The 131,633-nt window shown below is 46.0% G+C and overlaps 2 protein-coding genes, 13 non-coding genes and 1 pseudogene across 15 annotated transcripts; 9 read left to right on the top strand and 7 right to left on the bottom strand.

The window, feature by feature from the left end:
• The first annotated feature begins 9,424 nt into the window (after window positions 1–9,424).
• Window positions 9,425–10,354, top strand: LOC101531237 (putative vomeronasal receptor-like protein 4). Its single transcript, XM_036493988.2, has one exon. It carries the CDS (start codon window positions 9,425–9,427, stop codon window positions 10,352–10,354), a length of 930 nt encoding a protein of 309 aa, XP_036349881.2.
• A 29,098-nt stretch (window positions 10,355–39,452) lies between these two features.
• On the top strand, window positions 39,453–40,343 carry LOC101530988 (putative vomeronasal receptor-like protein 4; annotated as a pseudogene).
• Window positions 40,344–43,137: 2,794 nt separating this feature from the next.
• TRNAS-GCU (transfer RNA serine (anticodon GCU)) lies at window positions 43,138–43,219 on the bottom strand. Its single transcript has one exon. It is a non-coding gene; the product is annotated as a tRNA-Ser (tRNA).
• A 5,903-nt stretch (window positions 43,220–49,122) lies between these two features.
• Window positions 49,123–49,195, bottom strand: TRNAA-AGC (transfer RNA alanine (anticodon AGC)). The gene has a single exon. It is a non-coding gene; the product is annotated as a tRNA-Ala (tRNA).
• Window positions 49,196–49,572: 377 nt separating this feature from the next.
• Window positions 49,573–49,646, bottom strand: TRNAV-AAC (transfer RNA valine (anticodon AAC)). The gene has a single exon. It is a non-coding gene; the product is annotated as a tRNA-Val (tRNA).
• A 994-nt stretch (window positions 49,647–50,640) lies between these two features.
• Window positions 50,641–50,713, bottom strand: TRNAA-AGC (transfer RNA alanine (anticodon AGC)). Its single transcript has one exon. It is a non-coding gene; the product is annotated as a tRNA-Ala (tRNA).
• A 321-nt stretch (window positions 50,714–51,034) lies between these two features.
• Window positions 51,035–51,107, bottom strand: TRNAV-AAC (transfer RNA valine (anticodon AAC)). Its single transcript has one exon. It is a non-coding gene; the product is annotated as a tRNA-Val (tRNA).
• Window positions 51,108–54,832: 3,725 nt separating this feature from the next.
• Window positions 54,833–54,905, bottom strand: TRNAA-AGC (transfer RNA alanine (anticodon AGC)). Its single transcript has one exon. It is a non-coding gene; the product is annotated as a tRNA-Ala (tRNA).
• Window positions 54,906–58,246: 3,341 nt separating this feature from the next.
• TRNAA-AGC (transfer RNA alanine (anticodon AGC)) lies at window positions 58,247–58,319 on the top strand. The gene has a single exon. It is a non-coding gene; the product is annotated as a tRNA-Ala (tRNA).
• Window positions 58,320–61,857: 3,538 nt separating this feature from the next.
• On the top strand, window positions 61,858–61,930 carry TRNAV-AAC (transfer RNA valine (anticodon AAC)). Its single transcript has one exon. It is a non-coding gene; the product is annotated as a tRNA-Val (tRNA).
• A 382-nt stretch (window positions 61,931–62,312) lies between these two features.
• TRNAA-AGC (transfer RNA alanine (anticodon AGC)) lies at window positions 62,313–62,385 on the top strand. The gene has a single exon. It is a non-coding gene; the product is annotated as a tRNA-Ala (tRNA).
• Window positions 62,386–67,342: 4,957 nt separating this feature from the next.
• Window positions 67,343–67,415, top strand: TRNAV-AAC (transfer RNA valine (anticodon AAC)). Its single transcript has one exon. It is a non-coding gene; the product is annotated as a tRNA-Val (tRNA).
• A 368-nt stretch (window positions 67,416–67,783) lies between these two features.
• Window positions 67,784–67,856, top strand: TRNAA-AGC (transfer RNA alanine (anticodon AGC)). Its single transcript has one exon. It is a non-coding gene; the product is annotated as a tRNA-Ala (tRNA).
• Window positions 67,857–72,175: 4,319 nt separating this feature from the next.
• Window positions 72,176–72,248, top strand: TRNAV-AAC (transfer RNA valine (anticodon AAC)). The gene has a single exon. It is a non-coding gene; the product is annotated as a tRNA-Val (tRNA).
• Window positions 72,249–72,620: 372 nt separating this feature from the next.
• On the top strand, window positions 72,621–72,693 carry TRNAA-AGC (transfer RNA alanine (anticodon AGC)). The gene has a single exon. It is a non-coding gene; the product is annotated as a tRNA-Ala (tRNA).
• Window positions 72,694–110,983: 38,290 nt separating this feature from the next.
• On the bottom strand, window positions 110,984–121,115 carry LOC131481508 (chorion-specific transcription factor GCMb-like). Its single transcript, XM_058670529.1, has 6 exons — window positions 121,087–121,115; window positions 117,538–117,640; window positions 114,696–114,948; window positions 114,427–114,539; window positions 113,715–113,840; window positions 110,984–111,922 (listed from the first exon to the last, which is right to left on the bottom strand). The coding sequence occupies exons 1-6, from the start codon at window positions 121,113–121,115 to the stop codon at window positions 110,984–110,986; spliced, it is 1,563 nt and encodes a 520-aa protein (XP_058526512.1).
• Between the last annotated feature and the right edge of the window lie 10,518 nt (window positions 121,116–131,633).

The raw sequence follows: 131,633 nt of genomic DNA, 5'->3' as shown, positions 1-131,633 counted from the left end.
GGTTGCCAACCTCCCTACACTGAATTGAAAGTGTAGTAATGTGAGAATGGCCATAGCCAGATCCTCTCCAACCTATAACTTAAGCTTGTTCAGAATCACTCAGGTAAAAGAGAAAATCTAGAAATGGCCAAAATGTAATAGTAGATTAACAAAACTGAGATTTAGTGGAAATGTATATTAAAAAATTATTACATAGTTTGTCCCTTGGTTTGTGCATGGTATTTCATTTACTTACAATGTTCATAAGATATGTGGGCTGTTCTGGTACTGGCACAAAGATAGAGAGGAGGATCAATGGAGCAGAATAGAAACAACAGAAGGGAACCCACGCAGATACAGCCAAATGATCTGACAAAAAAAACCAGATGACAATCCAAGCAAATGTGAAGGTCTCTACAATAAATGCTGTTGGGACAACTGGTTAATAGCCTGAAGAAACAAGAAGATAGACCCACATCTTTCACCATACACTAAGATCAAATCTAAACAGATATAAGATCTAAACCTACATCCAGAAACCTTCAAACTTTTGGAAAAAACTGTTGGAAACATCCTGCAAGATTTAGGTGTAGGCCCTGACTTCCTAAAAAGGACACCAAAAGCAGTAGCAATCAAGTCCAAAATAAACAAATGGGACTACATCAAACTAAGAAGCTTCTGTACAGCTAGAGAAACAATCAACAAAGTAAAAAAGCAATCCACAGAATGGGAGAAGATCTTTGCACACTACACAGGTGATAGAGGGCTAATCTCCAGAATATACAAAGAACTCCAGAACAGCCAAAACACCAAAACAAGCAAACCACTCAAGAAATGGGAAATGGGCAGATATTTCACAAAGGAACAAACCCTAAATGGCTAACAAGCATATGAAAAAATGCTCAAGTTCCCTGGCAATAATGGAAATCCAAATTAAGACAACAACGACGTACCACCTAATGCCAGTAAGAATGGCTCACATCCAAAAAACCACCAACAACACTTGCTGGCTAGGATGTGGGGAAAAGGGTACATTTCTCCACTGCTGGTGGGACTGCAGGTTGGTACAGCCTCTATGGAAATCAGTATGGAGAACACCCTAACACCTGAAAATCTGCATACCATATGATCCAGCAATAGCACTCCTAGGAATACATCCAAAACACCTGTTACACGATAAACCAACATGCACTCCTATGTTCATAGCAGCACAATAAACAATTGCAAAAACTTGGAAGCAACTGAAATGCCCAGCAACAGAAGACTGGATAAGAAAGCTGTGATTCATTTACTCCATGGACTACCTCTCAGCTATTGAAAAAAAAAAAAATGATATGCAGTTTTTTGTGGCCATATGGGCCCAACTGGAAATGATTATGCTAAGGGAAATGAGCCAATCCCAAAAGGTTAGATACCACATGTTTGCCTTAATTTAAGATGAAATGATGTCAATCTGAAAAACCTGTAAAATGCATTGTTCCGGGCCCAGTGGTGTGGCCTAGAGGCTAAAGTCCTCGCCTTAAATGCCCCGGGATCCCATATGGGCACCGGTTCTAATCCCGGCAGCTCCACTTCCCATCCAGCTCCATGCTTGTGGCCTGGGAAAGCAGTCGAGGACGGCCCAAGGCTTTGGGACCCTGCACCCACGTGGGAGATCCAGAAGAGGTTCCTTGTTCCCTGCTAAGGATCGGCGCGCACCAGCCGTTGCGGTCACTTGGGGAGTGAATCATCTGATGGAAGATCTTGCTCTCTGTCTCTCCTCCTCTCTGTATATCTTAATTTGTAATAAAATAAATAAATCTTTACAAAAAATGTATTATTCCAACCCCAAACAGCCTGTGTGTCTCATGCAACAAGATATTGAGATGTAACCAATGAACCAACAATCAATGTGAGTCAGACTACTTATGATCTACATGAAAGAATTGTAAAACCTAATATACTTTTAAGACCCTAAGCTACTCGGAAATGTGGCAGGAGAGCAGAGAAATCTTCCATCTCCTTAGAATGTGTGAAGAGGACGTGAAGTGAAACCTCTCAGGAACATAGCAGGTACTCATAGACAGCAGACTTGAATCAATATTAGACAATAGTTAAAGTACAAAGTCATATAGAGGGAATCAAGAGCGATCCTGACAACCTCTTCACAGGAGGTCATATGCACAGAGCAGGGGGGAATCCCAGAGTGGAGCCGGTGGACAGGAAGAGGCTTGTATCCCAACCCTGGAGACTCTCAGATCCTCACCAAGGACTATCAATACGGGCACCAAGGACTGTCAGTTCATGCACCGAGGACTACATCCCAACTGCCAAGGAGACCATGGGGAATTGGAGTGCCTTCGGAGGCAGGGAACTCTGAGGTCACCCACCCCTGTTGGGATCTCCCACATGGGATGGAAGAAGCCCAAATCCTCCCTCACAGGATCCAAGGTCATTGGAGCAACAGCCAGGAGCCAGGAGCAGTCCGCAGAAACAGAAGAACAGAGAACTTCCTTTGGGACTAGGGAGAGGAGCTTTCTCTGGTCCTTGCCTGGTTCCAACTTTGGATTCCCACCCTCTCTTGCAATGACCTTCAGGGTCGTTCCAAAGCCCCCCAAAAAACAAACAGACAAAAAATTAGAATAGATAGACAGAGAACAACAAGGAAAGCTTAGAACCAGACAGGAAACGGTCAGCGTAAATTCACATATACCTTGCTAGGTAGGACACAAAGATTAGTTATTCCTCACTGGGGTATTGAACATTTCTCTGCACACCCCTCCTAAAATTGTTCTGCACATCAACTGTTGACATATGTCTTGTTAGAGTTATAAGCCAGTTTAGACTACCCTAAAGTCTGCCAAGTTCAGCAAAATTATGCTTCAACACTATAAACTGCTAAATACTAAAATGAAAACAGACACAAGACAGCTGAATAGTGCCCTATAGCCATTTTAAGGTGAATAGAAGCTGGTTGTACATAAACTAAAATTGGAATGTCATTGAAGTACTCACACAGGATGTGGTTAAGAACTTGCACTGTTGTAACGTATTGATTGCTCAATACCATGTCAATTAATTTCATAATGTTATAAATTGCTGTTGATGTTATGTTGTGGCTTTTAATGGATCGGGATGATATTCTGCCAGCTCTACCTTCAGGCCAGAGATGGTCTCCCCAAGAAACCGTCGGATATATCTGGACAATAAGATACTGGACTCCATGCTTGGTTTAAAAAAAAAAAAAGATATGTGGGCTGTTTATCCCCCATATTCTCAAAAACGAATCCTAGTTTGATTGCTCCGGAACTCCCCCCCCCAAAAAAAAATAGAATAGATAGTCAGAGAAATACAAGGAAAGTTTAGAACCAAACGGGAAACGATCAGCATGGATCCACACATACCTTACCAAATAGGACACAAAGATTAGTTACTCCTCACTAGGGGATGGAAGATTTCTCTGCACACCCCTCCTAAAACTGTTCTGCACCTCAACTGCTGACAAAGGCCTTGTTAGATTTATAAGCCAGTTTAGATTATCCTAAAATCTAACAAGTTCAGCAAAATTATGCTTTGGGCCGGACGGCATGGCCTAGAGGCTAAAGTCCTTGCCTCGAATGCCCCAGGATCCCATATGGGCGCCGGTTCTAATCCCGGCAGCTCCACTTCCCATCCAGCTCCCTGCTTGTGGCCTGGGAAAGCAGTCGAGGACGGCCCAACGCCTTGGGACCCTGCACCTGCGTGGGAGACCCAGAAGAGATTCCTGGTTCCCTGCTAAGGATCGACGCAGCACCAGTCGTTGCGGTCACTTGGGGAGTGAATCATCGGATGGAAGATCTTCCTCTCTGTCTCTCGTCCTCTCTGTATATCTGACTTTGTAATAAAAAAAAATTTTTTCTAAAAAAAATTATGCGTCAACACAATAAACTGCTAAATACTAAAATGAAAACAGACACGAGACAACTGAATAGTACCCTATAGCCACTTGAAGATGTATAGCTGCCTGTTCTGTGTACAAACAAAAATTGAAGGGTCAATGAAGTAGTCACAGGATGTGGTTAAGAACTTGCACTGTTATAACATATTGATTACTCAATACTATGTCAATTAATTCCATAATGTTGTAAATTGTTGATGATGTTGTGCTGGGGCTTCTAATTGATCGGGATGATATTCTGCCAGCTCTGCCTTCAGACCAGAGATGTTCTCCCCAAGAAAGTGTTAAATTTATCTGGACAATAAGATGCTGGACTCTATGCTTGGTATACGCTTGCAACAAAAGAATCTTGACTTAATTTGAACTGTAATACTGCAACAAGGTGGAGGAATCCACCAGGGGGGAGGGGCGTGGGGAGGGGATGGGGGAATCCCAGAACCTATGAAACCGCGTCCCATAATGCAATGTAATAAATAATTTTAAAAAAAAACTAATCCCAGTTTGTTTATTTGTTTGTTTTTCATGTCTTCTAGTTCTAAGTACTTGAAATCCAGGCCAGTCCCAAGTTTATCTGCATCTTTAAACAATGTCCAAGCCTAATATATAGGACACCTACAAGAAGATTTCAGACGCTGAGCTGGGCCAGGAGTCAGGAAGTCCAGGACAGTGTCTTGTTTACATATCCTTAGATTATCCTTTAGCCCATTTGTCCCCAGCAATCAACTGACAAGCCAATAAGCCATGTCTGATTTCTGTGAATATCTAAATATGTATATGGGATTCTCACATAGATGGTTTGAAAATTACTCATGTCTGTGTGATCAGCTTCCCTCCCATTCTGTGTACAAGTTTTACAAATCTGTTCTTCTGTGTATGGAATAAATACTCACCTGTATCATTGCTATCCCTGGATAAAGCTATAATTATGGGAAGCTTTAAAGTTATGGTTAGGAGCATAATCACACACATTTTATATAGTCACTTACTCATTTATACTTTATCTGACAGAAGAAAACCAAATGAAAAGTACTCATCTATTGGCCTACGCTCCAATTGCTTGCATTAGAAGGTGATAATAGAGGAATGGTGAGCTTAGCAGACACCCGGATGCCTGCATCCCTTGTGAGCACCAATGCAAGTGTCTGCTGCTGTGCTTCTGATCAGTTCCCTCCCAAGGACTGGAGAAAGCAACGGAAGATGGCCCAAATACTTGCACTACTGCAACCCATGTGAAAGACCCAGATGGAGTTTCTGGCTCCTGGATTAATTGCAGCAACTTGGAGAGTGAATCAGCAGGTGGAAGATCTCTCTCTCTCTCTCTCTCTCTCTCTCTCTCTCTCTCTGTCACTTTGTCTTTCAAATAATGAACAAATAAATAATTCTGTCTTTTTTAGAGAACTGATAGAAATTAAAGAAACTGTCTCCTTTGTCCTGTTTAATCTATTGTTGAATGTTTGTGTTCAACTTATCACATACTAAACAAACTTGAGAATTCCTAATGCTTAGCCTTGATCTGTGCCTATTCTTGAGACCTGCAGAGCCAATGCGGTTGTGACACAGCCTCGCACTGGTGTTTGGAGGGACTCAGAAATCACATACAGGGACTGTAAGGATTAGCAGCAATCAGTCGCAACCCCAGGCAGCACTGAGTGAGATGCGTGGTCAGTGAGACGCAGGCAGTAGAGACCACTAGGCTGGGCAGCTCAGGAGTGGCATCAGGCCAGTTCCTCTGGACCCTCCTCTTTCTACCTCTGCTTACCTGGCTTAGTTGCCAGCAGTGCAGCTGCTCCTGTGGTTGGAACAATGTCACCTGAAAGTGAGGTCACGGCTATGTCCACCCAGTTCAGTACTTTCCATTGCAGCTGGGATATGCATTGAGGATGGAGGGAGAGGGTGGGGAGCGGAGCAGTGCCCTCCATCTAGTCAGCACTGCAGGGGCACCCAGGATGAACCTGACTGCTACCTTCTCCTTGCTGGGTACTGCACAGATAGAGGTCATTTCTGAAAAGCCTTTTGGGACCGTGGGAGTAATGTATAATGAAAAACTGCAGCCACACCCTCACTCATTGAGGACTAGACCACAACAGCAGAATTTCAATGTTCAGAGCCAGTGGCATCATAAATCGTGGGCAGTGAACACTGAAAAAATAAATAAACAAATAAGTACACTGAGAAGGGCACATGACTAGAGATTTTAAGTCTGGATTCTCTGCACGCTGCCAGTACACAGGTCAGGAACCAGCTCTGTCACACGGGGTGCCCTCCCTTCCGTAGCGTGACTCCCCGACACAGCCACTGATTCTACACTCAGTGACTTTGCATATCAATGTTAAGTACCTTTTAAGTATTTAGAAAGTATATTTTAAGGTACCTTTAACATAGCACATTAGAAAAAAATCCTTTTTGAGGAGTAGGCAGGTGGAAACTGTAGTATCTGTGGACCTCTATCCACATTATCTTCCAAGCTGATACAGAAAAGAGACATAATGCTAAGTGCTTGTCAACAAAATGCTACCTGTGACTTCCTAAGCATGGGTTGGTGGATACAAGCACTTGTGATACACTGTTAAAAATTACAAATTAGGAAGAACCTCTTTTTGCTAATTCACATACTAATGGATGTGTGCTAACTTTTAAGAATTGAGGGGGCGGGAAATCAGTACAGCTCAAAACACATAAATATTCACCTCAAATGAGAAAACCAGAAAAGCAAATAGCTTTTCATGTGCATCTCCAAGACCTTACGACTCATGATTTACATTGGATGACATTCAAGTGTTAGAAAATTGTGACCTTGGTCACAGTCGAGCAGTTAATCTGAAACCTGTTTTTGATACTTTTTTTTTCTGAAATAAAGAAATATAGCAAGAGAAGAAATATGTTGAATAAGCAACAATTGCTAACACTCAGCTACTTTTCCAACAGGCTCCTGAGCTTTGGTTGTGCTGGGAAGGATGAGATCACAACAAGTCCAAGGAAGCTGGACCCTCTGAGACCTGCTCTTTAGTGCACATTCAGTGTAATTAGGATCAGGCAGTTTCTGGACTTCACAGTTAAGAGCACAGCAGGGAGAGGGCAGATCTGACCCCAGGGACCCAGAGCACACAGAAGGAGCCAAACTCGTCACACTGACATGCTGACAGCAGTGACAGCAGCCCTGAGTGCTGGGACTCAGGCAAGGATAAACAGGCCTGGCTGTGCTGCTCTGCCACAGCTCCTGCCACAGCCCTGCAGACTGCTCAGGTGAGTGAGGGTGAGTGTGTGTGTGCAGGGGGAGCTCCCTCTTCTTCGGAAGGGAAGCTGTCCCAGACAAAGAGACAAAGCTGGACAGGGCCAGGCTGGGTGAGGGAATGTCTTACCTTCCCTGTCCTCTGTGGAAGAGGAGGGCGTGAGTGCCCAGGGAGAAGGTGGCTATCACTTCCCAGTGCATCCAGCAGCACCTGCTTGTGTGGCCCTGGAGGGAGACTGAGTGCAGCAGAGCCACTGATGCCCTGAGCCCGAGGTTGCTGCATTTCCCAGGTGGGAGGGAGGCTGGGGCATCAGGCAGCAGAGGGCTCTCAGCCTGGGTGGAGACGTCTTCCTCTCACAGGCTCCTGGCTTTGTGCACCTTCCCCCCTGCACTGGGAGTTTGTTTTGTTGTATTTTCACTTCCGTATCCCTTCCTTCTGATGTCCCACAGTGCTTTTAGGATGGAACATTCTTGGCTTCTTTTTCATGTTTTTATTTTTCTCTCAATTTTTTTCTTTCATAGACCCATAATATAGTACAATAACTGATTATAGAGACTTGAAAACGTCATTATCAGTGTGAGAACATATAATGATAGTGACAACTGACAACTGTTTTGAAAATCAGTCTTTGCTCCTGCACTGTCACAAGCTCACGTGATCTTTACAGTGGACTGGGTTGGAACAAAACACCATCCCATTAAGAATTTAGGGCACTTGATATTCTACCAGCTTTAACTTCGGACCAGAAATGGTCTCCCCAAGAAACTGATCAACCCATCTGGACAATAACTAGCTGGACTCTATGCTTGGTATATGTTTGCAAGGAAAGAATCTTGATTGAATTTGAACTGTAATACTGCATCAAGGTGGAGGAATCCACCAGGGGGGAGGGGAGGGGGAGGGGTAAGGGGGTTTCCCAGAGCCTATGAAACTGTCACATAATGCAAAACAATTAATAAAAAAATAGTGACTTATATCACATTCCTCATCAGCTAGAAAGACTCAAAATTGATTTGAATGATTACCAATAAAAAAATATTTCCTTAAAAAAAACAAAGAATTTAGGGCACTGGCTCTGAGTGCAGCCAGATAGTATTTCCAAGATCCTATAAAGGAATGTTCTCTGGAAAAAAGAGAGTAGGAGGGGAAAGCAAGGGAAAAAAATACCAAAAGAAAAAGATAGACTTCTATCTGATCCCACCAACAGCAAGCATGATACAAAAGCCTTTGCACTCACTGTATCACCTTGGGCAGAGGTCTGGGCCTTTCTATCTCTTCCCAGTACGTTGGTTGCTGGGCAGTGAGGTTGATAAGGGGTAAGCCACTGCTGTAGGTCAAGTGCAGTTCTTTGGAGAAGCCACCATTCTCATATATATGACTCATATGCATGTTTTGTGTTTTTATTGACACATAGTAGTTGCACAGATCTGTGGGCATTGGCATGATGTTTCATGCTTGAATACAATGTGTAATGAGTGGAGCATAATAAATGCCAATCCCAAATACCTCACATATTTATCTTTTCTTTGTGTTTAGAACATTCAAAGTGCTCTCTGCTAGCTGTTCCAAAAATGACAATTGCTTTTTGTCAGTGTTAGAGTCTTGCTGTGCTAGGGATGTTAGTAGTCTGGGCAACGCAAGTTCCTAGTTAGTTATACCCTTCTACCCATTATCCTTGCTCTCTGCACCCGTGCAGCCCCCGCAGCCTTCCTAGCCTGCAGTAAGCTCTTTCCTAGTGTCTATTGGTAGGGCATGAACTTTTTAGCTTTCACACATAAGTGAGAACATGGGGTGTCTTTCTCTATGCTCATTTGAGAGCTGGTAATGAGGCTGTGGCAGAGGCCCTGGCATTGCCCAGTTGGGTTGATTATTGAGGATCCTCCCATGGAAGGTCCTTTTTCCTATAAAAGCGAAGGTCCTCAACATCATGGCTTAGAATCGATGGCAGTACAATAACTCTGCGGTTTTCTGGAAAGACTCCTCATGTATGTTGGACATGAACGATATGTAGTAAGTGCTTGTGTAAAGTCAGGTAGAAGAAATGACACAGACTTTGTTTTTAATTATAGTATCATCCTCTCTCTTACAACAGAAAAAAAGACACAAAGAAGAAAGCACAAGGGGAGACGAGAAGCCTGGTAATAACGAGGAAAGAACTAAGACCATATGCTTACAACAGATACTATCTTTTTTAATCAGAGAGACTGTGGATTTAAAAATTCACAGACAGGAACTTGATCACCTTCACGTCTTTGTGTTCCTCGAAAGGTTTCTCAAATTCTGTTCACAAATGTGGAAGATGACTTGGAATAACCTCACCCAGAGAATAATCTGCCTTTCTCTCACTGGACCTGGAATTGTGGGGAACTTCCTTATGCTTTTGAGATGTGTACATACTTTGGCCGTGGGTCCTGTGAAAAAATCCATAGACCTTATCCTCATTCATTTGGCTATTTCAAACATTGTCATTATTTGTACCACAGGGATCAGAGACCTAATTACAATCATTTATATCAGTAACCTCCTAGGAGGCATTATTTGTAAAACTGTGGTTTATCTGAACAGGGTGGCTCGAAGTCTCTCCATCTGCACCACCTGCCTCCTCAGTGTAGTCCAGGCCATCACCATCACTCCCAGGAACACCTTGTGGAGAAAGTTCAAACCACGCACTGCATGGCAGGTTCTTCCCCACCTCCTCTGCTTCTGGGTCTTTAGCTTCCTCATCAGCTCTAACTTACTCCACTACATCACAGCAATCAACAGCATGAATGAGTCTAGTGTTAGAACATACATTGGGTATTGCTACATGCTGCCAGCTCCACAAATGTTCAGATGGCTCTTCCTCTGCCTCATGGCTCTTCGTGACCTCACCTTTCAGAGTCTCATGAGCTGGAGCAGCGGGTACATGGCTCTCTATCTGTATAAACATCACAAGCGCATTCTCTACCTCCAAAGCTCCAAGTTTGCAAAATATCCCAGCCCAGAGATCAGAGCTATGCAGAGTACTCTCATTCTCATGGCCTGTTTCCTATTCTCCTACTGGATAGATTTCATTTTGTCTTTCTACATAGGGACCACCTTGAAAGAGTATTCCACAATATTAAATATCAAAATGTTCCTAGAATTGGGTTATGCCAGTCTCAGCCCCTTTGTTCTGATCAGCAGGGATCTTTGCTTTAGTGAATGCTGGAACAGTCACCAGGAATGCAGGAAAGTCCTTCTGTGCTGACTCCCGCAGGTACAAAGATGTATCTGTAGGGACTGCCTTGCCAGAATGCATGAAAGGAATTAAATTCATTATGGCATATAAAAACAAACTTTGTTTTAAACACGAATACGGGACCAGGTCATGTAAGCTGGTTCAGTCAGTCTAGGAACATAGAAAGAAATATTCTTACCAGCCTCCCATTCTGTCGCCATTGCTGCTTTTAGTCAGTTATCTGATAATGAAGAGAAAAGAGAAGAAGCTGAAAAGGAGACCACATGTCTTTATTTTGTATTTTGCTTTTAATGTGGTTTACATATTTTAGAGTGATGCATGCCCATGTCAGCCTCTGCTTAGAGTGGGGAGGTTGGAGGCATGAAAGAAGGTGAGTGGGACACGGGTTTCAATGTTTTTCTTTCTTTTTCTGCTGTATCTGCAGGGTGGGAAGGGTCTAAAAGCATGCTCCTTGCTGTCACACGACATCAGCCCCCAATTACTGATGATGCCTTAGAGATCCTGATTTAGGCAAGTGTGTTCCAAGGGTTTTATTTGAGTGGTATCGATTGCTCTGAGAGGCTGTTGGTTTTGTTATCCCAGGGTTGAGAAAATCTTTCAAGGGCTATTGGTTGGCAAAGTCCACCTTAGAGCAGTCACAAACCCAGATATTTGATTAGTTTGGCCAGGACAGTTGTTCAACCTGAGCTGCATTCCGTCTTCTGACAAGGCACTGGATGTCCTCTGCTGGCCTAGATGAACTGCGCATCTGGCTATGCAGTGCACTGTGCAGGAATCAGCACCTGATGAGGCCAGTGTCAATATGTGCACTCCAAAGTCAGACCACAAATACTGTGATTTTTCCCTGTGGCCAGGATTTGAGTCCAGTGATATAATTGGGGAGTCCCTCAAGAGACATCACCTGAGGTGACCTCAGACCTGACTAGTGTGTGGCGGTAGTGCAGGGTCCTATTCAGTCTACCACCTGCTCTAGCCAATGCACGTACTGGAGGATGTAGCTGCCTGGTCAGCTCTCAAATTGATGGGCACTATGGCTTAGCTCTATTCAGCCCTCACTCCTGACACTTGCTGATGAGTGTTGTACCCTAGCCCAGCCCTGCCTGCCCCCATCCCTGGTTCTCATGTGAAGCAGTGGATATGGCAGCCTGTCCTAGCACAGCCCGCACCCCAACCTCGATTCTGCAGATGCCAAAAGGTGCTGTGGCTTATCCCAGCCTGGTTCACCTCCAGACCACAGCCCACATATTTTCCAACTAGCTCTACAACATTGCTTGATCTCTGCCACCCCCAGTCTTAGCTCTAATACTCACCAATAGGAGCTGGGTCCTAGTAGGGGAGTTTCCCATGTTTGCATACCAGGCCTGCTCCCAGTCCCAAGTTTCACACCTACTGGTGGGTACAAGAACCTTCCCCACATAGTCTGCCCCCAATCCCGGCCTCTGCATGTGCCAGCCAGTAGCTGGTGATGCTATTAAGGGCAGCCCAGGCCTCCCATTTGGGCAGGTACCTTGGTTTGGCCTAGACAACCCTCCAGTTTCCCCCTCTCTAAACCTCTCTATCTCAGCTCCCTCACCTTCTTGTGAATACGGTGGTCTTGTCTGTAATTCCTCACTTGTGAGTGCAGTGGCCTGGTCTTTGGAATCCCCCAGAATTCATCCCACATTTTCCAAATACTTGTAAACTGGGTTGCCCCCACTTCCACACATTCCCAAACCTACTTCCCCAGGCAATGTGCAGCCGCTTGCCACAGTGGGCCCCAGGGCAAGTTTCTGGTGTGGTTTTTGGAGCCAGGTCAGACTATGTGTATTTACAAACATACACACACACACACACACAGACACACACACACACACACACACACACACACACACGCACTATGGAAAAACAAAACTTCTCTAGAAAACACTAGGAAATATTTGGATACATTGGTAAAATTGTACTGCTTTGCCACCTCTAAATATAGGTTAGATTAAGGAATGGTGGTTTCTACTGTCAGATACCCTTTTCCACAAGATAACCCAGTCAGGTCTCTGGCTATCTGTATGGAGAAGCACGGACTCATGACCCTGCTTCCAATGAGATTGGTCACTTGGGAAGGAGGGATAATGAGAGAAAAGAAACATGTTCTTTTGGAATCCATGAAACTGCCCTCAGAGGCTTATCTTTACCTGAGATATCTCTCACACCAATCCAAACTGTTATCAGAGTGATTGATCTATAATGATAATGAATTATAGGCATGAAAAATCCCCAAACCAAAACTTACATAAAGGCCAACATGGAAATGGGTATTGATTGAAAGATATGAACGCTGTGTCGAGTGGAAAATGACAGTGAGGGGCTTAGTACACCTGAAATTTCAGGGGCAAATAACACATTGTGGTGCCACAGTGATCCTTCCTGTGTGCAAGCTGGAGCACAGAGGATGGAGCTGGAAGATCTGGTTGCATGCTCTCTGGATGCCGAAAGAATCTTGGTGTTAAAAGGAGAGCATGGTTTAGGCCAACAACTCAGGATTTAGATTTCTTTTGTCAATGTATTGTGAGAGGAACATACTACATTACATATTAGGTTTTTTAAACTTCATTTTATTAACAATAATTAATAATAATACATATTTTGGGGTTATAGTAAAGTATTTTATTGCATATGTACAATATGTACCTATCAAACCAAGGTAACAACATTTTATTTCCTTTGACATGCTCTATGATTGTAGACATGGCATTTTTTTCTTCCGTTTTCTCAGAAAGCATATCTTAAGTTACTGTGAACTGTGTTCATCCTACTATGCCATGTGAAACTAGGAATTGATTCCTTTCACGTAACTCTCATTTAATATCTGATACCCCCACTTCTTCTGTTCCCCAAATGTAAGTAATTGCCCTTTGCTTTCAAACGCTATGAGCCTGGAGTTTCTGCTTTGACAACTACCCACCATTCAGTTCAGTGAAGATCAATGTAGGGAGAAGTGAAAATAAGGAATGTTGTCAAGGCTTTCCACAGATGTTTGAAACCTCAAAGTGATGTAACTGTAGGTAAGCATGAATGAAAAAAACAATCTCTTTAGCACAAAATGGGGTCCTAGAAAAATGGATAGGACCCCATGCAATGGTCCAGTGCCAAAAATCTTCACCTTGCAAGCAACAGAATTCCCATACGGGTTCCAGTTCACATCCCCGCTGCTCCACTTCCATTTTGACTACCTGTGTGTGGCCTGAGAGAGCAGCAGAGAATGGCCCAAAGGCTTGGAATCCTGTACCCGCACTGGAGACCAGGAAGGTCCTCTTGGCTCCTGCAATCAGATAGACTCAGCTCTGGCTCTGATTTTGCTCTCTTTTTAAGAAAACAGGCAAAGTCAAAGTGTATGAGTAGAACACATTTTGAAATAAGTAACAATTGTGCCTGTAATTTCTTAACACAATGGTCAATGACAATTCATGAAATTTAAATAAGATAAATGCAAAAGATTAAAATAAAACTTATTATACATGTTAAGTCATACAAGAAATCAGAAAATGGTTTTATCTGTGGGTCAGCTGTGTGGCGCAAGCCACTAGTGATGCCAGCAATCTAATATTCGAGTGTTGATTTAATTCTTGACTGTTATAGATCCAATTTAGCTTCCTGCTAACGTTCCTAAGGAAGCAGTAGAATGTGACCCAGATTCTTGGACCACTTTTGCCAATGTGAGACCAAGTTGGAGTTCTTGGCTCCTGGATTTAGTCGTTAAAAATTGGGACATGTTCACGGGTCCTAGGCAGGCTGCATTAAAGCACGCCATAATGTAGGTCTGGGGGTGGCAGATCAGGCTCCTGGTGCTGGGTTCCAGGCAGGCTGCACCCAGAGTGCACCACTGAGCTTGTCCAGGTGTTTGAGGTGGAGAGGAATGCAGATCACTGATGACTTTTGGCAGCCCAGGTGCCTGACGAGTCTTGGACAGGTTATGACCACTGCATGACTCTGTGGTGGTCTGGGAAAAGAAAGACAGGGCCCTGAGTACTAGGTGATCACAACCATGCTCTAGGCAAAAGCCTGAGGCAAAAGTCCTTGATCCTTGATCATTGCCTTCTACATAGTCAAGAAACTCAGGCTTTCATGCACCATCATTCCCAAATGCAACAGGATCTCTGGGATGAATGTCCTGGCATCAGAAGACACAATGCATGTTGCATTGCTTCCTCTGTTGACTTTTGTGCATGCCCACAATGAATCAGCCTCGTTCTGTGAACCAGCTGAAGGCTTTGGATGCACCTCAAGAACCAGAAACTTCTCGGAGTGATGATGATGTGGAGGACAGTCACTGGCACCAGCTGCACTTGTACAGCTCATGAGCTGGATCCACTAGATGAGATAAGGAGAGATCCCTGAGCCCAAGATATGTAAACCCTACACCCCTAACTAGCAGGGAACAGCTACAGAAGAGGAGATGAAACTACATCCTTCAGGAACCCTTAAGAATAGGATGAGAAATTCCACGAGGGGATGAGTTGGGACAGGCAGGTAGCAAACTCCGACTCAGGAATTGGAAGCCATACATCTCTGTGCCTATGTAATACACTCTGCCTACTTGCCAATCAAGTGATCCCTTCCCTAGGATGTTACTCCTCCTCACCTGGGAATGAAGGGTGGGACCATGCAGCCACTTCCCTTGCTGGGCCTATGCGATGCCAAGCGGTGGGCAGTGATACCTGCTCTTTTTCTGTAGAACGAGATGAAAGCAGAAATATCTCTCACCCATCTTTCCTCTCTCTGAAAACTCTATCCTTGAATGTGTTACTTTTAAATACACTTGACAAACACATAAAAAAGGTGGGACATGTATCTGGCCTAGTGATTAAAATGTGGGTTAAGACACTGCAATCCAAGTTAGATCGCCTAGGTTTGATTTGTTGCTCTCACTTAATTCCACACCCTTCCAGAGCAAACCCTGAGAGGCAGTGCTCAAAGCTCAAGCAGTTGAGCTCCTGGGAGACCTGAATTGAGGTTCTGGCCTTTGGCTCCAGCTCCAGGCATCGTGGGCAAAATTTAGGGAATGAATCAGCAAACAGAAGCTCTTTCTCTCTATCTCTGTCTCACAAAAAGTTGAAAATTAAAAAATGCAAAATCATGTGACTAGCTGAAGAAATAAATGGAATGGAGCAAATGAGTGCAAGCACACAAATGAACAAAGGGAACAAATAGAAAAATTAGCAAAACAGTAATCTCAAATGCCGACATGAACAATAGCATGAACTATACATGGACTCAGCACCGTAAGATGTGATGGATAGCTAAGTGAAAAAAGCCACTTAGTGAGAAAATGTTTTTTTTTCTGCTTCAGTGACAAACCATGGTTATTTATTTTATTCACTACATTTTCAAATACAAGCAATAGAATTTTAAATTCCCCAAATCATAAAATAAGAACATAGAGCCAAGTGGATATTTTACTTATTTTTTAAATCTTAAAGATTTAGTATAAACATGTTTCCTTTGTGTCGATTCTCAATTGGCTCTCAAGATTGTAACCCCTGGTACACAAGCTTGTGCTGTCCCTTCCCTCTGCATTTGAGCGGCCTGACTCAGGTCAATCATATGGACAGTCTGGGTCAGCACTTCTCTGCTCTTTCCTGTATTTGATTACTAAACAGTGGCAATGCAGGGTCTATTTAAAACCTTGGGGTGAGGATGAGAGGTTTCAAGCATGTGATCCCGGAGGACCCTAGACTAAAGTTGTGATTCTGATATTGCTGGGGAGACAGGAAGAGGAAGTGCATCCTGCAAGTTCCTCTGTGTCAGGGACTCCAGGGACACACAGAAGTCCCTAGAGCTCTTCACTGGCTCACAGCCTGTGTGCCCATATTCCACTTCTATCACCCATTCTTTCATTAAGCTCTTTGGATTACTGCATCAAAATCTTCGAACGGAGAACACAATGTACCGCTGTCTCAGTCCATTTTCTGTTGCTATGACAGAGTAGCACAAACTGGATAAATTATATACAAGGGGAGTTTATTCCACTCACAGGTCTGGACACTTAGAAGTCCAACAGCAGTGTGGCAGAACCTGGTGAGGGTTTTCCTGTCATATCTCAAGGGGAAGGGGCAAGAAAGTTCCACAGATTGAGAAAAAGAGACAGAATCCGTCCTACGTTCGGAAGACCATGGCATTCCCCAGCTGTGACAGCAGCACTCCGCAGAGCTAATCACCTCACGAAGGTCTCACCACCTAATACCATCACAAGAGCAAGTCAGTTGCAGCCTGAGTGGGAAGGGGGCAGCTAAACATCATAATCCCCAAATGTCGCACGTACACTTCAATAATCACCCACATTTTGGTTTCCCATACTGTATCATTCCAAGGTTAACCCTAGGCATTATAACACTTTCTGTATCTTTTCAGTTATTCCAGAAGTGGCTCCTTAGTGGGTAAGGCAGAAATTCATTCATTACTGAAACTCCAGCAGTACTCAGCATAATTTGCCAAATAAATTGCATTTGTCAATCAATTATTCTACCACCAACAGTTTTTGTTTGCAAGGCTATTGTCTGTTTCCATGCTTTGTTCATGTTCTGTCACCGTTAGAACTCTACAAGGCAAGAACAAATCCGCGTTTCTATTTTAAATTACATGGCTTTTGTATAAATCAAGAAGGAAAATTATTCCCAATGGAGTTCTACAAAAATGCCAGACTTCAGGAACAAGTAAGTTTGCTGCCCAAGGCTATATAATCTTCCTAACGGTCTTATCCTGGCTGCCCGCTGTTGAGTCTCCCCTTAGTCTCCCCTGCATTGCTGTAATTTTAAAACTCAATCTGCTTTGCTGCTCACTGTCCTCCACCTCCTCTTTCCTCTTTGGGCACCCAGCACAGGCTTCTTGTAGCAATCTAGCCTCTGAATACCTCTACCACAGCCAGTGACCGAAAAACCAGGGCAGTTCAGATAAGACAGGAACAAGTGTGCAAGGCCAGTAAGGTCCCATCAGGCTGTGTCCTCATAGTGTAATCTCGGAAGGCCATAGAGGTGATCTTTGTAAACAGCTAAAGTGTGTGCATTTCCTTTTATTCTAAGGGAGGCAATGGCCAACCCTACTGCCGTCTCTATAGAGCAAAACAAGAGGCGACATGAATGAACTAGAGGCATTGGGAACTGAGTGGAGGTAGTTTCATGGCTGACAATAGCGAGAAGTATACAAATTCAGGAAACTCGTAGTCCTAAATTCTGTCCAAAGTGTGTCTGAGTAAGTTACATGAGGCCAAGGCATGCAGGAGCAATCGTCAATGTCACGTTTGGTGCACAGTGTTTGCAGTAACATTGTTTGATGAACAGATTTTATAGTTCCTTTTTTTTCCTTCCCTTCACCTCCTATCAGAAAATCCTGTGAAACACCTCTGCAAAGCCTCTTTGGGAAGCAGAATCTGAAAAAATAAATTCAGAATGTGCATTCATTTAATTACAGAAATAGGAAAAGCCATCCTTTATCCTTTATTCTAACCAAAGGCTATTCTCCAACTAGATTTCTGCATCTCCCTCTTTTTGAAGATCTGGCCCCTATTCTTTGTCCAAAATCAATTGAAACCTTGCACAAAAACCCAGTCCAAAAATGAAAAGGATTCAGCTGCCTCCGAGAATGGCCTCACAGGAGTGGAAGCCAAGTTTGTAAAAATGATCAAATGTTATTGGAGGAGCAATAACCAGCAGTGGTAGTGTGCAGAGGGCACGGGGATAAAATGGAAAAACTGACTAGCACTGCCTGTGAAAGACTTGGATTTAGGGATTCTCATTCCAGAAAGTTTGCAATCAAATGACAAGTAAACACTACCGTGGAACCAGCAGCTCTCCTCTCGTCCTTTAGGATAGATTCACCAAGAAGCATCATGGATTCAGATGTGAGTTGGGCGGCTACAACAATATTCTAAAACACTAAAACCCAATGAGGATGGTCACACAGCTCAGTTTCGGAAACAATACTCCAGGTGAGGATCGAACTCACACCCCCAGCATCACTGGCACATGCACTGCCTTATAAGTAGGGCGTGCTAACCAATTGCACCACTGAAGCAGCCAAATAAGGTGCGTTTCCTCCTTACATAGCCTAACCAGGACCGCCAGGCTCTGTGACTCGCATTCTAATGCCCCAGAGCCTTGGGTCCTGCCTGAGTGCCCCGCAGGGTTCCCCCAGGTGCGTGCTTGGCTGCTGCCTCAAGAATGACAGGGGCCAATGCCATTTTTATCCGCAGTTGAGTCCCTGCAAGCCACTCTCCGGGAGGCATTAAAACGCGTGTTTTTCAAAGCCAAATTGTAGAACCCAAACGTTCCAACCACCTCTCGCATAGCAAGCAAGTGCTCTACCAGCTGAACTAACTCTCACACACACACTGTGGTTTCCGGTTAAATCACTAGGCACTGGCGATCCTGCTCTTAGAGACAGACTAGAGCGCACGGATCAAACACATCCATCAACAACCAGAACTCTGCTGGGGAGCGCCTACTCCCAAAATGCCAGGGAGAGAGGGAAGAACACCCGGACTCCGTCTTGGAGGGGAACAGGCACGCAGTGAGTAAGATGAGGGACCAGGACTTTCCGGTTCAAATTCTGTTTGGGTCTTTTTCTGGTCTCTGCTAGGGGAGGCGATCAGCCAAGTCCCAGCAGACCCAGCTGGGTGCCCGTGACAGGACACGTGCGTGCTGAGGGGAGGGGCTGAGAAGTGCCACCAGTGTTTCCTTCCTGGACAGATACAGGTGGCACCAAGGACCGGGGGAGGGGGAGCAAAGGCAGGGATCACTTCCTGGAGGGGAGGAAAAAAACACCGTTTAGGCCTGGTTTCGAAGGAGGGAGCTCCACTCGTGTGAGGCAAGTGTGACTACTAACTCATCAGCCATCGCGGATCTTTGTCCATTTGCAGCTGTGTGTTTAATACTTTCAAAGGTGCTACTTTGAATCGGCAAAACTGTATGTGAAATGGACGTTGAGACCATGCAAGCCCGCTAAAATCTTGGCCACATCTTCAAGGGTGTGGCACAAGAATTTCCCAGCCATTTCCTGTTTGATTAAGACACCAGCAATGGGAACGTCTTACCTGTAAGTTCCCGTCCAACAAGGAGGGGTCAGGAAAGACTTAAAATTCCAAGACTTGCAAAGATCCCTTTGGAATCTCTCCCTCTCTCCTTTCAAGAGGCACCCCAGGCCCGGCTTTCTCTAGGGAGTTGTTTTCCTCTTCCCTCTTATTTCCTTGCTCACCTCGTCCCTTCGCAAGTAAAACTACTCTGCTTGCAACCTGTTCCCAGCTTTTCACTTCTCTACTAAGCTGAGGAAAGTACACACCAGGTTTTTCCGGTAACAGACGTGGTGTTGCCTACACATGCACATGTTGTGGAATGGTTCAAAACGTGGGTCGCACTCTGATTACATCACTAACTGCGGTGAACCTGCTAAGGTTTTCGAGAACTCCAGCCTGTGCTGCACAAGAGCTCTCGCAGCCTCCTCCTCTTCCACCAACAGCTCCCCAGATCTTAACCCCCACATCATCTGCTCTCGCGTTACTCCGTTCAGCCATGCCTTCATCACCACAGAAAGTCCTTCATTTTCTTCGTCTTGTTTCTTATTCTCTTCTTCAACTCCTTCTGCTTATTCCCTCACCCCCTCCCTTTACGGCTAAAGGACGTAACACCATGTGTCTGTGCCATCTTTTCTGGGTCTTTTATTAGCTCACGGACCGTGAAGGTAAGTCCACTTCTTGGCAGGTGTATCTCGACCAACGAATTTCATTTCCTTTGGGTAGATACCCAGCAGTGAGATCGCTTGGTCTTTGTAAATTCTCATTTTAATTTGTGAGGAAGCATATTACTTGCTATCCATAATTGCTCTACTAATTTGTTATCACCAGAGTTGTACATTCACGTTTGACAACACTTGCTATCCATTTACCTGACAGAGGACGCCATCAGAACCTGCTGACAACCCCCTCTCATCCGCTCCAAGGAGCTCCACGGCCCACAGGAAGTGAAGCGAGGGTGCTGAAAGGCAGTCAAAGCCTTGCCAGGTCAGGGCTTGGATTGCTCCTGGAAAGACAGCACAGTCTTAGCTAATATTGCCAATCTCTCCGTCTCTTTCCCTGTTTTGTTCTCCTTTACGTATGAAGTATACGTAGTGAATATAAAGATGACTATGAAGAGGAGCCTTTCTCCCCTCATTTATTTTCTATAATTTGTTTGGGAATAAAATGTTCTTTTACTTATACATAATGGTAAAGTTACTAGCTTTTATTTCACTTGATCCAGAAAACCGTATTTATAAAAGGAGATCTTAGCAATATCCAATATACATTCTTCTGAACTGTTTCTGAAATTCCTTGTTGCCTATAATATTTGCAATGCCTTTTTTGTATTTAATTTCATCTATTAAAGAATCAGAATATTTATGCAGTGGAATTTTGGCCTTTGAATTGTATCCATTCCCATGAAATCATCAAATGTGCTGTGTTCTCATTATTTTTTGGAAATCTATAACTTGACTGATAGGCTGGGTTAGATTCATAAAGAGGGCCTGCACAATAGCCTAGCAGCTGAAGCCATCAGCTTGAAGGCACCAAGGGCACTGGTTCTAATCCCGGCAGCTCCACTTCCCATTCAGCTCCCTGCCTGTGGCCTGGGAAAGCAATCGAGGATGGCCCATAAGCCTTGGGACCCTGCACCTGCATGGGAGACCCAGAAAAGAATCTAGGCTCCTGGCTGCAGATTGGCACAGCACCGGCTGTTGCTGCTCACTTGGGGAGTGAATCATCGGTAGGAAGATCTTCCTCTCTGTCTCTCCTCCTCTCTGTATATCAGACTTTGCAATAAAAACAAATAAATCTGGAGGGGTTCAGGCCTTGGGGTTGGGGCAACTCCCTGCAGGGTGGCAGCTGTGGGGGGTGCCCCAGTCAGGCTGGACCCAACACTGGGGACTCAGGCCAAAGCCACTGCTGAAAGGAAGTGACTGAGTCCTTGGCTTTGGGAGGCCAGTGCGTCAAATCATGTTAGGTTCTGCCCGCTGGCTACCTGGAGGCAAACTCTGGGGTTTTTAGGATAGGTAATTGCTGCTTAGGGACACCCATGAATAAGGACAGCTTTCGTGTAGGTGAGAAATGAATTCTGGGTGATTCCCAGTAATGGGGTCACAAAACTTTCAGGCAAGCGTGTGGACTGAGATCTGCTGGTTTGAAGGGGAGTGTCCATAGGATCTATTTGGGCCAGACTGATTCACCAGCCAAATTAGGAATCCTGAGATGGGCTGTTAGCAAACAGCATCACTGACCACACACCAGTCCACACCAAAGCTATGGATGGGGACCTAGCTGGCAGGGCCGGGTACCAGTACCTGACTGGGTGGTGGAACGGTTGACTGGTCACATTTGGCAGGGTCAAGACACTAACCAGTACACAAGAGAACTAGGCCCAGGAGTAGACTCTGTGGGGGAAGTGTGGTCCCAACCCTGTGGAAACACAAGTCCCGCAGGTTAGCTCGTGAGCTGGGGTGGTGATGGGCTGACTTAGGTGTGACCATGGCACCTGCCATCACTTATGGGTAAAGGAATCGATAGCAGTCTGGGCAGGTCAAGGCAGCAGCACCTAAAGGTATATCTTAAAATTAGAATGCAGGGTGGGCAAACACTTCAAAAAAGAACAAACCTAAATGGCAAATAAACATATGAAAAAATGCTCAAGTTCCCTGGCAATAAGGGAAATCCAAATTAAAACCTCAATGAGGTACCACCTAACGCCAGTAAGACTGGCCCACATGAATAAAAGCACCAACAACACTTGTTGGCGAGGTTGTGGGGAAAAGGGAACCCTACTCCACTGCTGGTGGGGCTGCAGGCTGGTACAGCCTCTATGGAAATCAGTATGGAGAACATTCAAACAACTCAAATACAACATATCATATGATCCAGCTATAGCACTCCTAGGAATATGCCCAAAACACCTGTTTTATGAGAAACCAACATACACTCCTATGTTCATAGCAGCACAATCAGTAATTGCAAAAACATGGAAGCAGCCAAAATGCCCATCAACAGAGGATTGGATAAGAAAGCTATGGTTCATCTACTCCATGGAATACTACTCAGCTATTAAAAAACACAAAATGCAGTTCTTTGTGGCCAAATGGGCCAAACTGGAAACCATAATGCTAAGGGAAATGCGCCAATCCCAAAAGGTCAGATACCACATGTTTGCGTTAATTTAAGAGGATATGATGTTATGTAAAACATGTCATTTTATGGATATTATGTTATATGTTGTGTATAAACTAAAACTGAATGGACAATGAGGTGATCACAGAAGATGGTCAAGAAATTGCAATTGTTTTTAACATACTGGTTACTCAATACTATAACTATTAGTTACACAACGAAGCTAATTGTTGCTGAGGGTATGTTGGAGCCTTTAATTGGTCGGGTTGATAATCTGATGGTTCTGCCCTCGGACTGGACAGGGTCTCCCCAGGAAGCTGAGGAACTAGATTGGACTATAAGATGTTGGACTCTATGTTTAGTTTATGCTTGCAAAGAGGGACTCTCAACTGTACTTGATCAGTGGATATGCAACAAGGTGGAACATTCCACATGGGGGGAGGACGTGGGGAGGGGTGGGGTGATTCCCAGTTCCAACGAAACTGTATCACATAATACAATGTAATCAATGAATAATAATAAAAATATATATATATATATATATATATATGTAAAAAGGAATGCAGGGTGGGCCGAGCTGCAACTGGAAGGGGGTGGACTGGGTAGGGCCAAGCAAACTTTAACTCACAAGAAAGAACAGAAATCAGGATGGAGCACATGTCAGGTCGAACTAGGCTCTTACAACAACTGGTCTACAGGAGGCAGGGATACTATGCCACAGCATCAAAGGCAAAGGCTGAGACAGGTAGGGGGTCTAAGCCAACTGAGTCAAAGCAACCACTGGCACACACGCAATCTAGGACTGGGAATAGACTCAGTTGGGAGCCTGTGAGATTACACCCTTGCTGAGTGGGGTTTCCCATGGGAGAGTGCAGAGGCTGGAGTGGGGGCTGCGTTCTGGTCTGGATATGGCTGCAATTTCCCTTGGCACAAGTGTGGAATGGGGCAGGGCACACCAAGCTGTGCTAGACACCAGCACCATCTGGTGCTCTGGAGAACCTGGGTAGATGTAAGATGGACTAGGCTGGGTCTCTGCCCCTACTGAGCCATGTGTGAGTAGTGTCTGGGTAAGGACAAGTCTTGGCTGGGCTGAAACATCCAACAGTAAGAACCAGAATGGATTGAAGGCCAGCAAAGAAGGCTGGCCCATGGAACCACCAGTACGCGCAAGATCTGGCATAGGGAGAGGTTGTGAAGGAGAAGCTTGGGAAACTCCTCTGTCAGGACACAGCCCTACAGGTGAACGCAAGAACCACGATAGGGAGCAACCCAGACCAGGCCAGAGGAAGATACCCACCAGCACACATTTGGCATAGGTGAGAGACAGACCAGGCTGAACCCATTCACTTCAACTGCTGGCAAATCAGAACATCAGAATAGAGTGTGGGTCGGGCCAGGGTCAGTCGTGACAATAACCAGTGTACATTACAGAATGCCAAGGTAAAGTGAGCTGTACCAGATGTGGCTGCAGCACCCAACCAGCACACGTGAGAACCAGGGTGGGAGGGGCAAAGCCAGCATGGGGAGTGTGGGCTCCCCTGCTGGACAACCACTCCCACTGGAGAGTGTGAGTTGGGATAGGGGCAGACCAGACCAGGCAGGGCTACAACACCTGAGGGCCTCATGCGAGCTAGATGGGGGAAGGGCCAGATTGAGCCGACTGTTCTGACTGGTGGAAGCAATAACTAGGGTGGATGAGGGTTGGTTGGGTTTTGCCATAGCATCGGTTGGCAGAGGTTGGCACTAGGGACTTAATCTGTCAAGTTGATTCCCAGAATCACCTGGAGAGTGCATAATACGGGAGTGGGAGTGGCCTGGGAGGGAGATAGGGGGCACCTCCATCGTGGGTTACCACTCCCACTGGAGAACACAAAAACCAGGACAGGAGCAGGAGTGGCTAGGCCGAAAGGCACCCGCCAACATGTGTGTGGGCTGGATAGTAGGGTTGGTTGGGTTGAACTAGGCTTCAACACCCATTGACATGTATGAGAACTAAATAGGATGTGGGACAGACTGTACCAGTCTGCAGTACATACTGGCATGCATGCTAACCAGGGTAGGGGAAAGGTCTGTTAGGGTTTATGGGGAGTCGCCCCAACTAGGATGCAGCTCCCACTGGTTTGCGTGAGGACTGAGTATGAAGTGGGTAGGAACAAACTGGACTACAACAGCCTTTGGTTCAAGTGGATGACAGGGCTGGAAACAGAACTGACCCAACAATTGCAACGACCAGCATCTGCATAAGCTGACTGGGGCAACGGATGGTGCCAGACCCTGTACTGGCAAGCACACACAAGAATCAGGTCTGGGGTTATCTGAGATGAAGTTTCTTTGGAGATCCCTCCAGCTGAACTGCTGATCTCAGAACCCCAACCATGAAGAGACTATGTCAGCCAGTGGATTCTGAATAGATTTCATCGTGCTTGGAACAGCAAGATTAGCAGCAATTCGGAACTGTTGAACTATCAAAACTGCTTGAGCAGGACCCTTGGAGCATGCCTCACATCGGGGACCTGGGATGGGTGGGAGGTAGGGTGGAGCTTCTCCCTTTGTTTCTCCCCTTACCCCAGAAACAGGGGGAAAAAAGGATATTAGTGTGGAAACAATGGTCTTACCCACTTTCCTGTAGCCCTTGATGCTTTGTACCCCAATCAACTAAATAAGATAATTAAAAATAAGTAAATAAATAAATAAATAAATAGGGCCTGGAGGCGTGGCCTAGCAGCTAAAGTCCTCGCCTTGAACACGCCAGGATCCCATGTGGGCGCCGGTTCTAATCCCAACTGCTCCACTTTCCATCCAGCTCCCTGCCTGTGGCCTGGGAAGGCAGTAGAGGACGGTCCAATGCTTTGGGCCCCTGCGCCCACGTGGGAGACCCAGAGGAGGTTCCAGGTTCCCAGCTTCGGATCAGCGCAGCACTGGCCGTTGCGGCTCACTTGGGGAGTGAATCATCGGATGGAAGATCTTCCTCTCTGCCTCTCTTCCTCTCTGTATATCTGACTTTGTAATAAAATAAATAAATCTTTAAAAAATAATAATAATAAATAAATAATTATCACATCTTTTATATAAAATAAATAAACAAACAAATTTGGGGGCCTGGTTTAGTGGCCTAGCGGCTAAAGTCCTCGTCTTGAACACACTGGGATCCCATATGAGTGCTGGTTCTAATCCCAGCAGCTCCACTTCCCATCCAGTTCCCTGCTTGTGGCCTGGGAAAGCAGTCGAAGATGACCCAAAGTCTTGGGTTCCTGCACCTGTGTGGGAGACCTGGCTTTGGATTGGCACAGCACCAGCAGTTGCTGGACACTTGGGGAGTGAATCATCAGACGGAAGATATTCCTGTCTCTCCTCCTCTCTGTATATCTGACTTTACAATAAAAATAAACAAATCTTTAAAATAAATAAATAAATATTTTTTAAAATCATGAAAAATAATGAAAGGCTGGCAGAAACAAAGAAACACTCCTTGCTTAAGAATATTTGATGAAGTCATGACCTTGTATCATTTTATGTTATTGAAAAACTAAACTAGCTACAAAGCATTTTACATAATACAAAACTCTGATAACTGCGTTAAGATATGGAGGACTTTCTCTAAGTTAATTTAAGCTAAATTTTCATAGGCAAGACATAGGCAAAAGAAAAAAAGGATTGGAGTAGAAGAATTTACTTTAAATGTCTGATTTATCTGAAAGATGAAACTCGGTTATGGAAGGCCGTGTTGCTACCATCACCCTCTAGAGGGTAATTCTAAAAGCAAACAGCAGTGAGGAGCGGCTCATGTTCGAAAAATCTCTTAATCCTGAATTACAGAACAGTGGGTTTATAAATGCAAAAAGCACAAGCTAGAAATATTGTTCAGGAGATGCCTGAGCTAATGCAGAGCTACCTTAGGGATAAAACAATTATGAACTTTGAAACCTTTATTATTATATCAAGTGTGGGTAAGTGTCCTTACCGAGACACTTAGCTAGCTGTTTGAGCAGTTGCCAAACAGGGTGTAGTTTTCTCTGCCACGGTACAGTCTCACGCGTGGGGCTGGAGTGGGACAGTACCTTACCTAAGACAGAGCCCAGCTCAGCATGGAGTCCCTCATGTCAAACCTGTTATTTCAGTATCTCTCTAATCTAATTTGAAAAATGTCCAGCCACTATGATTTCAAATCTTATGTAACATTTTACAGGACAGTTTGATGCACAACTCATCTTCCTCTTTTGACATTATTGGTGACAGAAGAGTACGAACATGAGAAATGAAGGGTAGCTGGTGTCCCGCCAGGCTGAGCAGTGTGATCTTAAGATCCGTATCTCCAAGATCGGTTCCTTGCTTCCCACTCAATTACATGTGTCTCAATTAGCCACTTGGTGCTTGAGTGTCTAAATTTTATGTTAACTGTTTTCAGTTCCAACCTTGTAAAAGGAAGTACTCCATTTTACCTCTATGGGGTCCCTGTATTCTAAACAACTGTAGCTGTTTTTACCACTAAGTTTCCCGATAGCTTCACATTCCTCTAGATGCTTCCTGTTACTTGATAAGCTCTTCCTCATGGCTCAGTGTAAGAGTCCAACCCTTAATTTTGTTTTCAGAGATTTAATTCCTTCCTCTTGAGTCAAATGTCACCGATTAACACAGCAAAAGAGTGGGAAAACTCAAACATAACAACAATTTAATAGAAGGCTTTTAAAAACAGTAGAACCCAGCTCCAGGCAAATGCCAGGCTGCCTCTTACCTAGGCATGCATTAACACTGCCGGGAGAAAAGCAGCTAGTAGCTGGCAGGCATTCTGGGCCTGGTTAATGCCAAATTTGTGTTAACTATACCAATGTGTTAGCAGTTGTCTATTTTATTTTATGTTATTATTTTTTTGAGGCATGTGGAGTTATATCCCGGCCCGCCAGCAGATGGCATCTGAGGACTTGTGCAGGAGTTTGCATGGACCTGGATGGGCAGACAGGACTCGGATTGCTCTGTGGATTGCTTAGGCAGAGGGGTTTTGAGACATTTGGGAGGGAGGACTGCTGAGGGAGAATGGTACAGGTGAAGAATGACTTCTGGGGGACTTCCATCAATTAGGCTACTGCACTTGCTGGTAAACAAGGAGACTAAGACTGTGTAGTTTGGGGGAGGGAGACTGGAGGACCCTTCTGGTTCAGACTGATGCACCAGTCCATGTGGGAGACCTGAGCTGGGCCAGTTAGCATCAATCACTGCTAACCACCACCCACAGCCTTGGGGGTTTACCTAGCAGGGCTAGATCACAGTACCCACGAGTGAGTATCAGCACAGGGGATGGGGAGCATTGGGCTGGACCATGACATCAGCGAGCATGCGAAAGAACTGGATCTGGGAACAGATTTGGTGGGAGATATGTGGGCTCTCTCCTGTAGGACTGTAATATCCACTGATTTGCTCAACATCTGGGCATGGTGATGGGCCAAACTAGGCATGGCCATGGAACTCACTGACACTCATGGGTATTTGCGTTGGGAACAAACCAGGTTGCTCCCCACTTGCCTGGGAACAAGCCCCAGGTTCCTGCATATCCTCACTGGTGCCATTCCCTACCCACAACCTCAGCTACATCCCTCCCCCGCCCAAGCACACCCGGACCAGCAAAAGCCAGGTGTTCGTGACAGGGGAAGCCAGGCCCAGTCACCCATCATTAAAGCTTGTGTTAGGGCTGTTTTCTTGAAGGTCTCTGCCAGCACAAGCTGCAGGGAATTTAGCTTATATTATATTTGACATCTGACAGACTCAGGACTCTATGAATATCAATTATCACCAATTTAGATAATTATCAATTATCACCGAATGGGCTGTTTAATACCCACAATAATGCGGTAACACAAAGCCTTGCAAGCTGTGAGATGCATAGCCCACAGAGACATAAATGGAAATCTTTATTAGTAAGAACTGAAGAATTAACTAATAAATATGAAGTAAGAAATAATGAAATGCTTCGCAGAGACAAAGATTCTGTCAAAAATAAATGTTTTGAGCACAGCTTAGTACCTTGATTTCCTTCATAGATATTTTCATAGTTTCTTTTACATCTTACCTTGGTCTAGGGCTTCCCATTTTTCTGTTTCTGATTTCACCTTCCCTAAATTCTACATCTGATTTGAGACCAGCTTTCTGAGACACCACATACATCACACACCCGCTTCTGAAACAGCTTTTTTTTTTTTTTTTTTTTGGCTGAGTAAAATGTATTATATCAGAGGAAGAGTTTTCCAGATGGTTTTGGAATTATTATGGTGAATATTTAAAAGATGTGCTTATGGTCTAGCAACAGTGAAATTGTGATGGAGGCCATGCAGTAGGTGTGTATAACACGAAGGTGTGAAGAGAACAGCTCCCTGACTGGCAGGGCCCGGGGAGCTACCAGCTGCTTAGCAGGGCTAAGTGGATTCATCTCTGACCACCTTGACGCAGTTTTCACTCCCCCTCGCATGGACTCTCAACCACCCCACTATGTAATCTATTGAGGCATTGTCTGCCCCCGTGAGATGGCTTTTACAACCAACGTGAGCTTAAGAGTTAATGTTACTGAGGATGTCCTGGTGAGTGGGCCTTTAACTACACACAGGAGTATAATTAAGCCTGTGCTGTTTACCCATTGCCAGAAAATCTGGCCCAGATATTTATCATGCTTTCCGGGGAATGGCTTGATAAGAGGAACTCTAAAAGTTATCCTGTTACTGTGACCCTAAAGGTCATTCTGCTATGACAAAGAATATAGTTACTATGACCCTAAAGGCCATACTGCTATGACGAAGAATATAGCTACTGTAACCCTGAAGCCTATCCTGCTAAGGCAAAAAATATAGTTACTGTGGTCTTATAGGTTAGCCTGTCCTTGCAATTCTTTAGAATATAGAAAATGTAGCTGTTTTAGTTGTTTTCATAAATTTTTAGCTAGAGGAAATATAGGGTGATTTCACTAACATCATAAAGAGATATTTTTGATTATTGTTTGATCATTTATGAAGTTGTAAAGCCTGCAGTTGTGGAGGAATGTAATGTTTATAACTTTTTGTTTTAGATCTTCATGTTTTTTCTCTCTTGATGTATTTCTCCCATTTAGTGATAGATAAGTTGTAGAACAAGAATTGTATTAGGAGTGTATTACTGCATAAGATGTGTTGTCTACTGAAAAACTCTTGGTTGCAACGCTGGAATGGATAATGCCTTGCCTAATACTGAAACAATTTGTAGAATTGTCTTTGGAAACACTCACTCATCCATTGTAGAGTTGAAACTTAAATAGAGTAACTTAGCTCATTGCTAACTGCAATTCTTTCCGCCGTTTTTACCCTTGCTTTACTTGTTTGGTTAACAAACTGTGAGCTTACAGACCTATGGCCAACTAATGTCAATAATCCTGATCCCCATAGAACAAGGCCCCAGTCCTTTTAACTCATACAAGATAGGGGTCTGGTTGATGCAGATGGCGCCTAGGTTATAGCCCAGACCTGAGGAGAGCAGATGAAGACTGGCAAGCCAAGATAAGCAAGGAATGTGGAATCCTTCCTCAATCATTTCTCAGGAAGTTGTAAATTGTGCCCCCCTGAAGCTATGTCAATATGCCCCTAAGAAAAAACTTTGTACTGCTTCTGTATAAATAAAGCAGACAGCTTTCTCGCTTTGTCCACTACGATCAAGGAATCTGGTGGTCCGTCTCCTTCTTTCTCTCTTCACGCCTCATCCACGCACCCTTCCCGAGTTCCGAACCTCGGCTGGAGCTGGACTCCGGCAAAATTGCTCGACCAGAATGAGATCAACGCTCTCTGATACATTACACTAAAGGAAATTTACATTGGGTTACTGCAGATTATATCAAGTCACAGTCCAGAAAGAACTAAGAAATTCCCCAAGAGTGATCACAATTCCTAATTAAAATTGTTGATGGGTCCCCCCAAAACAGGCATACAGTGAATGAAGCTGACTTACACACAGAGTAATATAAGGGATTTTAAGGATGGATGTAGAGAGAAGACACAGCAGCAGCACGCACTGAGGAATTAATAAGTGGCTGAAGACAAAGCTGGCTCACGTTCAAAACAAAACATGCATCAAAGATGCAAAGGTGAGTAAGTTTGGGAAAGCTTATGACGTCCAGAATCGTAATGTAGGTGAGCAGGGACCCAACAGAATCATTTTCCTAGAGACCTGAAAAGCTCCTTATCAGTCTTTCCAAACTAAAACAGAGAGCTCCTTATGCAAAAACCACACCTGTGCTCTCCAGTGGTCCCAGATCCTGATCACAGGACAAATGCCAGTGTGTGGCCCACATCTGTTGGATCCAGTCCACATCATTGTTGTCCTGTCCCAGGCACATGTCAGAACAGTTAAGGTGCTCGGCTCAACTCACAGCTTGCTTCTACCCCTTGCTTCACAGGAGAGAAGCAGTTGGATGCTCCAGAGCTCACTGCACATGGGAAAACAGCAAAGTAAAGCTCCACACCGGCGTAGCTATGGTGCAGTCCAATGCATAGTTTGTCTCTCAGCAAGGGAGCCTTCCAGGCTGTATTTGTCCCTCCTGGACTGCTGAGTTCATGGCTGATGCAGACCTTCTGTTAGCAGTGTCACTCAATGAAGAAGACACAAACCCTGTCAGGTTTTGCTCCCTCCTCAGTTCCAACTTAGTTGGCTTTGGGGTCTCTTGGTCCAAATGACGGTGGAATTATTTTAACCAAAGGATGCACAGTGAGAACATGAACAGCTAGCCCAGCTTCTATGTCCTCCAGCCTGCTCTCCACATTTCCAAGGTTCCAAAGCTCTGAATCAGGATGAGAACAGATACAGGCTTTCTTCTCCAGGCTACACTTCACCAGGAAGTACAGCAAATGATAAGAAGCCTTGGAGGGTCTGCTTTCGGTGGACCAGACAGGACAAGGGTCACCTTGCTACAACTGTACACATTGGTGGTTCAAAGTCTTTACGTTAAAGGATCGGCTTATTCTTTGACCATTAGCAACAAATGGGATTCCAAGCATAGAAGGAATATTACCCACCAAACCCCTCTGAAAGACTGGTTCTACCCTTAAGGTCAATGACATTACTTTGATCCATAGACACTTGGGATAGATTTTGTAAAATCTAGTTTTGGGGCCCGGCAGCGTGGCCTAGCAGCTAAAGTCCTCACTTTGAACACTCCAGGATCCCATATGGGCGCCGGTTCTAATCCCGGCAGCTCCACTTCCCATCCAGCTCCCTGCTTGTGGCCTGGGAAAGCAGTCGAGGACGGCCCAAAGCATTGGGACCCTGCACCCACGTGGAAGACCTGGAAGAGGTTCCTTGTTCCCGGCATCGGATCGGCACAGAACCGGCCGTTGTGCTCACTTGGGGAGTGAATCATGGGATGGAAGATCTTCCTCTCTGTCTCTCCTCCTCTCTGTATATCTGACTCGGTAATAAAAATAAACAAATCTTAAAAAAAAATAAAATAAAATCTAGTTTTGTTCCTTGAGAAACACCTCTCCAGTCCCTCATGCTAAAGAATATGAATAAGGGTGAGATTAGAGGTTAGAGCAGCATTATTTTTCAAGCTGCAAGAACACCCTTGAGCTGGTCTTTATGTGGAGAGGTCTTTATGGATTTTTCAAGTGTTCCAAAATCCACCCCAAAATATCCAGAGTCCATTTTGGATAAAGTGGCAGTCGAGCTGTAGTAATTCTGTTGCAGAGTCACCTACTGCAAACCATTGCCTGGTGTTCAGCTCACACTGTCAGCATTGTGCCTTGGTTTTTCCACATCATTATCTCTGCCGGTGTTCTCTTTACATCTGATTAAAAAAAAACAAAGTTCTGTTGTAGCTTTGACTTAATTTGCCCGAAGATGATTGAAATTGAGTGTCTCTCTATATTCATTAAATTGCATCTATTTTTTTTTACTCCTGGGTAATTTTTTTTGGTATTATCTTTTACATGTTCATCTTTCACAGGTCTTCAGGTCTCTGAGTGCAAATCTAGAATTCCTTGTTATTAACATGTTTGCCAGCTGGTGACCCGCTGCTTAACTTACTTGGGACGCTTTTGTTAAACACTTTGAAGGACTCTCTCAACGCATCACGTAACTTTCCTTGAGGAAGTCACTTAACTCATCTGGCCTTGTCCTCTGACTGATGCCCTTGATTCTCATGACGTGCAAATGATTTATGTAAAATGCTCTAGAGGTATGAGGGGTTGTCAAAAATTTCATGGAAAAAAGGATCAAAGACATTTATTTTAATGCAAACATTTTTGGAATCTGCAGGTTTTTAATGTCTGCACTTTCCCTGAACCTTACAAAGGCCTCTCATGCAATTCAGTATAAACTGGGTGCATTCTAAGGACAAATGTGAGAAAGACAGTGTCTTTGTTGAGGAGTTGTGAACATCTAGATTGTTCTCTGTGCCTGGACACAAGCTCTATAAACTGGGCCTGAGTTGCTGTGACGAAGCAACACACTGGAGCTTGGACAGAGCTAAGAACTGAGCAGAAATTGTATGAGTGAGGGAATGTGTCACCTCCCAGCCCCAGGCAGCCTGTGTAAACTGAGCGGTCAGTGAGACCCAGGTGGCAGCAGAGGTGTGTGGGGTGTGCAGCTCAGGAGTTGATAAAGAAATGTGGCTCTTACGATCAGGTCAGCTCCTCTGGGCAGTCAGGAACCTCCTCTCAGGCCCCCTTTTCCGCTGTCCGTTGGCCTTGTTCAGCTGGCATGAACACAGCTGCTCTTGTCCCTAGGCCACAGCTGCAGTCACAGCAGCATACAATTCTTCATATCAAGGCCTGGGATGCGCTGAAGAGGGAAGTGATGGGCAGCACTCTGAAGCAAGCCTGTGCTGCAGGAGGTGCACGGTGGGAACCTGGTTACTGCCTCCTGTTTGCTGTTCAGTGCACACATTAGAAAGAGGCTGTTTCTGAAAACGTTTTAGGGCCCCAGAGCTAACGGGCAGTGTTGATAGTGAGGTCATGTGTCTAGCTCAGTAGGTCTGGACTGTAACTGCAGAATTAGAGTGCTCATAGTCAGTGGTACTGTGGCTGTTGGTCAGTGAACATTTAACAGACACAGGGAAGGGCGATTGTGATAAGGGCGCACCTGCAAGGGCTCTCAGTGCTGATTCTCATGCACAGAACCAACATGTTGGTCAGCAAGCAGCAGCGTCATCCAAAGTCCCCCTTTTCTCTTCTGGACATGACACTCAAGAGTGCCCCGGATTCTGAAACTCAGTAGATCTTGGGGGTCCCTCTAGCGGGGACTGGGACTTGAGGTGTGACGACCAAGCAGAGAAGAATCGGGACACAGGGAATGCAAAGGCAAGATGAACCAATGCACACTTTATTGAGTTATACTGGGCAATTTATCTCCTAATTTTGGCAGAGCAAGCAGACAGATAAGTTACTAGCTAACTAAGCAATAGCATACAGGCTACTCTAAAACTAGATCAAAAGGGATTTGGAAAACAATCACCAGGTCTCAGGTAACAGGATAAGTAAACATGAGTTACAGGAACCAATGCTGATGAACAAACAGCTCTAACTAGAAAAGCAATCTAACAGAACTTTGTGCTCAGACACGTTCAGGCCACAGTCACTACAGGAAGGCGAATATGATAGAATGCCTCACACCTCTCCAGACACGCTTTGTGAGCCCACAATCTCAGCAGAATGTCTGCCTTCTGCAAGCTTCTCAATCCACTGAGGACATTTCAGATTCGGGGTCCTCAGACACTTGGTGGTCTGGTTTTTGGAGGGCAATCCTTCAACAAATAGCCATGAATATTAATGTTGAGTGGTACTACAATGTTAAGAAAATGTATTTGTAATGACTTTGGGATGGCTTATTAGAGAAAGCTGTGATGGTGCAGCCATGTGCACACACCTGTACATCCCATAGTCTGCTCCTCTCTCTCACTTTCCAGGTTGGAACAGGGCAGAGACACAGCACTGTCCCCAAGATAACCTGTGGTAACAGCACAATGCTTCTTGAACTTTGTTTTTCCAAACCATAGGTTGGCAGATACAGTTACTTGCTTTATGCTTTTAAAAATTATGATAATATTATTGAAAAACTCTTTTTCTTAATTCACATACTGATGGATTTTTACTAATGTTGGGAAACCACCCAGAAAAAGACATTAAGTTAGATTCAAGGCACACAGCAAAACAACAACTCAAATAGGAGCAAGAGAAACACAAATCGATTTTTATGTGTGTTTTCAAGCCTTTTGTACTCATGATGGATCTGGATATCACTTAAATATACACCTTATGAGCCAAGGCAGGTTGAGTTGAATCTGTATTATATAACTACTCAAAACTTCATGCTGTTTTTGATACTCTTTGTTGCTCGGAAATTAAAACAACAATTCTACAAACTTAAAGGCATAGTTCAAATAAAGAACTTGTTAATAAAGCACAGTTCATTGGGCTACTACCGTAGCGGTAGTGTGGTGAATTAAGCTACTGCCTATGATGCAGCATCCTATATAAGCATCATGGAATTCCTGCTGCTTTACTTCCATTTCACTGGCAAGTACTTGGGTCCTTGCCTCCAACATGAGAAATTTGGATAGAGTTTCCGGCTCCCAGATTCAGCTTCGCCCAGCCCCAAACGTTGCAATTATCTGGGGGAGTGAGCCAGAGGATGGAGAGTCTCTCTCTCTCTCTCTCTCTCTCTCTCTCTCTCTCTCTCTCTCTCTCTCCACTCTTTGCATGATATTGGTTTTTTTTTAACTCCTTAAATAAAACTATAGGTGTCAAGCATCAAGCAGCTAAAACCCCACTGTAGTGTCAGCACACCGTTTAGGCACCAGTTTGTAACCCAAATGCACCACTTCCAATCCAACTCCCTGCTTATGGCCTGGAAAAGCAGTGGACAACGGCCTGCAACCACATGGGAGACCCAGATGAAACTCCTGATTTTTGGTTGGCTCAGCTCCAATTGCTGTGGTAATTTGGAGAGTGAAATCAGTGAATGGAAACCTTCTCTGTATCTCCTTTTCTCTCAGTAGGTCTGCCACTTCAAATAGAAATGGGCAGGGCTTGGCAGTGTGGCCTGGTGGCTAAGGTGCTTGCCTTGATCCCATATGGCCGCTGGTTCTGATCCCGGCAGCTCCACTTCCTCTCTGTCTCTCCTCCTCTCGGTCTGACTTTGTAATAAAAACAAAACAAATCTTTAAAAAAAAAAATAGAAATGGGCAAGTATTTTAAAATTAAATAAATAAATAGTAATACAGTTCACAGAGACTAGTTCTGACTATCAGATACTTCTTCCAAGTTGTTTCTTGAGTCTTGGTGGTGAGTGGGAAAGGCAGGAGTAGATCACAAGAAGTCCAAGGAACCTGGACCCTCTGAGACCTGCTCATCACCAAGCTGCCTTCTGCTCATTAGTGCACATTCAGTGTAATCAGGATCAGGCAGTTTCTGGACTCAGAGAGAGCAGATCTGACCCCAGGGACCCAGAGCACACAGAAGGAGCCAAACTCGTCACACTGACATGCTGACAGCAGTGACAGCAGCCCTGAGTGCTGGGACTCAGGCAAGGATAAACAGGCCTGGCTGTGCTGCTCTGCCACAGCTCCTGCTACAGCCCTGCAGACTGCTCAGGTGAGTGAGGCTGAGTGTGTGTGTGTGTGTGTGTGTGTGTGTGTGTGTGTGTGCGCAGGGGGAGCTCCCTCTCCTTCGGAAGGGAAGCTGTTCCAGATAGAACTGGTCAGGGCCAGGCTAGGTCTTACCTTCCCTGTTCCCTGTGGAAGAGGAAGGTGTGAGTGCCCAGGGAGAGGGTGGCTATCACTTCCCAGTGCATCCAGCAGCACCTGCTTGTGTGGCCCTGGAGGGAGACTGTGCAGCAGAGCCACTGATGCCCTGAACCCGAGGTTGCTGCATTTCCCAGGTGGGAGGGAGGCTGGGGGTGTCAGGCAGCAGTGGGCTCTCAGCCCTCTCACAGGCTTCTGGCTTTTCTGCAATTTGCTGCCCTAGGACTTTTGGTTTTGTCTTGTTTTCACTTCATTTATCTCTTACATTAGGTGTTCTGGTGTCCTTCAGTCTTTTAAGCATGGGATCTTCTTAACCTCTTCATTTGGTATCCTAAGATTTTGCCATTTGTTTTGCACATTTCCTTTAAACTGACACTCCAGCTTTTTAAACACAGTACAAGACACTGTTTTAGAAAATTGTGGAAACACTGGAGAAAGAATAGCTGTGAGGAGCATATAAAAGTAACACCAATCATTGCTGTTTAGAAATTATTCCTAACTGTTACCAGGAACAGAAAAAAACAAAACAAAAAAAACACCCTTTGCCTGTGTCCTTGCTCCTCACTACAGACTAGTCCAGGACAAAGTCCCATCTGGTTTTTACTGCGTGGTAGGTCTTACACAGACCTTGGGGAGTGTGTACATGGACTGGGGAGGCACACAGACATTGGGGAGGCCAGGATCTGAGCTACAGAGTAGCTAATTGCAAAGCTAGTTTTTTGACTCTGCACTGTCACGCCATTGAGACCCAATGACACTGAATAAACTAAGCCACTGGAGCAAATCAAGATATTCTTTAAAAACACTCTCTGTGTCTTTTCCAGACATTTAAGGTATCCATGACCTATTTTGTGTTATTGGGAGTTTCCATTCATTCAATCATTTATGGAGCCTGTAAAAGAGGAAGGTGTGCTAGAAGATGCAGTTGTGGCTCAAGTTGTGCCCACTTTAAAATGAAGAAGCAGAGTCCCAGGGAAGGAAGCCTATGGTCCCCAAATTAAGGAACAGGCACCTACCAGAGCAAGGATGTAAACCCAGGCTCAGCCAAGGGTAAATTGCAGTTTTACAATCTCTCATATCAGTTACTCTCTCCGGATGCCAAGGGGACTGGGCTCTCAGGCTTATCAGTGGAAATATCCTTGGAAACACTGGTAAGTTAGAAACGACAAATCTCAGGGTTGTATTTACAAAGAAAATTTTGTTTTTATTGTCAGCTACCTCTTTGCTTGGCTTCCAACTCATGCAGATGCTTGACTTTCAATTTCAAAGCTGAGTAGTCAAATGACCCACAGACAGTTTAAAGCAAAAAGCCCTTCAGATCAAAATTACCCCTTCTCTTATTGCAGGCAGAGCCTGCAGCTTTAAGCCAAGTGAGGCCTGTGGCCTGCTTTCCTTCCTCTTGCCTCCCTGCAGCTGGTAAGACAGGACGCTGTTAGGCACAGATGAGTCTCTTGGGCAGTTTGCAAGGTCTTCTCCGACATGCTTGCTGGGCACTTCCAGCTGTGGTTCCCTCCAGGCAGGCCTTCCCTCTCACTCGGCAAGGCCACTTTTGAAGCTTGCACAGGATGTAGGCTGTGGACTCTCAGCTGGGATGCATTTAGCACAGTGGACCCCGAGGTCCCTGCTGCACTGCAGCGTGCATTTCCTTCTAGTCACATCTATTTCCTCAGGTGCAAATAGCCTGACCGGCGTCTTGTGCAGCATGGCTCCTGCATGCTTGCTGAGAGGCTCCTCCCAGGCTCGGAATTAGGATAAGAGACCCCCTTCATTCTTCCCACTTGACCGACTTTGAAAGAAAACTCCCCACAGCAATATCTTCTCCGAATGGCCTATAAACCCAAGTCCCTTGAACACTGAAAAAGTTGGGACCAGATTATAAGCTCACAGGAGCAAGAACTATGAAACTGAGTCTGCCCAAAAGGAAATCAGAAGATTGGCACATATGTGCACCCGTGAACTTTGTATTTTTTTTTACAATGAGGTTTTAATTATTTATCTGTCTTAAATGTTCTGAATTGGCAGACATGATTGAATGGGTTAACCAGGTACAATGTGATGTTTTGGAGTCTGTGCATATGTGAAATGACTAAATCTGGCTAATTAGCGTGCACATTGCCTGTAGTATTTCCTTCAGTTTTGAGATTGTGCTGCACGAAATAGTCACAAAACTCTGAGTGATATTTGAACACCAGTACAAAGTGCCAGAGGACAGATAAAAGGTTAAACATAGTGATTGCCCGTTGGTGTAGCGGTTAAGATGCTGCTTGGGACACATGCATCCCTTAACAGTGGGCTTGAGTCTTGGCTCTGCTCCTGCTTCCAGCCTCCTGCCCAGGTGCACTCCCTTAGGCAGCAGCGAGTGGAGAAGGAGTTGCACCCTTGCCACATAGATGAAAAAAATCCAGATGGAATTTCTAGTTCCCAGGTCACCCTCAGATGTTGCAGGCATTTGGAGAGATGGGCAATCTCTCTCTCTCTCTGCCCAAAACAAAAACGAAAGACACACGCACAATTATATTCAAGTGATGTTAGGAGAAATATCCGAAGAAGGATAATATGAATGATACTTATTTTTAAAATATTTGTTTAACTTACTTGAATGGCAGAACTACAGAAACACACACACGGAGAGAGAGCGAGAGAAAGGAGACTTTCCTGTTAGAGGTTGATGGGTATTTTCTTGGGACAATTTTGCAGAGAAGGTGTGAACCATGAAGTACCTGCAGACCACACTCAGCACAGTCTGGGAGCGAGCAGAGGCCACTAAAGCAGTCTGAAGAGGGAACTCACAGCAGGGCAGAGCTGGCTGGACATGCCAGGCAGGAGAGATGTCATGTAGGATTGCAGGGCAGTAACTGACAGTGTCTCAGGAAATCTCTGAAGAGAGTCAGGATTGCCACCCATGTGAACATGCAGATACGTGGGAGGTGATGTTGGCACGATTGGTTAAACGGTGAAAGAGAATGTCTAGGCATGTGGATTTAAAGGTCACCATCTTCCATAATTCGCGAGGGCAAAAATATAAAATGGCACACAGAGCAGTGACAGCGCAGTACACGCTCAACCACGTAGATCTGTGAATGCAGCGTTCTTGCTATCCTTCACATTTTAGCAGATGAGACGGAAGCCACACCCGAAGCCTGTGACCTTTGCTCGTTTGTCTTTCTCCAAAGGTTTTTTCCTGCTCTGCTCCATGAAGTTGCAGGATGAGCTGGAGTTTCATCCAGAGAGCGATCTTCCTTTTTTTCATTGGACTTGGATTTGGAGGGAATTTCTTTCTGTTTGTGAAACATGTGCAGATGGTTGCCATGGGTCCTGAGGAAAAGCCTACAGACATTATTCTCATCCACCTGGCTTTAAGTAACATCGTGATACTTTGTGCAAGCATAATGTCAGGCACATCATCAGCTTTTCTTCTCAGTAACTTCCTAGGCAATACTGTTTGTAAAACTGCAATTTACCTGAACAGGGTGGCTCGAAGTCTCTCCATCTGCACCACCTGCCTCCTCAGTGTAGTCCAGGCCATCACCATCAGTCCCAGGAACACCTAGTGGAGAAATTTCAAACCACGCACTGCATGGCAGGTTCTTCCCTACCTCCTCTGCTTCTGGGTCTTTAGCTTCCTCATCAGCTCTAACTTACTCCACTACATCACAGCAATCAACAGCACAAATGAGTCTCGTGTTAGAACATACATTGGGTATTGCTACATGCTGCCAGCTCCACAAATGGTCAGATGGTTCTTCCTCTGCCTCATGGCTCTTCGTGACCTCACCTTTCAGAGTCTCATGGGCTGGAGCAGTCTGTACATGAGTCTACATCTGTACAAACATCACAAGCGTGTCCTCTACCTTCAGAGCTCCAAGTTTGAGAGCCCAGAGATCAGAGCCACTCAGAGCATTCTCATTCTTATGGCCTGTTTCCTATTCTTTTATTGGGGGGATTTCATTTTGTCCTTCTACCTAGGATCCACCTGCATAGAGGGCTTCCTTTCTTCAAATATCAAAAGGTTGCTTGAACTGGGTTATGCCAGTCTCAGCCCCTTTGTTCTGATTAGCAGGGATACTAACCTGGTTAACTGCTGGCATATTTACTGAGAATTAGGGAAAACATTTTCCATAGTAAACTTTCCAGTAACAAAGGGTATCATTAGTGATTTTTTTTTAATGCAACAAAACTTCTGCAAAACACAAACTAAACGTGTTTGATATGCATGGTGTCTTTAGAGGCAAGCACAAGACAAAATCAAATCTACTCAGGGAAACTGGAGAGAAAATTGTATACCACAATACAAGTGTGACTGGAGGGATGGATGGCAAGCATGAGAGTCAGGAGAGGGTGAGCATGTGTCAGACCCATGACATGGAATGGGCCTGGCACGGGAACTCTAGGGACTCACCTGCTGGGCTGCAGCTCCCACTGGTGAACACAAGAGACCAGACTGAGCAAGGCTGTAGCACCATTGGCATGAGTGTCGGCTGGGCCTGGGGACAGACCAGACTGGGCCAGGCTCCAGACCCTATTGGTCATTAAGAGAGCCAGAATGGGTGTGGGACAGGCCAGCTAGGCCATGATACTTGCCAGGTCACATGAGAGCCAGATCTGGGGGTGGGCCAAGCTGGGCTAGGTTGTAACACCCACCAGTGAGAGCTGGAATGGGTGTGAGCTAGTCGGACTAAGCCTCAATACCCACCAGTGAGTGCCAGGACTGGGGGCTGGACATGTTAGTTTGAGTAACAGCACCCACTGGCACATGTGAGATCCATTGCTGGGGACAGGCCTAGTAGGGGAACTTGGGGAATTTATCTGCTGGTGAGCATGAGCGCTGAAGCTAGAGATAAGCCAGACCAGATGGGTGGCAACACCCATTGGCATTCATGTGGTCTGTATTTAGGGATGGTTCATGCTGAGCCAGACCTAGCAGGAATGAGAATCAAGGCAGGGTTCAGGCTGGGACAGGTTGGACTGCAATACCTCCCAGCTCACATCCGAAGACTAGGCCAGATTGGATTAGGTTGCTGCACCTGCTGGTGAGACCTGGCCTGGGGGGCAGGCTGCGCTACATCAGGCTGCAATACCTGTTAGTGGATGCCAAGAATGGGGGAAGCCATCACAGACTGGAATGCAGCACCTGCTGGCAAGTACAAGATCCAGAGTTGAGAGCACACCTCGTAGGGGAACCTCCAGGACTTCCCTGCTGGGCCACTGCTTCCAAGTGTAGTGTGAGAGCTGGAACTGGAGGGGGTCAATGTGGGGGTGGTCCAGGTTGAGCTTGGCAGCTGAAAACTCTAGAGCACAGAATGGGTTGGGTTAGAATCACATATGGCTTGACCATAGTACAAACAGTCAGGCACAAGACCTGGGGCTGAAAGCATATCTGGCAGGGAAACTGGGCACTCTACTGCTGGGCTGTACCTACTGGTGGTGAGCATGAGAACCAGGGCTGTGGGTGGGTCAGGCTGGACATGACAGTTGCATCTGTCAGCATACTGAGGGCCAGATCTGGGAGCAGGACTAGCTGAGTTGAGCTGCAGCTCATGTGGTTATTTACAAGAGCTGGATGGAATGCAGGTTGAACCAAACTAGGCTGCAGCAGAGGCTACGTGCAAAAGCCAGGGCCGGTGGTGGAGCTGGTGAGAGTTTTTGGAGACAGCCCCAACCAGGTCACAGCACATCATGTTATGTTTGAGTACAGAAACTGTATCAGGCTGGCTGGGCTGGAACACAGCACCCATTGGTTTGCATGAGGTTTCAAGCTGGGGCAGAACTAAACAGGCAGTTGCATTCTCTGTGCATTGGTTGGTGCATGTGCCAGACAAAACCTGATGCTGTGCTGGCTGGCATATACAGGAGTCAGAACTGAGATACCCCAGACAAGATTTCTTGGGGGTCTGTTGGGATCAGACCTTCAGCCCAAGGAAAAATAGCTGAATACATGGCCTGATTTTGGAGTACCTGTATCAGGACAAGGAATCCTTGGTTGTTGATGTCATTGCAGTGGACAACATGCCTTCTAGGCCACAAGGGGATGTGGAGCACCTCGTCAGAGGATGGAAAGAACAGGTTGGACCACTCTCCTGGCCAAGCTTTGCAGCATGTTTCTGAGTCTGTGGATGGAGTAAGGTGATCTTCATCAACCAAAAGACCTTGGAAAGATTTTCTCAACCCTGAAGCAATGAACCAACAACTTCTCAGAACTATTGAAATCACTCTTGAAACACTCTTCCCCACATCAGAGTCTTTGAGGAGTCATCAAATGACTGTTTACATCTCCCGGTACTGAGCAACCCCCACTCCTCTTCCCCTGCAAACACAGCAAAAATAAAAATTAAAGCATGTGTCTCATCCATCTTCCTCCACACCTGACCCTTCCCACCCTAATCAGAGGCTCACTTGTGTGTCCATTCAGCTCAATTATGTAAAAAAAAATATTAAAAATTAAATTTTAAAAAAAGAAAAAAATGAAAAAGTTTCATTTCAAATAGGTTTAACTGGAAAAGTGCTATGTGTTTCACAAGGTAGTTACACAGGTAAACAAAGGATGCAGCTTGGACCACCCTCAACATCCACCTCCCTTTCCAGTGTCTTTGGGCAATTCTCATCTCTTCAACTCAGAGCCCTTCTGCAGGATTCCAAGTGGATGTTATATAAGAAAGCGTTGAAAACAACCCACTGAAGGAGTATAGCATTTACCAAAAGAACCACGTGTTAGTTGGAGCAAAATTGGGGAGATCTCTGACATTTTCTTATGTAATGCCATAAGTGTGAGAACAGGTTTTGTTACTGAAAGGAGCAGTTGTTGGGAAAGCAGCCAGGTCAGGAGGACTGATGACTGAAGCCCTGCAGCCTCCAGCGGGAGCCGTTTGCGAACTTGAAAAGCAAGGAAACTGGCGACGAGGGTGGGATTCGAACCCACGCGTGCAGAGCACAATGGATTAGCAGTCCATCGCCTTAACCACTCGGCCACCTCGTCCCATGAGGATACTGTGTATGCCTTCCCTCCCTACAGGGCAGGCACGGGCGCCCTACAGGGGTCTGATGTGGGAGGATACTGGAAGGGAAGCTTTGCGAGCAGGTTCGGCTCCTCTGGCCCTGGGTGCCCAGACCGAGGCGCCCCCCATGTCTGTCTCAGGGGGGCGCTGTAGGACCCTCTGGCTGGAGAAAGTGAAGGCGGGAAAACCGGAAGAGCACATTCTGAACTCCTGGACGCCTTATTTCCGTAGTTCTGTCTTCGTGGAGTTGATTTCACTATGCATTAGCTTGGTAGTGGCCAATCACAGGGCAGAAGCTATACCAGTCATTTGAGAAGACACTGTCAGTTGTGGGGTGCCCCAGCCCAGAACCCGCCCCTCCCGCCTCTTGCCCTCCTACATCTCCTGCTCCGAGGTCTGCCCTGTGCCTACCCCTCTAAGCTGGCCACAACCCACAGACCCTGTCCCAGCCCAGCGTTCATTCAGCTGAGTTGCAGTTTTCTCAGCACTCAGGGAAGCAACCAGGTTGCTCCATCCCTGGGAAGTAAGCCCCCTAGTGGTGCTCTCCTTCACCGGAGGGAGTGGATGGTTTCAGATACAGCTCTCGGAGGACGGAGTACCTACACAAATCTTGGTTAACATTTGTGCTGTCTTTATTTGTTTAGCCTTCTATTTATAACAGCGTGCACTTCTGGGCTTTTTTAATTCTTTAGTTTACATTCCAATGTTACACAGTTTATAATCCAGCGATGCACAGTTCTTGTTTAAATGTTTGCATAGCATTTGTTTAGAACTATGGCAGTGAAAATGCATGATCAACACATCAAGGATACAGACTGTGAAGACATTAACACTTCTACGAGGCATTCACTTATTTCATAAATTGCTTGAGAGTGTCAATAATCAACCAATTTTGTAATGAGCTTAAGTGATTTTTAATTTTTCACATTTTCAAATATTTGTGGACCATTATATGTTGAGTTTCTGTGTGAATTAGAAATTTATTTTCACCCTGAGAAGTGTATAATAACTGATGCTAGTGCCACTGTTTAGTAGGCTAAAACTCTGCCTTCACAGCCAGCAGCTGGCATTGCATCCTAGATGGGTACCAGTTTATGTCCTGGCTGTTCGCCTTCTCATCCAGCTGAGTGCTTGAGGTCTAGGAAAGCAGCAGAGGATGGCTTAAGTCCTGGGACCCCTGCAGCCTGTGTGAGACCTGGAAGAAGCTCTTGGCTTCAGGTCAGGTCTGTTCAGCTCTGGCTCTTTGGGCCATTTGAGGAGTTATTCAGTGGACAGAACCAACTCTGTCTTTCCCTTTCTCTAACTGTTCCTTTGAAGTAAAAACAAATCTGTTTTAAAGTATGTAATGTGTGGTTGGGACCAATAACTTGTGTGTCCTCCAAAGCCTATGGGTTAGAACTTGTGCCCAGGATGTTATATTGATGACCCAAGAACTTGAGCCTTCATCTGCGGCCTCTTCAGATGCTTACTAACAGGAAGCTGAACCTGAAGAAGGGCAGGTGAGACTCAAACCAGGCACTCTAATATGGGATCAAGCATCCCAAGCACTGACTAAAGTGCTTTTGTACCCTGACAGAAGGAAAAAACTTACTATGAATGTAACAGTGAGCCAGCTAACATGTACCAGTAGACTAAAGAAATCAAGATTCATCGGGGATATATATTAGAAACGCATATTACATTGTATGTCCCTTGGTTTGTGCGTGGTAGTTCGATGCCATATCTGGGTGGTGAATCCGTTCTCCTTCATTCTCTCTTCACTGATTCTTCCTTTCTTTGTTCTAGTTTAAATATCTACAGTACAGGCTGGCTAGTTCTCCACTTTGAAGTGTTACTTTCCCAGTTGCACCGCTTCTCATCCAGCTCCCTGCCTGTGGCCTAGGAAACAGTAGAGGACAGCCTAAAGCCTTGGGACCCTGTGTCAACCAGAACTAATGGAGGGAACTGTTATGCTGGATGGTCTTACTAGCAGAATGCAGATGTCTGAGAAAAAAGGCAGTAAATTTAAAACTAGAGCAAAAGGACCCACCCAGTCTGTACAGACAGAGCTTGCTTCTAACAATGAACAGACCCCTAAGGACAAATCTGAAAATAAGGAAATCTAGTACTTGTGTCTCATTAGATCCAAACAAGAGGAAAAAGAGATCCATGGCAAACAGGAACTTTGAAGAATTAATGATTGAGAAATAAATAGTTGGCAAAATAAACCCCACATAAACCAGATTGATGAAATCCAGCAAAGCTCAGGCAGGATAAACCCAAAAACCCATATCCAGAAACATCAATCAAACTGCTGAAATCTAAGACAAAAATCCTGAAAGCAGACAAAGGAACGTGAAGTAGAAACTACAATTCAAGAGGCAGTAGATTGCTTACCAGAAGCCCTGATGACCAGAAAGAGACATCATAACATTGATTAAACTTGAAAGGAAAGATTCATTAAACCAGAATGTTGTGTGTGATTTAAAAAAAAAATCCTTCAGCTAAAATGGTGGACAAATATCCTCTTGTTTGAAAGTAAACTGAGATAAGTCATTGCTGACAGGACTGCTGGAAATGAATATGCAAAGATGCAAGGCCAGGGAACCGACAGCAGAGGGAAATTTAAAATATCACAGATGAAATAAGAAACAGGTGTGTAGACCTAACCGGATTGTTTTTCTTTTTTAAGAAAAAATGCCTTTTTAAATACTACTGTCAAATTTAAATATGGTGTGGAAGCCGTACGTATTACTTGAACATGTGGGTTTCTTATGACAGAAGCAGGTGCTGTTCTCTTGACTTTAAATGTAGTAAACTGGGAACAAATAGAACCTTTTGTAATATCTCACATTATCATAGAGTATTTCTCCTGTGAGAAGGTAGGATACAGGGTTTCTCACAAATCACAAATTTGAGGCAGGACTTAGTTGTTGACTCAACTATAGCTTGGAATAGGCCATTTTTTATTTTACTTCTTTTTATTATTATTATCATTTTATGATACAGTTACATAGGCCCTAGGATTTCCCTTACCCCCTCCTCAATGCCCTCTCCCCCCTCACTGAGCTCCCCTATATCATGACTATAGTATAGTTCTCCATACACAGTCATATGTCCATTATTGCCGGCATGGACAATGGCAGAGAGTCCAGCAATCTATTGTCAAGATGTAGTAACCAGTTTCATTGGGAGGCCATCTTTAATCTGGAAGTAGAGATGCCTACTGCATTGTATCCTCACATCTGGATATGATAGTCTCCATTACACAGTTACTGTACATCCCTTTAAATAAAAACCACAAGACAAAATCAACAACAGGAAGAAAAAAAAAAGAAATTAACAATGCCATGAAGTTAAATAACAATGCCACTGAATGAGCAATGTGGGAAAAGACCATATCTGCCCTTCTTTTGCTTCCAAGCAAAGAGCAAGAAAGTGTGATGAGATCATCACCCACCATTTTTGAATGTTCAGCAAGTTCAGGATCAATGTAGAAAAACACTGGCATATCCACTTTTTCTTGCGGATCAAGCCTTTGTTCTTCAAAACAGAAACTATAATTTATTGAAATATTGCCCAGCTTCAAATGGCATAATACTGTATATAGAAATTCTAACTACTGGTTTATCAGCACAATACTTTGCTATAGAAAAAGTGCAGTCTCTCCTGGCACCTCCTGTTTGCTAAGGTCCAACATTCCAACATTCACATCTGCATAAAAGGTAACGTTAATGATTCAATCCTTAAAATGGGTGCCTTATTTTCAGTCTGGTCTGATGCATGGACCCTTCAAGTTCGGTAGTCTGGCCATAGAGCCAAAAAAGGGGCACCACGCAAGAAGGCACTCCTAGCACTACCACGTAAGGACCAGGCAGAGTTGCTTCTACTGCCTGAGCTGACTCTGTCCCCATCTCAGCACTTCCTGGTCCTGTTCATCCCAGCCTAGGAAAGTGCCCTGTCCTTCCTGCAGCCCAGGGCAGACACCAGGTAGGGCGGCAGGGTGGTAGACGTGGGAGGGCCCGGAAAAGGATGCAGTTCCAGGGCAAATCCCAGAACCCTCCCCCAATCTAGTCCTTTTTCCAATGAATTTTCATAGATATGTTTGATGACCAGTTTTTTAAGCTATAACAAGAAGGCTGAAGTAGTGTATGAGAGAGTTTTTCTCCATGGCGTGTATCTCTGCGTATCTTCCGGGTGGTTTGTCCAAACTTCCCAAGCATCCTTATTTTAGATGGTCTGTGTTTCTTTTCTCCTCCTGCTGAGGAATGGGATATGCAGTTCATATAATTATTTTCAAAGATCCTCGAAAAATTAAATTCAAGCTAAAAAAAAAAGAGGGGGAGTTAATGAGCAAAAGGAAGTCTAGAAAGAGAGCCGGTGGGGTCAAGGTTAAAGGAAATAAGGTTGAAATACTGACTAACGTTTGTGTGAAAAAGTTGTCAGGGATTTTGGAATCCCCTTTCAAAAAAGCTTGTGCAATGAAACCTTTGCGTGAGTGAAAGGCAGGAACCTCTTCCTATAGGGTAGAACTCAAGCCCAACCCAAGCGGAAGAAGCTAATCCCTGCAAGACCACGGATTCTGACTGGAACTGGATAGTGAAAGCTTAATGAGCACACAAATAATTCCATTTGAAACACATGGAACTCTCAACGCCAGCATGGCCCACAAACATACTGCTTTGGGTTGCCATTGAACCATCGCTTTCTAGTACAGTATTCCTTACTCTTTACACAGCCTAGCTCAGTACACCGGGAGCCTTCAGTTTTACCAGGCTCTCCTAGAACCGCGGGCACGAACTGAATCCATGGACCAGTGCTACAGGGGCACGGAATGGTCCCAGGTTCAGTGTCCCGAAGCAGTCGGGAAGCCTCGGGTTGGGCTGTGGACCAACGCGAGCCACCTCCTGGATGTGCTGATCCCACTCTGCCTGCAAAGACAAAATCGGACACGTCCTCCGGGTCAAGGGGGGCCAGGGCAGGGCTGCCTCGGGGATTGATCACGAGCAGGGCCGACAGGAATCGAGGAGAGCCAAAAAGCCCCTTCAAAGGGGTTGCATCAAAGCGGCTTTGGGTCATGGGAGTAAAAGCACTGGGAATAAGGACATCTGTGTAAGAGTCTAGAGAGGGCAGTTGATCTTTCCAGGAGATGAACCAGAGGTTGGATGGGGACCGAAATCTGCTTCCTGCCTGCTTACCGTTCCCTGGGATCAGAGTGGGAAGTGGAAGTATCCAAGAGGGGAAAACACTTCTCCAAAACCGCCCAAAGGAAACTCCAGAACTAGTGCTTGCAGACTTTCCACAGACAATGCCGACCATAGCTCTATGTCTCTGCTCCCGGGTACCCATGTTTCCGCACTCGGAATCCACATGCAGCTGAACTTAGGAACCATGTTCCTGTGCCTCTTTCACTTTGTACACAAACACCACATTCATTCTTGTTATTCCAAATGACAGAATCTTCATCTAAAAGAAGGAATGAGGAGGCACGAGAAATGGTGAGAGGAGTTCAGGTGTGTGCCTATCACAATTCACAAGACAAGACACAATGATGAGTGCAGAAGAAAGAGAACTTGCAAAGGGATGGAACACAGAGAACTTTACCCCACGCTAGGGATACTGTTATGCCTTTAGCACATTATCTTCATGGAGCAAAGAAACTGGTTATGAGCTGCTATGCTGGTGGGTGATCTTGACGGAGCGCTTGCCAACCTTTTGGGTCAAAATCTAGATCCTGTCATCTCTGTGAGGAGGAGATATCTGGGTTGGTGTGAAGTCACGCACAAGGAGGTGGTAAGCAGACACGAAATATGCAAATACTGCCCGGTGAGAGGGCCTTACCGCTTCTGTGTCATTGTGTGCAAAGGTCGCAATCCAGAGAGCACTGAAGTAGGCAAAAGAAACGTGGAGAATGTGGGTATTGATCCCACCACCTCTCGCATGCTAAGCGAGCGCTCTACCACCTGAGCTGATTCCCCATGCGGTAGCAACAACAACACTAACCTCATCCCATTTCACCAGGGGGCTGCACACACACATCCGCACCTCGCCCTCTGCTGCTACAAACACAGCCTCTTCACCAGCTCCAGGGACTCCCCTGACACAGCAACAAGCGCAAACCACCAAGGCAAAACAACCACAATTGCTTGCCCTCTACCAGCAGAAGGAGAGAGAAAGGGTGTGTGAAAATCCGGTGGGCCTCCAGAAAAAGACCAGTTCCGCATTCCTGCCTGCGAGGATGCTGGGGAGTGACCGGGCTGCATCTTCTCTGGCTTCTCTAGCTTCTCTGGCTTCTCTGTGGAGGAGGCCAGGAAGCAAAAAAAAAAAAAAAAAAAAAGGAAACAAAATGTCCACAATACTTCGCCCGGTTTCGAACCGGGGACCTCTCGCGTGTTAGGCAAGCGTGATGACCACTACACCACAAAAACATAATAAGAACTACAACCCTCTTTCTTTACTCCTATGTGTTCAACACTTGAAACCAGGCACTCCAGGTGGTCATCTCAGCACCATGCTAACCACTGGGCCACCATCTCACTCCCTATTTGGAAATGACATGAAAGTTGGACTTCCTGGCATAGGGAATCTCATACCTGTTGAATGCGTATCAGTTACCAGACTTATTTATTTATTTATACATTTATTTATTTATTTATTTCTCTCTTTTTTAGGTAGACAGTCTTTGATCTTTCACAACCATTTAATTATCTTAGTAACAAACATGCCGGAAACTACAAACAACATTTCACAGCTTTGGAAATGCGGCTGATATTGCAAATGCATCAGAAAGCTCCTGGCTGCTTGCAGACTTTCCACAGACAATGCCGACCATAGCTCTCTGTCTCTGCTCCCGGGTACCCACCTTTCTGCTCTCGGAATCCACACGCAGCTGAACTTAGGAACCATGTTCCTGCGTCTCTTTCACTTTGTACACAAACACCACATTCATTCTTGTTATTCCAAATGACAGAATCTTCATCTGAAAGAAGGAATGAGGAGGCATGAGAAATGGTGAGAGGAGTTCAGGTGTGTGCCTATCACAATTCACAAGACAAGACACAATGATGAGTGCAGAAGAAAGAGAACTTGCAAAGGGATGGAACACAGAGAACTTTAGCCCACGCTAGGGATACTGTTATGCCTTTAGCACATTATCTTCACGGAACAAAGAAACTGGTTATGAGCTGCTATGCTGGTGGGGTGATCTTGACGGAGCGCTTGCTAGCCTTTTGGGTCAAAATCTAGATCCTGTCATCTCTGTGAGGAGGAGATATCTGGGTTGGTGTGAAGTCACGCACAAGGAGGTGGTAAGCAGACATGATATATGCACAGTGTAGTGACCAAGTGAGAGGTCCTTACCGCTTCTGTGTCATTGTGTCCTCAGGTCACACTCCAGAGAGCACTGAAGTAGGAAAAATAAAAGTGGAGAATGTGGGTATTGATCCCACCACCTCTCGCATGCTAAGCGAGCGCTCTACCACCTGAGCTAATTCCCCATATAACAACACTAACCTCATCCCATTTCACTGGGGGCAGCACACACACATCCACACCTCGCCTTCTGCTGCTACAAACACAGCCTCTTCACCAGCTCCAGGGACTCCACTGACACAGCAACAAGCACAAAACCACCAAGGCAACGACCACAATTGCTCGCCCTCTACCAGCAGAAGGAGAGAGAAAGAGTGTGTGGAAATCCGGTGGGCCTCCAGAAAAAGACCAGTTCTGCATTCGTGCCTGCGAGGATGCTGCAGAGCGACCGGGCTACCTGGAGGCAGTGGTGTGCTGGTGGCAATAAGTCAAAATGCAGAAATACATGTTTCTGCCCAGTTTCGAACCGGGGACCTCTCGCGTGTTAGGCAAGCGTGATGACCACTACACTACGGAAACACAACAAGAGCTACAACCCTCTTCCTTTACTCCTGTGTGTTCAACACTTGCTTCCACGGCAACCCAGGCATCTGATCCCTCCTCTTTGCACCTTTGCAAATACGCTCCTCTGCCTCAGTCCTCACCACTTGCCTTCTCCTCTTGCATCAGAAAAACTCTTTCACTCTATCCTGCTCCACCTTCCTTCAGTCTCCACAATACGCCACATCAAGTCTCCTCACAATGGGGACAACGTTTGAGCGACAGACCATCACATCATTTCCACATCTCTCCACTCCACTCCAACCCCTGATTACTCCCTGGGTCAGATGATTTCTGACTGGGCTTTCCTTTGATGGAACACAGCCACATCCTTACCTTCCAGCGGATTCTCTTCCCCAACTCTCACAAATATGAAGCACACACTCATGCGGATTTCCAGGCACTCTGAATCACACAGACTCAGATGTCATGCTTCTAGCCTGCCATTTCTTTCCCAGGGCTTTGCTCTGTGACTTGTATCGCTGAGCACCGAGTGGAATAGCCATCTGTACTCCCCAAATAGTCCCACTTTGGCAAAATTTGTATGTGTGGGTTAGGTAGTTCTGCAGGATACATTTCAAATATCTCCAGGGCACTCAATTCAACAAGTCATTATTGGGCAAGTCCTATGAATGTTTCAATTCAGGAACAATCAACTCAATGTTCGCCATGAAGAGTGACAAGAGCCATTCAGTGTTTCATGTGTTAAGAAAGTGCTTAGTAATTTGCGTCTGTGTCATTTTCAAATACAGTGGGCTTTAAAAAGAGACATTCCATATTCAAAGACAGAGTGTGGGAAGTGAACCACCTGAGACCATCCACCCGCTAAAGGAAGGGCTCGAGAGGATGAAGGAAGCAGACACCGAGGCATTTAGGGGTATCTGGTCTCAGCAGGTGACCAGCAGGGGAAGCAGACACTATCCTCACACACCTGCTCCTTTTGTCCCACCATGCAAAAGTCTCTTCCTCAGTTTCTCACTGATTGAGAAACTTGGCAGGCACGATTTTAAATGCCACAGGGCGGCAAAAGCAGGAGGAGGGAGGGAGAAGAGGTGTGGGTATTGCCGGGCAGATCTAGGACAGGAGAAGGGCAGCTCCATCATGCGATCATTAAGGCTCAGGAGCTGAGACTCCAGAGCACTGTGGGGCAGGCCTGCAGGGGTCACAGATCCACAACTGCTGAAAACACACCAGAGACAACAAGTGGTGCCGCATTGCCAAAGCAAGCTCAGCAACTGAGCTGCTTTGAGTTAGCAGCCCTCTGTGCTACATCTCACTGAGACCTGTATCTTGGCTGCACTAAGGACAAGCTAAGCCTTTGATAAACCTGCGTCATGGTCATCACTCACAAGAAAAGTGGAGAGCTAATAGTAGGAAGAGAGAGAGAGAGAAAAAGAGAGAGAGAGAGAAACCCAGGGCTGGGACAGACCAAAGCCCAGAACCACATGGCTGCCAGGGAACCAATTACTTAAGGGACCCAACTAGTTGAACCATCCTCTGAGGCCTCCCAGGACGCACATTACCAGGACCTATGGCAAGCATATCCAGCTCTGAAACCAGGCACTCCAATGTGGTCATCTCAGCACCATGCTAACCACTGGGCCACCATCCCACTCCCTATCTGGAAATGACGTGAAAGTTGGACTTCCTGGCATAGGGAATCTCATACCTGTTGAATGCGTAACAGTTATCAGCTTCTACTTCGTTCTTTCTGTCTTTCTTTCTTTCTTTCTTTCTTTCCTTCCTTCTTCCTTTCTCTCTTTCTTTCTTTCTTTCTCTCTTTCTCTCTTTTTTAGGTAGACAGTCTTTGATCTTCCACAACCATTTAATTATCTTAGTAACAAAGTCATTTAGTTTGGTTAAGACAATCTTATATCTGAATACATTTTAAAATTTGTTCTGAAGACATTGCACTTTTCTAAAAGGTTTATTCAGTTATCAGAAAGGTAGATACCATGTCTTTGTCTCTCTCACTCTCAAATATATTATTAAACATACAGTGAGGACTGGGCCTCGCTGTAGCCTAGTGACTAGAGTCCTTGCCTTGCACGCGCCAGGATCCCATCTAAGCATCGATTCTAATCCTGGCTGCCCTGCTTCTCATCCTGATCCTTGCTTGTGGCCTGGGAAAGCAGCCAAGGATGGCCTAAGGTCTTGGCACCTTGCACCCACATAGGAGAGCCAGAAGAGGCTCCAGAGTTACCTGCTTGTAAACAGCCTGGAAAAGCAGGTTCTTTTACCATCACTCCCTTCCTCTGCAACAAAGGTTCAACCTATTCTTTGGAGGGGCTAACTCTGCAGCCTCTTATCCCATGGAAACTCTGAACCTTGGAATGCTGGTGACCCCAACTTGTCCAGGGTTCCTGTGTCAGCTGACCATTTTGTCTCGCCCTCACTGGGATGAGCAGCCCTCACTCTGGCCCTGACCATTTGGCCCTGGTCTGTCCGGACTCAATGAAGTCCAGATTGTTCTTGTAAAAGCTTGACCTTCACTATGCTCTGCACAGCCTCCTACAGCTGACCACACTGTGCATACACTACAGGAGGGGAAAGGGGAGTATTCCCCTTGGTTGTTGGTGTGTGGCTCCACTGGTGCGGTGCCTGCCTGGCTTAGGAGCTGGTTGCTGGTTTGATCCTGTGCTGTCTTGAGCTAAATCATGAATAGAGGGGAATGAAGAAGGTGCCCTGGCTATGTTAGCCAGTGCTCTCTGTGCCAAGAGCAGAATTCCTGTTCTGTTGTTCTCCACTTGTGCCATTGGGTGTAAGAGTTGTGATCACAAGCATAGGGCACACGTATTTGTTCTTTTCTGTCTCATATTGTGTAATGTAGCACCGTCCTAAAAAGGCAGGGCACAGCACCCAGAGAAGAACCCTGACATTCTGCTCAGGACTGTGGATGTAAGTGACGTCAGTCCTTCTGTGACTGTGAGAGCAAAACCAGCGAACTTACACACATGCCGGAAAACTATGAACAACATTGCACAGCTTTGGGAATGGAGCTGATATTGCTAATGCATCAGAAAGCTCCTGGCTGCTTGCAGACTTTCCACAGACAATGCCCACCATAGCTCTCTGTCTCTGCTCCCGGGTACCCACCTTTCTGCTCTCGAAATCCACACGCAGCTGAACTTAGGAACCATGTTCCTGTGTCTCTTTCACTTTGTACACAAACACCACATTCATTCTTGTTATTCCAAATGACAGAATCTTCATTTGAAAGAATGAATGAGGAGGCATGAGAAATGGTGAGAGGAGTTCAGGTGTGTGCCTATCACAATTCACAAGACAAGACACAATGATGAGCGCAGAAGAAAGAGAACTTGCAAAGGGATGGAACACAGAGAACTTTACCCCACGCTAGGGATACTGTTATGCCTTTAGCACATTATCTTCATGGAACAAAGAAACTGGTTATGAGCTGCTATGCTGGTGGGGTGATCTTGACGGAGCGCTTGCCAGCCTTTTGGGTTAAAATCTAGATCCTGTCATTTATGTGACAGGGGATGCCTGGGTCTGCGTTGGCAGTTGCCAGAGCAGGGAGTCAGTTGGAGCAGCCTGGGTTGGTGTGACGTCACGCGCAAGGAGGAGGTAAGCAGAAATGAAAAATGCAAAGATTATTGTCCCAGTGAGAGGTCCTTACCGCTTATGTGTCATTGTGTCCTCAGGTCACACTCCAGAGAGCACTGAAGTAGGAAAAAGAAACGTGGAGAATGTGGGTATTGATCCCACCACCTCTCGCATGCTAAGCGAGCGCTCTACCACCTGAGCTAATTCCCCATGCAATAACAACAACACTAACCTCATCCCATTTCCCTGGGGGCAGCACACACACATCCGCACCTTGCCCTCTGCTGCTACAAACACAGCCTCTTTACCAGCTCCAGGGACTCCACTGACACAGCAACAAGCGCAAAACCACCAAGGCAACAACCACAATTGCTCGCCCTCTACCAGCAGAAAGAGAGAGAAAGGGTGTGTGGAAATCCGGGAGGCTGGCAGAAAAAGACCAATTCCGCATTTGTGCCTGTGAGCATGCTGGGGAGTGGCCAGGCTGCAGCTTCTCTGGCGTCTCTGGCTTCTTTGTGGAGGAGGCCGGGAGGCAGTGGTGCTGTGCTGGTGGCAATAAGTGTCTCGCGTGTTAGGCGAGCGTGATGACCACTACACCACGGAAACACAACAAGAACTACAACCCTCTTCCTTTACTCCTGTGTGTTCAACACTTGCTTCCACGGCAACCCAGGCATCTGGCCCCTCCTCTTTGCACCTTTGCAAATAGCCTCTTCTGCCTCAGTCCTCACCACTTGCCTTCTCCTCTTGCATCAGAAAAACTCTTTCACTCTATCCTGCTCCACCTTCCTTCAGTCTCCACAATACGCCACATCAAGTCTCCTCACAACGGGGACAACGTTTGAGCGACAGACCATCACATCATTTCCACATCTCTCCACTCCACTCCAACCCCTGATTACTCCCTGGGTCAGATGATTTCTGACTGGGCTTTCCTTTGATGGAACACAGCCACATCCTTACCTTCCAGCGGATTCTCTTCCCCAACTCTCACAAATATGAAGCACACACTCATGCGGATTTCCAGGCACTCTGAATCACACAGACTCAGATGTCATGCTTCTAGCCTGCCATTTCTTTCCCAGGGCTTTGCTCTGTGACTTGTATCGCTGAGCACCGAGTGGAATAGCCATCTGTACTCCCCAAATAGTCCCACTTTGGCAAAATTTGTATGTGTGGGTTAGGTAGTTCTGCAGGATACATTTCAAATATCTCCAGGGCACTCAATTCAACAAGTCATTATTGGGCAAGTCCTATGAATGTTTCAATTCAGGAACAATCAACTCAATGTTCGCCATGAAGAGTGACAAGAGCCATTCAGTGTTTCATGTGTTAAGAAAGTGCTTAGTAATTTGCGTCTGTGTCATTTTCAAATACAGTGGGCTTTAAAAAGAGACATTCCATATTCAAAGACAGAGTGTGGGAAGTGAACCACCTGAGACCATCCACCCGCTAAAGGAAGGGCTCGAGAGGATGAAGGAAGCAGACACCGAGGCATTTAGGGGTATCTGGTCTCAGCAGGTGACCAGCAGGGGAAGCAGACACTATCCTCACACACCCTGCTCCTTTTGTCCCACCATGCAAAAGTCTCTTCCTCAGTTTCTCACTGATTGAGAAACTTGGCAGGCACGATTTTAAATGCCACAGGGCGGCAAAAGCAGGAGGAGGGAGGGAGAAGAGGTGTGGGTATTGCCGGGCAGATCTAGGACAGGAGAAGGGCAGCTCCATCATGCGATCATTAAGGCTCAGGAGCTGAGACTCCAGAGCACTGTGGGGCAGGCCTGCAGGGGTCACAGATCCACAACTGCTGAAAACACACCAGAGACAACAAGTGGTGCCGCATTGCCAAAGCAAGCTCAGCAACTGAGCTGCTTTGAGTTAGCAGCCCTCTGTGCTACATCTCACTGAGACCTGTATCTTGGCTGCACTAAGGACAAGCTAAGCCTTTGATAAACCTGCGTCATGGTCATCACTCACAAGAAAAGTGGAGAGCTAATAGTAGGAAGAGAGAGAGAGAGAAAAAGAGAGAGAGAGAGAAACCCAGGGCTGGGACAGACCAAAGCCCAGAACCACATGGCTGCCAGGGAACCAATTACTTAAGGGACCCAAATAGTTGAACCATCCTCTGAGGCCTCCCAGGACGCACATTACCAGGACCTATGGCAAGCATATCCAGCTCTGAAACCAGGCACTCCAATGTGGTCATCTCAGCACCATGTAACCACTGGGCCACCATCCCACTCCCTATCTGGAAATGACATGAAAGTTGGACTTCCTGGCATAGGGAATCTCATACCTGTTGAATGCGTAACAGTTACCAGAATCTATCTTTCTTCCTTCCTTCCTTCCTTCCTTTCTTTCTTTCTTTCTTTCTTTCTTTCTTTCTTTCTTTCCTTCCTTCCTTCTTCCTTTCTCTCTTTCTTTCTTTCTTTCTCTCTTTCTCTCTTTTTTAGGAAGACAGTCTTTGATCTTCCACAACCATTTAATTCTCTTAGTAACAAAGTCATTTAGTTTGGTTAAGACAATCTTATATCTGAATACATTTTAAAGCTCATCCCATTTCCCTGGGGGCAGCACACACCTCCGTACCTTGCAGTCTGCTGCTACAAACCCAGCCTCTTCACCAGCTCCAGCGTAGAGCGTTCTTAACATCTGCTTGAGAGAAGAGTGGTGAGGAAAGAGATAGTGAACCTGAAACAGTAAACAGTGATCAAAAAGACCGGCGGATTCTGCTGAACAATCAGAACCTAAAGGATCAACAGGGAAATGACAAACATGAAACATTCACACCTTCATTACCCGACATGGAGGAACAGGCGTGGTGCAAATGATGTGATTGCCTGTCGCTCAAACGTTGTCCCCGTTGTGAGGAGACTTGATGTGCAGTATTCTGGAAACTGAAGGAAGGTGGAGCAGGATAGAGTGAACGAGTTTTTCTGGTGCAACAGGAGAAGGCAAGTGGTGAGGACTGAGGCAGAAGAGCGTATTTGCAAAGGTGTGAAGAGGAGGGGAGGCACGGGTTGACTAGGAAGCAAGTTTTGAACACATAGCAGTAAAAGTGGAGGGAAGCAATGCGTGCTGTGTTTTGTAGTGTAGTGGTCATAACGCTCGCCTAACATGCGAGAGGTCCCCGGTTGGAAACATGTGCTACTCTTCTTTCCCTTTTTTTTTTTTTTTTTTTTTTTTGTTTGTTTGCCACCAGCACACCGCCACTGCTTCCTGGCCTCCACCACAGAGAACCAGGAGAAGCCAGAAAAGCCAGAGAAGCCAGAGAAGCCACAGCCCAGCCGCTCCTCAGCATCCTCGCAGGCTCGAATGCAGAACTGGTCTTTTTCTGGAGGCCCACCGGATTTCCACACACTCTTTCTCTCTCCTTCTGCTGGTAGAGGGCAAGCAATTGTGGTTGTTGCCTTGGTGGTTTTGCGCTTGTTGCTGTGTCAGTGGAGTCCCTGGAGCTGGTGAAGAGGCTGTGTTTGTAGCAGCAGAGGGCGAGGTGCGGATGTGTTTGTGCTGCTCCCCAGTGAAATGGGATGAGGTTAGTGTTGTTATATGGGGAATTAGCTCAGGTGGTAGAGCGCTCGCTTAGCATGCGAGAGGTGGTGGGATCGATACCCACATTCTCCACGTTTCTTTTGCCTACTTCACTGCTCTCTTAATTTGACCTGTGCACACAATGACACAGAAGCGGTAAGGACCTCTCACTGGGGCAGTACTCTTTGCATATTTCATGTCTGCTTACCACCTCCTTGCACGTGACTTCACACCAACCCAGATATGCTCCAACCTGACTCCCTGCTCTGGCAACTGCCAACGCAGACCCAGGCATCCCCTCCTTACAGAGATTTCAGGATCTAGATTTTGACACAAAAGCCTGGCAAGCGCTCCGTCAAGATCACCCCACCAGCACAGCAGCTCATAACCAGTTTCTTTGCTCCATGAAGATAATGTGCTAAAGGCATAACAGTATCCCTAGCGTGGGCTAAAGTTCTCTGTGTTCCATCCCTTTGCAAGTTCTCTTTCTTCTGCACTCATCATTGTGTCTTGTCTTGTGAATTGTGATAGGCACACACCTGAACTCCTCTCACCATTTCTCATGCCTCCTCATTCCTTCTTTCAGATGAAGATTCTGTCATTTGGAATAACAAGAATGAATGTGGTGTTTGTGTACAAAGTGAAAGAGACACAGGAACATGGTTCCTAAGTTCAGCTGCGTGTGGATTCCGAGAGCAGAAAGGTGGGTACCCGGGAGCAGAGACAGAGAGCTATGGTCGGCATTGTCTGTGGAAAGTCTGCAAGCAGCCAGGAGCTTTCTGATGCGTTTGCAATATCAGCCCCATTCCCAAAGCTGTGCAATGTTGTTCGTAGTTTTCCAGCATGTGTGTAAGTTCGCTGGTTTTGCTCTCACATTCACAGAAGGACTGACGTCACTTACATCCACAGTCCTGAGCAGAATGTCAGGGTTCTTCTCCGGGTGCTGTGCCCTGCCTTTTTAGGACGGTGCTACATTACACAATATGAGACAGAAAAGAACAAATACATTTGCCCTATGCTTGTGATCACAACTCTTACACCCAATGGCACAAGTGGAGAACAACAGAACAGGAATTCTGCTCTTGGCACAGAGAGCACTGGCTAACATAGCCAGGGCACCTTCTTCATTCCCCTCGATTCATGATTTAGCTCAAGACAGCACAGGATCAAACCAGCAACCAGCTCCTAAGCCAGGCAGGCACCGCACCAGTGGAGCCACACACCAACAACCAAGTGGAATACTCCCCTTTCCCCTCCTGTAGTGTATGCACAGTGTGGTCAGCTGTAGGAGACTGTGCAGAGCATAGTGAAGGTCAAGCTTTTACAAGAACAATCTGGACTCCATTGAGTCCGGACAGACTAGGGCCAAATGGTCAGGGCCAGAGTGAGGACTGCTCATCCCAGTGAGGGTGAGACAAAGTGGTCGGCTGACACAGGGACCCTGGACAAGTTGGGGTCACCAGCATTCCAAGGTTCAGAGTTTCCATGGGATAAGAGGCTGCAGAGTTAGCCTCTCCAAAGAATAGGTTGAACCTTTGTTGCAGAGGAAGGGAGTGATGGTAAAAGAACCTGCTTTTCCAGGCTGTTTACAAGCAGGTAACTCTGGAGCCTCTTCTGGCTCTCCTATGTGGGTGCAAGGTGCCAAGACCTTAGGCCATCCTTGGCTGCTTTCCCAGGCCACAAGCAAGGATCAGGATGAGAAGCAGGGCAGCCAGGATTAGAATCGATGCTTAGATGGGATCCTGGCGCGTGCAAGGCAAGGACTCTAGTCACTAGGCTACAGCGAGGCCCAGTCCTCATTGTATGTTTAATAATATATTTGAGAGTGAGAGAGACAAAGACATGGTATCTACCTTTCTGATAACTGAATAAACTTATTAGGATAGTGCAATGTCTTCAGAACAAATTTTAAAATGTATTCAGATGTAAGATTGTCTTAACCAAACTAAATGACTTTGTTACTAAGATAATTAAATGGTTGTGAAAGATCAAAGACTGTCTACCTAAAAAATAAATAAATAAATATATAGTTAAATAAATCTGGTAACTGTTACGCATTCAACAGGTATGAGATTCCCTATGCCATAGCTCCTGGTAATGTGCGTCCTGGAAGGCCTCAGAGGATGGTTCAACTTCAACTATTTGGGTCCCTTAAGTAATTGGTTCCCTGGCAGCCATGTGGTTCTGGGCTTTGGTCTGTCCCAGCCCTGGGTTTCTCTCTCTCTCTCTCTCTCTCTCTCTGTCCTTCAGCTAGATCCCCACTTTTCTTGTGAGTGATGACCATGACGCAGTTTCATCAAAGACTTAGCTTGTCCTTTGTGCAGGCAAGATACCAGGTCTCAGTCACATGTAGAAGAGGGGACTGCTAACTCAAAGCAGCTCAGTTGCTGAGCTTGCTTTGCCAATAGGGCACCACTTGTTGTCTCTGGTGTGTTTTCAGCAACTGTGGATCTGTGACCCCTGCAGGCCTGCCCCACAGTGCTCTGGAGTCTCAGCTCCTGAGCCTTAATGATACATGATGGAGCTGCCCTTCTCCTGTCCTAGATCTGCCCGGCAATACCCACACCTCTTCTCCCTCCCTCCTCCTGCCTTTGCCTCCCTGTGGGGTTTAAAATTGTGCCTGCCAAGTTTCTCAATCAGTGAGCAACTGAGGAAGAGACTTTTGCATGGTGGGACAAAAGGAGCAGGTGTGTGAGGATAGTGTCTGCTTCCCCTGCTGGTGACCTGCTGAGACCAGATACCCCTAAATGCCTCGGTGTCTGCTTCCTTCATTCTCTCGAGCCCTTCCTTTAGCGGGTGGATGGTCTCAGGTGGTTCATTTCCCACACTCTGTCTTTGAATATGGAATGTCTCTTTTTAAAACCCACCATATTTGAAAATGACACAGACGCAAATTACTAAGCACTTTCTTAACACATGAAACACTGAATGGCTCTTGTCACTCTTCATGGCGAACATTGAGTTGATTGTTCCTGAATTGAAACATTCATAGGACTGGCCCAAAAATGGCTTGTTGAATTGAGTGCCCTGGAGATATTTGAAATGTATCCTGCAGAACTACTTAACCCACACATACAAACTTTGCCAAAGTGGGACTATTTGGGGAGTACAGATGGCTATTCCAGACGGTGCTCAGCGATACAAGTCATAGAGCAAAGCCCTGGGAAAGAAATGGCAGGCTAGAAGCATGACATCTGAGTCTGTGTGATTCAGAGTGCCTGGAAATCCGCATGAGTGTGTGCTTCAAGGCTGTGAGAGTTGGGGAAGAGAATCCGCTGGAAGGTAAGGATGTGGCTGTGTTCCATCGAAGGAAAGCCCAGTCCGAAATCATCTGATCAAACAGGGGTTGGAGTGGAGTGGAGAGATGTGGAAATGATGTGATGGTGTGTCGCTCAAACGTTGTCCCCATTGTGAGGAGACTTGATGTGGCGTATTGTGGAGACTGAAGGAAGGTGGAGCAGGATAGAGTGAAAGAGTTTTTCTGATGCAAGAGGAGAAGGCAAATGGTGAGGACTGAGGCAGAAGAGCGTATTTGCAAAGGTGCAAAGAGGAGGGGCCAGATGCCTGGGTTGCCGTGGAAGCAAGTGTTGAACACACAGGAGTAAAGGAAGAGGGTTGTAGTTCTTGTTGTGTTTCCGTGGTGTAGTGGTCATCACGCTCGCCTAACACGCGAGAGGTCCCCGGTTCGAAACCGGGCGGAAACATGTACTACTTTTCTTTCTTTTTTTCTTTTTTTTTTTTTTTTTTGCCACCAGCACAGCACCACTGCCTCCTGGCCTCCACCACAGAGAAGCAGGAGAAGCCAGAGAAACCCGGCCGCTCCCTAGCAGCCCCACAGGCACGAATGCGGAACTGGTCTTTTTCTGGCGGCCCACCGGATTTCCACACACCCTTTCTCTCTGTTTCTGCTGGTAGAGGGCGAGCAATTGTGGTTGTTGCCTTGGTGGTTTTGCGCTTGTTGCGGTGGCAGGGGAGTCCCTGGAGCTGGTGAAGAGGCTGTGTTTGTAGCAGCAGAGGGCGAGGTGTGGATGTGTGTGTGCTGCTCCCCAGTGAAATGGGATGACGTAAGTGTTGTTGTTATTGCATGGGGAATTAGCTCAGGTGGTAGAGCGCTCGCTTAGCATGCGAGAGGTGGTGGGATCGATACCCACATTCTCCACACTTCCTTTTCCTACTTCCCTGCTCTCTGGAGTGTGACCTGAGGACCCAATGACACAGAAGCGGTAAGGACCTCTCACTTGGTCACTACACTGTGCATATATCATGTCTGCTTACCACCTCCTTGTACGTGACGTCACATCAGCCCGGGCAGTTCCAACTGACTCCCTGCTCTGGCAACTGCCAACGCAGACCTAGGCATCCCCTCCTCACAGAGATGACAGGATCTAGATTTTGACCCAAAAGGCTGCCAAGCGCTCCGTCAAGATCACCCCACCAGCATAGCAGCTCATAACCAGTTTCTTTGTTCCGTGAAGATAATGTGCTAAAGGCATAACAGTATCCCTAGCGTGGGGTAAAGTTCTCTGTGTTCCATCCCTTTGCAAGTTCTCTTTCTTCTGCGCTCATCATTGTGTCTTGTGAATTGTGATAGGCACACACCTGAACTCCTCTCACCATTTCTCATGCCTCCTCATTCCTTCTTTCAAATGAAGATTCTGTCATTTGGAATAACAAGAATGAATGTGGTGTTTGTGTACAAAGTGGAAGAGACACAGGAACATGGTTCCTAAGTTCAGCTGCATGTGGATTCCGAGAGCAGAAAGGTGGGTACCCGGGAGCAGAGACAGAGAGCTAAGGTCAGCATTGTCTGTGGAAAGTCTGCAAGCAGCCAGGAGCTTTCTGATGCTTTAGCAATATTAGCCCCATTCCCAACGCTGTGCAATGTTGTTCATAGTTTTCCGGCATGTGTGTAAGTTCACTGGTTTTGCTCTCACAGTCACAGAAGGACTGACAGTCACTTACATCCACAGTCCTGAGCAGAATGTCAGGGTTCTTCTCCGGGTGCTGTGCCCTGGCTTTTTAGGATGGTGCTACATTACACAATATGAGACAGAAAAGAACAAATACATTTGCCCTATGCTTGTGATCACAACTCTAACACCCAATGGCACAAGTGGAGAACAACAGAACAGGAATTCTGCTCTTGGCACAGAGAGCACTGGCTAACATAGCCAGGGCACCTTCTTCATTCCCCTCGATTCATGATTTAGCTCAAGACAGCACAGGATCAAACCAGCAACCAGCTCCTAAGCCAGGCAAGCACCTCACCAGTGGAGCCACACACCAACAACCAAGTGGAATACTCCCCTTTCCCTCCTAGAGTGTATGCAGTGTGTGGTCAGCTGTAGGAGGCTGTGCAGAGCATAGTGAAGGTCAAGCTTTTACAAGAGCAGTCTGGACTTCATTGAGTCCGCACAGACCAGGGCCAAATGGTCAGGGCCAGAGTGAGGGCTGCTCATCCCAGTGAGGGCAAGACAAAGTGGTCGGCTGACACAGGGACCCTGGACAAGTTGGGGTCACCAGCATTCCAAGGTTCAGAGTTTCCATGGGATAAGAGGCTGCAGAGTTAGCCCCTCCAAAGAGCTAGGTTGAACCTTTGTTGCAGAGGAGGGGAGTGATGCCAAAAGAACCTGCTTTTCCAGGCTGTTTACAAGCAGGTAACTCCGGAGCCTCTGACTCTCCTATGTGGGTGCAAGGTGCCAAGTCTTTAGGCCATCCTTGGTTGCTTTCCCAGGCCACAAGCAGGGATCAGGATGAGGAGCAGGGCAGCCAGGATTAGAATCAATGCTTAGATGGGATCCTGGCGCGTGCAAGGCAAGGACTCTAGTCACTAGGCTACAGCGAGGCCCAGTCCTCACTGTATGTTTAATAATATATTTGAGAGTGAGAGAGACAAAGACATGGCATCTACCTCTTTTTTATTATTATTATTTTTTAATAATCTTACTTAGTTGATTAGGTACAAAGGGTCAAGGGCTACAGGATGAAATTGGGTAATACCATTGTTTCCACACTAATATTATCATTTTTCCCTATATCTGGGGTCAGGGGAGAAACAAATGGAAAAGCCCCACCCAACCTCCCACACATGCCGGATCCCCATCAGGAGGCGTGCTCCGAAGGTCCTGCTCAAACAGTTTTGATACATCATCAGTTCTGGTTGCTGTCAATCTCTCAGTTCCATTCACAATGAAACCTATTCAGAGTCCACCAGCTGACAGTCTCTTCATTGTTGGGGTTCTAAGATAAGCAGTTCAGCTGGAGAGATCTCCAAAGAAACTTCATCTCAGATGATCCCAGGCCTGCTTTTGTGTGAGTTTGTAGTACACAGTCCAACACCGTCCGTCACACCAATCAACTTATGCTCATGCTGGCCGTTGGGATTGCTGGGTTCGTTCCGTTTCCAGCCCTGTCTTCCTTGTGAACCAATGGATGTTGTAGTCCAGCTCGATCCTGCCCACTTCATACTCGGTCCTCATGCAAACCGGTTGGAGCCGCAGCCTTGTTGGGGTGACTCCTCAAAACCCCCACCAGTTCTGCCCCCTAACCTGGTTCCCATGCTTGCCAGTATGCACCGCAGGCTTGTGCAGTCTGTCCCACATCCCATTTAGCCCTCGCACATGTCAATGGGCATTGAAGCCCAGCTCAACGCAACCAACCTTCTATCCAGCCTGCACACCTATTGGCACGTGCCCTTCTGTCCATCCACCCCTACCCTGTCCTGGAGTTCGTGCTGTCCAGTGAGAGGGGTAGCCCCGAGGTAGGTGCCCACTATTTCCCTTCTAGGCCACACCCACTCCCAGATTATGCACTCTCCAGGTAGCTCTGGCATTTGAGTTGACAAAATCAGCTCCAAGTTTCAGCCTCTGCCAGCTAGTGCTGCGGCTAGCCCAACCAACCCTCACCCACTCTAGTTTTTGCTTACACCTGTCGGAACAGTCAGCCCACCGGGGCCCTTTCCTTATCTAACTCACATGAGGCACACAGGTGCCATAGCCCGGCCTAGTCTGATCTGCCCCCATCACAACTCACTCTTTCCAACGGAAGTAGTTGTCCAGCAGGGGAGCCCACATTCCCCTGGCGGCTTTACCTCAGTAACTACCTTTCTAATAAATAAACAAACTTTTTAGGAAAGTGCAATATCTTCAGAACAAATTTTTAAAATGTATTCAGATATAACATTGTCTTAACCAAACTAAATGACTGTTACTAAGATAATTAAATGGTTGTGGAAGATCAAAGACTGTCTACCTAAAAAAGAAAGAAAGAGAGAAAGAGAGAGAGAAAGAGAGAAAGAAAGAGAGAAAGAGAGAAAGAAAGAAAGAAAGAAAGAAAGGAAGAAAGAAAGAAAGAAAGAAAGAAAGAAAGAAAGAAAGAAAGAAAGAAAGAAAGAAAGAAAGAAAGAAAGAAAGAAAGGAGTAGCTGGTAATTCTTACGTGGTAAACATCTATGAGATTCTCTATGCCAGGAAGTCCAACTTTCACGTCATTTCCAGATAGGGAGTGGGATGGTGGCCCAGTGGTTAGCATGGTGCTGAGATGACCACATTGGAGTGCCTGGTTGCAGAGCTGGCTATGCTTCCCATAGGTCCTGGTAATGTGCATCCTGGGAGGCCTCAGAGGATGTTTCAACTAGTTGGGTCCCTTAAGTAATTGGTTCCCTGGCAGCCATGTGGTTCTGGGCTTTGGTCTGTCCCAGCACTGGGTTTCTCTCTCTCTCTCTCTCTCTCCCTCAGCTAGATCCCCACTTTTCTTGTGATGACCACGACACAGGTTCATAAAAGGCTTAGCTTGTCCTTAGTGCAGCCAAGATACCAGGTCTCAGTCACATGTAGAAGAGGGGACTGCTAACTCAAAGCAGCTCAGTTGCTGAGCTTGCTTTGCCAATAGGGCACCACTTGTTGTCTCTGGTGTGTTTTCAGCGGTTGTGGATCCGTGACCCCTGCAGGCCTGCCCCACAGTGCTCTGCAGTCTCAGCTCCTGAGCCTTAATGATACATGATGGAGCTGCTCTCCTCCTGTCCTAGATCTGCCCGGCAATACCCACACCTCTTCTCCCTCCCTCAGCCTGCTTTTGCCGCCCTGTGGGGTTTAAAATTGTGCCTGCCAAGTTTCTCAATCAGTGAGCAACTGAGGAAGAGACTTTTGCATGGTGGGACAAAAGGAGCAGGTGTGTGAGGATAGTGTCTGCTTCCCCTGCTGGTCACCTGCTGAGACCAGATACCCCTAAATGCCTCGGTGTCTGCTTCCTTCATCCTCTCGAGCCCTTCCTTTAGCGGGTGGATGGTCTCAGGTGGTTCATTTCCCACACTCTGTCTTTGAGTATGGAATGTCTCTTTTTAAAGCCCACCATATTTGAAAATGACACAGACGCAAATTACTAAGCACTTTCTTAACACATGAAACACTGAATGGCTCTTGTCACTCTTCATGGCGAACATTGAGTTGATTGTTCCTGAAGTGAAACATTCATAGGACTTGCCCAATAATGACTTGTTGAATTGAGTGCCCTGGAGATATTTGAAATGTATCCTGCAGAACTACTTAACCCACACATACAAATTTTGTCAAAGTGGGACTATTTGGGAGTACAGATGGCTATTCCACACGGTGCTCAGCGATACAAGTCACAGAGCAAAGCCCTGGGAAAGAAATGGCAGGCTAGAAGCATGACATCTGAGTCTGTGTGATTCAGAGTGCCTGGAAATCCGCATGAGTGTGTGCTTCAAGGCTGTGAGAGTTGGGGAAGAGAATCCGCTGGAAGGTAAGGATGTGGCTGTGTTCCATCGAAGGAAAGCCCAGTCCGAAATCATCTGATCAAACAGGGGTTGGAAGGGAGTGGAGAGAAGAGATGTGGAAATGATGTGATGGTGTGTCGCTCAAACGTTGTCCCCGTTGTGAGGAGACTTGATGTGGCGTATTGTGGAGACTGAAGGAAGGTGGAGCAGGATAGAGTGAAAGAGTTTTGGTGATGCAAGAGGAGAAGGCAAGTGGTGAGGACTGAGGCAGAAGAGCTTATTTGCAAAGGTGCAAAGAGGAGGGATCAGATGCCTGGGTTGCCGTGGAAGCAAGTGTTGAACACACAGGAGTAAAGGAAGAGGGTTGTAGTTCTTGTTGTGTTTCCGTAGTGTAGTGGTCATCACGCTCGCCTAACACGCGAGAGGTCCCCGGTTCGAAACCGGGCGGAAACATGTATTTCTGCATTTTCACTTATTGCCACCAGCACAGCACCACTGCCTTCTGGTCTCCTCCACAGAGAAGCCAGAGACGCCAGAGAAGCTGCAGTTGGCCACTCCCCAGCATCCTCACAGGCACGAATGCGGAACTGGTCTTTTTCTGGCGGCCCACCGGATTTCCACACACCCTTTCTCTCTCCTTTTCCTGGTAGAGGGCGAGCAATTGTGGTTGTTGCCTTGGTGGTTTTGCGCTTGTTGCTGTGTCAGTGGAGTCCCTGGAGCTGGTGAAGAGGCTGTGTTTGTAGCAGCAGAGGGCGAGGCGCGGATGTGTGTGTGCTGTCCCCTGGTGAAATGGGATGAGGTTAGTTTTGCTGTTATTGCATGGGTAATTAGCTCAGGTGGTAGAGCGCTCGCTTAGCATGCGAGAGGTGGTGGGATCAATACCCACATTCTCCACACTTATTTTTCCTACTTCCCTGCTCTCTGGAGTGTGACCTGAGGACCCAATGACACAGAAGCGGTAAGGACCTCTCACTGGGGCAGTACTCTTTGCATATTTCGTGTCTGCTTACCTCCTCCTTGTGCGTGACGTCACACCAGCCCGGGCAGTTCCAACTGACTCCCTGCTCTGGCAACTGCCAACGCAGACCCAGGCATCCCCTTGTCACAAAAATGACAGGATCTAGATTTTGACACAAAAGGCTGCCAAGCGCTCCGTCAAGATCACCCCACCAGCATAGTAGCTCATAACCAGTTCCTTTGTTCCGTGAAGATAATGTGCTAAAGGCATAACAGTATCCCTAGCGTGGGCTAAAGTTCTCTGTGTTCCATCCCTTTGCAAGTTCTCTTTCTTCTGCACTCATCATTGTGTCTTTTCTTGTAGATACCTTATAAAGCACAGTACTTTAATAACATATTCTTTTAAATTTAGAGGAGCTGTGATTACAGAAAAGGAGTAATATAAGTGTTCGGTTTCTGTCTCCTCTAATATTTCTTATACATAGCACAGAGGGTCCGGATCATTGGCTTCATGGCTAAATCCTCAGCTTGCAAGGGCTGGATCTCATAGGGCTACTGGTTTCTTTTCTGGCTGAGTCACTTCCCTTCAGCACCCTGCCGTGTCCAGGGAAAGCAGTGGAGAAGGGCCAGATGTTGCTGTCAGTAGCTCCTTCTCTCTGAAAATCTGACTTTCCAATAAAATTGAATACATCTTTAAAAACAAAAGCATAACCTAGCACAGATCCAAGCCCAGCAGCAGGATAATAGTCCCTCTTTCAAACTCATCAAACTGTGCAAAGTGCAGTACTGTGACCGTCAGAGGAACAAACACACAAGGTGGCCTCTCCTTGTCACACCTCTGGCTGTGAACGTGCGCCACTACACAACACATTACGACAGCTGTCAAGTGATGAGCACCCATTCCAGGAAAAAATGTCCAAAAGTTTGCATATCACGTTGACGAGGAGTTCCACACTTGGTGTACTGATCAAAAACGAACAAACAAACAACAAGAAAAACACAAGAGTAGCAGGCAGTGGAAAAAACAGTGTCAGACTCTCAGAGTGATCCAAATGCATGTCACACAGCATTCAGATCCTTACTACTAGACAAGGAGGAAAAGGCAATGAATTTATTTGAAGGGTTAGTGGCTATAAACTTCCCGGTTCAGCAAAAGACATCATCCTAGACATTAAAAAAAAAAAAAGGAATTAAAAGCATGCCAGCCCGGAGAAACTCCTAGAAACATGCACGCAGCGAATCACAAGAAAAAATACTACAGAAAAAGAAAAGAACTTAGAGACATGTGGGAAAAAATGAGGGGAAAAACAATTTCATAATGGTATTTTCCTCTCCAGAAAGCACAGAAGTCAGAATTACATCAAGTTAGGATTCTATGGACAGCAACTATGTAGAATGTGTATTAATTTAATATTTAAAAACTTGAACACCTATGTGCAAACGAAGAGCAAATCTATAGTGTAGTGCTTGAAGCCTGAGAGTTCTCAGTTCAAATTCAGGTGGAGGGAAGGACCTTTCCTCGCCTATTCTCCAAAACTGACAGCTCTGCCCCTCTTAACGCCTGGATGCAGGCCTGACCTTCAGGTGACCACTGGCCAGTGTCCTCTCACACACTATTCTGAGCTGTCCAGTTGCGGAGGCCCCACACTTGTCCAGCATCCCTCCTCTCCTTTTGCGAGTCCCTTTCCCCAGCCTGGAGGTTGAGTAGTCCTCACTGCCACCCTGGCTGTTTTAGAGTAGACGGTCCCACAGTGGTTTTGTTGCTCCTGAACAGCCTCCACATTTCCTGCTTGTGGTGCACTGCCATCAGGAGCTGGTGGGGTCTAGCTGAGGTGGTAGGGCAGTGGCCGGGCTGAGGGAGGAGGCCCTGGGTTCCCTGTGTGTCTTTGCTTGGCAGACAGTACAGCTAGGCCTTCATCATTGTTCTTTAGTTCCTTCTTCATTGTAATGTAGTCAAGTAAAGTTATGTTTTTACTATACTCAACTTTCAAAGGTTGTTTTTTATTTCAACTCAGGAAAGAGTATTTTTTTTATCAAATGTTTTCTCTGCACCTTGGAGATAAACAATGATTATAAACTTTATTTTCTTGATGTGATGTGTCATGTTTATTGTTTTCTTTATTTTAACCCATTCCGGGATCCCTGGATCAGAGCGGGTGGTCATTTTTATATATACTTCATTTTTATAGATACTTCATTTTATTACAGAGTTCCTTAGGCCCTGGGATTTCCTTTACTACCTCCCCAAGTGCTGTGCTGCCCACTGAGCTCCCCCATATCATTACTATAGTATAGTTCTTTATACACAGTCCTATGTCCATCATTGCAGGCATGGATAATAGCAGAGAGTCTATCCAACAGTTTCATTGGAAGTCCATCTTTGATCTGGAAGTAGATAGGCATACTGCACTGTATCCTCACATCTGGAAATGATAGTCTCCATTACACAGTTACTATACATCCCCTTAAATCAAAAGCCACAATACAAAATCAACAACAGAAAAAAACTTTTAAGGCATAAAGTTAAGTAACATGCTACTGAATGACCAATGTGTCACTGAAGAAATAAAAAATTTAAAACCTTCTTGAAGAAAACGATGCTACTTTATGATCTATGAGTCATTGAAGAATTTAATCAGAAGAAAGTGTTTTGAAGAGATGAAACTAAAAAATATCAAAATCCATGAGATATAGTTTCTGCTGATCTTTGTTGCTAAGATATGTCTCCTGTAGGCCACAAATAAATGGGTTTTCTTTTTTTAATCCAGTCTATTGATCTATGACATCTGAATGATGAATTTAAAACATTAGATTCAGGGTTAATATGTATAGGTGGTACTTCGGGCCTGTCATTTTAGCAATGGGTTATTCATTGATTTAGTCTTCTGTTGTCATTTTATTGGGATGTCCTACACATTTGCCTTTGGTTTTGGTGGGCATTATTCCTCTTCTCTGTCAAGAGAACTTCTTCTGTAAGTATTCTTTTTAGGGCAGGTTTGGAAGAGGCATATTCTTTTAACTTTTTTTTACTGTGGAAGAATTTGATTTCATTTTCAGAGACGAAGGAAAGCTTTAGTGGGGATGATATTCTGGGCCAACAATATTTTGATTTCAGAATCTGGAATATGTTGCTCCATTGTCTTCTGGCCTGTAGTTTACTGTGAGAGGTCCCCTGTGAATTTAGCTGGCTTTCGTTTATGTCAATTGATTATTTTCACATGCATATTTAAGGATCTTTTTCTTATGTTCAATTGAAGAGAACTTGATGACCATGTGTCTTGGTGAAGATCGCATTTGGTCAAGCCTGTTGGGAGTTCTGTGCCCCTCCTGGATCTTGTTTCCCAATTTTTTCTCTAGATTAGGGAAATTTTCCTTTATTATTTTGTTAAATACGTTGGCAAACTCAGCTTCTCTTTCTGCACTGCACCTTCTGGGACTCCCATAACTCTTAATTTGGCCTTTTAATAGTGTCCTTCAGTTTTTGAATACTTTTTTTGGCCTGATCCAGCTCTGCTTCCAGCTTTTTCTTTGCTTCCCCCTGATGACAGGAAATATTTTCCAGTTTTGAGATTCGTTCTTCTGCTTGCTTCATTCTATTTTGGAGACTCTTCACTATACTTTTAATGTGCTCACTTGCATTTTTATTTTCTGATGTATCACTTTTCATTTGATTCATTTCCAGTGTAACATGTTCCTTATATTTCTTGAATGCCTGCTTTTCATTCTTGATAGGAAGTTTTATCACAAATGTTTTGAATTCTGTATCCCTCATTTTCTCTATGTTTTTCTCAGTGAACTCCAAGGTTGGCAAATTGTTTTGTTCCTTTGCAGTGGAGTCTTCAAAAATATTCATTGTGACTTTGTCTCTTCTTTTGCTCTTGGTCATTGTACTTCTGGTTAGCAGAGTCTTCTCCTTGGGACAGGTTTCTAAGCTGTGTCACCCACAGGTCTACAGTTCGATTTTACTTGCTGCAGTTGGCACACGGCTCTTTGTTTGCAATCACTCACTTGTGCCAGTTCATTCAGTGAGTTCCCGAGTTGGCAGAAGACATCGCCATATGTATTCCGGAAGCTGAAGGCAACACGGAGCACGATCAAGTCAAAGAGGTTTCCTGGTGACGCCTGAGAACCAAAGCAGTAAACAGGAAGACAAGATTTTGCAAAGGGCCAGAGCAAAACAGGGGCAAGTATGCATGTCGTAGAGAAGAACATGTTGACTATATGTGTGTAAATGAAGAGGTAATGCATGTGGTGTTGTTTCCGTAGTGTAGTGGTCATCACGCTCGCCTAACACGCGAGAGGTCCCCGGTTCAAAACCGGGCGGAAACATGTGTTCTTTCTTTTCCTTTTTTCACCACTGTCTCTGCCATCAACACACCCACGTCCCACCCCGACCGAGAGACACTGCAGCCCAGCGGCTCGCTCGCCGGCATCTTCACAGGAACGACAGTAGAACTGGTCCGAGTCTGGCGGCCCCACAGTTTTCCCCACCCCCTTTCCCTCCCCTTCTCCTGGCGGAGGTGAGCAGTCCTGCTTGTTGTCTTGCTGTTTAGCGATTGTTGGTGAGCTAGGGGAGTCCCGGGAGCCCTCGAAGCGGTTCGATTTTCCCTGTGAGCTCTCGGGCGCCTCTAGCTGCTGACTGGGAGGTGCCAGTGCTATGGCTGCCTAGAGTGAAATGGGAATAGGTCTGGGATGAAGTTTGGGGAATTAGCTCAGGTGGTAGAGCGCTCGCTTAGCATGCGAGAGGTGGTGGGATCGATACCCACATTCTCCACACTTTACTTGTTTATGAAATGCATTTGAAAACAAAAGGCAAAACACAAAGGCTCGGGAATGGTTCCAATATTTGCGTCTATGTCTATTATAGTGTTCAGCTTTTCTTTACTTCTGCCTTTTAATTCAGAGGCATTGTGACCTCAGAAAGACAGAGAAAGTTTAATCTTCCGTGGTCCGTCTCTTCCTGAATTATGGCCCCCAAGTGTAGCACTAAGCCAAGCCCAGCAAGTGGGTAATAGAGCTTTCTGGCCAAGCAGCGGGAAGTAGAGTGGAGTGACCAGCAGAACAGCAAACCCACCAGGGGGACTCCCCTGTGAACAACCTGGGCAGACCTCTTTCCGTTGACACGTGCTGCTGATCCTCCACAGCACACCACAAACTTGAGAGCTAAGCCAAGTGAGCAGCACACAGTCCACAAAACTGAACAGCATCTTGAAGACTTTGGGAATCAGGCTGAGAGGGGTCCCGCACCTGGTATATTGTCAAAAAAAAAAAAAAAAAAATTAGCAACATGGCAGGAAAAAAGACTTAACAGTGCCAGACACTCAAAATGACTCAAATGCATGCCACCAACTTTCACATCCTTAATACGAGACAAGGAAGGAAGAAACAATGTGTGTATTTGAAAGGTTTGTGGCTGTAAACTTCCAGGGTTGGTCAAAGACATCATTTTAAATCTGGAAAAAAAAAGTTAAGTGGACGTCATGCAGGAGGAAGTCAAAGAAACGTGTACGCAATGAGTTACAAGCAAGCTGGTACAGAAAAAGATATTGAAAGCATCCAGAGAAAAGAGGGGAACAACTGTTTAAATAATGGTATTTTCTTCTCCAAAGTGTGTAGAGATGGGGAAAAAGAAATAAAATAAAAGGAAGGCAAAAAATTGTCAAGCCAGAATTCTATGTGCATCAAAGAGATAGAACATCTGTTAATTTAATATGGAAAATATCTTGAGCACTTGTGCACAAATCAAGAGAAAACGAACGTGTGCTGTTTCTGTAATGTAGTGGTTATCATGCGCACTTGGCACCTGAGAGACTCCCAGTTCAAAACCAGGCAGTTACAGCACACTGGAGTGCAGGCCTGCCCTTCAGGTGACCACTGGCCAGTGTCCTCTCATACACTATTCTGGACTGTCCAGTTATGGAGGCCCCACACTTTTCCAGCATCCCTCCTCTCCTTTTGCGAGTCCCTTTCCCCAGCCTGGAGGTTGTAGTCCTCACTGCTACCCTGGCTGTTTTAGAGTAGACGGTCCCACAGTGGTTTTGTTGCTCCTGAACAGCCTCCACATTTCTGCTTGTGGTGCACTGCCATCAGGAGCTGGTGGGGAACTAGCTCAGGTGGTAGGACAGTGGCCGGGCTGAGGGAGAGGGAACTGGATCATTACCCGCGTTCTCCAATGAGTCTTTGTCTCTGCAAGCAGGGCAGGACAGGGCTGGTAACAGTAAGCTTTTTGAATATTTTTTATACTTTTTCTTCCCTATTGGTTCAGAAGAACTATTATCACAAAAGAGTAGATCTACTCTGTGTTACTTTTGCTCCATCTTCACTGAAGTGTGGCCAATAAACAGCAGAAAATTATGTTCCTGGCCCTGTTGCAATGGACCAGGAACATTAGACAGGATCTCATATGTGCACCTGTCATGCGACTGCTGCCCCACTTTCATTTCAGCTGCCTTTTTGTGGCCTGGGAAAGCAGTAGAAAATGACCCAAAGCCTTGGGACCCTGCACTCAAGTGGGAGACATGGAAGAAATTCCTGCCTCCTGGATTTGAAATAGCTCAACTCCAGCCATTGTGGCTACTTGGGGAGTGACTCAGCAGATAGAAAATCTTTCTCTGTGTATCTTCTTCTCTCTGGAAATCTGCCTTTCCAATAAATTTTCGTAATTTTGTGTTTTTTTTCTTCAATCAGGAAAGAATGTTGTTTTATCAAATGCTTTCCCTTCATCTTTAAGGGAATACATTTCTTTTTTTTACATTTTATAATTTATTATTATTATTATTACTGTAGGAGGACATTGTGACCCTTGAAGGTCAGTGAGCACGGGATTGCAGTTGGTTGGATAATATTTGGAGGAGAATAACCAAATAGCTACCTTTTGTATACCTTGTTGGATATCATTTGCATAAGAACAGTTGAGTGGAGAGTATGTATATGAGAACACCTGGTGGAATATACAAGAAAAGAGTTCCAAACAAAAGCATTGATGGTTTTGTTGATGAGCTCAATACTTCCTCCCTTATCCTGTATGGCCCTCAGTGTATAAAGTTTGATGCCACTAATAAACTACGGCTTTGACCATCAGTCAGGGTCCACGTGTGTTATTATCGGCTCCGTGCACCAAGTCCATCGCTGTGGGACAGCAACAAATGGCGCCTGAACAGGGACTTGAAAGAAGAGAAAGTGCAGCGGAGACCCCCACAGAAAGTGGTGAGTGGGACAACGGGCCAGAACCAGTGTAGGGCACAGTCTTTTATCTCTCTTATGCAGAAATTTTTAGTGAAAAGTGGAGCGAAGGTAACTAGGCAGCAATTGCGTTCTTATTTAGAGCTTATTAGTGAATTCTTGGTCTCCAGATGAATGGACACTAGAAACTGGATTTAAGACTTTTACTCAGAAAAATGGTAAAAAGGCCGGAAGGATAGAAGATATTCAAGTTCGTTTTTGGATTATATCAGCTTTAATTAGAGCTATTATTGTAATTTTAGAAGCGAAATCTGCAAGAAATTCCTCTAAGAGGAGACACCCCCAAAATGTAGCTAAAACAGACATGTTTCATAGTATGGACAAGGAAGAAAGAGAAAGGGAATCCTTCAGAGGCCCACCTAACAGGAAAGGACGCTGTAATATGGCTAAAAAAGAAACGCCTCATAGTACAGATGAGGAGGATGGCCAAGAGGAGCCCCTGAGAGATTTCCCTAACGGGAGACGCCACCGTAATGTGGCTAGGAAAGAAATGGCTTATACTACAGGTGAAGATGAGAAAGAATGTGTGAGAGACCCTCCCACGAGGAGATGCCACTGTAATGCAGCTAAAAGAGAAAGGCCTTATACTACAGATGTGGAAATTAGGAAAAGAAAGCTTGGAAGATGTTACCATAATGTGATTGAAAATGAAATTAGAACTAAGAAAAAGAAAATTTTCAGTGTTAAACCACAGGATTTCTCTAGTGAGGTAAATGAGGCTGGGATAAAACAACAGTTAAATATCAGCCCATGCCGTCTTGCTCTTAAATCTGATCAAAGACATTTCCAAATGCCTGATGTTCCCCGGAGACCTCATGAATTCCGATCATACTTAGTCAAGAAAATAATCAACCTACCTATGAAAGCCTAGATGTCAATACCATCATAGCTTTTAAAAAGGCTGTGTGTCCTATGAACCTACGTCTTCCTATGTGTGGGAATATTTAAATGGCTGGAGCCAGGAAGTAATAGCAAAAATAGGGTTTTCTCCTTCTCAATATTTACAATGGAAAATGTGGAGAAGCGATATGGCTCAAGAAAAACTGCTGTCCTTAAGAGCATCCAAGGAGCCAGAGAATCTTATGCTGGTTTTGTAAGACGTTTGACAGACTCCATTGAAAAACAAGTTAGGGGAGAAGGCACTAGGAAATTGTTGTTAAAGCAACTGGCCTTTGATAATGCGAATGAGGACTGCCAGGCTGTTATTCGTCCTATAAAAGAAAGAGAGGATCTTCTGGGTTACCTGAAAGCCTGTCGCAACATAGGGACATTTAAGCACCGTGCCAGCCTAGCAGCACTTGAAACTTTTGCTATTCAAACACAAATGAAGGCTAAATGTTTTAATTGTGGCAAGCCAGGACACCTTAGAAAAGATTGCCGATTTTGGTTGCTTCCATGTTTTTGCAATTACTGATTGTGCTGCTATGAGCATAGGAGTGCATGTTGGTTTCTCATAAAACAAGTGTTCTGGATATATTCCTAGGAGTGCTATTGCTGGATCATACGGTATGTTGAATTTGAGTTGTTTGAATATTATAAATGCCCATCAACAGAGGATTGGATAAGAAAGCTATGGTTCATCTACTCCATGGAATACTACTCAGCTATTAAAAAAAACAAAATGCAGTTCTTTGTGGCCAAATGGGCCAAACTGGAAACCATAATGCTAAGGGAAATGAGCCAATCCCAAAAGGTTAAATACCACATGTTTGCCTTAATTTAAGATGATATGATGTTATGTATAACATGTTATGTTTTGAATGTTATATGTTGTGTATAAACTAAGATTGAAGTATAGGTGAGGTGGTCACAGAAGGTGACTGGGAACTCGCATTTACTTTTAACATGTTGGTTACTCATTACTATGTCAATTAATTCCATAATGATGTAAATTTTTGCTGATGGTATGTTGGAGCTTTCAATTGACTGGGATGATACTCTGCTGGCTCTGTCTTCAGACCAGAGAGGGTATACCTAAGAAGCCGTTGGACTTGACTGGACAATAAGATGCTGGACTCTATGTTTGGTATACGCTTGCAGTGGGGGAATCTCAACTGAACTTGAGCTGTGGTTATGCAACAAGGTGGAGGAATCCACCATGGTGGGAGGGTTTGCGGAGGGGTGGGGAGAACCCAAGTATCTATGTAATTGTGTCACATAATACAATGTAATTACTGAAGTTAAATAATAAATATAAAAAAAGAAAAAAAAAAAAAAAAGATTGCCGAATGCTTCCTTCAACTCAAAAATACTTTTAACAGTCACTCCCCTGGAATATGTCCTAAGTGCCAAAGAGGCCGACACTGGGAAAAAGAATGTAAATCCAAATTTGACCGTGATGGCAGATGCCTGTGGCCAGAAGACTCCGGGAGGGGCCAGTCCCAGGTCCCAAATATTCACAGGTTTACAAAACAGCAATCTGCAGAGAAGCTACAAACTTAAAACTGCCACTGTCTCATTGCCCCACCTGTGCTCCTCACCCTGCAAGTATAAATCCTGGAGGCTGAAATTCCAATCAATTATGGTGCATGCATGTTATTCATATAGCACTTTGTCCTATACAGCATTGCTTAATCATGTGTGCTAATTTTTAAGTACAAGTTTTTATATTAAGCTAAATTTTTATGTTCATTGTCTTAAGTTCTCATTGTTTAAAATTAACAAAAGCAATGTTCTTGCTTTAAGGAGTGTTTGGATGATGTCATTATATCATTATAAAGTGAATGTTTGCTGTTTTGTTTGTTAATGTACCTAAGTTGTAACCGCATGTCTTTTGGAATATTTTATAATGCTGAGGAAGCTGGCCTTTGGTTTAATGGCTAGCTGTCACAATAATGACCAATTTCAAGGTTTTTGTTGTGGTAGATGTTTAGCAAATTGACTTCATCTGCGTATCCATTGCAACTTTTGGGAGCTTGGAATTCAAAGAAGATACTAGGCTTTTGCAAATCTTGAGGGATTTTTGGGGGGACATTTAATAAAAAAAATGTGAAATTTTATCGTAAATAATTTGGTATAAAATTGAACTCGAGGGCCCATCAGCGTGGCCTAGTGGCTAAAGTCCTCGCCTTGAATGCCCCGGGATCTCATATGGGCGCCGGTTCTAATTCCGGCAGCTCCACTTCCCATTCAGCTCCCTGCTTGTGGCCTGGGAAAGCAGTCGAGGACGGCCCAATGCTTTGGGACACTGCACCCGCATGGGAGACCCAGAAGAGGTTCCAGGTTCCCGGCATCGGATCGGCGTGCACCGGCCCGTTGCGGCTCACTTGGGGAGTGAATCATCGGACGGAAGATCTTCCTCTCTGTCTCTCCTCCTCTGTGTATATCTGGCTGTAATAAAAAATGAATAAATCTTTAAAAAAAAATTGAACTCGAACACTATTTAATTATTTCAAGGTATAAGTTAATATGATATTCATTGTCTACAAAGTGTTTGCATGTATTAATTGCATATATTAATGTAATTCTTGTGTTTTTGGCTGGTTATCAAATCTCTCACTGCCTTTAATGTGTCAAGGTTTTGTATTTGTTTTAAAGATATTTGAGTGATGATCTCATATCAATAACCAATTGTAATCTATAATGTGTTATGCTAATGTCAGCAACAAATCTTGTTTCAGATATTTTTAGCTATCCTTAAAAAAGCATTTAAGAATTCAAAGGTTTCAAATCCTAGGGCTCCCCTTGGTATTCTTACGAGGCCTGAAGAATGCCAACAGATCTATCTCCCATTTTGTGGAGACAGTTGACCAGGCTATTGGATTATACTAAGATTATTGCCAAATAGCAAATGGAGTAAAATTTTATTGTGTCAAAATGATGTATGCATCCATGGAGTTGTGAAGGTTTAATTTTAGTTTGCGTACTTTTAATGATTTAGCTCTAAAGTTGTATCTGGTTGCTAACCGTATTCTTCAGATGGTTGTATTACTGGGAAGATTGAAATTTGCATTTTTTGATTGATGGAGGGAATTCATAGCGTGATCAATGTTTTTGTCTGAGTTTCTCGGTTCAAAACTATTGATTTAATGGCATTTCACTTACTGGTTTCTGGTGAACACTACTACTAAGCTTGGTTGAGAATAATATTTTCAAGTCTCCAAAGGTGTGTGTGTATGTTTGTATGTGTGCGCGCATACATGTGTGTCGTAACATTTTGTCCTCTGTAAAAAGTTGTTTAAAATTGTTATCATATGTTGCTGTTTATCAAGAGCAGGTTGCCTTGGGGCTGTGGCAACCTGCAGCTACACCCAGAGCTTTCTGATAGGACTGTAAAAGCACAAAGATGTTAAAGTTATGCTTTAAAAGTAGAGGGGGGAATATGCTACCCCTGTAAATGCATTAATTTGGCCTTACTCACCTTAAATTTTCTTCAGATTTTGCCTCCTGGTGAGCACCAGCTCTGCGTTACTGGAGGCTGCTTGCAGGCCCAACACAGATGCCTTTGGTTTGGTGGAGGGACCCAGCCACTCACAAGTGGAGAGGCCCTGACACCTTGCTAACTGTGGCAAGAGGGTTTGCTTGTGTTTTCCCAGAAACTGAGCTGCAGCCTGTGTGGGTGCCAGCTGGTAATGTAAAGCCCTGGACTCCATTCACTGGAGGAAACGCCTGCAGTAAGACAACTTCACGACTTCATCCTGAAAGATCCATCACCATCAAAGAGATGTTGGAGGAGGTGACATGAGGGTGACATGAGGGATCCTAAGAGATTGGTGCATCAGGCGCAACTGTCCCTGACATTATGATGCATTTGATAAACACTAATAATCCATGGGAAAGGTTATGCTCTTGTCCCTAGAATTTTCTGATGGATCCTCAAAACTATGCCCCATCTGATCTTGGAAGTGCTGCAACTCCCTGGAACTCAACACTGCCCCTGGAGAAGATGGAACCCCCAGTGGAGCTGTATCTAAGCACTGAAAAGCTAAATTTGTTTAATGTTCCTCTGGTTCCACTACAGATCAGGAGTGAAGAGAAATTCTCCACCTTCTTAGAATGTTTGAGGAAGACTTTAAGTGTAACTTGTTATTTATAGATTTTAATGACCTTAGACATTAGAAAAGCCATAGAAATTTGTGGTGGGATCCAAGGACGACTCTGACACCCTCTTAAAGGAAGTTGTGTGTATAGAGAAAGGGGGATCTCAGGGTGGAGACGGAGGATAAGAGGAGCCCTCTATCCTAGTCCCGGAGACCCCCGGAGGCCTTCCATGTGCTTTCACTGCAGAAGCAGTGGATACCTGCCTCATCAAGGACATCGAGAACTGTATCCCAACTGCCAAGAAGATCACAAGGAAGGTGAGTGCCTTGGGAGGCCGAGAACTCTGAGGTCAGTCCTTTCCTATTGGATTTCCCACAAGGGATTGAAGCAGACCAGTACCCTGCACATAGGGTCTGGTGACTTGGGAACTTAAGCCAGGAGCCCCGGGAGGCACTCAGAGACAAAAGGATTGGAGGAGGAGCTTCCTCTAGTTAACTAGCCCCAGCCTTGGCTCCCAGCCCTCTCTTACACCGACCATCAGGGTTGCTTGTGAGCCCCATGTAGAGTTAAATTCTTCCTCACTCACTAAGTTGTTGGAGATTTCCCTGCTTACCTGCCTAAGACTTTTCTATTCTTCAATTGTTAAATGCAAAGTTCTGTAAAAACAGTGCTTAATCACTATAAACTGCAAAGTTGTGGGTTAAGAATCTCCCTGAAAAGCTTTTGTCACTTTAAAACTCTTAATGCTAAATAAGATGTAACTGTATAGAAACTTTGATGTTAAGTTTGAACTCGGCTGTTATATATGATGGACGTTAGTGTTGATCCTTTCACTGTTCCTGTGCCACTCTGATTTTGGTTAAACACAAAAGCAGATTACCTCGGGAGAAATTATGTAATATATAATATTGTTTCTCCCCTTTTCTCTGCTCTCCCAAGAGCATGTTCCCCATACATAGATCATTCAGGACTAATTTTACAAAACACAGAAGGGGGATTTGTAGGAGGACATTGTGACCCTAAAAGGTCAGTGAGCACAGGATTACAGTTGGTTGGATAATATTTGGAGGAGAATAACCAAATGGCTACCTTTTGTATACCTTATTGGATATCATTTGCATATGTATATGAGAACACCTGGTGGAATACACAAGACAAAAAGGAGTTCCAAACAAAAGCATTGATGGTTTTGTTGATAAGCTCAGTACTTCCTCCCTTATCCTATATGGCCCTCAGAGTATAAAGTCTGATGCCACTAATAAACCTTGGCTTTGACCATCAGTCAGGGTCCATGCGTGTTATTATCGGCTCCTTGCACCAAGTTCATCGCTGCAGGACAGCCGTTCCTTCACCAGGCTGCTGAAGGCACCTGTCCCCCTGGCTTGCACAACTTATGCCGTTGCGTGCTGTGAGAGTGGCCGCTACAGACGAGGGATCTAGGTATGTTGCTACTCTACCTGTCCTGGGGAGAAGGACCTCTGGGAAGAACAGATGTCAGCTGTTGGGATGTCTTGTGGAAGGTGGCACATCAGCGGCGGCTGACGGTCCACAGCTGACCAGCAGGAGAAAGAGTCTTGAATCCAGAAGGATCCATGGAGGAGGGTGAAGCACTCCCTGGTGAACAAGCAGGCAGCAGCATCTGGCTAGAGGCTGTGAGGCCAAATTCCTGCCTCCAAAGCACATGACAGGGATGGCTGACCCCTCAAGTGCTAGCTAGAGATAGGAAGGGCAGCTTTGTGCACCTTGTAGTGTGCAGGCAGCACAGGCCCTGAAAGCCCTCCCTTGTGCGGGCCTTGGTGGCTCCCCGGCCATCATCATATCTGCTGGGCAGCAGGGCTGCATGTTGCAGGGTGCTCTCCGGAGCAGCTAGGGCCTGGGACTTCCTATTGCAGAGGGCTGGTGACCTCTGGTGCCTACTTCTCCATCCACCTGCTCCTGGCTTAGGAGCCCACATGCCCAGACAACACCCAGCTAGGCCGAGGAAGGCCAAGTAGTGTATCACCCTGACTGCCACCCCACACATGCAAAAATACATGAAGTCGAGGGCCCATCAGCGTGGCCTAGCGGCTAAAGTCCTCGCCTTGAACACCCCGGGATCCCATATGGGCACCGGTTCTAATCCCGGCAGCTCCACTTCCCATTCAGCTCCCTGCTTGTGGCCTGGGAAAGCAGTTGAGGACGGCCCAAAGCTTTTGGGACCCTGCACCCACATGGAAGATCCGGAAGAGGTTCCAAGTTCCCGGCTTCGGATCGGTGTGCACTGGCTGTTGTGGCTCACTTGGGGAGTGAATCATCGGACGGAAGATCTTCCTCTCTGTCTCTCCTCCTCTCTGTATATTGGACTTTGTAATAAAAAAAAAAAAAAAGTCCATGAAGCCCTCTCGGCAGCCCATTGGGGAGCTGCTCCACTTGCCAACGAATGCCCGGAGCCTGCATCTCAGAGTGCTCTGCAAGGAATGGGGGTGGCGGTAAGGTTTCCTGGGACCTCATCTGGCAAAGTGCAACCCCAGTCAGCTGGTGTGTAACACCAGCTCTCAGAGGGCCTGTGCGACGCGGGCGTGGGACTCCAGCTCCCAGAGTGCCTGTGGGCATGCTGACATGGGACTCCAGCTCCCAGAGGGCTTGTGGGCATGCTGACGTGGTACTCCACCTCCCAGGGTTCTTTAAGTGCCCTGCTCGTAAAGGCACCCTGACACTTCCTATCACAGAAGCCTGGGCTGATGCTAGGCCCCAATTGTCCTCCTCCCCTCCCGGGCCTTGGTATGTGGGCTGTTCGACCTTGGAGCCCTGATCTTTCAATAAAAGATCCCGAAATACTGTCCGGGACCCCCACCGGAGACCCCAGCAGCAAGGGGGTTGTGGGGCTGCTGGAGACCCCCGCCAGGAGGGTGTCCTCCCCGCCGCGAGGGGACCTTCCGGGTGTGGGGCCTGCTGACGCCCCACCCGTGGTGGGTGTGGCAACAGCAGCCCTGCCCACCAGCGCGAAGCCCCGCCTCCTGGGGACTAGGCTTCAGAGTACACCTGAGCCAAGTTTACTTTGCTTTTTTTCAGAATCTGTGAGCTACGTTTGTTGAATATGTACTGAGAGCATCATTTACACGGAGGTTAAGTTGTGGAGAAGTAAGAATTTGAAGGAACTTTTTATGTAGATCAATTGTGTCACTCATTCTAACTACTAGAGAAGTTTAAACATATCTCATAGTGGAGTTTCCATGCCTGTCCAAAGGACAATAATCTATTCATGTATTACAATGAAAATATTTTAAAAATTAAACCTAGCATCATAGAATTTTCCTAAAATAATTTGATAAAATGCCAATAAGCTGATTCTTTTTCTTTCTTTTTTTTTAAAAGATTTATTCAGTTTATTACAAAGTCAGATCTACAGAGAGGAGGAGAGACAGAGAGGAAGATCTTCCATCCAATGATTCACTCCCCAAGTGAGCCGCAACGGCCGATGCGTGCTGATCCGAAACTGGGAACCTGGAACCTCTTCTGGGTCTCCCACGCAGGTGCAGGGTCCCAAGGCATTGGGCCGTCCTCAACTGCTTTCCCAGGCCACAAGCAGGGAACTGGATGGGAAGTGGAGCAGCAGGGATTAGAACCGGTGCCCATATGGGATCCCGGGGAGTTCAAGGCGAGGACTTTAGCTGCTAGGCCACACCGCCGGGCCCTGATTCTTTTTCTTTCAAAGTCTTTTTTAAAAGACTTATTTACTTATTTGTAAACATCTATTTCTTTATTTTTATTGGAAAGTCAGATATACCGAGATGAGGAGAGATGGAGCGAAAGATCTTCCATGCACTGCTTCACTCCCCAAGTGGCCCCAAAGGGCAGAGCTGAGCTGATCCGCAGCTAGGAGCTTCTTCCAGATCTCGCATGCAGGTGCAGGGTCCCAAGGCTTTGGACCATCCCCCACTGCTTTCCCAGGCCACAGCCAGGGAGCTGGATGGGAAGTGGAGCAATTGGGATACAAAGCAGTCCTTATGGGATCCCGGCAGATGCAAGGTGAGCATTTAGTCATTAGGGTAGGGTGCCAGGCCCTACAGCTGATTCTTAGGTTCACACTTCCGTTGAAAGATTGTACAGTACAAGAACTTCAGCCCCTTAGTCCATGACCATGCATGCAATGCCTGTAAGCAACACTGTCTTCTCCATCAGTGTCTACCTTTCATTTTCAGTAAATTTTTTTCAGAACCTCTCCTGTGTCTTGGATCCTCTTCTGGCCACCAATGCCCCGTAGGCCAATCCAAAGGTCCCGGCTCCACAGGGCATGGCTTAAGGCTGCACCTGCACAATCTATTGAGCTTGCAGTGCCATCTGCAGTTCAGACTGGATACTTGGGAGAATCTTGGTTACTTTTTCAGTTTGTTTCAGGTTGTTATGTGTGTGTGTGTGTGTGTGTGTAATTGTACTTTTTATTATTATCATTTTATGATACTTTTCCATAGGCCCTGGGATTTCCCTTATCGCCTTCCCATTTCCCTCCCCCCCTCACTGAATTCCCCTATATCGTTACTATAGCATAGTTCTTCATCCACAGTTATGCGTCCATCATGGACAATGGCGGAGAGTCCATCATCCTATTGTTAAGATATAGAAAACAGTTTCATTGGGACTCCATCTTTCTCTGGAAGTAGAGATGCATACTGCATTGTATCCTCACACTGGATATGTTAGTCTACAATACACAGTTGCTATATAGCTGCTTAAATGGAAAGCCGCAAAACAAAATCAACCACAGAAAGAAAAAAAAAGAAATTAATAACTCCATGAAGTTAAATAACATGCTGCTTCTCCATTATACAATTCCTATACATCCCCTTAAATGAAAAACCAAAGCACAAAATCAACAGCAGGAAGAAAAAAAAAACAAATTAACAACATCATGAAGTTAAGCAACATGCTATTGAATGACTGATGTGTCACTGTAGAAATGAAAAAGAAAATCCAGAGTCTTCTTGAAGAAAATGATGCTACTGTATGATCTATGAGTCAGTGAAGAATTTAATGATAAAATGTTTTGTAGAGGTGAAACAAAAAAAAAAAAATCAAAATCCATGAGATATAGTTTCCGTTAATCTTTGTTGGTGAAATGTGTCTCCTTTAGGCAACAAATAAATGGGTTTTGCTTTTATAATCCAGTCTGCTAATCTATGGTGTTTGATTGATGAGTTTAAGCTGTTTACATTCAGATGAATATGAATGGGTGGCAATTTGGTCTGATCATTTTAGCAGTGGGTTGTTCATTGATTTAGTCTACTGTTGTTATTTTGCTGGGATGTTCTTCACATTTGCCTTTGGTTTTGGTGGGTGCTATTTATTTTCTCTGTCAAGAGAATATCTTTATCTTTTGTAGAGCAGTTTTGAAAGAGGCAAATTCTTTGAACTTTACTGTGGAAGAATTTTATTTCATTTTCAAAGACAACGGAAAGTTTTTCTGGGTATGTTATCCTGGGCTGATAATTTTTTTTCTATTAGAATCTGGAATATGTCACTCCATTCTCTTCTGGCTTGTAGAATTTTCTGTGAGAGGTCTCCTGTGAATTTAATTGGCATTCCTTTTTATATCAATTGAATTTTTCACGTGCACATTTAAGGATCTTTTCCATATGTTCAACTGAAGAATGCTTGATTATCATGTGTCAAGATGAAGATCACTTTTAGTCAAGCCTGTTGGGAGTTCTGTGTCCCTCCAGGATGTTGTTTCCCAATTCTTTCTCTAGATTAGGGAAATTTTCCCCGATTATTTCATTAAATACATTTGTAAACCCAACTTCTCTTTCTGCACCTTCTGGGACTCTCATAACTAATATTTGGCCTTTTAATAGTGTCTTTCAATTCCTGGAGCCCTGGTGAGGTAACAGCGGTCTCGTATGCCCACTTAGGAAGGTCAGGCCTTGATGTATGTCAGTAGCGGCAAAGGAGTAAGCATGTTTTTCAGGAACAGATTCCAACAATCCAACCAATTAACTGAGGCAGGGGATACGCTCAGTTACAAGCAACTAATGAGGAAGGAGGCACAGGGAGGTGCCGTTCGTCCCCACCATGCTTGGCCAGCGAGGCAGCCACAGTCCCACACAGGAAGTCTGCTTCCTGCTAGCACCCTCAGTAAGCTGAGAGTGTATGAGTTTTGGGGTCCTCGGGCATCTGATGGACTGGTTCAGGGGTGCACTTCCACAGAGGGAGTGGTATATTCAGATCTGTATTTTGTGATGACCAATGGGAGCAACAGTGAGTAGTGTAGATGCAAGCAACAGAAAGAGGCTCCCACAGCCAATGAGGAAGGAATGATCAAGACCCAGCTAAAATGGGGGTGTTGGAATAGGACAGAGATGGGAAGCATTTAAAGGACTCTTACACGTTAAAATGGATAGGCCTGTCAGTCCTTAGCGAATGGGGGACAGTGGTGCCCTCGCCAAGTTGGGAGATACGGGGAGAGGAACAGATCTGAAGATGAAGAGTACAAGAGAAAACAATCCCCATTTTGAAAGGCTGAGTTGGAGGAAGATCCAAATGGAGGTTACTAGAAGAGAGGTGGGCATACAGATGTCATTTAGTTCTGTCCAAGTGGAAATGAGACACACTGTGATGCTGTGGATGAAGTCAGAGATACAGGTGAGATACACTGTAAGAAGACATTCTAAAGGGTGAGGAAAGAAGGGTGGAAGTGAGGGAGGGGAATCTGAAAAGTCCAAGAACTGGTTGGAGGTCGCTGGGAGGGACATGTGGGATTTCAGAATGAGAAAAGTTAGGGAAGGAAGGAAGGACTGGGAGAAGGGAGAGGGAAGGGAAGAAGGAAGGAAGGAAGGAAGGAAGGAAGGAAGGAAGGAAGGAAGGGAGGGAGGGAGGGAGGGAGGGAGGGAGGGAGGAAGGAAGGAAGGAAGGAAGGAAGGAGAGAGAGAGAGGTTAAGTTTGAAAAAGAAAAATGATCAGGGGTGGGTATTGTGGCACAGTGGGTTAAGGTTGGGGACTTCTACATCTCTGGGATGAAGTCCTCCCTCTGCTTCCAGTCCAGCTCCCTGCTAGAACACTTGGAAGCAGCAGATAGTGGTCCAAATAGGTGGGTTCATGCCACTCACATGGGAGACATGGATGAAGCTCCTAGCTCCTAGGTTTGGTCTGGCCCAGCCCTGGTCATTGCAGGTGTTTGGAGAGTGAACCAGTGTGTGGGTAATCTCTCTATCCTTTTCCATTTTGCCTTTCAAGTAAATAAATGACTCAACAATCAAAAGCCTTTCCAAACAGCTCACTCCAAACCAAAAGAAATGTCTTAGTAAACCTTTACAGAGATTTTTCCACTAATGGACAGAATATGTGTGAGGATTTCCTTTTTAACAGTCATCTCAGTTTGTGGCTTTTTAGATTATATATATTTTAAAAAGATTTGTTTATTTTTGTTGGAGAGACACATTTTCAGAGAGAACGAGAGACAGTGAGAAAGATTCATTCACTGGTTCACTTCCCGATGGCCACAATTACTGGAGATGAGCCGATCTGAAGTCAGGAGCCAGGAGCTTCTTCCGGGTCTTCAACATGGGTACAAGATCACAAAGCTTTGGGCCATCCCTACTGCTTTCCTAGGCCACAGCAGGGAGCTGGATGGGAAGTGGAGCAGCTGAGCAATGAACTGGCACTCATAAGGGATACCAGCACTTGCTGGAGAAGTATTAGCCTAGTGGGCCATGGCAATGTGCCCAGCTGTGTGTGTGTGTTTTAATAAGAACACTGGGGTGGCATGTGGCATAGCCAGCAAAGCTGCTGCCTGCAGTGCCGGCATCCTGTGTAAGTGTTGGTTCATGTCCCAACTGCTCCATTCCCTGCTAATGGCCTGAGAAGAACTACGGAAGATGGCCCAAGTGCTTGTGCACCTGCGACTGACGTGGGAGAACTGGTAGAAGCTCCTGGCTCCTGGCCTGCGTTGCAGTCATCTGGGGAATGAACTAGAAGATCTCTCTCTGTCTCTTTCTCTCTTCCTGTGATTCTGGATTTAAAATAAATAAATCTTCTTTCAAATTAAGAACATCAGCTCCATCTAATGTCACACCACAGGGTCTCGGCTGGGTGCCATCACAGTACCGGGACCTGCTGCCGCAACCTTATGGAGGTCAGACAAGTTATTAACAGAGGCCAGGGAGGAACCATACTTAGAAGGCCAAAAGACAGTGACCTGAAAGCCCTGCGTTGCAACTCTGGCTGCAAAGCATCCCTATGTATGACGCTGGGAGTCTCGAGGGACCATGTGGCAGGTGCGGGAACCTGAGACCGACCAACAGCTGCTTCCCTGAGCCACTTCCCTTCATGCCTGTCACAGATGTGTCTTGAGGCTGTCCTGCTCAGGAGGAAGCAATAAATTATAGCACCTCTAGCACTGTTGCTTCTGTCATCGGGACTTTGTGGAACAGATCATTATCAGTGTTTCCTAGGTCCAGCAACTTTGTTTATCGGTTTTATGCACAGACTGGGAAGATTTCATCGTAAGGTGATCTGTCACCATGTGCCTGGCTGAAATGCCGTCTGAGAGCTCCGAACCGAGCCTGAGGACAAATTAGAGGGAAATAAACAAGATAAGCAATGAAATGGCAATTTTCATTTCCTCTCTGCATGAGGTCTTAAAATGTATGATTGTTTATTTTAATCACAGTGGGAGATCTAGGACTGTATTTGAGAAGAACTCAGGAAATCCATTTAGCTTCTTTCAGCACAGGAGGTCAATTCAGTAGAAATTTTTCACATTTTGAAAGCATAAGTCTTTGAGCAATAACTGTAGTTTTTAAGTGGCTTTGTGCTTCACTTTTACAGGTATTTACTGAGATACCTAATTCTGTTTAATAGAAGACATTTTGCTCTGTTAAGTTTAACCAGTTCTATAAAGTTAATCAGTAGAGTGAGGAGTTAAGCGACTGCATCTTGTCTCAGAGTACCTAGTTCAGTACCCAGCTCCAGTTCCTGATTCCCATGTTCACCTGACTCTGCAGTGTGGCAGCCCCCGGGTGGCAGCACAGGGCTCAGGTAGCTGGCTCTCCTGCCACCCACGGGAGAGACCTGGACTGAGTCCTTAGCTCCCAATTTTGTCTCACTTCTTTTTTTGTAAGTTAATTAGTGGAGGGGATATGTGTGTGTGTGTGTGTGTGTCTTAATTTCTGTGTCCTTCTGCCTCTCAAATGTAAGGAAACATCTATTAGACTTAGCCCCGTCTGATGGAGCAGAGAGGGAGCCAGTATGGAGGGACTGGGGCCCCTGCCTGCAAGCTCACCTGTGCTGAAGTTCTGTCTGTACCAGCCCCTCTCCACGCAGCAGACAAACATGGCTTCCCATGTCCAACGTGGGGACAGGAACTAATTTGAGACACTTAGAAAACTAAAACAAGTGTTTGAAAACAACCCCTATTTCATCCACGTGAGGTTTTAATATTATGTAAATTTTAAATTGTTTATTTCTACTTGAAAGGCAAATTTACAGAGAGAAGAGAGAGAGAGATCTTCCATTCCCTGGAAACATGGGAGCCATGGTCTGGGCTAGGCCAGGCTGACTACAGGAGCCAGGAATCCCATCCTAAGCAGAAGGGTGTGAACACCTGACCCTTATCCGCTGCTTTCCCAGGTGCATGAACAGCAGCCTGGATCAGAAGCAGGACTGCTGGGACTCAAACCAGCACTCTGATACACAAGGCTGCCGTCACAGCAATAGCTTAACTCACTGCACGCAGAGTCAGCTAATCCCCAAGGGATGAGGTTTTCAGACATCGGCTTTAGGGGGACACATTCAAGCCGTGGCACCTCCTTTGCTTTGTTTTCTTCCTTAGCACTGTGTGCCAGACCAGTTACTTCCTAGCTGTGATCTTGTGTACTGCACAGTTAAGCTCCATAACCAGAGGTAAGTCTCTGATGCTTCAGTAGGGTATAGAACAGGGTAGGATCTCCAAATACACCTGTTGAGTGACTAGTGGAAGTCATTGCCAAACACATTGCTGTCTGATAGTACTGTGAGATGGAGCTGCATATTGGATCGTGTGATGAAGAAGTTACCTTCAGGGTGATTATATGACCAAGCCCAAATATACGACCGAGTCCATTTCAGAGACCATAATCAAACACAAGGCTTATGACGCTAGATACAGAGACATTTCCATGGTGTCACAGTGCTGCAAGCGTAAGCAAGATGATTGTGCTCCATGGGTCACTTGAATCTGAAGAATTAAGTGCAGATCCGATCCTGTATTTATAGACTAATAAGATTATATAAGTTTTAGGAATCTCTATTTCTTTTTTTTTTTTTCTCCAAATTTTTTTTAATTATTTATTATTTAACCTCAGTAATTACATTGTATTATGTGACACAGTTACACAGATACTTGGGTTCTCCCCACCCCTCCCCAAACCCTCCCACCATGGTGGATTCCTCCACCTTGTTGCATAACCACAGCTCAAGTTCAGTTGAGATTTCCCCATTGCAAGCGTATACCAAACATAGAGTCCAGCATCTTATTGTCCCGTCAAGTTCAACGGCTTCTTAGGTATACCCTCTCTGGTCTGAAGACAGAGCCAGCAGAGTATCATCCCAGTCAATTGAAAGCTCCAACATACCATCAGCAAAAATTTACATCATTATGGAATTAATTGACATAGTAATGAGTAACCAATATGTTAAAAGTAAATGCGAGTTCCCAGCCACCTTCTGTGACCACCTCACCTATACTTCAATTTTAGTTTATACACAACATATAACATTCAAAACATAACATGTTATACATAACATCATATCATCTTAAATTAAGGCAAACATGTGGTATTTAACCTTTTGGGATTGGCTCATTTCCCTTAGCATTATGGTTTCCAGTTTGGCCCATTTGGCCACAAAGAACTGCATTTTGTTTTTTTTAATAGCTGAGTAGTATTCCATGGAGTAGATGAACCATAGCTTTCTTATCCAATCCTCTGTTGATGGGCATTTTGGTTGTTTCCATGTTTTTGCAATTACTGATTGTGCTGCTTCTATTTCTTCATCATGGGATATTTGCTCTGGGCTGGTAATACAGGCTTGTTCTAATTGAGTTGAACAATGCATCACATTTAATATATTCCCATTGTTGTGGGACCACAGCCTCTAGCAACACAGAATTTAGTGATACACATTTTCTTCTATTCCTATTTGGTGGTTGGTTACTACTGATCATAGCATCTTCTCATAGTTACTCTAGAATGATCTAAACATGCAGTTTACGCTCTCCGGTGTCAGCGAGGATCATTTGATAAAAATTGTACTGTAACTTTTATAGAGCCTTTATTTAGTTATTTAAGTTATTACGTATAATAGAACATATTGGTATTTTATGGGTAATTCTCTTTGTATGTTTTTATTTTCAATGTTTTCTTTGTTTTCTGCTATCACATATTATCTTTAATTTACATTCTAGTGAAAAGCTTATTGGCTCCACTAAAGAAAGAATCCAGTAAGTAAAAAGATCGTAGTCTATAGTCCATAGCAGGAAAGTAAGCAAAAGCTACACACAGTAATCAAAAGGAAAGATGTTCAGCCTCACTCATATAAAGTTAAATTTTAAGAGAGTAAATAAAATCATTGTCACTCTAATAGAGCATAATTACCATCACTTTTGCTTGACATCTACTCAAAACAGAGTGAACAGAACTCTATATCTGCAGCAACACTAATAAATTCAGGCATTTCATCCTTCCTTCCTTCCATTCTAACCATCACATATTAGCAAAAACATGCAATATTTATCTGGCTTATTTTACTCCAGTTCCAACCGTTTGGCTGCAGTGCGTTTCTTCGTGAGAGTTTGTCATAGAGACAGACTGTGTTCTGTACTATCGTGTGAACCCGCAGGGATTTTACTTTTTCCAAACTTTGTCTCTGCTCTGTACCTACCACTTTCTCTGCACAGCCCAAGGCTCAGGTCACATCTTCAGTGAGATGCTCACTACTTTTTCTGCCCCTTGTGAACTTCGTGTGTTGACCTTCTTGTCTGGACCGAATGATTTATTGCTTGATTTCACCGTGTCTACCATACTCATTATCATTTCATCACTAGCTACTCAGACGCCTGCTTGCATTTCTCATAATCAGAGGAAACGTGCCTAGGGGCCTTTTTTAGGTTTCTTCCAACTTGAAGAATCCTGGTTATGTGTGATGGTTTGCCTGTGAAGACAAATATGTAGTTATTTCAACCCCATAAGGCACTTTGCACAGCACAAAAACAAGTATTCTGCAAATAATTAATCACCTTAGCATGCATGCCATATGTCTTTCAAGAAGAGTAGTACAGTTCCTAGAAGAGATATTTTAGGTAAAACTAATACAGTTACAAAAAATTGGTAGAGCTATATAATTTGGTGGTCCGACTTCTTGCAGCAATCATAACACCTCCAGGTATTGTATTTCACTCGGACAGGCTCCTGTTAAGAGATACTTCAGTTGTATTCAAACAGGATAGGGTAGATTCTGGAAGCCATCTCAGAGAGGAACTAAAGACATGTAGCCTTGGCAAAAACAAACAAACAACAACAACAACAACAAACACCCAAAAACATAAGTTGGGGACAAGAACACTGTATTTCAACAGGAATATAGAATGAGGAATAGGATTATTTTGTGTAGTTTGGAAGATAATTTAGGACAAGTAGTTGGCTTTCCAGTCTTGGGCAATTTTAGCTTAGTTAAATTATTTTCACAAGTGTCTTCTCATTTGAGCTATCCTAGCAAAAGCTAAGCTACCGAACTCATTCAGCCTATTAATTTAGTCAATAAATAAATGCCTGGAACTATTTCTGTGTAAAGAAGCGATCAACGAGATAGTCAAAGATCTCCTCGAATAGAACTTACAAACTGGTGGGCCAGAGAAACAGTGTGTGAAAAGCTGAGTTTCCATGAAGAAAATGAAATTGTCAGAAAGAATGAAATAGGACTCGGATAGAGAGATTGGAGGTGGGAAGGGAACAGGCAAGAACAATGGGTAGCCAGGGAAAGCCCTTTCAATCTGAGAGGTAAAATTTTCAATCAACGGAACCAACCACAACTCCCGAGACGCCAGTGTCTCAGAGAAAGGCATTCCAAAGGTCCTATTATAAACGCAAAATTTGGGCCCAGCACAATGACTCAGTGGCTAAATTCTTGCCTTGCAAGTGCTGGGATCCCATATAGTGGCAATTTGTGTCCTGGCTGATCTCCTTCCGTTCCAGCTCCCTGCTTGTGACCTGGGAAAGCAGTAGTGGATGGCCCGAAGCCTTGGGACCCTGCACCTGCGTGGGAGACCCCGAAGGAGCTCCTGGCTCTGGCCATTGTGGCCACTTGTGCACCGGCAGATGGAATATCTTTCTGTATCATTCTCCTCTCTGTGTAAATCTGCCTTTTCAATAAAAGTAAAGTAAAAGTGGAGAGTTCATCTCTTACCCCTCTCCTGCGTCTTACAATGGATGAGTTTCTCCATCTGGACTTGCTTTTGGAGGACATTGAAAGATTATGAGGTGGTTGTGGAAATTGTGATTTTCTTCAGCCATTCTTTCTTGTGTTTTTGAAACCAACTTTTCATTTCTGTTCCTCATTACTATCTGCAGTCTAAGGATTCTTCTAGGTATTCAAGTTCGAGTGCAAGGTATCACTGCCACACAGCCGTTTTGGATTTATGATCTATTACAGATGCCTGAGAAATCACCTTGAAATGATCTTGCCGGCATTTGCAAAGCTGACACAGGTCAGTGATAACATTTATTATTCTGTCACCACTTGCTCCCTCCTTCACATCCAACAAATACCTGGTGTAACACTTCACCAGACTCAAGACAAGTGGTCCCCCAGGGCGTCCTGGGCAGAACTGCCAAGCGTGGCTATTTTCCATCAATAGCAGAGGCTGGAGGAGAAAGTAGTTAGTTACTGAGTAACTAGAAATGGAGCTACAGGCTATTACTGCAAAGTTACCACATCCTTTGCCTAACAAAGTCTGACACATATTTTTGCTTATTGTTTATCCTTGTTTCTTTGCCATATGAATATGTTAATTTTTGAAATGCATTATTACCTGATCTTTTATGTTACTTAAAAAGTTAGCCAAGTGAAGACTTCAGAGTGTTTAGCATTGTTACGCTGTGTTTTATGGAAAAGCAGTGTATACATCTGATCTGAGCTCTTGTCCTGAATGAATCGTAGGAAGCGGCGATGGAAATCAACACTGTAAATCCCAGATCGTGTAAATGCAGTGGTCTCATCCTGCAGCCTCCTTCTACGATGTATTGAGTCCGTTCTTGGAGAGCTCAGCTTGACCCATGGATTCTAAGGCTCATGGCAAAGGCTTCAGGGCGCAATGTTACTGCTCACTGTGACATCTTCCTCCCATCTTCTGTGCCTTAACTGGTCACTTCATTTTCTGGCGAGGGCCAGGAGGGAGCAATAGTATGACCATCCTCTTTATTGTAACCCAGTGTAGCTTTGTTCCTTAGGACGAGATCTTGGGTGCGGAGAGAGTCTGACTTAGGCCCTGGGTGCACAATATTGTAAAGTAAACAAGCTGAAGAGTTCATCTGAAGAGTGAACTAATGAAAGGAGTGCTCTGTATGCTTACTTCTCTCCATGCTTCCTGGCTAAACTTCTTTGAAAGATTATCTGCAAAGGGAAATACTGTCCCAGTCATACTTTTTAAGAATATGTATTTTTATTGGAAAGGCAGATTTTATATAGAAGAGACAGACAGAAGGTCTTCCATCCACTGCTTCACTCCCCACATGACCGCACCGTCCAGAACTGAGCTGATCTGAAGGCAAGAGACAGGAACCTCTTTGGGTCTCTGACATAAGGGCAGGAGCCCAAGGACTTGGCCGTCCTCCACTGCTTTCCCAGGCCATAAGCAGAGAGCTGGATTGGAAGCAGAGCATCAGACACACCAACTGGCACCCATTTGGGATGCTAGCACTACAAGGTGGAGGATTAGCCAGTTGAGCCATGGCACCAGCCTCTGTCATATTAAGTGTATTACTTTTATGGATATTCATAATCAAGAATATATTCAGGAACTCTAGCTGCAGGCAATGGCCTAGGTTGCAGTGTACCTAGACAAGTGTTACACTGCTGGGAGAAAAGTAGCTAATAGCTGGTGGAAATCCTGGTCCTGGTTAAAGCCAAATTTGTGGTAACTATACCAGTATGCAGCATAGTTGCCTATTCTGTTTTTTTTTTTTTTCTGAAAGATGTGTGGGGTGTGGATGCTGGCATTCAACAGACAGGTTCTGGGGACCCACACACAAGGTGTATGGGCCCTGAGCAGGCAGACAGGGCCCCAGACTACACATCACCAGAGGACTGCGCATAGGGGTCTATTGGCATGGGTAGGGAGCTCTAGATTGATCAGGGAAGTGGGTTTTTTGATGTGTGGGAGGCAAGACTGCTGAGGGAGAATGTGAGAGGTGAGGAGTGGCTATTGCACTTGCAGGTAAACGAGGGGTCTGAGACCAGTTGGTCCAGAGGAGGGAAACCAGAGGACCTTTTGGGGCCAACCCAATACACCTGCCCATGTGGGAGACCTGAGCTGGGATAGTTGGTATCAAACACCACCTACCAGTGCACACAAAAGCCATGACTGGAGGGCCTGTCTGGCAGGGCTCGATCACAATATCCACCAGTGACTACTGGGGCAGGGCATGGATCATGGTAGGCTGGGCCGTGACACTACTCAGCTCTTGAAAGAACTAGGTCTGGGAGCAGATTCTGTGGGGAATCATGGACTCACCCCTGTGGGATTGCCATACCAGCTGGTTTGCTTGAGGGTTGGGATGGTGGTGAGCTGAGCTAGGCATGTCTATTAGAACTCACAACACTCATGGGTACTAGCGTTGAAAACAGGCTGGGCTGGTCCAGGCTGTAGCACTCCCAGGTGCGCCCAAGAATTGGGTATGGGGCAGACCAGGTCACAACACCAGAACACACAAAGGCCAGCACTGGGAGGCAAATTGTGTTGGATAAGGGTTTAGCATCTGCTGGCATGTGTGAGATCTGTGTCTGGTAGTGGACCTGGTAGGGCAATTTGGGGAACTCCCTGGGGGCTGTAGCATCCCATTGGTGAACATGACTGTCAGGGCTGGGTGTTGGTCAGGCTGGCTAGGGCTGCTTCACTTCTTGACTGGTGTATGGGTTGGTTCTGTGGGTGCAGGCCAGGTAGGGCCAGACCAAACCATAGTACACTGGCATGCGCAGGTCAGGCCTAGCTAGGCTAGGCTATCACACGATGGTTTGCATGAAAGCCAGGGGTTGGGACAGGCTAGGTAGTGCTAGACTATAGCACCCCCAGTGAGTTGGAACTGGTAAGGACCAGGCCAGGTTGCAGCATCTGATGGTAAAGGCAAAGCTGGGTGATGGCTTATGCCAGACTGGGTCAGAGCAAACACTAGTATACATAAGATCTATGGGTGTGAATGAGTTTTGTTGGGGAACTAAGGGGTTGCTCTTGCTGTGCTGTGATACCATCAGTGAGCATGAGAACTGGAAAGGTGTGGTAAACTGGGCTGGACATAGCTGCAGCATTTCTTGGCACAGGTGTATCTAGGATGTACCACTCAAGCACTCATTGGTGCTCACAAGAGCTAGGGTAGATGTAGGACAGGCTGCTAGGTCTTGGCACTCACTGAACCATGTGAGAGCTAGGTATGGCAGTGGACCAGGTAGGTTTGAACTGTAGTACCCCCAGAGGCAGAATGGGTATGGGCCAGTTGGGCAAGACCACTGTTCCTGCCAGGACAAGAGGTGGATCAAGTCATGCTAGGCCAAGAATCCACAGGTGTGTGAAGATCTGCCACTGGAAGGTGACCTGATGGAGGAGCTTGAGGAGCTCCTCTGTCAGGACACAGTCCTTGCAGGTGAGCCCAAGAACCGAGGCTGGGAACAGACCAACCAGGCTAGGTTACAGGACCATCTGACATATGTATGGGTCAGGTCTGGGGCAGGCCAGGCTGCCAGATGTGAGAACCAGGACGGGGTTCAGGAGGAGCCAGGTTGAGCCACAATGACACCCAGTTTACATTAGGGCTATGACTGGGTGCTGGCTGGGCCGGGCCAGGTGGTGGCACCTGCCAACATGAGCTGGAACTAAGGGCAGGCTGGGCTGAGCCAGGATGCAGCACCCTCAGGTGGATGCTGAGGTAAATTGAGCCATGCCAGCCAGGGCACAGCTCCCTTGGGCACACATAAGACTGAGGGGTGGAGGAAGCCCAGCAGGGGAGCTGCAGGGGCTCCCCTGTTGGGCCACTGTTCCCCCTGGTGATTGTGAGAGCTGGGACTGGGGGCAGATCGGGCTGGACAGGGCTGCAACAGTCATTGGACTGCATGTGAGCTGGTTAGGGGGAGACCCAGGCTGGGCTAAGTGATCGTGTCCACTGGTGTATGTTTGAGCCCAAGTAAGTGCAGACTGGCTGGGCTTTGCCCCTGCATCAGCTGGCAAGTGCTGGGACTGGGCCAAGTTCTGTCAGACTAGACCATAGAACTATCTGGAAAGTGCAAAATCTGGGACTAGGAGTAGGTCCAGTAGGGAAACTGTGAGCACCTCTCTGCTGGGCTGCAACTCCCAAAGTGAGCACGAGAACCAGGGATGGACCTGGATGTACAGGCAGTAGCGCTCGTCAGCGTGAGAGTGAGCTGGATAGTGGGGTCAGTTGAGTTGAGCTCTAATGCTCATTGATGTGTACAAAAGTTGAACGTGATGTGGTATGGACTGGACCAGTCTGCTGCATATACCAGAATGTGCAGGAACTGGGGTTGGGGGCAGGCCTGGGGTTATTGGGGATTGTTCAGACATGGTTGCAGTTCCTGCTGATGTGCCTGACGGCCACGTGTGCGGTGGGCAGGGTTGGGCTGGGCTGCAGCATCCATTGGTTTGCCTATGAGATGGGGCTTGGGACAGAACTGACCAGGTGACTGCAACCACTAGTTTGTGTGTAGGCCTGATGTGGGTGATAGATTGAGCCAGAACTCACACTGGTTGGCACACACATGGGTCTGGTTTGGGTTACCTTTGGTGGTTCCTCCTGTCTCAACTGGATCATTGGACTCAGAACTCCAACTCTGGTGACGATCATAGGATCTGTGGTCTAACCACGGAGTGCAAGTGTGAGAACTGAGCCTCCATGGTTGCTGAGGCCTGTGTGGTGGATGGCATGCCCAGATCCTCCTGGGGGACATGACAGCCAGTTCAATGAGGCCTGCAGGGGACACCTAGTACCATGGAGGGTAGAACAAACTGGAGAGCTGTCCTGGACAAGTATCTTGGTGAGTCGAGACTCTAAGTTGAACTATATCAGCCAATGGACCTTGGAAGGATTTCCTCAACCTTGGAGCAATAAAATCAACAGCATTTCACAATTATCGAAACCACTTAAGAAGTATCCTAGGAACATGCTGGGGACCCTGGGATGGCATCGGGTGGCTATCCCCCATTCCTGGCACCGATGCAGTTGGATTGCTACAAGTGGCCTTCTCCCCTTCTCTCTTCACTTTCCCCAGATGCCAGAAGCAAAAAGGAGATTGGAGGCAGCTGTCTCATCCACTTTCCCCCATTCCTCAACCCTCCCCACTAACTGGCAATTTAGATGTGCATGCATTCCTCTCAATTATGTAAACATCATCAAAATAATTTATTAGAAAAAATTATGAATGCGTAGAAAAAAGCATATATTCCTGATAATTTTTTTGTTTCATGAAAAAAACTACTTATTAGATCATTTGAAGCATTAAAAGTTTTAGAAGAACATCTTCATGAGAGAATACCCGGGAAACTATTTTAATAAGAAAAGCTCAGGGTGAGGTAAGTAAAGCTACTGCCTGTGATGTGAGAATCGCAAAGAGGCACTAGTTCATGTCCAGGCTGCTCCGCTTCCAATCCGGCTTCCCACTCACGGCTTGGGAGGAGCAGCGGAGGATGGCTCAAGCGTCTGGAGTCCTCTGTGGGAGAGTGGGAGGAGGCTCCTGGCTTCTAGCTTCAGCCTGACTCGTGGGGGGGGGGGCTCTGTTGCCACCTGGGGAGTAAACCAGTGATGGAATATCTCTCTCTCTCTCTGTAGCCCAGACTTTCAAGTAAATAAACGAACCTCCTAGAAAAAGAAAGGCTCCAAGGGGAAGCACGCCACACCTCTCTCCGGAAGTGCTGGTTTACCTCCCTCCCCCTGCTCTTCCTTGGCAGAAGGTCCCGCCACACAGCTGCAGAACCAAATGTAATGCTCACTTTTAATGTTTTCAGCAACCCTAGAAAATAGTAAGGAGAGATTCTTACAAATGTGGTTTTATTTTTCTATTAATGAAAAATGATCATGGGCCAGCATGACAGTTCAATTGGCTAATCCTTCCCCGACAAGCGCTCCCCATATGGACTCTGGTTCGTGTCCCAGTTGCTCCACTTCTCATCCTCCTCCCTGCTTGTGGCCTGGGAAAGCGGTGGAGGACAGCCCAATGCCTTGGGATCCTGCACGTGCATGGGAGACCTGGAAGAAGCGCTTGACTTTGGATCAGCTTAGTTCAAGCCATTGTGGCCACTTGGGGAGTGAACTAACAGATGGAAGATCTTTCTCTCCTTCTCTCTGTAAATCTGCCTTTCCAATAAAGAGAAATACATCTGTAAAAGGTGATTGTTATGCTTATGATGATGTGTGGTCTTGCGCTGCTATTTAACAAATTGCTGGGCGTCTGGTTTCTCTTGCCTCCTGCAGCCTTCTTGCCAGCAGAGGCCACATTTCACCCTCTGTACTTCCTCTGGTGAGCGCTTCACACCCAGCAAGAGAATAAATTCTGATGTACGTGTCATGATGTGTTTGTTTCTGAGTCACCTTGCAGATCTATTGATGAACTTGGACTTCAACATAATCCTGAAACAGAGAGCTGTACCTTGATTCTATATGCTCCTCGTAGAGTTTATGAGGACAGTCATACGCTTACAGGGGGGACAGTGACATGCACATTGGAATAGATGAAACCCCAAAGGCATTAACCCATGGAGACAAAGACTGCAGTCCATGATTGATGCACACCCTTTTGCTACAATCCTGGATGCACTGGCCTTAGGGAGATTTATGGTTACATTTTGGCAATGGCCAGAAAAGATTTTAGCAACTATATTGCTTAGGGTGAGTAAAGAATGTCCAAAAGGTGGTTTCCAGAACTGGATCAGGACTGGAGCTCATAAGTAAGCAGATCATGTTCAAAAAGGTTTTTCAATTAGGGTTTTTAAGACCCATGCCCTTCAGGAGCCTTAGATGACAATGTTTTATTCCTGCAGCGGAGGCGTCGCTGGGCAGACAGGTGGCAGTTTTACTCAGCAGGGCCCTTCTGATCCATCTGTCAGGGAGACACAGATGGCCGCGGCTGGAACGGGGTTTCTCCTTCTCCCTCTTTTCCCACAGGCCCACAACTCCACAAGGCCTCTTCCCTGAAACGATTGATCAGGCCAGCCGTAAAGTACCATGCCATGTGGGTACCTCAGCTGTCTGACAGAGGATCAGAAAACTGGGCTGTAATGGGCTGATGAATGGAAACGTGCATTACCGCGCGGCAGCCAAAGAACACTCATGGCTTTGAACCGCGAGGGCTGGAGATGCGAGCAGAGCGCTGGCTGCCGGTCGCAGACGGGGATGGTGGGAGCTCAGTTTGCTCGTTCTGTGGGGCCTGTAAATGGAAATGTTCAAAGAGTTATTGGGAGCTTTTAAAAATATTTTATGAGGTTTATCTGTGATGTAGAGGCTTCAGAGGATTATAAAAATAAGCTTTGCCCTTCTTAACGGGGTTCAATATGATTTCCTTATAAATAAATAGCCGGGTGCGGCCTGGTGGCGTGGCCTAGCAGCTAAAGTCCTCGCCTTGAACGCCCCGGGATCCCATATGGGCGCTGGTTCTAATCCCGGCAGCTCCACTTCCCATCCAGCTCCCTGCCTGTGGCCTGGGAAAGCAGTCGAGGACGGCCCAATGCATTGGGACCCTGCACCCTCGTGGGAGACCCGGAAGAGGTTCCAGGTTCCCGGCATCGGATCGGCGCGCATCGGCCGTTGCGGCTCACTTGGGGAGTGAATCATCGGAGGGAAGATCTTCCTCTCTGTCTCTCCTCCTCTCTGTATATCTGGCTGTAATAAAATGAATAAATCTTTAATAAGTAAATAAATAAATAAATAGCCAACAGATTGTTTTATATAGACATACTGCCAGCATCTTAGTTTAGTCAATGTCATTTGCCAAATTTTCAGAAAAGAATGAAATGAAATTGTCATGTTTTCAATACAGCAGTAAATTCTAAGACTAAATACAGCCCACCCAGCTGAATTCGAATTCCAGAGAAATGGTGAAGTATTGTTATTATGTCCATGCACCATTTGGGATGTATTTAACACAAGTAGTGTGAAATCATGTTGTTTCTCTGAAATTCAAATGTAATTGGATTGACTGTATTTTTATTTGTTTCATTCACCTGGCAGCCCTGTCACCAAGGCCAAGTTCAATGGAAGAAAGCCGAAGGCTCTCAAGATGGTTTTGAATGAAGCACACTGACTTGGATTTACCCTGGAGATGACAAAGTGCATTTGCTCTCTCTTGCATTTCCACAGACTGGCCGCCCATTCCTGTGTGCCTCACCAAGTCCCTTCATCGGATGAAAGCAACTTTTGTCATGGTCACCACCGGGTGCGTGTTGACAGACCCCACAGATGTGTCCCAGCAGCAGCGAGTCTGGCCTCTTGCTTCCCTCCCACCCTTTCTCTGTTCTGGCTTTCCACCCACGCAGTCACTGGGCTGGGTATCATCTTCTTCATGAGAAGATTGAACTCCAAGTTGGGCCTTCCACATAGAATCGTACTAGGTTCTTCCCATCTCTACACCAGCACTATCCAATAAGAACTTCTATGAGGACAGAAATGTTCTAGAAATGTGTTTTCCAGTGAAACAACCACTGGCTCCCAAGTATTTGGAAATGTGACCATTGTCATTGAGAAACTGAGTTTTAGATTTTATGTGACAATGATGAATTTCCTTTGCTACAGGCAACACTAGTTTGCCTTAAAATCCAGCTTCCAGGCCTGGTGCAGTAGCCTAGTGGCTCAAACATGTCAGGATCCCACCAAGCCTGGAAGCTGGATTTTAAGGCAAACTAGTTCTAATCCTGGCAGCCCTGCTTCCTATCCAGCTCCCTGCGTAGGAAAGCTGGAGGAGGTTCCTGGCTCCTGGCTTCGGATCAGCGCGCACCAGCCCGTTGCGGCTACTTGGGGAGTGAATCATCGGATGGAAGATCTTCCTCTCTGTTTCTCCTCCGCTCTGTATATCTGACTTTACAATAAATATAAATGTTTAAAAAAAAATCCATCTTCCATATTTGTTTTTTCCCTTTTTATCTCCAGCTCAGACCTCTCTACAGAGCCGCAGGAGTACCGTCCCTCTGATTACCGGGATGACTCACACACAGTAAGCGGCCATAACTTCACGATTGTTCTCTTGGCTGTCCCTTCTTCCAAGAGCAACACTACCAACCACTCAGGTTGTTGAAGTCGGAAGCTGAGAGCGCTTCTTGGTTTCTTCCTTTGCTCTTATTTTCCGCATAGAAACCACAAATAGGTGTCTCTGAGTCTACCTCTAAATGACATCCGTCTAATCTGTCCACCTGCTCCATCTCGACTCTTGTCCTTTGGTCCAAGCCATCACCATTTCTTGTCTGTACAGCTTTGTAGCAGTTTTTTCTGCTGCATAGCATCAGCACCGGTTGAATCATGCAACTATCCTGCTGAAAATTATTTAGTGGTTTGTCGTTGCTTTTGACACACAATCTAAATTTCTAGTTTTGAGCTTCAAGGCTCTGGAATCTGTTTTCCTTCCCAGTCTATTTTACCCTACTGCTTCCCTTTGCACCTTATCCTCCCAACCTTCTCAGCGCCCTGTGGGCTCTGCTGTTTCAACGCCTTGCCACTTGCTGGTCCCTCAGGGTGCTATAATTTTGTTGGCTGTTCACCTGACCGATCTTTCTCAAACCACAGAGGTTTTGATCTCCCATTTTTAAAAATGTATTTATCTATCTGAAAAGCAGAGTGACAGGGAGAGAGGCAGGAAGAGCGAGAGAGAAAATATTCCACACACTGGTTGATTGCAAATGGCCACAGTGGCTGAGGCTGAGACAGGCTGGAGCAAGGAGCCAGCAACTCCCTGCAGCTCTCCCACATGTGTGCTAGAAACCAGCAGCAGGAAGCTGGATTCAGACTGCTGCTCATGTGGGAAGAAGCTGGCATCAACAACGGTGGCTTAGTACACTTTACCACCATGCTGGACCCTCAAAGCTCTGTTCTGTAGGTTTCAATTCTGTAGGGAGCTAGTTCATCCATAGCACTTCGTCCACATAGTTTCCTGCCATTGGTCTCTGGCTTGGAATGCTTTGCTGAGCTTTGATACTCGCACCTCCTCTTGAGGCAGCCCACCAATCTCTGTGATCTGCAAAAGCAAAGACTTCTATTTAATTCAAGACCATCCCTATGTGTCTCATACCAGCACATCACCGACGTGCAATAGAGGTGCTGTGGATTTTTGTTGGATGAATGACTGAATGAAAGAGCGCTTGTTTTGCCGGATAGGCAGGGGAGTGCATTCTAATTTTATTGGGTTTAAACTCAATTCTATATTGAAGCTTTTCTTTTTTTTTCATTAATTTTTTTATTTTTGGATGATTTTTACATAGTTGATTAGGGTGGTAAGGGTCAAGGGCTACAGGAAGGTGGGTGAGATCACCATTTCCACACTCTTTTTTCCCTCTCTATATCTGGGGGAAGGGAGAAGATAAGGAGAAATCCACACCCAGTCTCCCAAAGGCCTCTGCACCATGGGATGGAGAACAGTCACCCAACACCAGCCCAGGGTCCCTGCCGTGGGGCATGCCCTGAGGGTCCCGCTCATGAAGTTTTGATAGTTCGGCACTTCTGAATTACTGCTGGTCTCGCCACTCCAAGCACGATGAAATCTTTCCAGAATCCACTGGCTGACACAGTCCACCTCAGAGTCTCTGTTTGCCCAGATAGTCACTGCCAACACTTGGCTGGGGTAGTTGATCAATGTGTTCTGTCCTCTATCCTTTGTTATGGTACCAGCAGTCTTCTGCAGACTCAAATGTACTGCCGTTCCCTCCATGTGCACCTGACTGTGTTGTCCACTGCTCTGTTTAAGCCACTGAGGAGGCCCAGCTCTGACACATGCACTCCACGATCAGACCATGGAACTGCAATTCTCTCCGTGATTGGGGTTCTGGGTCCAGCAATTAGTTGGGGGATCCCCAGAGAAACTTCATTTGAGGTGATCTCAGCCCTGGTTCTTGTGCGTGCTTGCCAATACAAGGTCTGGCACAGTTTGTCACCCCAATCAGTTTATCCTGGTGGTTGTAATTGCTGGGTCAGTTCTGTCTCCAGCCCTGTCTTCTACACAAACCAATGGGTGTTGGAGTCCAGCCCAATCCTGTCCACCACACACAAGGCCTTCCCATATGCCCATGGAGCAGCCACCTCGTTGGAGCAACCTGTAATAACCCCCACCAGGCCAGCACCCTGCCCTGGTTCCCATGCTTGCCAGTATGTACAACAGTCTGGTCTTGTCTGTCTCACATCCCATTCAGCTTTCTTACATGTCAATGGGCATTGACGCCTTGTTCAAGCCAACCAACCCCACTATCCAGCCCACACACATGCTGGAAGGTGCCACTCTCTGTCTAGTCATGCCTGCCTCAGTCCTGGTTCTCATGCTCACCAGTGGGAGTGGCAACCCAAGAGGAAGGTGCCCACAGTTTCCCTACTGGGCTGACTCCCACTTCCGGATCTTGCACTCTCCAGGTGGTTCTGCAGTTTAACTTGACAGAATTATCCCCTGTGCCATCATCTGCCAGCTGATACAGTGGCAAAGCCCAACCAACCCACACCCACTCTGACTTATGCTTGCACCAGTAGGAACAGTCAGCCCAGCCTGGCTTTTCCCTGATCCAGCTCACATGAGGCCAACAGGTAGTGTAGCCCTGTCTGACCTGGTCTGCCCCAATCCCAACTCATGCTCTCCAGTGGGAGTGGTGTTCCAGCAGAGGAACCCTCCACATTTCCCTACCGGCTCCATCCCCTCCCCACATGGTCTCACATGTACTGGTTGGGTGCTGCAACCAAGTATGGCATGGTTCACCACACCTTGGCATTTGTCAATGAGTACTGTAGCCTGGTTGGGCCTGGCCCAACCCCGGTTCCAGGCATGCTGGTGGGGGCTGCAGCCTAGCCTAGCCCAGCCAGTCCCAAGTCCTGGCCCTCATGTGTACTGCTGTGTGTTGCGACAAAACCTGGTCCAACCCACACTCCATTCCAATGCTTGAATTCACCAGTGCATGATATGAACTTGCCCAGCCTGGTTCGGCCCTGACCTGCGTCAAATTTTTGCCAATGGGTACTGTTCCCTGCTCAGCTGCAGGGACTGTGTCCTACTAGAGGAGTTGCCTGGCTCTTCCATCAGAACCTCTCCCAATGCCAAAACTCATGCATACCAGTGGTCCATGAGTCAGCTCTACTTAGTCCTGTCCTAGCAGGAACAGTGGCCTTTCTTGACCAGCCCTCACCCATTTTCATTTTTATTGTTAGGTGTTACAGCCCAGTTTAGCCTGGTCCACATGCAGACACAACTCACACCTGGCTTTACAGGGGAGAGACCTACCTTAGACAATTCTACACTTACCCTGGTTCTCACGGGCATCAGTGGATGCTGAGGTCCAGCCCAGCCTGTTGCACTCCAGATCCAGACCAGACTTGTGCCAAGCGACACTGCAGCCATGTCCAGACTAGACATCAGTCCCCACTCTGGCCTTCACACTCACCAATGGGCGTCACCTTTGCTCCTCAACCATGCCTAATCCCAGCCACAGATCTTGCATGGCCAGTGGTTGCTTCAACCCAGCTTGACATAGTCCCTCACCTATCTTGGTCTTTGGATGCTGTACCCTGGCCTGCCCCGGCCTGTCCCCAGTCTTATCTCTCGCTGGCTGCCGCTGAAACCTGACCCTACTCAGTCAGCTCCTTCCCTGGCTCATGCAAACTGGTAGGTGTAACAGCTTAGCCTGGCATGACCTGCACTCCATTCTTGTTTCTGAACTTGCCAGTGAGCTAAGGTTTGCTTGGCTCTGCCCAATCTGCCCCCTTCCAAAATCAACCCACAGATTAGCCAACAGTTGGAGCTACCTTGCCCAGCTTGACCAACCCTCAGGCCTGAACCACGTGCTTACCAGCAGGAGATATGACCCACTAGGGGAATTTCCCACATTTCTACCCCTTGGCCCACTTCCAGACCCAGATCTCACGCATGCCAGTGGGTGCTAGACCCTTGCCCAACATAGCCTGCCCCTCCATCTTGGTCTTATATGAGCTGGTTAATATTGTGGCCCAGCCTGCCCCACACTTTGTTTTAGGATGCACATGTGGGTGCTGCAGCCTGGATCTGCCCAGACTATTCTCGGTCCCTGTACCCATGAGTCTTGACAGGTTCCATGGTCACACCCAGCTCAGCCCATCATCACCCCAACTCTTGAGCTAACCAGCAAGACCTGTATTTCTGTAGGGTTGGGCTCACATATACCCCACAGAATCTACCCCCGACCTTGGTTCTCTTGCATGCTGGTTAGTGACATGACCCTGCCTAATGTGACCTGTCCCCTGTTGCAACATTCAGTCTGGTACTGGAATTTAGTCCTGCTAGACAGGCCCCCAGTCCTAGCTTTAGTGTGGACTGGCATGTGGTGGTCAGCAGTGTTGCATACTAACAAGCCCCATTCAGGACTGCCGTGTAGGCTGGTGAATCAGTCTGACCCATACAGATCATCTAGTCTCTCCCCTCCAAACCACCAGGTCTCAGTCCCCTTGCTTCTCTGCAAGTACAGTGACCCTGTTGCTGGGAGTCCCTCAGGATTCATTCCTCAACTAAGTGTACTGCGGCCTTATCTATGAATGTCCCTAGGCAGTAATTCCACCCCTTTAATACTCCAGAGCTCACTGCTGGGCAGCCAGCAAGCAAAGCATGTGCCTGTTAGCCCAGGATTCTCCCACCGCTTGTCAGTGGTGGCTGAAGCTAAGGACCCCAAGCATTGGGTCTGACCTGGCTCAGATGCACCCCCAGCAATCACCACGCTGCCAGGAGGTCCGTCCATCAAAGCCCCAAGGTCAAACTCCAGAACTTTTCTTTTTAAACACCTTTTTTTTTTTTTTTTTTTTAATTTGAAGGCAGAGTTAGAGCTAGAGAGAGGGAGGCAAAGAGATCTTCCATCTACTGATCAATTCCCCGAATGGATGCCAAGGCTAGAGTTGGGCAAGGCCAAACCCAAGAGCCTGGAATCCCACGCAGATCTCCCCCGTGGGAGGCAGGGCATAGGCACTTGGGCCACTGTCCACTGCTTTCCTAGCCACACTAGCAGGGAGCTGGATCAGAAGTGAAGCAGCTGGGACTTGAATTGGTGCCCCTCTGGTAGCCTGATGTGACAGTTCGCCCGTCTCTTGCATTTTTTTTTTTCATTACATGATAGAGCAATAGTATTCAAGAGAAGGGCAGAAATCTTGGACATTAAGCCCACCGTGAATATTGCCTTTCTTCCAAGTCATCCCTAGTGTGTATTGCTCTTTGCCTCCTGGGACTATTTGTGCTAAAGAGGTGTCCAACACTGTTCAGGCCAGCTAGAGGCAGTGATCCCCAGCCTTGGATTTGCACCGGAATCGCCTGAGAAGCTGCACTGGCCTGATGACTGGGCCTCACCCCTGGGATTCTGTTTCTCAAAGCCTGCTGTCAGGAATTCTTTCTTGTAAACAATGGCCTGTAAGTGAACAGACCCTGCGTCTACTGGGTGCCCCTCAGCATGCCAGTGAAGCTCCAATGGGGACGTCTGCCCTGCTCCGTGTTTGCCCTCAGGCTGGCCTCATGTCTTCACCCAACCGTCCTGTGCTCTCAGCAGCTGATGACACGGAGAGCAGCCTGTAGGCTCATTGAGCAGCTGATCCGAATAGTGTCAGCCCTCCCTTGTTTTTCCTAAGTTTGAGATCTAGCAATACATGTATCATAAATGATGTGTTAGGAGTATTCACAGTTGGTGTTTAATATGACAGACCCTTGCAAGTTTGCTGCTTCTACTGATTTTCCATAAATGGTTTTTACTGTATCTTCCAGGACCTTCATCGGTTGGCCCACCTTACCAGAACTGCTCTGTTGCCCAAGTCATCCTGCCCTGCACCTGGACCCCTAGATGGAGAAGCCAGGGTGCTGCCCAACACACAGCGTGCAGCCCTCTTCAGTCCTGCCTGCAGCACCCATGCCCACAGTCTGACTCCTGAGCACTGACAGCTATCTGGACCCCTTTTAATACTGTGAAACACGAGCAGAGGCCAGTCATCACACCTGAGCTTGCTGTTGGCATCGGCCCCTGCAGTATACGACCTCCTTCTGCTCAGGTTTGCCCTTTCCAGGTAAGCCACCCCTCTTTTGGCCAGGGCTCCTGTTTCAGGGAGATGGGCCTGGGTCTTCAGTGGTTCTCACTCAGGATGGCTTTATTACACATTTCCTTGCAATACCTGTACTGTTCATTGCTCATTGTTTTCCCTTAACTTGGCTTTGCTTTTTGAACAAGACCAAAACATCTATTTTACTGTGGGTGAAAATATGCTGAAATCTTAGGTACCTTTGTAACTGTTAAAGTAAAACATTCATATTTATGGGCTATTCCTCTGGACTTGCCCCAAGGAGATCCCAGGGGACCCTAGTGGTGTTTTTGGGGAAACGCCCTGTCTTCCTCCCAACTCCCCCCACCATTCCTGCTCCTTCCTACCTGTCCTGCCCATATACTCCTAGAAATAATAAAGCTGATGACTTTGCATCAAGCTCAACACTCGAGTATAAGCGGGATTTCACTGATAAGCAATTATAATCAACACTAATAAACAGGAACTGCAGAAAGTTCATGGAAATTTGAGTTAAGGGGTATTTAGCACAGCAGTTAAGTTACCACTTGGGCAAGTGCTGGGAGACCTGGTTGTTGCAGCTGATTTGGGCATGAATGAGCAGATGGAAGGTTTCTCTCTCCATCTTTACAACTGTGCCTTCCAAATAAACAAATACCAAACAAACAAATATGGTCTCTTAAGTTGCTCTCATCCAAACCTGGTTCTCTCACTAACCTACCAGTAGGTCCGATGATAGCTGGGAGGACTAAAGAAATTAATACATATTCATGACTTAGAATGCTGTTTACACTAGAAAGTTCCATTTATGGATATATTAGAGCTACAGATTTTGGCAATGGAATATACAGAAAAAGCAGCCCATGCGTGTACCAGGCATCTTTTCCTTTGGGAAAGCAGATGAGGAGCCACAGGCAGGTGTACACCTGCTTGCTGACCACGTGTTAACCAGCACAGGTGCTCATTACAGGTGTCAGGCCTTTATGAGGGGATGCTAGAGGCCACCCAGTGACTTAACCTAACATCTGTTTGACTGTATTTTAGTTATGTAAGTTAGATCCTCTAGGCAAATTCCAAGATGATACCTTTATTTCCACCCCCATTCTCAAAAGCGTATTTTTTGTAGAGCTTGTTATCTTTGAACGGTTTGAGTATATTTCCACTAAGTATTGGGAGCAGTGCAAAAGCAGGTGTGTGTCTTTTCCAAATGTTGATGACAAAGTACAATAATAGCAATTCTAAAACAAACCACACAACTATCAAACTAGTAAACAAGCTTTAATATTTCGTAACAACTCTTTCTAGGTCCTAACAAAAATATTTTTTCTAAGTTCTGTTTTGAAATAAGCATCTGCTACATTGATTTAAAGTGTTTTTTATTTTATTGAACATTACCAATTACACTTATAGGGAACAGTAAAATTATATGTTGATAAAACATTTCATTCTAATTTTGAATTCTAATCAGGAAAAAGCATTTACTACATTAAGAATTCATTAAATATGTATCATTGGTAGGTTGTGTCTGTAATGAAAACCATCACATTAAACAAAAGGTATTCAGCTAATACTGAAAGCCAAAATTCCTCTAGAATTTTGTATTTTGTCATTGCCAGAGTTCTTTTTAAATTGTTAGTTTATGTTGGATATAAAAATAATCAAAATTACTTCTTAAAGCTATTTTTTTAAAGATTTATTTTATTTTTATTGAAAAGTCAGGAGAGACAGGAGAGAAAAGTCAGGAGAGAGGAGGAGAGACAGAGAGGAAGATCTTCCATCTGCTGATTCACTCCCCAAGCAGCTGCAATGGCCAGAGCTGAGCCAATCCAAAGCCAGGAGTCTGGAGCCTCTTCCAGGTCTCCCACGCTGGTGCAGGGTCTCTTAAAGCTATTTTAACAGGTTTTAAGGCTAAATAAACTTTCATGAAATGACCCAAGGGCTAAGATTATAAAGTTTCTTTCTGAATCTGTTCAGGTAGCCTCTGTGTGAGCTAAATATGGATGTGTGAAATGCTTTGATAACTTCCAATGGAAACCAAGCTTAGAATGAGACCAAGGTACTCCAGTTCTGCTGCAGCTGACAAGCTCGTGAACTTGGGCCAGAGTCAAACCTTCAAGGGCTCCAGTTGCCTGATGTGCTCATTTCAGAGATTCATGCCTTCCCAAGCTACTTCTAGGTGGCAAAGCTGGTCTCAGGATGTTGTGCAAAATTTCCCCGTACTGTCTAAACATCACCAACTGGTAATGTTGATAATCAGTATCCTATCAAAAACATAGACTTGTATATAAGAGAAATCTTCTCACCCAACATGAGATGTGTATAGGCAGGCAGTGGAAGACACAATGGCATCAAGAAACAGGATGGTACACCTTGGAGTAGCTTTCAAAAGTCCTCTCTGTCATAGCTCAAGAATGGGACCACTCTATCTGGGTAACTTCTTGCTGAGTCCAGCCCAGACAGACACACATCCCAAGCATCTGCTCTGTCTGTGCTAGAATGAGCCTCCTCCGGAGGGAAGTCCAGTGTGGGGCTCATGGCCTGGCAATCTTCAGCAAGCTTCAAGCTAAAGATCCCTGCAGGTGAGGCTGCCTGGGTGGTACTGGCTTCAGGATCCAAGGGTTCAGGATAGACTGGCTGGAGGGCATTTTCAGAAACACAGTTGCAGCTGGAAAAGCTCCCCTGCTCCAGCACATTATCACTGTAGGGCCAAACTCGGGGCTGGAAGGCCTGGTAGGACACTTTGGTGGTGGTGGTGATCACTGTTTGCAGGGCTGGAGCACTCACTGGGGAGGATGGGAGGTGCCTGCAAGGAAGCTCTGGGTTATAACAGGGTCTGGTGGCCACAGCCTGGAACTCTCCATGGTCAATCCTCTCCTGAGAACCAGGTCTACTAGGAGCTGGTCTCCGGCCATGTTGCTGACTTGTGAAATCAAAGCTTCTCTCATGGCTGCTGTAGGAACTGATATCATAGGGAAGCGTTTGCAGATGAACCCAGTCTGTGTTACTAAACACAGAGGTGGACTCTGCATACAGACTAGGATACGGGCTTGGGTATGTGCACCCAGGGCCTGCCAACTCATAGTGGCAAGGTGGCCTGGGCAGATAGAGTCTTGTGGTTGGGTACTTGCGAAAGGATGGCATTATATCTCCTTGGAAGGTGGCCAGGTCACAGGTGGCTTTGTAAGCCTCACAGTTCGAGAAGGTGGGCCAAGACAGGGTTGGAACAGCAAAGCTGATCTCAGCAGTGGTATCAAGCAATTCAGAATTTTCCAGGGGTGATAATTTGTTGAAATTTCCACTGCTGTCTTGATTCACTTGTGCCTAAAAAGAAGTAAATATAGATACATGATATGAAAATTATGTGTGTACCCTCACCTGTAACAACAGCCAAGCATATACATACAAGCTGACCCCCAGTTGGTGGGCTGTGTGTTGTAGACTCTGTACTGCTCAGAAACTGGATTTGAGCCCAAGTCCTAGAGAAAAGCTTGCGTTGCCTTGGGCATGAATACTACCCAGTGAACAAGCAAGATTCTCCAGCAGACAAGCATTTGAGTTTGAGCAGCCAATGATCCAGTTCTCACTTGTATAGTAAGAGGAGAGACTCAGGAACCATCCAGTCCTGGGCTCAAGTCCTGCTCCTTCTGCCTCTCACTAATGGAACACATTACCCAACCTCTCTGAGCCTTGGATTCCTCATGTCAAACATGGGACTTAATAACAATAACCTCATCATAGGGATATCATCTTCAATTGAATGTAATCATCAAGCGAATGAAACCCTTAGTGCCTGGTATGGAGGAAAGACAAGACTGGTGCCAGTTTCCATTATGCCCACACCAACACACTGCCTGCTTGACAGGCTTTGGCTGAAAGACCAACTGCATCAAAGTGCCCCAAGAAATTCACTCTGTTTCCAGGTAAAGCAGTGGCCAGTCCTCTGGCAAGGACGTATCTGTTGTAATCCTCCTTACTCACAGTTTGCTCTTTAAAGATTTTAATCACCTATAGCCACCTACTGTCCAAAAAATATTTTAAGTGGAAATTCCTGAAATAAGCAGTGCATGGATTTAAATAGGTTTTATTAGTTTGTTGATACAACTGTTCTATTAAACTTTCTCATAGCTATGAATAGATATTTTTTAAAAAGTACAGAGGGGGCTCAGTATGAGTTGTAGTTGGAAGTGTCCACTGGGGGTCTTGGAATCTCTCTCTCATGGTTAAGGGGTTGACTGTATTTCTTTATCATTATTGGATAATTGTCCTTGTATTTTGTATGTCAGCAATACTCTAACTACATTTTTGTCCTTAGAGACTTTGGTATTTATGTAAAGATTTATTTTATTTTTATTGGAAAGGTAGTTACAGAGAAGAGAAACATAGAGAGAGGTCTTCAATCTGCTGATTTATTCCCCAAATGGTTGGAGCTGAGGAAGCCAGGAACCAGGAGCTTCTTCTGGGTTCTCCCACATGGGTGCAGGGGCCCAAGTCCTTGGACCGTCTTCCACTGCTTCCCAAGGTCATTAGCAAGGGGATATATGGGAAGTGTTGTAGCTGGGACTAGAGTGAGTATCCAGATGAGGTGCTAGCACCACAGGGAGAAGATGAGCCCCCTATGCCACTGTGTCAGCCCCAAGGGACAGAGGTAGTATTAAAAAGGAAGGATTAAAATTCTTTTCCAGAGGTGGCTTTGCCACAGCAGTTAAGTTACTGCTTGGGTTGCCTCAAGCTCTCTCTGAATACCTGGGTTCGAGTCCCAGCTTAACTCCCTGATTTTAGCTTCCTGCCAATGTGCCCACTGGATGGGGGCAGCAAGGTGATGGCTCAAGCAGTTGGGTCCCTGAGAGATGCAGATTGAGTTTCCAAGGTCATGGCTTTGCCCTGACCCAGCCCTGGCCATTGCACGCATTCTATCTCTTCTGCCTTCCAAATAAATAAATGAAAACTTGGAAATTTGATGCCAATGTTGACTTCATGTACTTTTGTCACAGGTATGCAATTTTCCCGTAAGAGCATAGCTCTTCAGCTAATAGTGAGATTTCCATTTCAATAATGATAATTTCTTGCCATGGAAATAGACACAGATTTCAGTCCTGTGCCAATTCCCCGTTACCTCCGGTTCTCGAATTCTCTTTTTCTGGGGTGGGTAGAAAGCAGCCATGTGTCTCCTGATGGCACTTCTTCTAGCTTCCGTCTCTGACTTACTCTCTGGTCTTGGGTGATCATGGACCCCCTTGGCCTGCATTAAAGAAGAAATGAGTCATAGGTGGTTCTTCTAAAGTGAGGGGTGAGAAGGCTTGGTTCACAACAGTCATTTAGTGTGGTCCTGCCAAGGGAGCTGCAGGTGGGACATGACATTCAAACAACCTCCAGCAGTTCAGTTTTTAAGTCGATAATTTTGTATGGCTCATGAATGAGGTTATAAATCTCCAAATGGCCCTTGACAGGCAACATGGTTTCCTACCCTAGCAGCTAGCCCTGCTGGCCTAAATCAATCATACCCTCCCAAAGATCCCAAACTGATGTTTCCTAAATCTTAGAGGAAAAAAAAATTCTTGAAGAAGAAGAAAATGTCATCAATCATAGACATCTCAAAAGATGGCTTGCAGTCCTTCAATCCTACTAAACAAGGTATTACCACACCTTGGCTAACTATTTCTGGCCCAGAAGCACACAGCCTACAAGCCATTTCCTAACAGGTCCCTTGGAGAGGCAGCACCCACCTGCTGGAGCAGCCCCCACCCTTCCCAGGGGTCACGAGTGTGACTTGGCCTCTCAGCTTCAATGAAAACACCCATCACCAACTGTCTTTTCACCTTACCTACCTGAAAAAATATGGTGTGGCCATCAAGTTGCCAGAAATTGGTCACAGGGTATCCGCTGTGCCCGCGACAAGGAATCAGCTCCAAAGGGGAGTGACAGTTGGGGCATGGCTTCTCTGTAAAACAGAGAGAGAGAGAGAGAGAGAAAGAAAGGGGGAGAGAGAGAGAGAGATGAGTAATATGCACGTCCCAGGGACCCTATAAGGGAACAAAGAGGACAGTGGGTTGGGAAGAGGGGGTCAGGGGCTCCCAGGCCTCCCCTGCACCCTCACTCTGCTGTTTTAGCCGTGCCTTGTCACAGATGGCGGGTCGCAGCTGCAGCTGGGAGCCGTCGGGCAGCATGCAGGCCCGTGTGCACACGACCACGCCCAAGCACGACTTCTTGAGGATATGGCCGTTGTGGTTGTTGGTGTTGCGCATGGCCCAGCCGCTCTGGTGGCGTTGCGCCTTCTTTTCATCACTGCGGTAGATGAAGCGCACGTAGCCTTCGGGCCATTCCCGGAAGTGGTCGAAGTAGACTGGCTCCTGGGAAGAGAGGAGGCCCGTGTCACCAAGCTCAAGTTGCACGCGCTGGACTTTGAGTTTTTCCGCAGGCAGGATAGAAAAGAAGCAGGTTATTGTTAAATCCAAAAGTGTGGCAAAACACCAGACTATATTGTCACAAAATGCTGCACCTCCTCTGTGCATTTTGGACAAATGGGTAGGCACTAATGAGTACGTAATGCCCATCTTCTAAGTGCCTCCGTATTACTTCACACAAATTATCATGCCCATGTAACCCAATAGAATGGAGGCCTGCGAGGTTGGTTGGCCTGTCCAATGTTACACAGCTCACAGCTTCCTCTAGGATTTACAACCTGGCCCTTGAACTGCAGAGCCTGGAAGTGTTGGTTTCTCACCACTTCTTGATTTGTTTAAATGTTATTTTCAAGTGAACTATGAAAGTGCCAGGGTAAAAGGAACTGGAATGATCTGTCATGTAAAGGATACATAACCTTAATAATCTTTGTTGCAATCCAGTGTTTTTTTCTCCCAAAACTCCTGACTTCCTCCTGTGCTAAACCTGCCAGTCGTATCAGCAGTTAATGCCCACAGCACATCCAAGAGGCAAAGCTCGCCGCCCTCTGGGCTCCTAGCTTAGCTCACCAAGATCATTAGCTTAGCTCAACCTTTTTAGGTGTTGGGGTGTTGGGGAGCGTTTCCGGCACTGGACTTCCCCCGAGAGCAATCTGCAGATCTCCTTTTCCACCACAAAGGAGCATGGCTGGATAATGAACTCCAGCTAAAACCCTTCCCGTTACTTCCATAATCACAGTCGGTAGGTTTTGTCTATTTTATGCACTGTTTATACCACCATAAGTGTCTTTTTTGCTGAATACTGACTATTCATTTACCGGGTACACTTTGGAGCAGCATCAGTGAACAAGGGAAAGAGAATCTCTTTGGATCCGCTGCTTCTTTTTCTGTAATTTTGGGCCAAGAATGGCTCTTGCATTTTGAAGTACTTGGGGGGAAATCAGAATTGTACCTAGTCTATATGGAACTTATATAGACTCAAAGCCACAGTATCTAAAAAGTTCATTGGAACACAGCTACAGTCTCCCACGTATTGTCTATGGATGCTTCTTCATTATAATGTGGTGTCTGGGACAGAGACAGAGCAACAGTAACAGACTTCATAGCCTTTGAAATGTTATATTGATGTAAATTAATCTGTTGATTTGATCTTAATTTCTAAGTAATATTTCATATTACTAACTCTAGGCAAGTATCTTTGAACATTCAACTTTAGGTCTTAGTTTATTATTAATCAACAATTGGGGGTCTACATTATTTGAAAATCAGAACATCAGCGGTGGATTCCAGGATTGGGTTCGTTTGTTCTGATGCGTCGGCGCATGCGTGTGTGTAAAGACACACACGGAGAGAACACAACCACAGCGCTGAGACACAGTTCAGATCATTATCTAGTTCCTCCACCCGATGACAGGTCAGTCACTTGAGACTAAGACAGACTCAAGGCTTCCCTCCAGGTCATGCAGCCTAGTGAGCTGGTTTCTCCTTCAGTCAGCCTGAGCAGGGCTAGCATTCTAACCTTCCTCCATTCTCATTTAGCATCCCAGTGAGGCTGTCCCTTTTATGGTATTACACACATTCCCCACGGAAGACGTAGTCTTCCCAAGGGGGAAAAAATATTTGAGCAATGAGCCATTGCTGCATTATCTGGAGGGGACTCTTCTAAAATACAAAGTCCGAAGGTTTTCCATGAAAATGCATGTGGATGGAAGTCAGGCAGAATGAAAAAAAAAAATCGGTGAATTGTGATCTACTCGCACAAAGACAGCACAGCGACTGTTTGAACTTATTCCAAACCTGCACATCCAAAGAAGGCGATGAACACAAATGAATTCAAATTCATCTGACACGTAATAGGTCTCTGAGGTTGCCACCACACCGCTTGGCAAATGTGAGGAAGCCATTGCCATGCTTCTGCCACCTGTACCCACGACCTCAAAGCCACCCCCTCAGTTTTGAGACAGGCCCAGCATCAAATATAGCTGCCCAGTTTGTCCTCTGCACTTGGACCGCTTCATAGAAAACAAATTCATCCTAAAGGAATGACTATGGTTCAGCTTCAAGAGCATCCCCAGGGAGCTTCCGTCAGGCAGGCGGTGGAGGATGGCTGAATCAATGGCTCAGGCTGGACTGTTCCATTTTAGATCCTGGTCACCTTCATTTCCCATCATAGCTCCAGATTTTGATGCCAGAGAAGCAGTGTTCTTTACATTTCTGTTAGATTTCACGTAAGTGGATGAGCGGAAAGGCATTCTGAAGTAACAGGAGGTAACAGGTGCTCCTACTGTCACTAGCCACTGGGGACTTGCAGATGGAAGGTATTTCCAGCTGCCTTCCACAGGTCTTTACACAAGTGTGAGGAAATTGCTGGGACAAGACACTCCCTCAAGCCGAGCTCTACCTTTTGTAGACAATACAGGAATTTTCTCTACTTTGGACGGGTCTCACAATTTTGTGGGGTCTGCTAGCAGGGTTCCTATCCTCTCCCCTTCTCTGGACGGACTGCGCCATGTGTCACAGCCACTGGGTTTCACTCACCTGAGGCATATGCGGATCACTGATGTCCCAGGTGAGCTGCATCCCGTGGGAACACGCACGGTCCGCATCCTCGCGCCTGGCTCGCGACTCTTGGCCCAGGATCCTGCAAGACAGAGGGGAGAGGGGGCGGACGCAAGGTACTTTCCCTCGGAAAGGAAAGGGAGAGGGAAAAAGAAGAGAGAGAGAGAAAGAATCGAAAATCCTGAGAGAGCGGAGGAGAGAAGAGAGGAAAGGAGAGAGAGTTGAAAATCTTGAAGCTGGGCGGTGGGCAGGGGAGCTGGGCGGAGCCCCGTCTGAAAGCACTCGCCTGATCCCCGCATCTCTCACGTTTATAGCGCAGGTGCTGCCTCTGCGCCTTTCCTTGCCCCCCTTGGGTCGCCCACGCTCCCGGGTCCGGTCACCCCCCTTTCAGACGGAGCCAGCGTGGGAGACGTCAAGGTCATGTTGAGGCTCCCAGGTGAGCGAAGAGAAGGGAAGGAGATAAGTTAGCAAGTCTCAGTTAAGTTGAACACCACTTTGGATCTGTAACTGGGCTCTTTCTTTCCGGAACAGGTGCTTGGCTCCAGTCCTTTGAGGAGGAGATTTTTCCAGCAAAGTCCCCTGGAAGCCAACAGTGAATCCTTGAGCCGGATTGGGGGCCGCCCATCCCAGCTCCTTGCGACAGGGGTTGCGCCTGGTCCCAGAAGAATCTCTGCTGTTTGGGACTAGGTTCATCCACGCCGCCGGGGACTGCAAAGAGACCTGGCCCGCACGACCAGAGCCCTGGGTGGGAACCCCAAAGGAAGGGGACGTGGAGGGGGGTCGGGAGGAGAACTCCTAAGTCCCCACCTCGAAGCCACGGCTTTCCACCTGTTAAACGGGTCCCAACCCCTTCAACACGACTTTTTAAAAATACGTAATTTATCGGTATTATGGAAACCTTAGGACAGGAATCTCATTGATTCCATCTCAGTCTAGCGATACTTTGCGGGACAAGAGAATCCTTGGTGGGGAGAATGTGGCCCGCAGGGCTGGGACCTAGCTGGCTTTTTACCTGTGCGGTCGCCTCACCTGCGCGACCGCAACTGAAGTGACAGAGAAGTACTCTTTGGCTGCGCAGGCCGGCGAGGGACGGTGGGCTTTCCAAAACCAATTGTTTTTGCAGCCCTAGCCAGAGAGAGCCGACCCCTTGCGGTGCGTCACTGCTAGAGGAGGCAATTCGGAACCAGCACAGCTCCAAACTCAGACGCCGCTCTCCCTGGGATGCGCCGGGGTGGGGGGCCGCCAGCTAGGAGCTGGCGGGTGTGGGGGAAGCAAATGTGTCTCAGGCGCGCATCAGCCTGAGACTGTGAAGGATTATCCGCGGATTATCCGTGCGGTCCACGCGGTCCAGCCAAGGGCACGGGCAAGCCTGCTTAGTCGGCTAGCTTTCAGAGCAGCTCTCCAGAGGCAGCGGAGTTCTGCTCACCAACGGGGAAAAAAAAAATCCGGGAGGCGGGGGAACAAAGCTTGGTTCATTCTCAACATCGCACGTCCCGGGGACTCTATTGCCCCATGGCTTCAGTCAGAGTTTCTGCTTAAGGTCTCTCTCAGCTGGTCCAGGCGGCAGGGAAGGCACCGGGCTCCTCCTTGCGGGTTTAGCTCCACCCGCCTTGTCTTTGCTGAGGGACTGTGCCGGTTCTGCCGCCCCAGCCTTCCCGCGGCTTTCGTGTTGTCTTCCAAAGTTAGATTAACATTCCTGCCTTGAAATTTTTTAAAATATCGTTATTTTGGTAAATGTGCTACTTTACATCCATAAGTGGCTTTAAAATAACTCCAGAAAGTCACTTATAATTACCACTGAAAAGGCATGAAAATTAGCTTCTGATCTTGTGCAAACCTGGTTAGGTTTGTTGGCTCACCCCTTTCGGAGTGTGACTAGAGGATACTCACCCTTCAAAAATCAAACTTTCAAAAAAGATGTATTTATTTTCATTGGAAAGTCAGAGATACAGAGAGGAAGAGAGAGGAAGATGTTCTGTCCTATGATTCACTCTGCAAGTGACCGCAACTGCTTTCCCAGGCCACAAATAGGGAGCTGGATGGGAGCGGGGCTGCTGGGATTAGAGCCATATGGAATCCTGGCACTTTCAAGGCAAGGACTTGAGCCACCGTGCTGGGCCCCCAAAATGAAACCTTTTAACATAAAGAAAACTCAATTTCTAAATGCGTCCTAAGAATCTACTAAAGATACAAAGCCTCTCCTGTGTATTGTTTGAGAACAGTAAGAGCATCTAATTCTGTGTTGCTATAAAATGTCTGGTAAAAAAAAAAGGAAGCTGATCAAAGTTAAAATGTAATTAATAATAGTTATTATATTTTACTGTCCCCTGAAGATTTGCATGTATTGCTACTGCAGAGTTCCAAAGAATACATAAAATACATTTTCCCTAAATCATGCCCCCAACCTCATCGGAAAATAATTGATGATAGAGCTGGTGACGTGGCCTCAAGGACTAAGCCACCATCGGCATCATCAACATCCCGTGCAGGTGCTGCTTTGGGTCCAAGCTGCTCTACTTTCAATCCCTCTTCCCACACTAGTACCTGGGAAAGACAGCCCAAGGATCACACTGAAAGTGTGAGGGGAAGCCTGTGTTGACTAAAGGAGACTCCAGTTGCGTCCTCTATAGCTTTGATGTGGACGCATGTACATGCCACTGCATGAAATAGCACAGCATCTAGTAACAGTGTCTGTTGATTTTTACTCAAGGGGTACTTCCAGTGGAAGCGTCATTTTTTATAAAGAAAAATCATAAAAAAATGAAGGAAGGAGAGAGGTAGAGAGAAAGAGAAAAGAAAAGAAAAGAAAAGAAAAGAAAAGAAAAGAAAAGAAAAGAAAAGAAAAGAAAAGAAAAGAAAAGAAAGAAAGAAAACTTTGAGGGTGGGCATGATGGCCCAATTGGCTAATCCTCCAATTGTAAGCGCCAGGATCCCATATGGGCACTACTGATTTCTGTCCTGGCTGTTCCAACTCCTTTCCAGCTCCCTGCTTGTGGCCTGGGAAAGCCCTAGAGGATGGCTGAGGTCCTTGGGACCCTGAACCTACATGGGAGATCTGGAAGAAGTCCGTGGCTTTGAATCAGCTCAGCTCTGCCCTTCGGGGTCATCTGGGGAGTGAACAAACAAATGGAAGATCTTTCTGTCTCTCCTTCTCTCCGTAAATCTGCCTTTCCTATATAAATACATTTTTAAAAACTCAAACTGCAGTGGTTTTTTGTTTTGTTTTGTTTTTTGTTTTGTTTTGTTTTGTTTTGTTTTGCTACCGTATTCACGTGTCTTTTTTTTTAAACACCCTTTTTCTGCCACTCACGCAGAAGGGCACTTAAGCAAAACAAAATGAAAATATCTCTATGGTCTCGGGAGCGTTGCTGTAATTTTAGGGGCAGACCTGGTTCTTGGCAGGGAAAGAGTTTAGCTTGGATCCATTCCAATCAGGGCACAAAAATCAGCTCTAAGGGCTTTGACGCGTAGAGAGAACGCTTCACCAGCTCTGGCTTTGTAATTCCGAGTAGGAGGGAAAGCTTTTACCGCCGAATTCGTGTTCCAGGGATCACCATTTTCTGCGGGTGCGTCTGTGAGCGCGCGCCCAGGTGTCCCGACCTGAGTGCGCTGGTTAGTCAGGCGCACGAGTGTCTTGATTTCAATCAGAGTTGTTGTAGGTTCCAGCGGCCTGTCCATCAACTAGTATGTCTGGAGAAGCTCTAAATCCAGACACCTGAGACCCAGCGTCCTCCACCCGCCTGACTCGTGGGAGGCGGAATGGAGAATAGCGCAGGTGTGCGCTCAGGTGAGCGGTGCGCCCGGGGCCAGGAGCCGGGGACCAGGGACCGGGGACCGGGGAAAGGCCAGCGTCGGGTCCGGAGGAGCACAATGCCGCGGGTGAGTGTCCCCAGTGGAACCCGGAGTCCACTGAGCCCCGGTCTCTCGGCCACTATCCTGGCGGGCTGAGGTTTAAGCTGGCGGGGAGTCTCTGAGCTCAGGGGATGGGGCAGCGGGTCCGGTCTGCGGCTTCAAACTCCTTAGGTTTAGTCTGAGTGTTTGGGCGGCAGAGGGACGGTGATCTAGTTCCTCGCTACTACAGAGCTCCGGAAGTGGGGGGATTCAAGTTAGAAAGCGACCGGGCAGATTTTTTCAAGTCGCTCTCTCCGGGTCCAGACCCGTGGTGTGACTCTAGAAAACTTTTGCGACTAAGTAAAGACCTCCTAAGGCACCCGCGGTGCGGTTCTGCCCGAGTTGCAGGATTCGTTTATTTGGCGTTAATTAGAATACTCCGTTGGTGAAAAAGCCAGTCTGGATTTGGGTCTTTGACTTCATATCCCTTGTTTTCGCGTTCGTAAATAGTGGTGATAGAATATGACAAAAGTACACCGTTGGGGAATTTTTTGGTCAAGTTCGAGAAGTAGCACCGTTAGCTCTGTCTAGACATAAAAGTGGATTTTAAAATACCGTGTGTCTCACACTTTCCAGTCCCATTGTGAGGGTGAAGAGAGCAGGGAACATGGAGTTTTTTTAATGTGGTGGTAAGGTGTTGCAGAACCAGGGCTTGTTTCCTGAAAAAAAAAAAAAAAAATAGAGCTCAGACACTTTTCAAAGTTTCTGGACATTTCTCTTATGGTTTGATTCTTGAAATTTTCAGTATGGGAGCCCTTCGGTGTTGTTTAAATTTGTACGGAAAACAGACTCCTGACTAGAGACCCTTTGTTTAGTTTGTACTTTGCAACCTGACATTTGACAATAGCTGGTTCTAAACAGTTGTACCTTATAGCGGCACGATGGAGTTTGGCTTTTTTTTGTAAACTTGTTCAAATAGGAGGCACTTTGCTGGGGATGTTCATGCTGTATTTGTAAAGTTTTGCTTTGAAATGCTGTTTTACTCTGACCTGAAAGAAGTGGAACTCACAGTTAAAATTTTGTGTTGAGGGAAACAATAGAAGGCTTAAAAAAACTTTGAAATGGGATTCTTTGAATGTTTAAGTTTTTTTGTTGCACGCAGAAAAAGAAAGGTCTTTTGACGTCTGTTAAAGAAGATGATGGGACTGAGAGCCCCCAAGCTGCTTTCTTGGTAAAGACTGTTTCTTGTTCTTTGTGTGGGTGAGTTCCAGCCCCTTCCCTGTTCCCCAGGGGCCATCAGCACAATGGTCCCTTCAGTTCTCAAGCCAGAAGCAGAGAAATCTATCCTTTCCTGAATCTCCACCATCCAGTGTATCCACGCTTCTGGTCAGTTTTCACCGTCAGCCACCCTGAGCGCCCTAGGCTGCAGGATCCTGTGCCTTAGTGCTGTGCTGGATGTAAGCAGCCAGAAATGAACCAAGCTCAAGCAGTGCTTGTCCACATGATTGTGGCAGAGTCAGGGAGGCAGGTTCCCAGCCAAGAGGAATTAGGTGTCTGAATGGGAAAGCTTTGGAGATGCAAGGAGGCACTGGGCGGCTTCCTTTAGAACAGGTAGCCCTGGAAGATCTACCTGACAAGCTGAGATGGGGAGGAACCAGTCACAGGGAAAGGGGCAGGGAGACTGCAGCCTGGCCTTGGAACAGCTGTGCTGGGAAGGGCTTGGCTTATCCGAGGACTCGGCAGCAAGGGAGGGTTGACCTGGAAGTCAGCCAGAGATCAGACCACGCAGAGACCTGCAGATGACAGCCAAAGGTTTAGGTTGATTCTGAGAGGAGGGACAGTCATGGTAGAGTTTTCAGCAGGCAGGACTGGGGCTGCCAGGTAGAGGATAGGTGTTGCAGGATAGGAGGTAGAGGATGAGAGTAGGAGACCCTGCTGGGTGCTCTCCGGAGGTTTGACCTCAGCTCCAGGCATCCTTTAGAGGTGATAGTTAAGAATGTTACGCAAGTGTATGCACTTAAAACAGGTCTTGGCTAATGTTTAGTTAGAAAACAAATCAATCTCATAATGGCCAATTTGTGAATGCATCAGCTTCCATTGTTTGTAACGGAATTTTAATTTTTTTCTACTAGGATCATTTGTGTGACTCCATGAGCGTTTTAGGGTTATAAGATTGCCAGCGTTGCTAAGAATTTTCACCTGTAGGATCACATGTGTTTCCAGTCAAGTGGGTCTCCAACTTTAGGGTGTGTCAGCATCACAGGACAGGCTCTCTGCTGCCTTTGAGGATTAACAAGCCGAGAAACTTCGATCACTTATTACGTGATTGCCTCCTATTCAACACTGTTCCATGCTGACCTCTATTTCACATTGAATTATTACAGATAATATGAACTAGAGATATTATAGAATGTTCTGGGGTAAGGAGTAATTTGCACACTGTTGCCTTTCCAGCTTCAGTCACTCGTTACCGATGCATTTGATGGTAATAGATTTCAGAAAATCAAAGAATACTTTGAACAGAAAGAGAGCCATTCTCCTCAAAAATACAGTCGTCTGCTCTTACAAAAGCTCGATAGCTCCATCAATAAGGCAAGTATGTTTTGCTTTCTGGTGTGCCCAAAGTACCTGCGTTGAACTGCCGACGTGAGTGGTGACGCAGTGTGGTCTCCTGCCTAGGAGCTGGATGAGCATGCCTTTGGGCATGTCTCCCTGCTGCTCACCTGTGTTCGGCAGTTCTTCATGGATGGTCCTGAAGAAGATGAGCCTTTACTAATTCAGCAGGGACTGATCCCAAAGATAAGTGTCACCTTGTCACTGCTTGAAGCTCTGGGTAACCTGAAGGATTAGGGTGGGTTTAGTTGTGTTACATTATTCTGTCCCATGGAGACCAAATCAGAGAAGAAATCAGTATCCCGACTTTGCCACATCTGTATCCCCACTTTGCTACATCTGTATCCCCACTTTGCTACATCTGTATCCTCACTTTGCCACATCTGTATCCCCTCTTTGCCACATCTGTATCCCCACTTTGCCACATCTGTATCCCCACTTTGCTACATCTGTATCCTCTCTTTGCCACATCTGTATCCCCACTTTGCTACATCTGTATCCCCTCTTTGCCACATCTGTATCCCCTCTTTGCCACATCTGTATCCCCACTTTGCTACATCTGTATCCCCACTTTGCCACATCTGTATCCCCACTTTGCTACATCTGTATCCCCTCTTTGCCACATCTGTATCCCCTCTTTGCCACATCTGTATCCCCACTTTGCTACATCTGTATCCCCACTTTGCCACATCTGTATCCCCACTTTGCTACATCTGTATCCCCACTTTGCCACATCTGTATCCCCTCTTTGCCACATCTGTATCCCCTCTTTGCTACATCTGTATCCCCACTTTGCCACATCTGTATCCCCACTTTGCTACATCTGTATCCCCACTTTGCCACATCTGTATCCCCACTTTGCTACATCTGTATCCCCACTTTGCCACATCTGTATCCCCACTTTGCCACATCTGTATCCCTACTTTGCTACATCTGTATCCCCACTTTGCCACATCTGTATCCCCACTTTGCCACATCTGTATCCCCACTTTGCTACATCTGTATCCCCACTTTGCCACATCTGTATCCCCACTTTGCCACATCTGTATCCCCACTTTGCCACATCTGTATCCCCACTTTGCCACATCTGTATCCCCTCTTTGCCACATCTGTATCCCCACTTTGCCACATCTGTATCCCCACTTTGCTACATCTGTATCCCCACTTTGCTACATCTGTATCCCCACTTTGCCACATCTGTATCCCCACTTTGCTACATCTGTATCCCCACTTTGCTACATCTGTATCCCCACTTTGCCACATCTGTATCCCCACTTTGCTACATCTGTATCCCCACTTTGCTATATCTGTATCCCTACTTTGCTACATCTGTATCCCCACTTTGCCACATCTGTATCCCCACTTTGCTACATCTGTATCCCCACTTTGCCACATCTGTATCCCCACTTTGCTACATCTGTATTCAACAAATATATGGTGGGGAGGGAGATGGAATGGTGACAAAAAATAGTTTTTGAGGGAGAGCTGGAGTGGTGACCAAGGTATTTTATTTTTAAAAAAGATTTTTTTTATTGCGAAGATTTACAGAGAGAAGGAAAGACAGAAAGATCTTCCATTCGCTGGTTCACTCCCCAAGTGGCCATAACGGCCAGAGCTAAGTTGATCCGAAGCCAGGAGCCAGGAACTTCTTCTGGGTCTCCCTCGCAGGTGCAAGGTCCCAAGGCTTTGGGCTGTTCTGTACTGCTTTCCCAGGCCACCAGCAGGGAGCTAATGGGAAGTGGAGCTGCCGGGATACAACCCGGCACCCTTATGGGATCCTGGCGGTTGCAAGGCCAGGATGTAACCACTGAGCTATCACACTGTGCCGAACTGAGGTGTTTTAAAGCATAGCTTCATGGGATAGTGGACAGTGCTTGCCACCTCTGTAATGCCAAGCACGGGCAACAATTTGCTCGACTTCCAATCCAGCTACCTGCTAATGTGTTTGGGAAAAGCAGCAGAAGATGGCCCAAGTGCTTGGGCCACTGCACCCCAGGTGGGAGACCAGGATGCAGTTCCAGCTGCTGGCTTCAGCCTTGCCAGCGCAACAGCATTTTGGGGGTGGGAGAGGGGGGAGAGAAGCAAGGAGAAAGAGCTATTTTCTCAGAGAGAGAGTCTGTCTGTGTGTGTGTGTGTGTGTGTGTGTGTGTCCCTGCTTCTGTTACTCTTTCAAATCTTTTTTTTTTTTTTTTAAAGAACCGACCTCCCTCAGTTGAGGTCACTTCTTGAGGGGAGGTCCTGGGGTTCCTGGGGTAAGTTGGATCACATTAACATAAAAGAGCATGGCATTTTAATCATGAATTTAAGGATGGAGAAAATACAGTTTCAGAAGACAGATGATTCAATTCTTTTGATTTTTGGACATCATTGCACCAAAAATGTTTCTTGGAGCTTTGAATTAAAATAACATTTTGTTTCCTTTAACGCAATAAAGGACTCGGTAAGATTTTTTATAGACAGTGGATGATTTGGAACATAATTATGTTTCTTGCTGTTGGGATACCACTTGAATTTCTAAATTTTAATATTTATTGCAAAGGTGAGGAGGTTGCAGACCAATGTGGACTTTTGATTAGGATGGAGAGGGTTGGGTTTGGGGGGCAGTGGGATGGCTGAGAAAAATGTTCCTGCCTTCCCTCCTCTGTCCACAGGGGAAGAGGGTTGGAAGAGTAGAGAGAGAAGGTGTGCCACTCCTTGCCAGGCTACAGTGGTGCCAAGGGATGGAGATGGTTGTTGGCTGTCTCCTTAGGAACCCTGACAGGGGTGCAGGGGAGAGAATGTCCTGAGGGAGTTCTTTCTCTTGGCTTCTTGCACCAGAGGTGAGAAATTCTAAGGTCTCTTGGCTGCCCGCATCTACCTCAGTGTGCCCACAGACTCAGGCATTCATGCATTTGGAAGGCAAAGTGCCAGAGGGGACACAAAGAAAGATGTTTCATCTGTTGATTGATACCACTACAGCCAGCGCTGGACCAGGGCAAAAGCAGGAGCTGGGAATCCCTGCTGGGTCTCCCAAGCAGGTGGCACTTGGTCCATCTGCTTGGTCCTGCTGCTTTCCCAGGTGTAGTAACAGGGAAATAGGGGAAGCAGAACAGCTGGGATGCCAGCACCGCAGGTAGTGGCTTAATCTAGTGTGCCACAACTCTAGGCCCCAGGTGATTGAATCTAAAGTGAAGGTTTTTCTGATATAAATACAAGAAATGTCTCAGACCTTGCCTATGTGACAGTCACCAGTCACGTGGAGAGAGTTAACCATTGCCTGGGCTCTGTCACCAGCAATTTTGATTTCCTGGGTCTGGGAGTAGGGAATTTTCAAACAGTGCCAGCTTTTCCCAGTTCCCATTGAGGCTTGTTTGTGATGTTCAGCGGGGTGCCTGATTCTGAAATGCAGTGTTCGAGGCTCTGTAAGGAGCTGTTTATCCAAACTCCTGCTCAGCAAGAGCCATTTTCTCTTCTGACCTGTCTCAGCAAAAAATGGTCTTCAGATGGCCTTTGCTTTATTGAGTCAATATAACTAGGAAGGTGACAGAAGTTTTGTTTGTTTTTTCTGACTTACTGATATTTTTGTTGGAAATGCAGATTTGCAGAGAGAAGGACAGTTGGAGACCCAGAAGCAGCTCCTGGTTTCCAAATGACTCAGTTTCGGCTGTTGGGGCCATTTGGGGAGTGAACCCGCAGTTGGAAGATCTTTCTTTCTGTCTCTCCTTCTCTCCATGTCTGTCTTTTTAAATAAAAATAAGTCTTTTTTAAGTTTGTTATAAATTATTCCCATCCTAGCAACTTAATATGAAATCGAATATATATTTCTATGAAAAGCCAAACCTTGTTTTAGCCAGCTGTGTTTGACAAAAGAAAGGTAGCCAGGCCTGGGCCCATCGAGTGCCATCAGGGTGGCACTGGGTGGAGCCGTTCCCAGTTCTCCATCTCCGTTGACAGGTTGTTTTCTGCGTGTTTCCTCCTGTGTTGGGAAGATCCGTTGAGCTCAGTCCTGTCTTGCCAGTCCCTTCTGGAGCTTTCTGGCATCCATCCTGGCTAAGTCTTTAATTCCTGCTGAGAACCCGAGAGCTTAGGAGGCTCCTGGAGGTTTCTGGCTCCATGATGAGTCTTCCGCATGGCAGATGTGAGAGCCAGGCCTACCTGGACATGTGCAGGGAAAAGGGGCTTTAGTCCCATTCTGGTCGCCTGAGAAAATCTCCTAGAGAATTTTCATTGACTAGACTGCAATTACTCAGTCCTGTGTGGTTCCATCTGCCTTTTCTGTCTCGGCTACATAGTTTCCTGGTTTGAGAGGATGACAGGATTTCTGACCATGGAAGACCTGGCCTCAGATGTGTCTCTGATCAGTGCGACAGAAGACTTCCTGGACACTGCCGTGGTAAGGCTCTGGGGGAAACTTCACTGTGCATGCCCCCTTGGAAGTGGACAGGAATAGCAAAGCTTCATCCAGGTCTCTCCCATGGGTACAGGAGCCCAAGCACCTGGGCCATCCTTTGCTGCTTTCCCAGGTGCATTCGCAGGGAGCTGAATCAGAAGTGGAGCAGCCAGGACTCAGAACAGCTGCCATCCAGGAGGCCACTCTGTAGGTGGTGGGGGAGCATGCTACACCACAGTGCTGGCCCCTCGAGGTTATTTTCAAAGCCTGAATTTCTGTAAGATGTGCATTTCATTAAAAGACTTTATTATCAGAGTATCATTTAAAGAATAACTGTACATCAGCACACATGTCCGTGTTAAAAGAAAAATGGCTTATTTACATATGTACAAATAGCCACTTGCTCATTGTATTCAGGTGGCTGAGGTTCACGTAAGCTTTCTCGAAAGTTCTTTAAGGGCACCCTCTGCCTATGAGGGCACCCTCTACTGACATGAACGTTACAGTTTAGAATGCTGCTTTAGAATAATAGCTGAAACCTTTCTTTTTATTAGGTTATTTCCAGATGCAGTAGAAAAGGTAAGTCTATTATTAGCTACCAATTGGCTACCTATTTTAATTAATATTACAATACAGAGACTATTGAAAGTGGGGTTAAATATATTCGAATTTATTGAGAAAGCATATGATAGTGTTGAAATACATTTTGTTGTGAAAACCTGTTTATTTGTCTGGTTATGTTTTTAGTTGTTGCTGTCGCTAAATGGCTGCTAAGCTTTGTTCAGGTCGTGAAAAACCAGGTTGGTCATTGCACACCAGAGGCATGGTCAGTGCTGTGCTTCCCACTGAGGCAGCACCGGGGCTGGTAGGTCCTGAGAGCATGGATTGGGACGTTTGGCCGTCTCAGCTCTCCTGTTTCTGGGTAATCTCTTTGGCATGTGGCCACTGAAGTGCCGTCTGCCACAAGGCCGTCCTATGCCACCACAGTTAGTTATACCTAGAGGCAGACAAAGAGGAAAACCAGGCCAGTGTAGCTGTTGCTGACTTGACCTGCATTTGCTTTAGCTGCTTTTCTCCTTTAAGAGTATTAAGGTAAGGATTCTAGAAAAGGAAACTGGGGACTAGGTGGTTGATTATTTTTTTCCCAACGTGGCTCACAGAAAAGACAATTTTGATATTTTCAGTTATTATGAACTCCAAGGTATATTTAAAACATTGGACCATTGCAGAAACTGGGGACCTGTTACAACAGATACATTCTTTTCGTGTGATACATTTTTTTTAGTTTTCCTGTTGAAGAGTGGTTATTGGCGATGTTGGGTCACGGGGGATTTCAGACTTGATACACAGCTGTGCCATGTTCGTCTGCTTTGGTGAACTTCATAAATGATAATTGTGGTCTTTAAAAATTGGCAGAAAAAGTATTTTCCATTGTGTATTTGGACATTTGTAGCCCCAATATTCATGTAAAGAGACTTGGAGTGAGTGGACAGTTGGAGAATGAACCAACTGATGAGAGCACTTTCACACTGCTGCTATCTGCTTCTCTGTCAGACTAAGCCCTTGCACAATCTTAATTTTTATTGTAATACACAAATGTAAGAAGCTTATGGAAATAACAGGAAATTGTGGGGCCAGTGTAGTGGCTCAACACACTAACCCTTCACCTGCAAGCACCAAATTCCCATGCGGGCACTGTCCCAGATGTTCCATCTCCTATTTAGCTCCTTATTTATGCCCTGGAAAAGCAACAGATGATGGCCCAAAGCCTTAGTATCCTGCACCTACATGAGAGACCTGGAAGAAGCTCTTGGCTCTGTATTGGATTAGCTCAGGCTCTTGTGGCCTTTTGGAAGGTAAACCAGTAAATGGAGAGACAGAATGAAAGATCTTCCTTCTCTCTGTAAATCTGCCTTCCCAATGGAAAAAATATATACGTATATATTTAAAAGCCAGAAACTAGGAGTTTCTTCTGGGTCTTCCATGTGGATGCGGGGTCCCAAGGCTTTGGGCCATTCTCGGCTGCTTTCCCTGGCCATAAGCAGGGAGCTGGATGGGAAGTGGAGTAGCCAGCACATGAACCAATGCCTATATGGGATGCTGGCAATTGGAGGTAGAGGATTAGCCAGTTGAGCCATAGCACTGGCCCCAAAATAAGTCTTCTGGAAAAACAAAAGGAAACTAGGGAGAATCAAGGTAGCGGAATAGGGTAAGGACATGTTTAAACAGAGAAACGTTAGCCGATGTTAAGCAGAGAGGACACATTCCAGGAAATAAGAGAAGGCAGAATGACAGCAGAGGAGCACCTGGAGAGTGACAGACACAGGAAAGCAGCATATACAACAGTGTGGTGTGGCAGTGACTGATACCCCAGCAGCACTCAGCCAGCGGTGACCTGAACTGCACCTGCAGTGAGAACTCAACTGGCAACAAGGTGGGAAGGGGCGTTTCCCCAGAGCTCAGGAGGTGAACCCAAAGAACTGCCTGTCTGCTGATCTGTTGGATTTCACCAGGAGCAGAAACAGAGTGGCAGGTTCTAGACAGGCAGTGCAGGAACAACCTGGACTTCAGGGCCTGGTCTGCCTGTAGAGCCAAATCAGGCAGCATTTTGTATAGGAAGGCAAAGGCTGTGATAGGACAGCACTGTGCATGCACTGAGCTGGGATGAACTCATTCTGGCTTAGTGAACTGCAACAATGTGGCATCCTACAGGTTCCACCCAAGACAGGTCTGCTTAGAACTCAGTCCTGACTGTCAGCGGGTCAAGAACTCTAGCAGTGGCACATCAGGCGCAAATCTGAACAGTGTGGAAAAACTTTACAACTGCAGTGACAACAGTGAGCTGTGCATGTGCTGAGTTAGCTGGGAGAGAACTCACTGAGCTCAGTGCATTGCACGGGTCCCACAGGAAAATAATACCGACTATGGCATATGGGTCAAAACAGGTCTGTGTGGCCCTCAGACCTAACAGCCAACAGGCTCCGGCAAGATCAGCACCACCATCAACCTAGCTATATAGGACACCTGGTGTCTCCCTAATCCTGGGACCTGCTCCAACCGGAAGTGGAAGAAAGGTTGTACAGACAACGGTGCAGCCTCAGCACAGTATCACAGAAGGTGGAGAGTGGTGAGCCAGGAGCTGGGGCTGTCTAGACCGTGGTAGATGTCTAACATGAGAACCCAGACTTGGAACTTGCTGGAAAAAGTGGCACAAGTGACTGCAAACAAAGAGATGTGTGCCAACCACAACAAATAAAATCAA

This window comes from Ochotona princeps, chromosome 1 (genome assembly GCF_030435755.1).
Source record: "Ochotona princeps isolate mOchPri1 chromosome 1, mOchPri1.hap1, whole genome shotgun sequence".
NCBI classification, from domain to species: Eukaryota; Metazoa; Chordata; class Mammalia; order Lagomorpha; family Ochotonidae; genus Ochotona; species Ochotona princeps.
Note: the sequence above shows the minus strand (reverse complement) of the source record. Positions and strands in the feature narration are given on the sequence as shown.

Excerpts from the sequence above, each read along its gene's own strand:
- LOC101531237 (XM_036493988.2), top strand. The coding sequence starts at position 9,425 with ATGACTTGGAATAACCTCACCCAGAGAATAATCTGCCTTTCTCTCACT.
- LOC131481508 (XM_058670529.1), bottom strand. The coding sequence starts at position 121,115 with ATGGTGATCCCTGGAACACGAATTCGGCG. Across the intron at positions 117,641-121,086 it reads CCTGGAACACGAATTCGGCG|GATCCTGGGCCAAGAGTCGC; the intron begins GTAAAAGCTTTC and ends TCTGTCTTGCAG. Across the intron at positions 111,923-113,714 it reads AGAGAATTCGAGAACCGGAG|GCACAAGTGAATCAAGACAG; the intron begins GTAACGGGGAAT and ends ACTTCTTTTTAG.